Source organism: Dipodomys merriami, unplaced genomic scaffold (assembly GCF_024711535.1).
Source record: "Dipodomys merriami isolate MVZ:Mamm:240054 unplaced genomic scaffold, mDipMer1.0.p SCAF_456, whole genome shotgun sequence".
NCBI lineage: Eukaryota > Metazoa > Chordata > Mammalia > Rodentia > Heteromyidae > Dipodomys > Dipodomys merriami.
This window is the reverse complement of record NW_027206020.1, coordinates 20,860-162,237: the sequence shown is the minus strand read 5'-3', so window position 1 is coordinate 162,237 and position 141,378 is coordinate 20,860. Positions and strand designations below refer to the sequence as shown.

Below are 141,378 nucleotides of genomic sequence, written 5' to 3'. Positions count from 1 at the left end.
CCGGAGAAGCACAGCGGCTGGAAGGAGCCCAGGGCCCAGCGTCTCCTCCCTGCTTCAGAAATCAGATCAAGGAAGGAATTTGGTCGACAAAAGCTACAGCTCCACTTGTAGAGTGAGGGGACGCGTGTGCAGTTTGTGTGCCAGGAGTTGCTGCTGTGAATTCACAGGGTGACTCCACACATCCGGAGCCCACGTGTCTGGTGTTCTCGCACCGATGAAGAGCTTGCTGCTCCAACAGTGGCATCCTCAGCCCTGGCGGCCAGAGGCCCCCAGAGACACCCCCCCTCCCGTGGTTTCCTGAAGACATTTTTGTGTTTTGATTTTCTTTTTCTGCATGTGCCAGTCCTGGGGCTTGAACTCTGGACCTGGGAACTATTCCTTCACTTTTTTGCTCAAGACTAGTGCACTACTACTTGAGCCGCATCTCCACTTCCAGGTTTTTGGAGGCAAGAGGCTCAAGACCTTCCTGCCCGGGCTGGCTTTGAGTGGCGATCCTCAGCAGCTCCCTGAGTAGCTAGGATGACGGTGTGAGCCGTGGCGCTGAGTCTGGTGACATCTTTATCCTCAGTGGTCAGCATGATTCTCCCTCCTGGTGGGCTAAATCCTTGTGGCCAGGCCCCCTGGCTCCTATTCGGCCACCCTGTGGAGTGTTTCATACAGGTGACCAGAGACGGTGCGTCCATGAGCCCTGGCCACACCCAAGTGTCCCGGGACCGGAAAGCCAGCCCTGCCTGGCACGTGGTCTGTTCCATCTCCTGTCACACCTGTGTGCCCAGGGCTCATGGACGCACCAGTGACTGCATGACCATGCACTCTGGCCAAGAGGAAGAAATGAGGGATGCCGCTGGTTGAGACACAACCAGGCCAACCGGGAGACCTGGAGTAAGAACACGAGCATGCTTCATTGTACGGAGCATCTGACTGGGAGCAGCGCGGTGCTGCGCCCCTCCCCTCCCCCCCCCCCCCCCCCGCAGCCGAGGTCAGCCTTGGAAATGTGCAGCCTCCGCCGGTCGACAGCAAGCAGCCCGCGAACTTGACATACTGTGGTGACCAGGAACATAGGGCCGCTAGAGAAAGAGCTGTTTATTTCCCAACGTGGTTGTCTTATTGTCCAGTGCTTTATTTTGAAATAACTTAGACCTTAGAAGAGGAACACCACAGTTACAAGAACAGAGAGGGGGCTTTCGGGGTGCTCCTAGCCCTGATTTGATCCTTCTTTTTCCCACTTCCTTCATCACACTTCCTGTTTCTCTCTAGAGGATTCTTGGAGTCATCAGTGGCCAGCACCACGTCCACTCGCCCCAGCTGCTTTCTCCAGGAGGTGGATGTTCTACAAAGCCGGCTGTCCTACCAGCACTGGGCCTACTCGGGATGCAAGCCAGCGTCACACGTGCCTGGCAGGGCCACACATGAGCCGTGGCTGGCAAGGCACCTCCAGGCTTCTTGAATCTACAGTGCTGGCTTGTCTCTTGACCTTGGCAGTCTCTCTAGCAGCCACTTTGGACAGGGCAGACATGTGGCTCATGGAGCCTCAGCCCCCACAGCCAGTGCTGGGGAGAGAAATGAGTTTGGGGAGGAGGCCAGACCTCAGTAAGGGGCCGGGCTGCCCATGTCTGAGGTCCCCGATCCTTCGTCCTCCTGTATTGCATTGGCGATCATCTCTAGTGCACTGACGGCAGCCAGCGTCCGAGCAGGCAGCTTGCCCAGCGAGAAAGTGCTCTGTAGTCCACCGTCATAGCTGGGCTGGGCTGTGGGCAGTCTATCGGGTCTGGAGGAGGTGCCTGGCAGTCCCTCTGGCATCGAGGAAGTTCTGTCTAGAATTGAGCAAGCTCCATTTTACCCTTGGCTCAGGTATTATTTGTATCTATGATGTGGTGAGACTCAACTTTGTTAAGTGATTCTTTTCTGCATTTAGTGAGCACAGGAAGGTCTTATTTCTCAGTGCTTTATTCTGCAAATGAAGTGAGTTACACTGATTTCCAAGTATTCGATGAATCTTGCATTCCTGGGTTAAACCAGGTTTGGCCAATTTTTCCTATGTACCTGTGGCTGGACGTGGTTCTCTATCACTTTGTGGGGGCCTTTGTGCTGAGTGCTGCAGGAAATCACCACCTAACTTTCTCTTCTTGCAGTGCTTCTGTCAGGTGTGATATGGGGTGATGTCTGCGTGGAAAATGAGGCAGACATGGCTGCGTGCTCAGGGAGGTCCTGACAGCCACCAGTGAGAGTGAAATTCAGAAGTCAGTGTAAGATGGAGGCGTGGCCAGGCGGGGTCTTCCCGAGGCCGACTCAATGGCTTGTAGCCAGTGTCTCCTGTGGCCTCGCGTGGCGGTCCTTCCCTGTGCGTCTGTGTGCTGACATCCCCTTCCTGCGAGGAGCCCCGCGGCTCCGTTCCGACTCCACTTTAGAGCATCACTGCCGCGTCCCGTCCGTAACTAGCAGGGAGGCCGGGAGTCGGGTGCTGGCATGGGTGGAGCGAGATTCATATGCCCGAAGCAGGCAATCTGTCCCCTTTTTCTATTGTGCAAGAGAGTTTGTAAAAAGTTGGGTATGTTTCTTTCTCTTTCTTTCTTTCTTTCTTTTTTTTTCTTTCTTTCTTTCTTTCTTTCTTTCTTTCTTTCTTTCCTTCTTTCTTTCTTTCTATTGTGAAAATACCATACAGAGGGGTTACAATTACATGGGCAAAGTAATGAGTACATTTCTTATCAAGCATTGTTGCCTCCTCCTTTGTTTCCCCTTCCCATCCCTTCCCATCTCCCCCCTTCCTCCCCCAAAGTTGTAAATTTCGTTTTTTGACATAACGTCTTGTACAATGGGTCCTCCTGTATCCCTAGTTAAATGATTTGTTTTTTCCCTTCCCCTCCACAAATTATACCAACATTAAATACAGTGAAAGCAGGGGTTATACTGTGGGGGAGGGACATAGAAAGCAACAAAGAAATCATCTTATGAAAATGTTAGAAACAATAGCAAGAAAGAAAAATCATTTGTGTCCTTATCTTGGGGTTCATTTCACCTAACATCAACTTATCTGACCATTTCTGCTTGTCTCAGACATATACTAGTTATTGCAAATAAGGGAAACCATGGGACCTGTGTTTCCTTGGGCCTGGCTTACTTCACTTATTGTTTGTGGGAGTGTTGTTCAACCACTTTGGAAAGCAGTATGGAGGTTCCTCAAAAGACTCCACATAGAGCTCCCCTATGACCAGCAACCCCACTTTTGGGCATTTACCCAAATGATCACAAACAAGACCACACTAAAGCTATCAGCATGACTATGTTTATTGCAGCCTTATTTACCATAGCTAAGATATGGAACCAACCCAGATGCCCCTCAGTAGATGAATGGATCAAGAAACTGTGGTATATATACACAATGGAATTCTATGCCTCCATCAGAAAGAATGACATTGCCCCATTTGTTAGGAAATGGAAAGGTTGGGAATATTTCTTTCCAAAGGTTTTGGTGAAACTGACAGTGAAACCCTTAGGATATAGAGTTTTAATCCTGAGTTGAATTTAAGATACCACAAGGTCCTTTTGCTTTGTTGCTGTTGTTGTTCCGGTGCTCGGGAGATACTTTTTGCTCGGGTTAGTTTTGAGATGTGTCTCATTTTCCCCCGCAGGCCCGGACCAGGCCACTCACCTCTGTGCAGCCAGGCCACGCTGCCATTCCCGGAGTCGGCCCTCGGGGCCCAGGCGCCTCCGCAGCTTCACCTCCCACGTAGGGGGCACCACAGGCTGGGTCTCCACACCGGAGTCAGGCTAGCTTTGATGGTCTGTGTCTTTGAGGACTTGTGTCCTGTAAGTTGATGGGTGTCTTGATATAGTCATTGGTGACATTGTACCATCCTTTTATTCCCTGAAGGGTCTTGTTGACAGCCTGGGATTGAACCCAGGGCTTCTGCACCACCATGCCCAGTTCTTTTCTTCTGATTTGGGGGCTTTGAGTTGCCTGTCCTTTTCTAGCCTCTCGCCTGACTCGGCCTCAGGGCCGCTCTGTTCCCAGCAGCTGGTGACTGAGCTGGTGCCCAGAGGTGCTCTGGGCCTCGGCCAGGCTTCACGCAGGCTGTTGCCTCCAGGCGGACGTGGCCAGCAGCCAGCCAGATGCAGGCCCAGGGCCAGGGTATGCAAACTCCTAACCTACGGAAAAAGGCGGCCAGGCCACGGGCAGGCCGGTGAGGCTTTCCAGTGCGGGTCCCTGGACATCTGTGAAGGAAGAAGGAAGTGGTCCTGGGAGGGGCAGATAGGCCCTCTGCCCCCTCGGGAAGGGTGGACCGTGCATGCTCGGCCTGACCCTTCTTTCCCCACAATTCATGGGTGAGGGTGAACTCCTGGGGTTCTCCTAGAGGTCTGGGGGATGGAGGCAGGGTTGCAGGAGGGCCTGCCAGGACCCCAGAGGGGTGAGTGCCCTCCTGAAGGAGGGAAACGAGGAGGGAGTGGGGAAGTGGGAAACGGTCTTGTTCCCGGGGTGCGGGCTGGTCTGCGGGCAGGTGTGCTCGCGGCAGGGCCGGCCAATGCTGACGGCAGGCCCGGGCCCTCCAGGGTCCTTCCCCATTGTTCATTTGCTTTTTTCAGAGCCCCATCCCTGTGGCACCGAGGGCTGGGCTGGGTCCGGCCACGCTGGCCCTTTCTGTCCAGCATTGTTTTGGTGAGAGGGACGGTGCCCTGGCGCCTCTGAACTCCAGCTGTCCAGCTGTCCTGAGGCCTCCTGCAGCCATTGCTGGGCCTTGTCTTGGGGAGGACCCGGCATCTGGAACACATTTCTGTCCCTGTAGCCGTGGGTGTGTGGCGCGGCTCCATGGGGCTGGAGGGCGCCCTGGGGAGGCAGCAGCCCCAGCTCCCGGCCCGGCCTCGCCCCTCGGCCACCCGCAGTTCCGACGTGGAGCCCCGTGGGGAGGGCTGGAGCAGGGGGCCCCGGCCCACCCCGCCGCTGCCTCCTGCCTCCAGGCCCCACCTACTCTCCCAGCTTCCAGTTATCCGCACGTCCAAGAAAGGCCTGTCCCCAAATCCGGTGACATTCCTACGCAAGTTACCTGTTCATTCATAATTGCAATTGTCCTGGTCTGCCACGCTGGAGACATGCCCGGGGAGTCAGTGACCACCGGGCCTGGCAGAGGCTCGGCCGGGGCTCGGGCTCTGTGGGACGGGTCTGGAGGCCCGGCCTGCGGCCTCCAGCGCTCAGACTGCCCCCGGCCACGCTGAGGCTGGGAGGATGGACCTGGCAACCATTCGCCAGCCACAGCTATGCCGAGGCCCAGGAGGCTGGAGGCCGGACGGCCCAGGGCAGCCTGGGCCAGGGCAGCCACTTCTGTCTCAGAAGCCCCATGGGTTCGGGGACTTAGAGCTCCAAAGCTCTGCCCAGATGGCTTCCTCCCCAAATGGCCATGGTACCACCAGCAACTCCACACAGGAGCGCAGAAGGAAGCAAGGCGTGCTGTGAGTGTGAGGAGCATGCCACCTCTGTCCAGAACAAGGTGAGGTGCCCCAGCTCCCCACGCCACAGCCGTGAGCTCCCAGACAAGCCAGCCCCGCCGGCTCCCCACGCCACAGCCGTGAGCTCCCAGACAAGCCAGCCCCGCCGGCTCCCCACGCCACAGCCGTGAGCTCCCAGACAAGCCAGACCCGCCGGCTCCCCACGCCACAGCCGTGAGCTCCCAGACAAGCCAGACCCGCCGGCTCCCCACGCCACAGCCGTGAGCTCCCAGACAAGCCAGACCCACTGACCACAACACCCCTGATATAAACATTTACGGGCATGGGTGTGAAGGTGCACAGGTGCACACACAATACGCATATATGTGTGTACTGGGATCTAGGGTGTGTGTGCATGGACGTATGCACACGAACAATGTGTGGGAACATGTGTGCATATGTGCACATGGCATGTCTACATGTGGTGCGTGTACACGTGCATGGCACGCACGCGTGCGTGCAGGTGCATTTTTAGATGTCAGCGGTGTAGGCGTGAGCACAGGTGAGTTCAAAGCTTTCCTCACACTGGCAGCCCTGACGCCTGGAGGAAGCGAAGCCAGCGGGAATGGCCGCACTCTCTCTTCCCTCCAGGGCTGTGGGGTTCCCAGGGGCTCATTAGAGAGGATGGATGAAATGTGGCAGCGTGAAGGCCCCAGAGCCACGAGCGTGCACACACGTGCACACAGGTACGTGCACGCACAGGCTCAGGCCCAGCAATTACACCCAGGTGCCTCCTAGGCAGAGGGTCTCGGCAGCGTGGCCGGAGTGGGTGAGCTGAGACGCGTCCTTGGGGTGGGCGCAACGGGCCCTGAACACGGCCACCTCCGCTCCTGTGCTGGGAGGCTGGGGCCTGCAGGGTCGCCTGGATCTCATGCCCGGTGCTGGTAGTGTGAAGACGTTGGTGAATCATAGTGAGCATTCACTCTGGCGCCGGGTCATGCAGAGCCGATCGTGAAACGGCTGGGTGGGATCTCCCCCACCTCCAGCGTAGCTGTGGCTGGAAGGTGGGTCCCCGGGTGCAGCATGCTGACCTGAACCTTCCAGACATCCGCCCGGTAGGGCTGGCCCTGGCCTGCTGGTGGCCAGACAGTCTGCTGAAACCTGTGGCCGGCCTACCAGAGTCCTGGTGAGCGCAGCAAAGGGCTGGAGAGGGTCCCGGAGCCGTCAGACGCCCAGGGTACAGATGAGGGCTGAGGGGCCACCCCCCAGCCAGGCTGGCCGCGGCTGTGCCCTCCCTCCTGCAGCTGCCCTGGTGGCCTGGGAGAGGTAACTCACCCAAAGGCTGCAGGGTGGGAAAGAGTAGAGACGGTCAGCAGATGAATGCAGGCCCTGGCCCAGCCTTGCCCTCCTTCTTCCCTGCCCCATCTCATGCTTTTCTGGGAGCTGTTGGCCTGATGGCCTGACTCTTCAGTTACCAAGCCCGGCATGTCTGCCGGCAGGCGCTGCAGAGCTGGCTGGGAAACAGGATTTCTGGAGCACACAGTGCTGGGACACAAAGGGAAACTGAGTCCCCGTCACCTCTGCCCTCCCATGGATGCTGGCCATTGAGGAGGCGTGGCCAGGTTGGACGGCCGCTCTGGAGGGGGGTGTGGTTGGATGGCAGGTGGGGGGGTGGGGCTGGGCTGGACGGCCGCTCTGGAGAAGGGCTGTGGTAGAGCACTTGCCTTGCATGCATGAGGCCCTGGGTTCGATTCCTCAGCACCACATAAGCAAAAAAGAAAAAAGCCAGAAGTGGTGCTGTGACTCAAGTGGTAGGGTGCTAGTCTTGAGCTGAAGAGCTGAGAGACAGCGCCCAGGCCCAGAGTTCAGACCCCACGACCGGATCCAAGAAAGTAAGAAGGAAAGAAGGAAGGAAGGAAGGAAGGAAGGAAGGAAGGAAGGAAGGAAGGAAGGAAGGAAGGAAGGAAGGAAGGAAGGGCGGGCGATCACATCTATAAATGTGGGGATTCACACCAGGCCCAGTTGGCCAAAGGCAGTGGGCACCGTGTGCGTGTTTTCCAGAGTGGCTGGTTGTGGTCTGTCCTGAAGCGTGACTGTGGGTTGAGACTCGAGCTGACCGGCAGGGTGGGCAGCTCAGCACACGCTCACGGCCTGGGCAGGCCTCGTCCCTAGGGACGTCCTTCCTCTCCCTAAAGAGTGGTCTGCAAGGGAGCCTGCCAGCTAGCCGGCCCGTCCCGGCTCACCGCCACCGTCCCCACTACCACATCCCCGCCACGGGCACGCGCTGGGCCTGGGAGGGGACGCGGGAGGGGGCGTCCGCGCCTCCCGGTGGCAGCACACAGCGGCCTGGCTGGCCTTCCCGGCTGCCTCCAGACCCCAGGGCCTTCCCACCAAGAGAGGGCCTGTGTGCCCATCCTTCCGTGCGGGCTGGGAATCGCTGCGTAAGGAAGGTGACCTCTTGCACAGGGCTGGGCCGGCAGTGGGGCACGGACGCGTCACAGACCAGGCTGCACGCTTTCCCCCTGGGGAGGGGGGGCCCAGAGCGGGGTCCCGCGGGCCGGCTTCCTCTCACCGCTGCTCCCGTGGAGGCCAGGCTGAGCTGTGCCTGCCATGCCCCGCAGCCCTGCGGCCCCCACAGCGCTCACCGCTCCGAGGAGGAGGGCACGTGGAAACCTCCGGAAGACGACAGCCCTGCCCCTGAATGCGTGAGTGAGGGAAGCGTGAATGAGCGGCGTGCAGAGGAGCCCGGCCAGCAGAGGAGCCCGGCCAGCAGTGGGACCTCTGCGGGAATTCCAGCCGTCCAGCCAGGACGCTGGGAGGAAATGAGCTGCGTTTGGAGTCAAAGATTCTGCTGTGGCTTCCGCTCCCCCGGGAAGGGACGCGGCTCCAGCTACGCGCCTGTAATTTGGCAGCTCAGCCCCCAGGAGATAAGACACTGCGATGATGGGCCGTGCTGGACGCGGAACAGTAGCTGGTTGTTAAAACACTTCCTTCCAAGGCTGATACTTTCGAAGGAAAAAAATAACAAAGGTTATTATTGTCACCTTGAAATCTCAGCAAGGCCTCGTTTTTATTTTCACCAAATAATGAGTGCCGAGGCATCATTGTGCCTTGTCCAAATCAGCAGCGCTGGGCAGAAAGAGGGAACGCGGGCGTGAACGTGGCAGTGGTTAGCAAACGCACAGACACACAGCAAGCGTGCAGCAAGCTCACAGACACACAGCAAGCCTGCAGCAAGCTCACAGACACACAGCAAACGTGCAGCAAGCTCACAGACACACAGCAAGCATGCAGCAAACTCACAGACACACAGCAAGCATGCAGCAAGCTCACAGACACACAGCAAACGTGCAGCAAGCTCACAGACACACAGCAAGCCTGCAGCAAACGCACAGACACACAGCAAGCGTGCAGCAAGCTCACAGACACACAGCAAGCGTGCAGCAAGCTCACAGACACACAGCAAGCCTGCAGCAAGCTCACAGACACACAGCAAGCGTGCAGCAAGCTCACAGACACACAGCAAGCATGCAGCAAGCTCACAGACACACAGCAAACGTGCAGCAAGCTCACAGACACACAGCAAGCCTGCAGCAAACGCACAGACACACAGCAAGCGTGCAGCAAGCTCACAGACACACAGCAAGCGTGCAGCAAGCTCACAGACACACAGCAAGCATGCAGCAAGCTCACAGACACACAGCAAGCCTGCAGCAAGCTCACAGACACACAGCAAGCATGCAGCAAGCTCACAGACACACAGCAAACGTGCAGCAAGCTCACAGACACACAGCAAGCCTGCAGCAAACGCACAGACACACAGCAAGCGTGCAGCAAGCTCACAGACACACAGCAAGCGTGCAGCAAGCTCACAGACACACAGCAAGCGTGCAGCAAACTCACAGACACACAGCAAGCGTGCAGCAAGCTCACAGACACACAGCAAGCGTGCAGCAAGCTCACAGACACACAGCAAGCGTGCAGCAAGCTCACAGACACACAGCAAGCGTGCAGCAAGCTCACAGACACACAGCAAGCGTGCAGCAAGCTCACAGACACACAGCAAGCGTGCAGCAAGCTCACAGACACACAGCAAGCCTGCAGCAAGCTCACAGACACACAGCAAGCGTGCAGCAAACTCACAGATACACAGCAAGCGTGCAGCAAGCTCACAGACACACAGCAAGCGTGCAGCAAGCTCCAGACACACAGCAAGCCTGCAGCAAGCTCACAGACACACAGCAAGCATGCAGCAAGCTCACAGACACACAGCAAGCGTGCAGCAAGCTCCAGACACACAGCAAGCGTGCAGCAAGCTCACAGACACACAGCAAGCGTGCAGCAAGCTCACAGACACACAGCAAGCGTGCAGCAAGCTCACAGACACACAGCAAGCATGCAGCAAGCTCACAGACACACAGCAAGCGTGCAGCAAGCTCACAGACACACAGCAAGCGTGCAGCAAGCTCACAGACACACAGCAAGCGTGCAGCAAGCTCACAGACACACAGCAAGCGTGCAGCAAGCTCACAGACACACAGCAAGCATGCAGCAAGCTCACAGACACACAGCAAGCCTGCAGCAAGCTCACAGACACACAGCAAGCATGCAGCAAGCTCACAGACACACAGCAAGCGTGCAGCAAGCTCACAGACACACAGCAAGCGTGCAGCAAGCTCACAGACACACAGCAAGCATGCAGCAAGCTCACAGACACAAAGCAAGCATGCAGCAAGCTCACAGACACACAGCAAGCGTGCAGCAAGCTCCAGACACACAGCAAGCCTGCAGCAAGCTCACAGACACACAGCAAGCGTGCAGCAAGCTCACAGACACACAGCAAGCGTGCAGCAAGCTCACAGACACACAGCAAGCCTGCAGCAAGCTCACAGACACACAGCAAGCGTGCAGCAAGCTCACAGACACACAGCAAACGTGCAGCAAGCTCACAGACACACAGCAAGCCTGCAGCAAACGCACAGACACACAGCAAGCGTGCAGCAAGCTCACAGACACACAGCAAGCGTGCAGCAAGCTCACAGACACACAGCAAGCGTGCAGCAAACTCACAGACACACAGCAAGCGTGCAGCAAGCTCACAGACACACAGCAAGCGTGCAGCAAGCTCACAGACACACAGCAAGCGTGCAGCAAGCTCACAGACACACAGCAAGCGTGCAGCAAGCTCACAGACACACAGCAAGCGTGCAGCAAGCTCACAGACACACAGCAAGCCTGCAGCAAGCTCACAGACACACAGCAAGCGTGCAGCAAGCTCACAGACACACAGCAAGCCTGCAGCAAGCTCACAGACACACAGCAAGCGTGCAGCAAACTCACAGATACACAGCAAGCGTGCAGCAAGCTCACAGACACACAGCAAGCGTGCAGCAAGCTCCAGACACACAGCAAGCCTGCAGCAAGCTCACAGACACACAGCAAGCATGCAGCAAGCTCACAGACACACAGCAAGCATGCAGCAAGCTCCAGACACACAGCAAGCGTGCAGCAAGCTCACAGACACACAGCAAGCGTGCAGCAAGCTCACAGACACACAGCAAGCCTGCAGCAAGCGTGCTGACACACAGCAAGCATGCAGCAAGCTCACAGACACACAGCAAGCGTGCAGCAAGCTCACAGACACACAGCAAGCCTGCAGCAAGCTCACAGACACACAGCAAGCGTGCAGCAAGCTCACAGACACACAGCAAGCGTGCAGCAAGCGTGCTGACAGCGCACAGCGGCAAACAGCTCCCTGTGAAGGGCTCGATGCAGGGTGTGGTGAGGGTGGCGGAGGTGGGGGGTAAGGAGGAGCGGGGGGGGGGGGGGAAACTGTCTTCTGCTCAGGCTTTCTGTACACTAAAAGTACTCCAAAGAAATAGAATCTACTGAATTTAGAAAAAATCATTAAAGGAGACAACACAGCCTCTTCTTCCATAAACGTTACATCTTTCTTCCCAATTATAATTCAATGGTTTACAGCGTAATTCGTGGAAGATTTCCTGATGCAGTCTCTGTGAGGCTGGGCATTTCGTAAGCACGTGGTGTGTGACGTTTGACACACATAACTGCCCCTGGTTCTTTGTTTGAAGCCGGGCGTTGGTGGCCCGTGGATGACGGCGTCATGCTGTAAAGACCTGAATCGCTCTCATCCTGGACTTGCAGGGTGGGGTTTGAGGTGGATGCATCTGAAAATATGACTGTGGAGATCCTGTTTGATTCTGGCTGGTTTCATGACATGTCGGCCGGCTCAAGAGGCCCTGCTTTTTGCCTGAAATCAGGGTCATTTGTTTACCACGTAAAGTTCCACACGGGTCTCCTCCTCTCACGGAGGCCGGGCCTCCACCCCTCTCCCACCAGCCGCGGATGGCGGGGTCTCTGAGCACCCGGCCTCCCCCGAGGTGGGGCTGATAGAACAAGGGCCTGGGGCAGCCAGAGGCCCCGGGGCTCTGCCTGACGCGTGGACAGGTGCGTGGCAGGTGGCGGTGCAGACTCAAATGCCCACTGGCAGGCTTGTGCCTGGGCTGGTGTGCCGCCCAGCCCAGCCCCCGGCAGGGGCACCACGGAGTCCTCTTCTCACCCACGGGCCACACTCCTGCCCGTCCAATCATTTCATTTCTGCCTACCACCTGCCCTGGGAGCGGGGGTGGGGGGTGCAGGCTGGTGCTGACCCTGGGCTGCCGGGGAGGGGGGCGGGGGGACGACGGGAGGCAGGAGGGAGGAGGTGGGGGCAGGGAGGAGGAGGGGCGGGGGTGGTCTTCAGGTTTCCACTTACATTTTTGAATTATGCAAAACCCTTATACTTTAAAAGATATTCTTTCCAAAAGAAGGCTTACTCTTTCTGAGGCGTTCCCAGCGTTGCCTTGCGCGTCTTACTTGCCGTTGGCTTTCTCTCGTCCTCTGCTCCTGGCCGCGGGCCGAGGCCTCGTGCCAAGCTCGGGGCCTGCCAGCCTGGAAGCCGGCCCTTCCCTGGGGCCCTGGCGCCGCCTTGCCCCCGCCCCTTCCTCCCAGGCCGGAGACCCCATTCTGTGGCCAGGCCACCCCCGGCCCTGACCAGGGTCCTGTGCGCCGCGTGCTGTGTGCTTCGCCCCAGCCTCTGCTCCGAGAGGCAGCCACTGGAGACCCAGGTGGACCAGTTGCCAGTGCTGCAGAGAGTTTTGGTTTGTTTTGTGAGGCGGCTGTGTGGCCGCGTGGTCCCCAAGGGCCCCACGGGGCTCTGGGCCGAGGCCCCAGCTGACCCAGCCTCCTGCAGAGCAGGGTATGCTGGGAGTTTATGGGCTCCTGGCTCCTGTTTAATGATTTCCTCCGCAAACATCCCTGCGTGACTCAGGTGTGTGTGCAGATGTCTGAAAAATCCCAGCTGAGGTCTGTTCAGAGAGCAGCTGCGGGACAAGCAGGTTAATGGGGTGGTCGACCATCACCTCCTGACTTCCACCCAGGAGCTGCGGCTTCGTGGGGCGCAGCGGTGGGCGAGGCCGCGGAAGGGTGCTCTGTCCTCTTCACAGCTCCTCTGCCAGCCTGATTCTTCTCCAGGTTGTGTTTGTGAAGCCTTCTGGACAGCGTGCTTGGGGGCTGGGCTGGTGTACCCCGCTGTGGATGGAGCCCATTTCCTAGTCCAAGAGCCTCTAGCCACCATTGGCCAAGCACGCCTGGACTGCTCCGGGCCCTTTACTGTGTGGTGCCAGATCCTGGGCTGCGAGGAGGCCGGGGGCCCCGCTCAGGAGGGAGCCCCCCACACCCCCCTTCCCCACAGACCCCGCCCGCTCAGGAGCGAGCCCCCCCACACCCCCCTTCCCCACAGACCTCTCCCACTCAGGAGTGAGCCCCCCACACCCCCCTTCCCCACAGACCCCGCCCGCTCAGGAGTGAGCCCCCCACACCCCCCTTCCCCACAGACCCCGCCCGCTCAGGAGTGAGCCCCCCACACCCCCCTTCCCCACAGACCCCGCCCGCTCAGGAGTGAGCCCCCCACACCTTCCCCACAGACCCCGCCCACTCAGGAGTGAGCCCCCCCACTCCTTCCCCACAGACCCCCGCCCACTCAGGAGTGAGCCCCCCCACACCCCCTTCCCCACAGACCCCGCCCACTCAGGAGTGAGCCCCCACACCTTCCCCACAGACCCCGCCCACTCAGGAGTGAGCCCCCCACACCCCCCTTCCCCACAGACCCCGCCCACTCAGGAGTGAGCCCCCCACACCTTCCCCACAGACCCCGCCCGCTCAGGAGTGAGCCCCCCATCCCCCTTCCCCACAGACCCCGCCCACTCAGGAGTGAGCCCCACACACCCCCCTTCCCCACAGACCCCGCCCACTCAGGAGTGAGCCCCCCACACCCCCCTTCCCCACAGACCCCGCCCACTCAGGAGTGAGCCCCCCCACACCCCCTTCCCCACAGACCCCGCCCACTCAGGAGTGAGCCCCCCACACCTTCCCCACAGACCCCGCCCGCTCAGGAGTGAGCCCCACACCCCCCTTCCCCACAGACCCCGCCCGCTCAGGAGTGAGCCCCCCACACCCCCCTTCCCCACAGACCCCGCCCACTCAGGAGTGAGCCCCCACACCTTCCCCACAGACCCCGCCCACTCAGGAGTGAGCCCCCCATCCCCCTTCCCCACAGACCCAGCCCACTCAGGAGTGAGCCCCCACACGTCACATGGGGGGGAGGTATTTGATGGGGAGCAGCCGGGGCAGAGGGCAGGGGACGGGCATTCGGCCTTCCTCAGGGCGGCTGGGCCGACACAGTCCTGTGAGCAGTGTCCCAGCGGTGCCCAGCCAGGCCTCTGTCTGGGGAAGGACTTCTTGTGGCAGGGAGGCAGGGCCGGGGGTCCTGGCGGAGGGTGAGCAGGACACTGCGCAGCGCAGCTGCCCTGCGGCTGGGAAAGCCGCCGTGGAGGCAGCAGACGGAAGCCCAGCGCTGCCCGAAACCCTGGGGTCTCCATGGTGCTTTCTTCCAGAAGCTTCCCTATGTGCCACTTGCTTTCTGTGTGGGTCCTGGCTGCGTCCGGCGCCAGGGTCAGCAGGGCAGGCAGGGGAGGAGGCGCCGGGCTGGGCTGCAGCCTGGGACGCGGCTCCTAAATGAGCCAGATAAGCCGGAGCGGCCACGGCAGGAGCCCCGCAGGAGAACAAAGGCCCTGTGTGCCGGCCGGCGGGCCCCACGGAGCACAGAGCCCCTTTCAACACCCGCCGCCCGCTCACAGTCCAGACTGCCCTGGCCTCCGGGGTGCCGGTAACTCTGCCTCAGCTGACGTGGAGAGTGACTCAACATGCCCAGCCGGGGGCCGGGCCGCGGGGCCCTGAGAGGGGTCAGCCCTGCCATCCCAGCTCGGGCTCCAGACAGACCAGCCCGGCCCCCGGGGACGACGGGTTGGAACCCAAGGGTGGACTGGGGCTGTGCCAACCTTGCCCAAAGATGTCACCCAGGCAGGGCCGGCTCCAGAGAGACCCACATGAGGCTCCCACGGAGTCAGGGCCATCAGGGGAGACAGACGGGGCCAGCAGTACCTCTGAAGGACAAATGGAGGCTGAAACACAGCAACCAGGCCCACAGCCCATGGGGAGCCCACAGCCCACGGGGAAGAACACAGCCCATGGGAGGATCACAGCCCACGGGGAGCCCACAGCCCATGGGGAGCCCACAGCCCATGGGGAGGATCACAGCCCACGGGGAGCCCACAGCCCACGGGGAGCCCACAGCCCACAGGGAGGATCACAGCCCATGGGGAGCCCACAGCCCATGGGGAGCCCACAGCCCACGGGGAGGACCACAGCCCACGGGGAGGACCACAGCCCACGGGGAGCCCACAGCCCATGGGGAGCCCACAGCACACGGGGAGGATCACAGCCCACGGGGAGCCCACAGCCCACGGGGAGCCCACAGCCCACGGGGAGGATCACAGCCCACGGGGAGCCCACAGCCCACGGGGAGCCCACAGCACACGGGGAGCCCACAGCCCACGGGGAGCCCACAGCCCACGGGGAGGATCACAGCCCACGGGGAGCCCACAGCCCACGGGGAGCCCACAGCCCACGGGGAGGACCACAGCCCACGGGGAAGATCACAGCCCACGGGGAGGATCACAGCCCACGGGGAGGATCACAGCCCACGGGGAGGACCACAGCCCACGGGGAGGATCACAGCCCACGGGGAGGATCACAGCCCACGGGGAAGATCACAGCCCACGGGGAGGACCACAGCCCACGGGGAGGATCACAGCCCACGGGGAGCCCACAGCCCACGGGGAGGACCACAGCCCACGGGGAGGATCACAGCCCACGGGGAGGACCACAGCCCATGGGGAGCCCACAGCCCACGGGGAGGACCACAGCCCACGGGGAGGCCCACAGCCCATGAGGCCCACAGCCCACGGAGGAAAGTTAGTCTCTACAGCCAGGTGGATCCCGCTGTAGCCAGACTGCATCATCTACCCCAGTCCTGGAACACAGTCAGCACCCTGCACACGCTGTCATGTGCCAGCTCTCCACGCAGGGTCATTCGCGTGGCACCTCACACAGCTCCCTGTGGGTCTCCACCAAGTATCCGTGTATTGAGACCAATAGTGCATCTCAGGATGGCAGCCTCTGCCTCGTGCAGATCTGGAAGGCCTGTGAGCGCCACCGTCCACCCCTCGGCCAGCGGTGCCACAGTCCAGCAGGCTAGCAGGACCGTGTGGGCTCAGGGCGGCTGGAGCTGTGGCCTGGGGGCGGGGGGGGGGGGTTAGGACGTAGGCTGGGAACAGGAGGACACCGTGGGGAGCACGGAGCTGCCCGGGCAGGCCCCGTCCTGCCGGCCTGTCCAGCGAGCTGCTCCTTGGCCCCGTCTGCTCCGGCATGGCCGCTCCCCGCAGCCGGCGCCTGCTGCTGCCCTGCCGCCTGGCAGGCGTTCCCCGGGTCTGGGGACGGGCCGTGTGTGGACTGTGCCCTGGTGAGCGGGCGCAGGCCTGCCCCAGGCCTGTTGGGGAGCAGCCATTCTGGGCAGGGGTAAGGAGGGTGGGAGGAGGTGGCCCCGCCATTCCCTCCCCCAGCCCAGAGGCCTGCCCGGGCCTGGGAAAAATGTGTGGAATGCAGAGGGCAGGTGGGAGGGAGGGACCGGTGACCCCCAAGGAACAGGCCGGCCTTAGGGAGTGGGGGAGGGCAGCAGTGGCCGGCCCTCCCGAGGGAGCAGCAGGTCTGCATGGCAGGCCTGGGGGTCACTCTACAGCCACCCAGAGCCGTAAGCGGGAGGACCTAGACCAGAGAGCAAGTACTGGGTGAGTAAGTACTGAGACCCTGGGGCAGGGAGGAAGAGCCGGAGCAGCTGGCCGCCCCACGCTTGCTGGCCACTGGCTGAGGCACAGTAGAGCTGTATTTGTGAGTATGTTCTACCCGGGTGCTGGGGTCAGAGTGTACACACACCAGCCCAGCCCCTGGCTGCGGGGTCACACCGGGGCTGTGGCGTGAAGGGAGTTGGGGACTCACTGGGATCCGAGGGACCTGTGGGAAGAGCAGGGGAGGGGCACCCGCGGGACCGGTTGCCCTAGTCCCTGGTCCCAAGGCCACCAGGCACCCGGGCAGCTCGGCCTTATAAGGGGCTCCTGGGCTGTGGCACCAATGCCAAGAACGGCCAGGGCTCCACCTTGGACGGACCAGGGCTTGGAGGCGGTGGCTGGGACGGCTGGGCTAGGTCCGACCTGGCCCTTGCTGCCCAGTGTCAGTGTGTGTCCTGAGGCTGGAGATGGCCACGGGGCAGAGCCACGCCAGCCACTGACCCATGTGCACACTCTCCCCTCATCACCCACTGCCCCGCTGCTCCCTCCCGGTCCCAGGAGGCGCCCTCCCCCCACCCCCGCCCGCTCACGCCACCCCCTTCCTGTTCCTCTTATGCCCAGGAAGGACAGGCATCTGTCCCCCGTGACCCCGGCCCAGCTCCACAGTAAGCAATGGACACCGCACTGGTCGGATGGTGGCCTTGGGGTCTCCGGAGACCGGAGTCTGCAGACTGCTGGCTGCTTTCCATCTGGATGGCCACTGGAGACCACGGGCAGGGACTCTGCCTCAGCCGGGTCTTGCTGCCCGGGCCTGGAGGGCAGCCAGGGAGAGCACGCCAGCCCGCAGCCCCCAGTGCCCGGGCCGAGAGGCCAGGGGTTCAGAGCCCACAGAGCACTCTGCACGCCCTCCAGGGGCAGGCCCAGGGCCAGCCATGGACACAGAAGGAGCGGTCCAGGACGGGGAGACCGGCACCCACCAGGCAATGCCGTGCAGACTTGCTGCTGGCTCCCCGACAAGAGGTCTGGAGCCCCTAGGAGCGGCCGCGTTTCCCAGCGGGAGGAGGCAGAGCAGAGGGGCTGTGGCCCAGGCTTGCACGCCGGACCACGTGTGACATTTCAGGAGACTGCCCTGAGCCCGGCCTTGGGCCACTTTTGAGCCCCGCCACCGCTGTTCCCTCCAGTGGGGCGACCCCAAACCCACAAATGAGACCATTGTGATTCTCGCACGTGTTGGGTGGTTTTCCACGCAGCCGTCCCCAAGGCCCACGCGCTGTAGACGCTCCATCGCCTCTCTCCAGCTGGGGCGGAGTTTGTGAGCCACACCCAGGGCAGAGCAGGGGCTCTGGCTCTACTGAGCAGCTGCAACAGTGGGTTCTCTGCTCGGCTCACGGCTCACCATCTCCGAATCTGTTACAAAGGAAACTCAGGGGCGTTTCCTTTCCTCATTCTATCCGGAGACCCCGCCTAGCCCCTGGGGGACCAGCCGGTACTGCCCTCTGTCCATCCTGTAGATTTATTGCCACTTCCTGCTCTGGGTCCTCCGGTCTCCACCCCCACACGGACTGCATGACCTGCCCCGTGTCCTCCGGTCTCCAACCCCACGAGGTCCGCATGACCTGCCCCGTGTCCTCTGGTCTCCAACCCCACGAGGTCCGCATGACCTGCCCCGTGTCCTCCGGTCTCCACACTCCAGGCCATCTATGCTTTTCTCCCGAATTACCTCCGAGGAGTTTGGTTGCTTTGCTTTCCCTGCATTTCCTGCACGTGAACGTCTGCCTGCCACTTGAGATAATGATCCTGCCATGCTCATGGAACCCATGGTTGGCAAGGACCAGTGATTCAAACACTGGTGTCTTCTAGAAACAGCTAGAAACCATAACTGACCCATTCTCTGGAGCCTCGGGGCTCAGTGGGGGGCGGGCAGCTTTGGGGTGCCACTTTCTGGGTTTCCTATCCTCGTCCGCTTGTCCTCTGCGTGCAGTGGCACTGGCCGGGCCGGTGGAGGTCAGCCACAGTGCAGCGCTGCCCTCCGAGGCCTCGGAGCATGCTGGGCTCGGCTGCGGGCAGACCTGCCTTGCTCTACTTCACGCACTCGCTGCATCGTCGGTTCCACCAAAAGCCTCTGGGAAGCGGATGAAGCGGGCCTCTGCCACGCTTCCACCACGCACACACGGCCGCCCATCTGGGGCCTCAGCGGCATGAGGACCGTGAGCCTCGGCCCTGCCCGTGGCCCCGGGAAGGACAGTTCTCAGAGCAGGGGCACGCCGGCTGTGTGCGGGGCGGGGCGGGGCGCGGCTGCTCCCGGGCTCCCCAGCCCCCCGAGCGAGGCCAGCATGACCAGTCCTCCAGGCAGCGGAACACATCTATTTATTTGGGCAGAGAGGATTTTTCGGGAAATGAGAAGTGGACAAAATTGTTTAGTCTTCCATCCGTCTGTTGGCTCTGGGAGAGGCCAGGGTGCTGAGCACGAGCTTGGTCGGCGTCTGCGGGAGCCCTGCGTCTGGAACTTCGGTCCTCTCCCCGGGCTCCTGGCCAGCACCCCGGGCCGTCTCCTGGCCTGGACGCACTCCGGGCTGCCTGTGGACATGAAAGTGTGTGGGACTGCAGACTCACGAGGTGTGCCTCGCGTGCACTCATGCGGCACGGATCTGGGTTGCGAGGCGGTGTGGGCATGCACGTGTGCACACTGGAGAATCCGGCACCCTCAGGAAGGCTCCTGGTGGGCATCCGGCCCCGTCCTGAGCCGGGCAGCTTTTCTGGACGCTGACTTGCTTTGCAGGCCCTGAGCCTCTCCTGCAGGTGTCTAAGCTTCTGACCACTCCGAGGAGGGTGGCCAAGGGGAGAAGGAGCAGCTGGTGTCCACGTTCGGGCCCTGCTGAGTCCCCCCCTCGAGGACGCATGGTGTGAGATGCAGGGCTCACTCATTTGGCTCACAGGCAGACCCCACACTCAGCTCAGCACAATCACACTGGGCAGCAAAGCCAGGCCCTCCTGGTGCTGCCCGCAGCGTCCGGCTGGGAGGGAGCTCCCCGGCGGGCTCTGGCCCAGTGGAAACAGCCCGGCATGGGACAGGATCACAGCAGAGAGGTTGCTTTGTTTTTAAGCACAGAGAGCACCACACACTGACCACGTGGCAGAGCACCACACACTGACCACGTGGCAGAGCACCACACACTGACCACGTGATGGAGCACCACACACTGACCACGTGACGGAGCAACCACACACTGACCACGTGACGGAGCACCACACTGACCACGAGACAGAGCACCACACACTGACCACATGACAGAGCACCACACACTGACCACATGACAGCACCACAGACTGACCACATGGCAGCACTACACACTGACCACGAGACAGAGCACCACACTCTGACCACGTGGCAGAGCACCACACACTGACCACGTGGCAGAGCACCACACACTGACCACATGACAGCACCACACTCTGACCATGTGACAGAACACCACACACTGACCACGTGGCAGAGCACCACACACTGACCACATGACAGCACTACATACTGACCACATGATAGAGCACTACACACTGACCAGGTGACAGAGCACCACATACTGACCACGTGACAGAGCACCACACACTGACCACGAGACAGAGCACCACACACTGACCATGAGACAGAGCAACACACACTGACCACGTGGCAGAGCACCACACACTGACCACGTGACAGAGCACCACACACTGACCACAAGACAGAGCACCACACACTGACCACGAGACAGAGCACCACACACTGACCGTGTGACAGCACCACACACTGACCACGTGGCAGAGCACCACACACTGACCACGAGACAGAGCGCCACACACTGACCATGAGACAGAGCGCCACACACTGATCACGTGGCAGAGCGCCACACACTGACCATGAGACAGAGCGCCACACACTGACCACATGACAGGGCGCCACACACTGACCACGAGACAGAGCACCACACACTGACCACGAGACAGAGCACCACACACTGACCACATGACTGAGCGCCACACTCTGACCACGAGACAGAGCGCCACACACTGACCACGTGACTGAGCGCCATGCTCTGGCAGTATAGCACCACAAAAGGGAATGGACCCGGGCCTGACTCGGGGCCGCAGAGCCGCCCTCTGCCCAAGGCGTGCGAGTCCTGCCTCTCCCCAACCAGGGGGAGCCACAGGGCCCTTGCAGTCTCTGCCTCGGGAGTCACAGGGCCTCACCCCCGTCCCCACCACCAGGTGCGGGGCCTGGGGCTCCCTGCGCCCCGTGCCACCCAGGGCCACCACACGGCAAGTCCTCCCGAGGCCCTGTGCAGAGTGCTCCCTCTGTCCCCCCGAGTACAGCCGTGCGAGGAAGCAAGGCCGGGCTGCAGGCCGGGGCCTCGGGGAGGGCCCGGCAGGAGGGTGGGGCTGCCGTCTGTCCAGGGCTCCTGGACATCAGGAAACTCCCAGGGAGAGCGGCCCCCTGGCCCCGTCCACTCTGCCTGGCTCCCGGCCCCAGGGTGCGGGCTGGGGGGCGGCGTCCTGCGCAGAGACTCGGCCCTCCAGAACTCGGGGAGCTCCGATGTCTTGGATGCCAGGCACCGATTTTGCAATTTTCCAGTGTTTACAGGCTCTCTTCCGCCGCCCCGCACTGTAAACATGCCGCCCGGCCCCCGCTGCGGAACTGCGGTTTGGAAAGACAGACCCGACTCTCCAGAGCACGGACTTCCAGACAGCAGTGACCGGGGCGGCCCCACCCTGCCCGGCCATCACCGCAGACCCCGGCAGCCGGAGCCTGGCGGGGCAGGGCAGCCCTGGGTCTCATCCCGGCCACCTCACGCTGAAGACAGGAGCTCTGAGGGCCTGGCTGGGCCATGGGCATGAGTGTGTGTGTGCACGTGCGGGTGTGCAGGTGTGTGCAAATGTTCCCAGGGTGCCTTTGCCAGCCTCTCTGCTCTCTACAGAACACTGTGTGTGTGTGTGTGTGTGTGTTCCTGCCTGTAGCTCTGTGTGTGTGTGTGTGTGTGTGTGTGTGTGTGTGTGTGTGTTCCTGGGGTGGCTGGGGACTCCTGTGTGCCCCGGCATGTATTTCTGTGCTCTGATGGTCCTTCTTCGGTCTTCTCTGGCCCTCCTGCGCCCAGGGCAGTGAAGGTCACGGCGGACGCAGCCTGCGGGTCACAGACCTGCCTGTCCCGTGCTGGGTCCCAGGCAGTAGCTGGGCTGAGGGTGGGGCAGGCTCCTCCTGAATAAAGTCACGCATCAGCTGCTGCAGCGCGAGGAGGCTCCCAGACCTCGTCCTGACTGAGAGGCCGAGCAGCAGCCAGGGCACAAGATTGTTGGGCGAGAGCCTGCGTGCTTGGTGGCTGAGGCTGATGAGCAGGCCGCTGCCGCCCAGCCGGCCGCTCTGCGCCCCAGCCCCGGCCTCCCGGCCCTGCCTGGAGCTGGGCTGTGCGGGGCAGAGGCGGGGCCGGGCCGCCCAACCCTCTCTCTGCAGGACACTAACCAGTGCTCAGCGCAGCCAGCCTGGGAAGTGGGTCACGCAGAGGACTCTGGGCTCCAAAGCCCGAGGAGCAACAGCGGCCAAGAGACCCCACGGGGCCTGAGAGGGGCCGCAGAGTCCCATCTGGCCTGGCCCTCAGGTCATCCGAGCCCCCCAACCCCACCATAGCCCTGCGACCCCCTTCTTCCTGCCACAGCCCTGCAACCCCTGAGCTGGTCCTGTGTGTGTGTGCGTGTGTGTGTGTGTGTGTGTGCAGTTATGTGTGCTGAGCTCTGCTCCCTGGCCATGTGTGCACAGTTATGTGTGCTCAGCTGTGCTCGCTGGTCATGTGTGTGCAGTTATGTGTGCTCAGCTCTGCTCACTGGTCATGTGTGTGCAGTTATGTGTGCTCAGCTCTGCTCGCTGGTCATGTGTGTGCAGTTATGTGTGATCAGCTCTGCTCACTGGTCACGTGTGTGCAGTTATGTGTGCTCAGCTCTGCTCACTGGTCATGTGTGTGCAGTTATGTGTGCTGAGCTCTGCTCGCTGGTCATGTGTGTGCACAGTTATGTGTGCTCAGCTCTGCTCACTGGTCATGTGTGTGCACAGTTATGTGTGCTCAGCTCTGCTCACTGGTCATATGTGTGTGTACACAGTTATGTGTGCTCAGCTCTGCTCACTGGTCATGTGTGTGCACAGTTATGTGTGCTCAGCTCTGCTCACTGGTCATGTGTGTGCACAGTTATGTGTGCTCAGCTCTGCTCACTGGTCATGTGTGTGCATAGTTATGTGTGCTCAGCTCTGCTCACTGGTCATGTGTGTGCATAGTTATGTGTGCTCAGCTCTGCTCACTGGTCATGTGTGTGTGCACAGTTATGTGTGCTCAGCTCTGCTCACTGGTCATGTGTGTGCACAGTTATGTGTGCTCAGCTCTGCTCGCTGGTCATGTGTGTGCACAGTTATGTGTGCTCAGCTCTGCTCACTGGTCATGTGTGTGCACAGTTATGTGTGCTCAGCTCTGCTCACTGGTCATGTGTGTGCAGTTATGTGTGCTCAGCTCTGCTCGCTGGTCATGTGTGTGCACAGTTATGTGTGCTCAGCTCTGCTCGCTGGTCATGTGTGTGCACAGTTATGTGTGCTCAGCTCTGCTCACTGGTCATGTGTGTGCAGTTATGTGTGCTCAGCTCTGCTCACTGGTCATGTGTGTGCACAGTTATGTGTGCTGAGCTCTGCTCACTGGTCATGTGTGCACAGTTATGTGTGCTCAGCTCTGCTCACTGGTCATGTGTGTGTGCACAGTTATGTGTGCTCAGCTCTGCTCACTGGTCATGTGTGTGCACAGTTATGTGTGCTCAGCTCTGCTCACTGGTCATGTGTGTGCAGTTATGTGTGCTCAGCTCTGGCTCACTGGTCATGTGTGCACAGTTATGTGTGCTCAGCTCTGTTCGCTGGTCATGTGTGTGCACAGTTATGTGTGCTCAGCTCTGTTCGCTGGTCATGTGTGTGTGCACAGTTATGTGTGCTCAGCTCTGCTCACTGGTCATGTGTGTGCACAGTTATGTGTGCTCAGCTCTGCTCACTGGTCATGTGTGTGCACAGTTATGTGTGCTCAGCTCTGCTCACTGGTCATGTGTGTGCACAGTTATGTGTGCTCAGCTCTGCTCACTGGTCATGTGTGTGCACAGTTATGTGTGCTCAGCTCTGTTCGCTGGTCATGTGTGTGCACAGTTATGTGTGCTCAGCTCTGCTCACTGGTCATGTGTGTGCAGTTATGTGTGCTCAGCTCTGCTCACTGGTCATGTGTGCACAGTTATGTGTGCTCAGCTCTGCTCACTGGTCATGTGTGTGTGCACAGTTATGTGTGCTCAGCTCTGCTCACTGGTCATGTGTGTGCACAGTTATGTGTGCTCAGCTCTGCTCACTGGTCATGTGTGTGCACAGTTATGTGTGCTCAGCTCTGCTCACTGGTCATGTGTGTGCAGTTATGTGTGCTCAGCTCTGCTCACTGGTGGCCCCACAGAGCAGATGGTCACTGCGGGGACCTGCAGGCCTCAGCCAACCCTCAGAGTGGACACCTGGACGTGACCACGCCCCTCCACCCTGCCACCCGCAGGAGGAGAGGCGCAGAAGCATTCCCAGAGAAGGAAAAGAGGGACGCGCAGCCAGCCAGGCGGTCCACGACGGACCGTGTGCAGAACTGAGCAGGAGTCGCACTGCCCGATGTGGACACCAGGGCCATTCTCCCCGCGTGAGCCTTGAAGTCCAGGAGCTCACGCAGACATGGTCTGAGCCAGAGTGGAGCTGAGCTCGGGGTCCTTTCATCCCGAGGCCATCCTCTGAGCCATCCATTCTGCCCAGTCGCCACCACACATGGAGACTGGCACCACCGGCAGCCAGCCAGGGCCGGAGCCCCGTCTCTACAAACGCACACTGGCTCAGGGCTTCCGACAGTAGAGCGGGCTGAATGCACTGACCCGGGGCCCTGTGACCTGCGTCCATTACCGGCCCGAGTGTCCCGGGGCCACTGCAGGACAGGGCAGCGGCCCATGAGGGGGCCTTGCACACCCCTGCGTGGTCCTGTGCGGCCACCTGCTTATCACCGTCGTGGAGGGAGAGCGGGGGGGGGGAAGGGGGGGTCCTGGCCTCCGGGGCGTCGGAGCAGGAGGAAGGCAGAGGGGAGATGGTCGGCAGGAATAGGTCCGGGGTGAGGGAGGGGACGGCGCAGGGCAGCAAGGCCTGGGCCCTGGCCAGCTCGTCCCTGGTGCTTGCCAGACTCAAGCCATTTTCTCCTGGCCCTTATAAAGATGGAAATCTGTGGTTTGTGGAAATGCTCAGATGACGAACAACATTCCAGCTCCAGGAAGCGAGCTCGGCTCAGGGCGCAGCCGGCGGGGGGTGGGGGGGTCTCTCTGAGACTCAGGGGCACTGAGGGCTGGGGAGGATCGGGGCGAGCGTGTGGCTGTGTGGACAGAGCCCCAGCCCCGGCTCTGGGGATGCTGGGGTCCCCTCTACCCTGAGTCCTCCCAGGTCCAGCATGGCCTGCATGGCCCTTAGCCGGCAGCTGCCGGGACCCGCTGCTGCCTGGGGCAGAAGGGCCTCGTGGTGCTGGTAACTCATGCCTGAAACCCCAGGGGGGCCTGAGACCCAGGGACCGTGGCTCTGAGCCAGCCCTGGCGGGTAAATTCTTGAGATGCTCCTCTCCAATTAACCAGCTGGAGGGGAAGCACATGTTATAAGCTAAAAAAGCTAAGCAGAAGTTTAGGCCCTGAGTTGAAGCCCCAGTGTCAACACAGACACACATGCACGTGTGAGCCTGTCATGTTTCTGCAGCTGGGAAGAGCAGGCCACAGGGCCATCCAGCTCCTGCTTGCAGTCCACGCAGCCCTACCTGCACGGTGCCTAGCGTATGTCTCTAGAAGAATGTGCTGCCTCCCTGCCCAAAGAATGCCCATGCGCACAGTGACAGCCAGACAGGTACAGACAGACAGACAAAGTACCAAGCCAGAGGGAGCGGGAGGGGAGACTGTGCACTGGGGACAGAAGCAGAGACAAAGCCAGAGACCCGAGAAGCAGGGAGCATCCAGGTTGGACCCTGGCCGTTTTCATTTGTCCCCTCTGGCTTGCTCCCTCTAACTCCAGCCTTCTCTGAGCCTGCCCAGGGTCAGCTCCCCAGGACTGGCCACCGTGGTGCAGTGGGCTCGGCTGCGTGCTCACAGGGACTGTGGTACTCTGCTGCTCAATATTTGACCACACCAGGCCATTAGAATAGCAGCAGACTTCTCACAAACGCTAAGTGCAAGGAGAGAGTGGAAGGACATGATCCAAGCCTAGAAGGTCACAGCCTAGGCCAGTGGACCAGCTGAAACGACGCTTCACACCTTCCAAATACAGCAAAGCCACACAACTTCATTACAAACCTCCACTGCAGCAGATACTAAAGGATTCTGAACCGCGGGGCGGGGGCGGGGGGGGGAGGAAAAACAATAGACAGGGTTATTCTAATCCGAATACAATATATGCATGTCTCCATTGCTGTGGGGAAACCTCTGGCCCATTACTACACACTAAAAAGAAAATGACAGGAAAGTAAAATAGTCTCTGTTGGAGGAGGAGGAGGGAGGTATTAGCTAGAGAGGAGAAGGTGAATGAGGATAAACATTGTCACAGTAGTTCATGTTCACGCATGAAGATAGATCATGAAACCTATTAGAATTGTTTTTCAGAAGGAGGAAGGGTAAGGGAGAGTACACGCATGTGTGGAAATGTCACCACGAAACCCTATTAAAAAACTTAAAATTTAAAGTTGATAGGCTAACAACAATAAAAGTATCCACAGGCACTCTGTCCAATGGCAAGGACAGAAAAACAAAAACAAAAGAAAAATCGTTACCAGGCTCAGGTGGTTCTACATAAGCAATTCTTAGGAGTCATCTCCTAGACAGAGACACAGGGGCCAAGGTTTGGGAAGGTCTGACACGAAAGAAACCTGAAACCTCACGAAGAGCTAACGAGGGCCGGGGGAGCCCGCTTCTGTTAGAACGCCACAGCACAGCACGCCCACTTTCCAAACTGTCCCTCAAAACTCATGCAGGCCCCAAAGATTCCCACCGGAACTGGTTTGCAAACAACAGATTCTGCAACCCTCCTGCAGGGACCGTGGGCTGGGCCTGCTGAGACTGAGAGGAGGATGGGGAAGTAGAGACTAAGAAGGTTAAACGTGCGTGTGACTCTAACGAAGCATCACTATTCCACAGTACTGTGACCTACGGGACGTTTAATCTCAATGACAGAAAGCAGTGAGGAGGGAGGGGCGGGCCGCTGTCAGACCCTGGCCTCCCGCACTGTGCTGCAGACCTGGAACTTCCTTGTACAGCTACTTAGAGGCAACAGAAATAAAAGTAATAAACAGAGAGGAGGGGGCTTGGCGGGCGGCGGCGTAGCTCCGCGCGGAGTCCCTGCAGGTTGGGACGGAGGACCGGCCAGGGGGCCCCACGCTGGGCGACCGCACGGTCTGTGGAGAACACGGCTTTTGCATGCAGGACGCCATGACTGGCACAGAGAGCAGCCTGCAGCCACAGGGACCCACGCGGGGAGTCCCAGCACAGCCACAGGGACAGGGACACAGGCGGGACGTCCCAGCACAGTGTGAACCCACAGCCACAGGGACAGGGACACAGGCGGGACGTCCCAGCACAGCCACAGGGACAGGGACACAGGCGGGGCGTCCCAGCACAGCCACAGGGACAGGGACACAGGCGGGACGTCCCAGCACAGCCACAGGGACACAGGCGGGGCGTCCCAGCACAGCCACAGGGACAGGGACACAGGCGGGGGGCGTCCCAGCACAGCCACAGGGACAGGGACACAGGCGGGACGTCCCAGCACAGCCACAGGGACACAGGCGGGACGTCCCAGCACAGCCACAGGGACACAGGCGGGACGTCCCAGCACAGCCACAGGGACACAGGCGGGGCGTCCCAGCACAGCCACAGGGACAGGGACACAGGCGGGGCGTCCCAGCACAGCCACAGGGACAGGGACACAGGCGGGGCGTCCCAGCACAGCCACAGGGACACAGGCGGGACGTCCCAGCACAGCCACAGGGACACAGGCGGGGCGTCCCAGCACAGCCACAGGGACAGGGACACAGGCGGGACGTCCCAGCACAGCCACAGGGACAGGGACACAGGCGGGACGTCCCAGCACAGCCACAGGGACAGGGACACAGGCGGGGCGTCCCAGCACAGCCACAGGGACACAGGCGGGACGTCCCAGCACAGCCACAGGGACACAGGCGGGACGTCCCAGCACAGCCACAGGGACACAGGCGGGACGTCCCAGCACAGCGTGTCCCCACAGGGACAGGGACACATATGTGGGGACGTCCCGCGTGTGCTGGGACGCCCGCGTGGATCTCGGGCCGCGTGGGTCCCGGCCGCGTGGATCTCGGGCCGCGTGGATCTCGGGCCGCGTGGATCTCGGGCCGCGTGGGTCCCGGCCGCGTGGATCTCGGGCCGCGTGGGTCTCGGCCGCGTGGATCCCGGCGGCCCGGGCGCCGCTCCGCTGGGCCGCGGGCAGGGCCGGGCCGGGCCGCCGACACCAGCCCCGCAGCGCGCGGCCGGCGGACCCAGCGGCGGCGGAACCGCGCCGGCCCGGCGCTCGGCTGCCCTCTCGCGGCCCCGGACCCGCGCGGACCCCGCGCTCCTCTTCCCGCGGGGCCGGCGCTGTCCCCGGCCTCCCGGCGGAGCCCCGTCCCCGAGGCCGCGCCCCGCAGAGCCGGAGGAGAGACCGCCTCCCGGGAGACCCGCACCGGCCCGGAGGAGACCCAGGGCTCCGCCGGGCGCTGAAGCGAGGGTGGCGCCCTCCGCCGGCCCGGGACACGCCCCACCCCGACACACGCCCCGCCCCGGCACACGCCCCGCCCCGGACACGCCCCGCCCCCGGACACGCCCCGCCCCCGGACACGCCCCGCCCCGGACACGCCCCGCCCCGGACACGCCCCGCCCCCCGGACACGCCCCGCCCCCGGACACGCCCCGCCCCGGACACGCCCCGCCCCCCGGACACGCCCCGCCCCCGGACACGCCCCGCCCCCGGACACGCCCCGCCCCCGGACACGCCCCGCCCCCGGACACGCCCCGCCCCGGCACACGCCCCGCCCCGGCACACGCCCCGCCCCCGGACACGCCCCGCCCCGGCACACGCCCCGCCCCCGGGACACGCCCCGCCCCCGGACACGCCCCGCCCCCGGACACGCCCCGCCCCGGCACACGCCCCGCCCGAGACAAGACGCCTTCGCCTCTAGGCGACGAAATCGCACGCAGGGCGGCCTTCCCCGCGTCGCCAGGGTTACGGAGACGCATTCCGCGGGGGCGGGAAAACGAGCTTCCGGGGTGGGGCGTAGGCGCCGGAAGTGCGTGGCCGCCGGGGCCATGGCGGCTCTCGGCGTCGTCTGCCTGCTGCTCGCGCTGGCGTCCTGGCGGCCGGCCGCGGCCTCGGGTGAGGAGTTCTGGCCCGGACAGTCGGCGGCCGACATCCTGTCCGCGGCGGCGTCCCGCAGGCGGTGAGCGCCCGGCGTCCGCGGCGGGGTCGGCGCATGGGCGGGGCCGCGGGGCCGCGGGCGGGGTCAGAGGGGTCGAGGGGTCAGAGGGCGGGGTGGTGAGGGGGGCCTGGGGTTCAGGGAGGGCTCTGGGACTTGGTCTGGGGGGTCCACAGGACTGGGGGAGGAGGTGGGGGGACCTGGGGTTCAGGGAGGGCTCTGGGACTTGGTCTGGGGGATCCACAGGACTGGGGGAGGAGGGGGGACCTGGGGTTTGGGGTTCAGGGAGGGCTCTGGGACTTGGTCTGGGGGATCCACAGGACTGGGGGAAGGGGGACCTGGGGTTCAGGGAGGGCTCTGGGACCTGGTCTGGGGGGTCCACAGGACTGGGGGAGGAGGGGGGACCTGGGGTTTGGGGTTCAGGGAGGGCTCTGGGACTTGGTCTGGGGGATCCACAGGACTGGGGGAAGGGGGACCTGGGGTTCAGGGAGGGCTCTGGGACTTGGTCTGGGGGGATCCACAGGACTGGGGAAGGAGGTGGGGGGGACCTGGGGTTCAGGGAGGGCTCTGGGACCTGGTCTGGGGGGGTCCACAGGACTGGGGGAGGAGGTGGGGGGACCTGGGGTTCAGGGAGGATTCAGGGACCTGGTCTTGGGGATCCACAGGACTGGGGGAGGAGGGGTGGGGACCTGGGGTTCAGGGAGGGCTCTGGGACCTAGTCTGGGGGGATCCACAGGACTGGGGGAGGAGGTGGGGGGACCTGGGGTTCAGGGAGGGCTCTGGGACCTGGTCTGGGGGGTCCACAGGACTGGGGGAGGAGGTGGGGGGACCTGGGGTTCAGGGAGGATTCAGGGACCTGGTCTGGGGAGTCCACAGGACTGGGGGAGGAGGTGGGGGGGACCTGGGGTTCAGGGAGGGCTCTAGGACCTGGTCTGGGGGGTCCACAGGACTGGGGGAGGAGGTGGGGGGGACCTGGGGTTCAGGGAGGGCTCTGGGACCTGGTCTGGGGGGTCCACAGGACTGGGGGAGGAGGTGGGGGGGACCTGGGGTTCAGGGAGGGCTCTGGGACCTGGTCTGGGGGGTCCACAGGACTGGGGGAGGAGGTGGGGGGGACCTGGGGTTCAGGGAGGGCTCTGGGACCTGGTCTGGGGGGTCCACAGGACTGGGGGAGGAGGTGAAGGGGGGCCTGGGGTTCAGGGAGGGCTCTGGGACCTGGTCTGGGGGGTCCACAGGACTGGGGGAGGAGGTGGGGGGGACCTGGGGTTCAGGGAGGGCTCTGGGACCTGGTCTGGGGGGTCCACAGGACTGGGGGAGGAGGTGGGGGGACCTGGGGTTCAGGGAGGGCTCTGGGACTTGGTCTGGGGGGTCCACAGGACTGGGGGAGGAGGTGGGGGGACCTGGGGTTCAAGGAGGGCTCTGGGACCTGGTCTGGGGGGTCCACAGGACTGGGGGAGGAGGTGGGGGTACCTGGGGTTCAGGGAGGGCTCTGGGACCTGGTCTGGGGGGTCCACAGGACTGGGGGAGGGTGGAGACCTGGGGTTCAGGGAGGGCTCTGGGACTTGGTCTGGGGGGTCCACAGGACTGGGGGAGGAGGTGGGGGGACCTGGGGTTCAGGGAGGGCTCTGGGACTTGGTCTGGGGGATCCACAGGACTGGGGGAGGAGGTGGGGGGGACCTGGGGTTCAGGGAGGGCTCTGGGACCTGGTCTGGGGGGTCCACAGGACTGGGGGAGGAGGTGGGGGGGACCTGGGGTTCAGGGAGGGCTCTGGGACCTGGTCTGGGGGGTCCACAGGACTGGGGGAGGGTGGAGACCTGGGGTTCAGGGAGGGCTCTGGGACTTGGTCTGGGGGGTCCACAGGACTGGGGGAGGAGGTGGGGGGACCTGGGGTTCAGGGAGGGCTCTGGGACTTGGTCTGGGGGATCCACAGGACTGGGGGAGGAGGTGGGGGGGACCTGGGGTTCAGGGAGGGCTCTGGGACCTGGTCTGGGGGGTCCACAGGACTGGGGGATGGTGGGGGGGACCTGGGGTTCAGGGAGGGCTCTGGGACCTGGTCTGGGGGGTCCACAGGACTGGGGGAGGGTGGAGACCTGGGGTTCAGGGAGGGCTCTGGGACTTGGTCTGGGGGGTCCACAGGACTGGGGGAGGAGGTGGGGGGACCTGGGGTTCAGGGAGGGCTCTGGGACTTGGTCTGGGGGATCCACAGGACTGGGGGAGGAGGTGGGGGGGACCTGGGGTTCAGGGAGGGCTCTGGGACCTGGTCTGGGGGGTCCACAGGACTGGGGGAGGAGGTGGGGGGGACCTGGGGTTCAGGGAGGGCTCTGGGACCTGGTCTGGGGAGGGGATTTAGGGAGGGGTCCAGAGACTAGTCAAGGTTTGGGTCGACGGGTCGGGACAGGCCAGGGTTCGGGGGTCCGCTGCCCCCTGAAGGGTCATCCCCACTCAGGCTTGCTCTGATTGTCCCCATTCATCCGCATCCCAAGGAGACCTTGGCCAGGAAGGACCTGGGCCAGGCTGTGTGGGCAGAGCCTGACTCAATGGTCCCCGGGCCATGGTGGACACTGGTGGATAGAATCCAGAGGCAGGCTGCCTTGCCCAGCAGTGGGCACCTCGCTCAAAGCAGATCCCGACCAGCCCGCGCCTTGCTCTGGGCTGTCTGCTGGAGAGTGGTAGAGCAGGTGAGACTGACACTGAGAGTCCTGACAGCCGTCCTGGGAGTCGGGAGCCCAGAGAGGACGGCGGTTTCTGAGTGGTTCTGCTATGGAGTCCAGATGCTGCTCGCATTTCTTCTCATAAGTTCACTGTGGAGTTTTCCAGCATTCCCTTGGCCCGTGCCATGAGCAGAAAGCAGAGATACAAGAGACAGCCATGACCGGACCCCAAATAAGTTTGCAGGAATTAAAAGCATGGCTGTTCATTTTACTAGTTTTATTTTGAAGATTTTGACGTGTAACGAGATGCTTGTTATTGGAATAAGCTAGCGGGTACTTCCAGCTTTAGCTCCAACACAGGGAGTAGATTCCGCATTCCTGGCAATCATTAGATCTCCCAGCCCTCTTTAGACCACCATGAGAAACAGTGCACTCATTTCCAGTCTCAGCCACTGGCCAGGCGAGGTATTGAGTGCCCTGGGACGGCCACTGCTCATACCAGTGGCTTTGGAGGCAGGAGTCAGGAGGGTGGGTGCCTTGGTGGGAGGCGTGGAGTTGGGCGGGCAGTGTGCGTGGCCTCACGAGAGCGCGTGCTGCTCCCGCCTTCAGCTACCTGCTGTACGACGTCAACCCCCCCGAAGGCTTCAACCTCCGCAGGGACGTCTACATCCGCGTGGCCTCGCTGCTGAAGACGCTGCTGAAGACGGAGGAGTGGGTGCTCGTGCTGCCACCGTGGGGCCGCCTCTACCACTGGCAGAGCCCCGACATCCACCAGGTCCGCATCCCCTGGGCGGAGTTCTTTGACCTCCCGAGTCTGAACAAGAACATCCCTGTCATCGAGTACGAGCAGTTCATCGCAGGTGAGGCTGTGGGGGCGCTGACCAGGCCGGTCCTTCCTCACCGCCGTGCCCGCCTTGCCCACTCTCCCTCCGGCCAGCTGCCCGTGTGCCCGCCTGCCACACCCCTTCCCTTCCAAGACTCCCCTCCTCCCCCCACGGCTTGCTGAGCAGGTGGGTGCGGTCAGAGCCCCTGCGGGGAAGTAGACAGGTGGTGCTGCCCCTGCATGGGCTCCCAGGGTCCCCAAGGCACCTGGTCACCCTGCTGACTCCTCCAGCCTTGTTGTGAGGGGGTTCTTTGGAGGACTTAACCTCCGGCTGGCTTTGGTAAAGGGTTCCTCTGCTGATCTGGGCGCCTGGGAGCCCTGCGGGGCGCCGGGCTTCCTGGGAGACCCTGTGGCTGGGCGGGTGCGGGCTGACTTGCTTCCTTCCCGTGGATGGGGCGCTGCTGGCGCTGCACAGCGCTCGGCGGGCAGTGACCCCGCCTCCACCGGAAGCCCCAGCTTCGAGCCCCTGATTGTGAGCCACGTGAAGACAGCATCCTGCCTTTGGGCAAATCCTCAGCAGGAGCGCTCTGTGGGGAGGGGGTAGCAGAGCCGGCCAGAGGAAGGTCAGCCGGGGCGGGGCGGAGCCGGCCAGAAGAAGGTCAGCCGGGGCGGGGTGCCCGCGCAGGTGCCCTCTGGGGAAGCCAGGCCTGCCGGCCCGTCCGGGCAGCAGGAGCAAGAAGATGGCCCAGGGAGCCTGTGGAGAGGCCAGGCCCCGCCTGCCTCCAGACCCTCTGTGCCGATGACACCGAGCCTGTTTTCTGCGTTGTCTGCTTCCACCAGGCTTCTGGGAATAAGATGGAAGTCGCATCCGCACCCGTGACCCGGGGTATGTCTGTGAGTGTGCCTGGGGTCATGGTTGCCCTGTGCTTCCTTGTCGTTTTTCAGAGTCTGGCGGGCCCTTCATTGACCAGGTGTACGTCCTGCAAGGTTACGCGGAAGGCTGGAAGGAGGGCACTTGGGAGGAGAAGGTGGATGGACGACCGTGCATCGATCCGCTGCTGTACTCCCAGGACAAGCACGAGTACTACAGGTACAGGAGACCCGTCTGAGAAGGGCGAGGGCCCCCTGGTGCTCTGCACTGTCTGGAAACACCTGGCCCTGTGGCCTCACGGTCCCTGCCTGCCTCTGGTGCGGGGAGGGCGGTGAGCCCAGCGACGGCTCAGGAGCCAGAGCACCTCCCTGCGCACAGCCGGGACTGGCCTGGAGAGGGAAGGAAGAGCCTGACCGTGGAGTGCAGGCTGCGTGTGCGCTGAACCAGGGCCGTGCAAAGCTCCGTCCCCCTCTGGTCTGCCCGCTCCTCCCTCAGACCTGTCTCGGTTCTCGTGGTTCCTTTTACTTGAGGTCCCCACTCACTGGAGCCAGTCTGCCATCCTGGTCCTGAGCGTTTGGTTTTTATCAGGACCATACTTGCACACATGTGCACATAATGTCACAACTCTTACCTGGGTAAGAACACGTGTGTGCATGCCCAGGATGGCCTCTTACCCGGATAGGAGCACGTGTGTGCACACGACCTCTCACCCAGATGGGAGCATGCGTGTGCACACGACCTCTCACCTGGATGGGAGCACGCGTGTGCACACGACCTCTCACCCAGAGGGGAGCACGCATGTGCACACGACCTCTCACCTGGACAGCACGCATGTGCACATGATCTCTCACCCGGATGGGAGCACGTGTGTGCACACGATCTCTCACCCGGATAGGAGCACGTGTGTGCACACGACCTCTCACCCGGAGGGGAGCACGCGTGTGCACATGACCTCTCACCTGGATGGGAGCACGCGTGTGCACACGACCTCTCACCCGGATAGGAGCACGTGTGTGCACACGACCTCTCACCCGGAGGGGAGCATGTGTGTGCACACGACCTCTCACCCGGATGGGAGCACACGTGTGCACACGATCTCTCACTCGGATAGGAGCACGTGTGTGCACACGACTTCTCACCTGGAGGGGAGCACGTGTGTGCACACGACCTCTCACCCGGATGGGAGCACGCGTGTGCACACGACCTCTCACCTGGAGGGGAGCACGCGTGTGCACACGACCTCTCACCCGGAGGGGAGCACGTGTGTGCACACGACCTCTCACCCGGAGGGGAGCACACGTGTGCACACGACCTCTCACCCGGAGGGGAGCACGCGTGTGCACACGACCTCTCACCCGGAGGGGAGCACACGTGTGCACACGACCTCTCACCCGGAGGGGAGCACGCGTGTGCACACGACCTCTCACCTGGACGGGAGCACGCGTGTGCACACGACCTCTCATCTGGACAGGAGCACATGTGTGCACACGACCTCACACAGATAGAACACGTGTGCACACAATCTCTCACCCAGAGGGGAGCACGTGTGTGCACACGATCTCACACAGATAGGAGAACACGTGTGTGCACACGACCTCTCACCCGGACAGGAGCACGTGTGTGCACATGATCTCTCACCCGGATAGGAGCACGCATGTGCACGACCTCTCACCCGTATAGGAGCATGCGTGTGCATACGACCTCTCACCCGGATGGGAGCACGCGTGTGCACATGATCTCTCACCCGGATAGGAGCACACATGTGCACAAGCTCTCATCTGGATAGGAGCACGCGTGTGCACATGACCTCACCCGGATGGGAGCACGCGTGTGCACATGATCTCTCACCCGGATAGGAGCACGCGTGTGCACAAGCTCTCATCTGGATAGGAGCACATGTGTGCATACGATCTCTCACCCAGATGGGAGCACGCGTGTGCACACAACCTCTCACCCGGATGGGAGCACGCGTGTGCACACGACCTCTCACCCAGATAGGAGCACATGTGTGCACACGACCTCTCACCCAGATGGGAGCACACGTGTGCATACGACCTCTCACCTGGATGGGAACGCGTGTGCACACGGTCTCTCACCTGGATAGGAGCACGCGTGTGCACACGACCTCTCACCCGGATAGGAGCATGTGTGTGCACAAGCTCTCATCCGGATAGGAGCACGCGTGTGCACATGCACTCTCACCTGGATAGGAGCTGGCCGCTGACATGGTGGCCTTGTTTTCCAGGGGCTGGTTTTGGGGTTATGAGGAAACCAGGGGCCTCAATGTCTCCTGTCTATCGGTCCAGGGGTCGGCCTCCGTCATAGCGCCTGTGCTTCTGAAAAACACTTCTGCTCGGTGAGTGTGGGGTATTCCGCTCAGGTCAGCTAGCAAGGGGACCTGGACTGGGCTCGGAGGGTGGGCATCAGACGCCCACAGTCCCTGGGACCTCTGTCCCCTGCAGACCACAGGACACAGCCTTGCGGGAGGACGGGGAGGTTGCCAGCATCCTGGGAGCCCAGGGCTCCCGCGCTGCGGGTGTGCGTGGCCTCCGTCCTCCAGCATCCTCACGGTGCCCGGATTGCAGCGGGTGCTGCACCAGGCGCACTCCTGGCTCTGTGCACCCGGATGCCAGGCGTGCGGCGGGGTCGAGCCGGGCGGGCGAGGCTGGGAAGAGCCTGCTGCGCGTGGCGGGAGCTGGGCTGGCTCGGCCTGTGTGGGAGATGTGTCCTGGGCTAGTGCGGCGGGTCCGGTGACGGTGGAGAAGCCGCCCTCCCCGTCCCACTTTCTGCCTTGTGGGTGTGGTGATTGGAGAGTGTGTCACTGTGTGGCTACCGCGGGGCGAGGGGCCGGGGGGCCGGCCTGAGCCCCAGCCTGGAGGGGCCGGCGTGGGTCCATGTGGCCTCTGAAGGGAACATCTAGGTCCTAAGCCCGATCTGACCTCTTTCTTTGTCTGTAAGGCCCAGAGGAACTAGGTGTTTGGTGGGGGTGTGGGGTGTCGTGTGGGGGGCTGGGTGGTCCGGATCCCTCCTCACTTCTCTGTGGTTAAAAACAGGTCTGTGATGCTGGACCGAGCGGAAAACCTGCTCCACGACCACTACGGGGGGAAGGAGTACTGGGACGTGAGTACTTGCGGGGCTGTCCTCCGCGGGTCAGGCTGGTGGCGGTGTCTGGTGGCGCCCGCCGCCTGCTGTGCGGCCCGCGGGGGCCTGATGGCGCAGCCTCCGCTCAGCCCCGCCCCGTCTCCGCAGACGCGGCGGAGCATGGTGTTCGCCAGGCACCTGCGGGCCGTGGGGGACGAGTTCAGGAGCAAGCATCTCAACTCCACAGATGCCTCGGACCGCGTCCCGTTCCAGGAGGACTGGGTGCGGATGAAGGTAGGAGGGGTCGGACCGCGTCCCGTCCCAGGAGGACTGGGTGCGGATGAAGGTAGGAGGGGCCGCCAGGTCGCCTTTACACTCAGGTCAGCTCAGGGCTCGTGTGGCCTCCTGTGGACACTGCTTCAGCGCGAAGGAGGCTGGAGGACGTGGCTCGGGCCTCTTCCCCGAGCGGCAGAGGGACCTCGCGGTCAGGTTTCTTCTTGGGGGGGGAGGGGCAAGAGCGTCCCACGTGGTTTCACCGCTCATAGCAAGGGGAGAGAGAAGCTGCGCCGTCCTGAGACCCCCCACTTCCCGACCCACCGTCGCAGGCATGGCAGCGCCACGCTGGCTCCCGGGGACGCGGGCCTCGGCCCTCTGAGCGCCCAGTCCTGGGACCCACCGGGCCTGGCGCTGTGCCGGGCGCTCAGGCCTCTCCACGCGGCCGTCACCGGCCTGGCGCTGTGCCGGGCAGGCAGGCAGGCTCCTCACATCGCTGTCACCAGCCTGGCGCTGTGCCGGGCAGGTGCTCGGGCTCTCCTGGTTAAGTTACTTGGATAGTCAGTCCTGAGTGAAAAAAAATAGGAAGCTGACGGATTTTTTACTGATTCGCGCAGTAAAAGTGTCTCCGGCGATTGAAGACCAGTTCCCCACTCGGAACCAGAGCTGCAGAGCGCGCCAGGCCCCATGCCGGCGTCCCTGCCTGACCGCGTGTCCCCACAGGTCAGGCTGGGCTCCTCGCTGGGGGGCCCGTACCTGGGCGTCCACCTGAGGAGGAAGGACTTCATCTGGGGACACAGGGAGGACGTGCCCAGCCTGGAGGGGGCCGTGAGGAAGATCCGGAGCCTCATGCAGACACACGGACTGGACAAGGTGTTTGTGGCCACCGACGCCATCAGGAAGGGTAGGCGACCCACAGACGCCCTCAGGAAGGGTACACAGCTCTGAGCCCCAACCTCATTTCTCTTTATTTTTTGGTGGTCTTGGGTCTTGAACTCGGGGCCAGTGCACTCAGGGCTAGAGCTCAGGGCGAGGGCAGCTCTTTGGCTCACCCTGGGTGAGTTCTACCGCTGAGCCACAGCGCCACGTCCGGTTTTCTGGTAGTTAATTAGAGGTAAGGGCCTCACGGACTTCCCTGCCTGGGGTGGCTTTGAACGGCTATCTCAGCCTCCGGAGTAGCTAGGATTACGCCTATGACCACCAGCACCTGGCCTTATTTCTCTGTAGCTTGATGAAACGGGGGGCGGGGAGGGGGGCTGCAGGCGGCGTGCGCATGCGCGTGCTGCTCACGGCCAGCGCCGGCCCGCCGCCTGCCCTTTGCCTTGCAGAGCAGGAAGAGCTGAAGAAGCTGCTGCCGGAAATGGTGCGGTTTGAGCCCACCTGGGAGGAGCTGGAGCTGTACAAGGACGGCGGCGTGGCCATCATCGACCAGTGGGTCTGCGCCCACGCCAGGTACCTGCGCTCCCAGCCACCCGCCACAGCGCGGCACCTCACCGTGGCCAGCCCCGTCACCGTCCTCCCGCCGCTGGCCATGCCCGGCCGGCGCCAGTTCTCATGGGCCTGCAGGGCGTCCACTGGTGCTGCTCCAGGAGAAGCCACTGCCAGGCCAGGCCTGCAGGCCTGCGCCCGCGGGGGTGCTCTGAGGGCCTCCTGGGGGACGGGGGTGCTCTGAGGGCCTCCTGGGGGGCGGGGGTGCTCTGAGGGCCCCCTGGGGGGACGGGGGTGCTCTGAGGGCCCCCTGGGGGGATGGGGGGTGCTCTGAGGGCCCCCTGGGGGGACGGGGGTGCTCTGAGGGCCCCCTGGGGGGGCGGGGGTGCTCTGAGGGCCTCCTGAGGGGCGGGGGTGCTCTGAGGGCCCCCTGGGGGGGCGGGGGTGCTCTGAGGGCCTCCTGGCGGGCGGGGGGTGCTCTGAGGGCCTCCTGGGGGGCGGGGGTGCTCTGAGGGCCCCCTGGGGGGGCGGGGGTGCTCTGAGGGCCCCCTGGGGGGATGGGGGTGCTCTGAGGGCCTCCTGAGGGGCGGGGGTGCTCTGAGGGCCCCCTGGGGGGACGGGGGTGCTCTGAGGGCCCCCTGGGGGGACGGGGGTGCTCTGAGGGCCCCCTGGGGGGATGGGGGGTGCTCTGAGGGCCCCCTGGGGGGGCGGGGGTGCTCTGAGGGCCCCCTGGGGGGACGGGGGTGCTCTGAGGGCCTCCTGAGGGGCGGGGGTGCTCTGAGGGCTTCCTGGGGGGCGGGGGTGCTCTGAGGGCCTCCTGGGGGGCGGGGGTGCTCTGAGGGCCTCCTGGGGAGCAGGAGTGTCCTGAGGGCCTCCTGGGGGGTGGGGTGCTCCGAGGACCTCCTGGGGGGGCGGGGGTGCTCTGAGGGGGCCCCTGGGGGGGCGGGGTGCTCTGAGGGCCGGCCCCTCGGCCGCGTGGCGGTTTCCCGCTCGGGTGGTCCCGGCTGCGGTGGGAGCAGCCCCGCCTCGGGCAGCCTGGCACCGGCACTGCGCCAGCGCCACGCAGGCCCCGCTCCCCGTCACCTGGATGCCGTGGTCGCTCCCGTGGTCGCCCAGCGGCGTCAGGACCCCCGAGCGTGGGAATCCGGCCCCGGCCAGCGCTCCCTGCCGAGGCCGAGCCCTGGCTTCACCCCGCGTGGCTGCTGCCGGCAAACACGCCATTCGCTACTTTGCAGATTTTTTATCGGCACCTCCGTCTCCACGTTTTCTTTTCGGATTCACGAGGAGAGAGAAATCCTGGGGTTGGACCCCAAAACAACATACAACCGATTTTGTGGAGACCAAGAAAAAGCCTGTGAACAGCCCACCCACTGGAAGATTGCGTACTGAGCCGCCGGCACGTCTGCACCGCGGGCCTTGCCGGCCCGGGGGCCCGTCTGGGGCCACCCGTGGCGTGTCCCAGGCCGAGGCCACCTCCCTCAGGCCTGTGTAGCGCCCCTCGAGTGGAGGCTCAGGCCCAGGCCTGGATGCGGGGAGCGGCCGTGAGGAGCCGCAGCCGGGGCCCGCAGACCGCAACCGCAGCGGGAGGCCCCGAGGTGCTGGGGTGACGGCCTGCCGCCTCCCGCCCGGCGCCCCAGGGCTGAGCCCTCTGCTCTGCAGTCCGGGGCGCCACCGCAGGCTGTGGCGGTGGGCTCCATTCAGGGGAAGGCCTGTAGGCCCAGCCAGTGGTTTCCTGTGACCCCCGATGGACCCTGGGCCTCTGCGTGGATCGAGTGCCACTGAAAAGGAGCAGAGGCGGCCTGCCCCTCAGGCTGCCCCTGAGGCTGCTGCCTGCAGTCACGCCCGCTCTGCAGAGGCTGCAGATCTGAGCAGTGCCTGCGGAGCAGGGCGGCCTGCCCCTGGCTGGTGTGGCCCCGCGCGCCCCGCCGTGCCCCTTGGCCACATCCCTCTTGGGACTCCTCCAGCACCAGGCACGGAGCAGCCTCTTCCAGGCCCCCGTGGGTGGCCCAGGTATGGGGCGGGACGCCGTCCGGGCTGGCTGGGGCGCCGCATGGCGGAGCTGAGCGGAGCCAGCGGGACGGGCGGGCGGTGTATTTATTCTTTTCCACTGATACGTCCCCATCCCGCCAATAAAGTACATTTTCTAAAAAACGAGTCCCAGGATGCGCCTGTGTCGTACCTTGAAGTTGGAGGCTAGGGCTGGCCACCGCAGCCTTGTCTCCGGCCAGGTCAGCTGCAGGGCGGCGCTTGCGCTGACCGCGGCCCGCCGCCAGCCAGGCTTCTGGATAGGGCATGCGCTGCACCTGCGCCTCCCCCGGCCTCGTTCCCCCGCTCACCTGCTCTGCTACGGGCTGAGGCCGGGGGCTGGATGGAGCATGGCATGCAAGGGCATGGCAGAGCGTCTTGGGGCTCACATGGTGCCAGCAGCAGGGGCTACAGTGGGAGGGAGGAGGTGCGGGCTGATGGCAGACTGCTCCGCATCAGCGCACGGAGCTGGTGTGTGCGGCCGCCGGTCACCGTGGGGGCTGCGCGTGGGAGGGGCTGGCGCGCGCACAGTGGCTCTATGCCAAGGGGTGCGGGTGGGGTAGGGGCACCAGGAGGGCTAGGCCGTGGGGTGCAGCCAGGCCTTGGCTGTTTCGGGGCTGGGCCGTAGTACCGGGCTGCCGCCCTGGCCCGGTCCTCGGGCCTGTGGAGGAGTCGGGAGGATGTGGCGATTGGACCAGAGCTCAGCTCTCTTCAAAGCCAGCCAAGGTGGTGAACTCGGCGGCCTGGCTGCTAAGCAGGGAAGCAGAGGGCTTGGGCGGCGTTCAGAGGCTGCCGCCACCTCGTGCTGGCTCCAGGCATCCAGCCGTCACCTCGTGCTGGCATCCAGCCCATCACCGGCTGCCCAGCTGCGGGCGGGTGGCCAGCACCGTGGAAACGGTCTGCGGCAGCTGAAGCGCTGGCTTCTGTGACAAGGGCGTCTCGGGAGAGCAGGCTGCTCGGCGTTGGCTCAGGGTGGGACGCAGGACACACAGCGGCCACCTCGCCCGGCGCCGACTGGCCGCTGCCAGTGGTTTCTAGAGGAAGCAGCACAAGTCGCGGGCTCACCATCGAGTGCGGATGCTGGTGTCAGCCCAGGAGCGGGACAACCCCAGGGGCGTTTCCTCGGGAAGGACGAGGGGGTCAGCCGAGACAGCCTGGAGGGGGCGGGAGGACCCGCGGTGTGGGCACCGTGCTGGAGAGGCGGGGAGATGCTGGCAGCCCAGGACCGTGGCTGTCCTGGGGAGCTGAGGAGCCGAGCCACGGTCCTGGCCTGGCTCACAGGCGCGAGGGGACGTGTCCATAGCCGGCCTTAGAAACAGGACTGAAGCACGGAGGCGGCCTCCCAACAACCCACACCCAAGGCCCAGACACTCCCTACTGAGCTGCTACAAAAACCGCCACGATGTAAGGCTGAAGGAGAGAGTGAGAGCAATTCCCGAAAGAGCAGAGACGGATCCACGGGGGACAACAGGCTGCCACACCGGCGGCAGGACACCAGCCAGCAGCCTGGAGACCTGGCTCCAGGAAGCAACAGGCCATTGGTACCGTGACCCCTGGGAAGAGATGTCATTGGTACCGTGACCCCTACAGCTAACACCTGGCTACAGCCATTTCAGACAACAGGAGCCAGGTGTCCCGGCCAGTAAGGAGGAAGTCTGCTTGATTCATCCCCATCGGAGAACAACCCAGATAGTAACTGAGATCTCAGCCTTGAGCAGCTGGGATTACAGAGAGGCCACCAGCTCCCAGCTAGCACGTTATTCTTAAATGCCACCTTCTGGAAGAACCTGGCTTGTTTCACAAATTTGTTTCAGCTCTGTAGCTATGGCCTGCTAAAATCCACTTCCCTTCTAAGCTGCTTTTGTTGCTCAATTTTGGCCAAAAAGGAACTCTTCTTTGCCCTGCTTTTCCCATGTGGAACCGGCTGACCACAGCATCTCCCTTCCAGGAGGCCAGGAGGAACGAAAACAAATTTCAACTGATGTCCATAGAAAAAGCCAACCCAGAGACATGGGGTAAAAGCATCAAGACTGAAAAGCCCTACAGAAGGCACCGGAGCACGGCTTGAGTGTGAGGTCTTTTGTGGGGAGACACTGGGGCTGTGGACTGAGGGTCTCAGGTGCTAGATTGGCAGTGGGGCTGTGGACTGAGGGTCTGGTGGGCTAGGTTGGCAGTGGGGCTGTGGACTGAGGGTCTGGTGGGCTAGGTTGGCAGTGGGGCTGTGGACTGAGGGTCTGGTGGGCTAGGTTGGCACTGGGGCTGTGGACTGAGGGTCTGGTGGGCTAGGTTGGCAGTGGGGCTGTGGACTGAGGGTCTGGTGGGCTAGGTTGGCAGTGGGGCTGTGGACTGAGGGTCTGGTGGGCTAGGTTGGCAGTGGGGCTGTGGACTGAGGGTCTGGTGCGCTAGGTTGGCACTGGGGCTGTGGACTGAGGGTCTGGTGGGCTAGGTTGGCAGTGGGGCTGTGGACTGAGGGTCTGGTGCGCTAGGTTGGTGCCGCGGACCGGGTTCTGTCGGGACGATGGAGGATACCTAGGGGAGGAACCTGGAATAGGATGGGGAGATGGCAAACAGACAACTCACACACATTAGGAGTGGATGCTGAGTGCTGAGTGCGATTTAATGCAGAGGATAACAAACTTTTATAACAGAAGTCTTCATAAGAAAAGGGGCAAAAGGTTACACAATCTTGCTGCAAGGCTTCATTCTTGGATGGTCACCAGCTGGTCGCCTGAAAGGGCAAAAGTTTACACAATCTTGCTGCAGGGCTTCATTCTTGGGTGGTCACCAGCTGGTCGCCTGAAAGGCACTTGTTTCCGGCTTATCTCTAAGAAATATAATGGGTTTCAACGTTGTCACCATCTCACCATTACCTTATTTCTATAGAGGCCTTAATTATCCCATAAGATTTTTCCTGTTTCTTCTTTAATAGTAAGCACCCCGGAGGCCTAGATCTAGCAAGTCTCTTAATAAATGAAAGAGAGTAACAGGAAGTTCTTTCTCCTAAGTAGTTATCTCAGCAATTGCCATACATTCCTTCTGTTCTAGCCGCGCCTACAGCTTCTTGTAAATTTCTTACAATTCCTTCTGCTGGAGTGACTTTGTGAAACCCCCAATACTTTTATATTTGCTTATGGCTTGTCTACTAGCCTCCATAAGAGGGGTTTCAGGGTAGCACTTAACTCTGGTGAGTTAGTCATATTTTTAAGACACTCATCAGATATTGGAGTCGTCAACACTCTTAAGAAAGAGCTTTGAATAAGGGAACGTTGACAATGAGTAAGTACAATGAACAGCAGAAACAGTAAAAGATTGATAGGCACTCTTATGAGGAGAAGAAAGGCAGAAACACATCTTTTCCCAGGGGTTTTTCCAGCCTTTTCCCAGGAGTAGGCCTCTTAGAAGCCCTATTCTCCGAGGTAGACTTCGGTCAAGTCCCAAAACTTGGAGATAGGTTTCTGTAAAGCCCCATTCTCTGAGGTAGACTTCGGTGAAGTCCCAAAACTCAGAGATAGGTCTCGAGGCCCCTATCATGGTCTGATAGATGGTTTCCCATGCTAAGCAGACTCCACTGGGGTCGGCGTGGCAGGTTGGCACTGGGGCTGTGGACTGAGGGTCTCAGGTGCTAGGTTGGCAGTGGGGCTGTGGACTGTCTGGTGGGCTAGGTTGGCACTCCACCTGCCCCACACTTTCAGCCCTTTCTATGCTTTATTCTTCAGACAGGGCGTCCCTTTGACGCTGGGAATGTCTTCAAAGGCCCTTCTACTGCCCTCCATGGGTAGAATTGTGGGCCTGGACAGCAGGCCCAGCATATTTGTTGCAGTTGGCTCTGACCCACGTTTTGCCCTGGCTGGCCTCAAACTGAGATCCTCCCAATTTCTGCCTCCTGAGTAGCTGGGATTACGAGTGTGAGCCACTGCACGTGGCCTAAAGCATCCTCCCTCCTCCACACTCCCCTCTCTGGTGGCACTGGGGCTTGAACTCGGACCTTGCACTTCCCAGTCAATTGCTCCAAGTCCCCAGCAAAAGGGTTCTTGGGCCTGTCACCTGTACTGCCACTAGGTGGCGTCACCAGCCATCTTCCAGGTTTGGCTTCAAGGCGCTAGGGACCTGGATCTCAGGAGTGAAGGCTGAGCTCTTTCCTGTCTGGCAAGGTGAAGCCTGCTGACTGGCGCGTCGCTGGCTGCCTGGGCTCCGAGGGGCGCAGGGCTGCACCGCACTGTCCTCGTCCTCCATGTGTGCTACTGACAGTTTACCAAGGGAACCACACCAACTTTGGATGAGGTTTATCAAAGCCAGCGCTGAGGAAAACCTTTTCTGGCTGAAGTCTCCACCTTCACAAAGGACACCAGGGACCTGCGGGGAGGTCAGGGGTTCGTTTCAGAGGGGTTTGCGGCTGTGTCTGGACTCCGCCCCTCGCCGTGCTGGGGGCCTCAGAAAGATCAGCGGGCTCTGTCTGTGCCTCTATTTTGGGGCGATTCCCCATTCATCTAACTATTTCCCTGTACCATAGTGGGGCACCTCCCTGGGTGTTCACCCAGGTCTCCTTGCGGTGCTCATCTGGGGACAGCGAGGCCACTGTCTCTCTGTCAGGCTGCCCGCTCAGCACTTGTACATCTCTGTGCTTCTCTGCCACTCCCCGCTGAGAGACAGAAATGGGGGAAAGGCTGACTGACCTGGGCTGCCGTCAAAGGCGTTGGCCAAAACCCAAAGCCAGAACGTCTAGATAAGGGGCCCCGGCAACCAACCTACCCGGGGCCCACGAACAAAGGACAAGGGGACAGGGAGCAAAGAAAACCGATAGGAGCCCCCCAGTGCCACTTGTTCTTGGCTCCAAGATTCCATAGCTGGCCAATACAGAATTGCTCTGCACTGGCGTTGACACACCTATCACCTGTGGCTCCAGCAACAGCTTCCATGCTGGCCTTGCAGATACCTGGCCACTTCTCCTAAAACCGATGACTCTACTCTGGCTGTAGATGTGTCCCCTGGCTGAGACGAGACACAGGGTCGCTCTGTTTCCACTGTGTCTGCCGTGTTTGCCGTCTCCACCCCCGAGTCAGATGGGATTCGGGTCTGCATGCAGACAGGCTCATCACCGAGGATGTCGTCCAGGACTCTTCTGCAGGCTCCACTTCGTCTATTGCCTATTGGAGCAGGCATGGTTCCCCTCATGTTTTCTCCTGTTTCTGCGCCTGTCCGTCTCTCCCGTTACTCAGCCCAGACCACGCCTCGAGACATTTGTGCGGGACGATGCCCTCACCCAGGGCAGGGTCAGGAAGGGATGAATCCACGCCCTTGACGAACAGACAGCTCCAGACCGAACAAGGCCTTCACTACAGCACAGGTAATCCCAGATTCCACTCTCCTGACCGGTTGGCAGCAGCCGGGTGGGAGCTGGCAGGAGGCCGGCCCCCGAGCAGCCGCATCTCCACAGCTGCGTGAAAGGCTCAGTGACCAGCGCCCGCTAGGCAGGCGGCCATGCTCCGCCAGCAGCATTGCTGCTCTTTAATAGTCAGACCTAGGCTAAGAGAGGGACTGTCTTCAACTTGACCCTTTTGATTTTTTTTTTAATCATCACCATACAGGGCTACTTGTATGCATTCACTGTATACAGAGAAGTTCTAGAGTACATAACAGTGATTTACCATGAACGTGTGTCCCTTTTATGAAAGGCAGGCATACTTGAGATGGGCCCCGCCTCCCCACAACACCGGGGCATCCATGCTGAGCTGATTCGTTTCCGGCAAGAGGAAAAACAAAGGTGAGTTTGAAGGTTGCCCTCACCTGACTTTGCTTTATAAACCCCAGCTTCCAGCCGGGTACCACTGCTCACGCCGGTCATCCCAGCTACTCAGGCAGCTGAGATCCAAGGATCACAGTTCAAAGCCAGCCCAGGCAGGAAAATCTGTGAGACTTTTATCTCCAACAAACTACTCAGAAAAAGCCCTACGTGGAGCCCTGGCTCAAGTGGTAGAACACTTGCCTTGAGCAAAAAGAAGTTCAAGGACAGCACCCAGGCCCTAGGCCCAGAAAAACAAAACAAAAAAACCCCAGCTCCTGCATAAGCCTGTGTTCTTGTGCAGGGAAACTTCCAGGCTTGCTTGGCTGAGGAAATAACTCCTGGAGGTGACCCACAGCCTGGCGCCCGCCCGGCCTGACCGGACACAGCTGCAGCGGGTCCCACGGAGGGTGGGCGTTTGTGGCCTGTGGGGGCTGCTCGGCGTGGGCCGGGCCCGGAGGCCTTGGGGCTGAAAGCCCTTCCCAGGCCTCCTTGGATGACCTTCCCCGGGGCTGGTGTCGGCTCTGGGGTCGGCTCTAGGCTTTTCTAGCCTGCCAGTCCCTAGCCAGGATCAACCCCACCCAGCCTCAGTTACACTTCGTCTGTTCTAAAGATGTTAGGACACCACATGAATTTGAAGATGAGATAGAGTTTAGTAATATCCCTCAAATGTACTCCCAACTCCTTCCAAGTAGTAACTCCCCAAAATGAGCCAAAAATTTAAAAAACAGCAACGAACACCAGCGCTGTTTTAAGGCTGTGCGTGATCTCGCTCTGTGCGGTTTTCCAGTTTTAAGGCTGTGCGGGATCTCGCTCTGTACGGTTTTCCAGTTTCAAATTTTAACCTGTCTGCCAGGTGCACTGGCACTGTGACTCTTGCCTTTTTGCGCTGCTCATCTTTTGGGCAGGGAAAACATCTTCTGGCAGGGGCAGAAGGGGCAGACTGAGCACTCAGTCCTACCTACGGCTCCCACATGGCAGGACAGCTGGAGGAAACTACTGTGCTCCACTTATTTCTTGAGTTGGGTCCTGCAAACTGTCACCAGGGCTGCCGGGCGCCCGTTGGGTCACTGGCTCCCAAGCAGCGGGCTGGGACTGCAAGGGTTTCGAGGGCAAAAGATTTGAAGCCACTTGACTTGCCCAGGGATTCATTATCCTGCCCCTCTCGATGTCTGTCACTTGTCCGTGGGTCTCGGTTACCTTGCCAGGCCTGATGTATTCCAGGGGGGTTGGGGACATTAAAACGTTTGTTTTAGTGGCTTGTTTCCCCATTTTTTTGAAGGGTTTCTATCATACTATTCTGAATGCATTCTCGCTGCCACCTTTGAAGCTGCAGATTTAGCTCATTCTATTTACAGCGCACATCCTCCATGGAACCTAATCCTTCGTGTCAGCCTATTGAACCAAATTAGACTTATTTTCTGTCAAAAAAGTCTGACCTACTTTTCCACTTGAAGCAAAAGTGTTAGCATGCTTTTCTAGGGATATTAAAAACAGAAAACCAGAGAAATAAATTGTAGTGCACATCTTAGAATTACTGAATTACTGAGGACAATAAAGACAGTTTCAAACAGGTAGATCTAATATAATTAACTGACCTATTTTACGATATATCACTGAAAGAAAGCGAGTCTTAATGTCTAACAACTTAATGAGACATGTAGGCAGGTGTTCAGGTATGTGCAAGAAGAAAAAGATTGTGTCTATGTTTCTTACTCCCAGGTGCTTAGCACTGAAAAAATGATCTAAAACCTTCCCTTACTAAAATGTTTTTCAGTGTTGGGGATAAAATCCAGGGTCTCGCCCATGCTAGGCAAGTGCTCTATCACTTGGATCTACTTCCCAGATATTCCCTCATTAATTCTGTTAAACATCATAATCAGGTTCCCTTGCATTTATGAAGAAGGAAGACAGGTATGGCTGAAAACCAGCCCAATAGTACTGTTTAAGAGTATTCATCAACAGGAAATGAGAGACACGAGAAGCACGCTGCCTATGAGAATGAAATTAGATATCGGTACCTGATTTCAGCTCAGAAGAAACAGGTACAATTACTCGTCAGTTTCTAGTGTTCATTTTGGCCCTACTATGTTCTGCCTGGACAAGCAGATAAAAGGCCAAATGTATTACAGAAGGTTAAGTCAAATTCCCAATTGGACTGGTTTAAATATCTCATCAATTTCAAAAGAGAGTATAATAGTACTGCTTTTTACTTGGAGAACTTATGACTTTTAGCAATTTTTCTAGGTTTTTCACTTAAATATGTATTAGTCAAATGAACATTAAAAAACAAAAGCAACATTCCAGACCATAGGAAACCCCCTCCTTCCCCCACCTCTCCTTCCTCCACCCCCTCCCCCCTCCGCCAAGGCCATTTACATTTTACATGAGCGTGACATTCCCTCACACCACGGGGTACACGTACTGCTTTGCAGCCAACTTTTCATTTACTTATGAATGTCCTTCTAAAATAGTATTCCAGTTCTTAATCTGTATCTTCTCACTGTAACTACCCAGTGTTCTCAGCCCGTGGTCACGCTGAAGGTGCAGGTCCTTCCTGCGTTCTGCCCACACTCGAGCCAGCACTGCAGGCTTCCCATCACTCCTGGCACAGATGGGAGAAGACAAAGATCAGCTACAACATAATCTTCCTCCCACCAAGTCATTTCTGGTAGGGGAGCCCATAAGCGCTCAGGAAGCTGGAGAGGAAGTCGGAATCCAGAGGTGTTGGGAAAGGAGCGATGGGAGCTGGGCAAACACTCTGGGCACTCAGTATGACCTTGAGCAGGCCACAGACAGTGTCAGCCACATTCTTGGGTAAAGTGAAGTCAGACCTTCAAACGTTGGGTGAAGTCTGATCACACCTTCAATCTTAGTGAAGTCTGATCACACCTTCAGGACTGGGCACAGCTGGAAGCTGTGGTGTGAAGAAGTGTGGAGGTGGCCAGGGCCACTCACAGCATGGGCAGACGTGCTTTCCACACCATCACCCTCAGATCTGTGCACGTGGTGAGGAGCGGCACACAGCCCTGGCGCACCAGCTTCAAATGACAAGATGGAAGGGAGCTTGAAAGGAAGCAGCAACCGCAGCCTGAGGTGAGTGACGGGAATAACTTAAAAGGGAAAGAAACTCTCTGTACCACCATAGTAGTGAAATATCTTATTCTTTATTTGAGGACATCTTGAATCTTTGTCTATATGTGACAGCGTCTCATGCTCAGTTCTGGCTGGCCTCAGTGAGAGGAAGCTCATGCAGGTTAACGTGTGGTATATACATAAATATACATACAGAGAACACTGAAGATTGTATCTTAGCAACAAGTTTCTTGGCTGAATAACATTCATATAAAGTATCCAAATTCTAAAATCAAATTAAAAGCAGGTAACCCAAAGCCTAGAGCAGCAAACAGCTTTAGAGGTTTACGCCACGGACCTTCTACAGACTGTGCTTCTAAACGTTTGTTTCCATTCAGAACGGCCCCTGGGTCCCTAGCACACCATAAGCCCACGCTGTGGCCACAGCAAGTGTTCCTGGGGTCGTACCCCCGGACAGCAAGCAGGAAGTACAGCTGCAAGAACAGGATCTTCTGGAGGTGAGCAACTGGACATGCTGGCTGGACTGGGTCAGACCCATCCATCTCTATCCACCCGGCCCCTGTTTCCTCTCCCGGGCACCATGTGAGCCCCGGACCCAGTGTGGACAGCCGGAGCAGAGCAGCCACCACACAACGGCACGAGACAAGGACTCACACAGCTGCACACCCTAAACGTTTACGGGCCTTCTGCCCTTTCCACGTGTAGAGTTTGGGATTGGTGCAAAAGAAGTTCCAGAATTTCACAGAACTTGAGCGGGGGTGGGGGGGGAAGGGGAGGCAAACTCATCACATGTCTCTTGCTAGATCAGTCACAACTGGGCACAGCTGGAAACTATGGTGTGAAGTGTGGAAGTGGCCAGGGCCACTCACAGCATGGACAGACGTGGCTTTTCACACCACACCCTCAGATCTGTGCACGTGGTGAGGAGCGGCAGCAGCCCTGGCGCACCAGCGTCAACTGACAAGATGGAAGGGAGCTTGAAAGGAAGCAGCAACCGCAGCCTGAGGTGAGTGAGTATGTCGAACAAAATGAATTCCAGAGACAGCGAGGCCTTATGAGATGACGCTCACACACTGAAAACAAAGCGGACTGCAATGACGAGACCTTCCCCACGCAGGGAAAGATGACTGGGAATGGAAGCCAGTTCTTTGGTGTCCCTCGCTGGAAGGTGAACCCCTGACCCGTGGACAGGGGATCAGGGCTCTGGGCACAACGCCTTCAGCCCTGCCCAGGGCTCTGACCCAACTGCAACAGCCCTGGCTAAGCACACCTGTCCGTCACCCGACCTGAGACCTGAGACTCCCTGCAGGGACGCTGACCCCCCCCCCCCCATGCCACCACGGTGCAGTTGTGCCTGGGTGTCGGTGCGATGAGCCGCCTTCCTTCCTGAGCCTGAGGAAGCAGTCCTTTGAGCCCAGCTGCCTTCCCAGCCCAGCAGGACGGCCCCTCCCCTCCCCCAGCCCCTCGCTGCGAGGCAATTGTGTTCATTACAGCTACCATCTGACTGCAGAGAGTAAAGCCAGACAACTGGGTGGGGTTTTTGTCTTGTTTTTAATGTATATGGGGTATATTTTTGCTGGACTCTATGGCCCAAATCCACATATTCTTTCAAAACTAAGTCCACCTCCCAATCTCAACTAGAAAAAGTACCCTTTAAGGAGACAAGAGTAACAATGCAGACTTGTCTGGGTTATTTCTGAGCCTTCAGGAGTCTGCCTGGGAGGGCTCCACCGCCTGACCTCTCCCTCCAGGACACGCAGCTCTCGGACCCTGCCAGGAGGTGAAGGGGTTGGTTCTGAACACATCCCGGGGATCCCCATGTGGCCTCAGCTCCCGGGCAGAGCTCCGGACTCACGAGGCACCCAGGCCCCGCGGTGACGGCCGCATCTGCCCCACAGCTGCCTGGTTTTTCTAAGCCCATGAAGGGCACCAAACCCGGTGTGCCACTCAGCACCACACCCGGGCAGCACAGGCCAGGGCGGGTCTGCACCTGTCTCTGCCCACAGTCCCCGGGCTGCGTGGAGCACACAGGCGGCCGGCCTTCCCTCCGTGCTCCCTAACCCTGAGTGGAAGCTACAAGGCACCATGCACCGGCCTGAGCTGGCTGCCCGCCCGCCTCCGCCCTGCCGGCCACCCCGCACGCCAGCGGGGGCTGAGCAGCAGGTCCGAGCCCCAGGAGGCCTCCGCCCTGCCGCTGGGCCCTGCCGCTGGGCCCTGCCTGCTCGCAGTGTCTCACCAGCTTCCTTCTGAATGCTTTTTAAAAATGTCTTTGACAACTCTATAAAGAATAACTTAAAAATATGCCTTCCATGGTATGCTCAAAAAATGAGAATCTACTTCAATACTTCTCCTTCCGTCCTGTGAAGGCCTCGCTCCCACCACAGAGCCCAAGGAAGGTGCAGGGAGGGCAGCTCTGTGCAGCAGCCCTGCCCGGTCACCTGTGTCCACAGAAGCCGAACACTGTTAAAAGCCCCGGACAGAAGGCCAGTACAGGTCTCTGCATGTGTTTAGTGTTGGGTTTAGAAGTAAACTGAGAAAAGATTTCCATGATATAACCCAAACTAGGCACACAGAAGCTTCTAGAAGCAGCTGAGATGGCAGGTCCTGCGTTAGGAGTCTGCAGGACACAAAGTCACTGCTATAGGTAGGGCCGGGTCATTGTGCACACAGCCCGCACTGCGCGGGCTGGGGACAGTCCTCACGGGCCTGTGCGGCCTGACTGTGACTCACAGGGTGGAGGGCTGTGCACGGACACACGTGAGTCAGTCTCTCCCGGTTCCACCTCCTACTCTACGCTCCCACCTCCTCCACGTATAAATGCATTTGCAATTAAAGTATGCAACCTGACATATTACTTCTTATTTTATAAACTCATTCCTAGCTCTGAATAAATTAGTCAAGAATTTCACACAAAGTAATTTCTATTTTCCTAAACTTAAGGAAGCCCTACGCAGTAGAACTCAATTTCTAACGTAAACTGAGATAGAAAGCAGTCACTGGACAGCTCAAGGGGAGGAAGTATGGGGCAGGGGGCAGCCGGGGGCGGTGTGGATCCCACGGCCCCTTGCGCCCCATGGCACACCTACCCCGGTTCACATGTGAGATGCCTGGCACCCCACAATTCCCCATGCCAGCCTGGCTGGGCGTGAAGCGCTGGGGACGAAGCTGGGTGCCCGGCGGTCCCAGGCCCCCGACACCCTCCCCGAGCGGTGTGCCCTCTGCGGTGAGCTCCCTGGGGCTCTGGGGAGCACGCCCGGTGCTGCAGTCCCCTGGGCCCGCCCTGTACTCCGCGCCTGCCCTGCTCAGGGCGTGAGAGAGAACTGGTCCTGTTCCGTGGGCTTCTCCACCCAGGCGCCCAGCCCCGCTTTGATGAAGGCTGTAAGCAAGCGCGCTTTGGCAGCCTGGTACTCCTTTGCCGCCAGCTTCGACTCGTGGTAGGTGGTGGGCTTCAGGATCTTGGTGCGGAGCAAGTATGGGGGGACCTGCAGGAGAAGCAGAGTGCGCATCAGTGGGTGTCTGCAGCGACCACAGTGTGAACAACCTCGCCGGCGTCTAAGGGGAGGCGGGGATGGCGCCCGGGCAGGCGCTGACCCAAGCAGCAGCCTGTGCCGCTATGGGCGGGTCTGGGGACCGCAGGGCATGCTGAGGACCCAGAGGCACTGGGGTGCCCCACTCCATGTGAAGATGGGACGTCAGCCACACGGGGGCCATCCTCCGGGGCAGGGCGGGTTCTGTGCTGGTCTCAGAGACTTGACTCAGAGTGGATGAAAACTAATGACATGGGGTCATGGGAAAGCTAAAGCTAAAGCTAAAGCTAAAGCAAAAGTCTGTGAGCTGGAATGGAGGGCAGCTGAGTGGGAGCTGGGAGCACGTGCTAGGGCAGATGGCCGGCCCTTCCTCCTCTGCGACTTCCAGAACCCGAATGAGAAGTGTCCTCACACAGGGCCAGAAAGGAAGGCAGCAGGTCTGACTGCGGCAGAGAGGGCGCATGCTGTCTTGGACGCAGTCCTAGACTTGTGCAGCCAGGGCCATGTATTTTTTTGGTGTTTGCGTTTGTCTTTACTAGGCCTGAGGCTTGAACTCAGGGCCTGGCCACTGAGCTTTTGTGGCTCAAGGCTAGCGTGTTATCACTTGAGCCAAGCTTGGAGGTTAGTTGGAGATAAGACTCTTAACGGACTTTCCTCCCTGGGCTGGCTCTGAACTGCAATCTTCAGCTCTCGGTCTCCCGAGTAGCTGGGATTGCAGGTGTGAGCCACTGGTGCCCAGCGTAGGAGCGTGCTTTTGAGCTAGCAATAGTTTGGAGGAACACAGGGTGGTGGCAGGATGGCATGGTGAGCCCAGGAGGGGAGGGCGGGAGGGGCCCGGGGAAGCCGCTCGGGGGCGGGGCGGCTCAGTACCTTGCCGTGCACACGCATCCAGCGACAGTACAACGCGTGCTTACACAGGCGGGACGGCCGGCCCAGCTCGTCCTTCCCAGTTGTGGCGTTGATGACCTCGATGGCGGAGTCACCCACGGTCCAGTTGACGCTGAAGTTAGGCGCCTTCCCCGGCTGCCGAGCCTCGGCATTGCTGATGCCTGGAACGGAGAGGACCGTGGGGTGACACCACGCCCCCGTCCGCCCTAGGGAGGGAGGGAGGGGTTCCAGGCGGGCACAGCGCACAGTGAGGGGGGTTGCAGGGTGAGCACTGAGCACTGAGCAAAAACACCGTCCTGCAGAGGAACGCACTGCTTGTGGTGGCAGCAGCACCACAGCCAGGGCCTCTGCCGCCACCGCGCCCAGGAGACGGCGAGCCAGGCCCGCCCGTGCAGTGCGCCTTGTCCCGCTCTGCGGCTAACACCTGAAACAACAGCCTTATCCCGCTCTGCGGCTAACACCTGAAACAACAGCCTTATCCCGCTCTGCGGCTAACACCTGAAACAACAGCCTTATCCCGCTCTGCGGCTAACACCTGAAACAACAGCCTTATCCCGCTCTGCGGCTAACACCTGAAACAACAGCCTTATCCCGCTCTGCGGCTAACACCTGAAACAAAGCTGGGACAGTGGAAACACGTACGCAGAGATGGGAAGTTCAGAGTAGAAATCATTGAACTATAAAACAGAAAATAAGAGAAATAACAGAAAATAAGCAATGAACCCAAAGCTTGATTCTTAGAGAATAACCCTCTAGCTACACCGATAAGGAAATGCAGGTCCCCAGTTTAAGGAATAAGAAGAAGTTATGTCAGGAGGGTGCCACAGACCCTAGGAAGATGACAGAGTGGCTGTGAACGCCCACGTCAGCGGACTTAACAAGTCAGATGGATGGCCAAATTCCTAGAACCACATAAATCACTAAGCCTCCTCAGAAGAAAAGAACAGAAATAGCCCTACACCTATTACTGAAATTTAATTTGTAGTTAAAAAACCTCAAGCCCAAATGGCTTCACTAGTGAATTCTCACCAACACTTAAAGAAGCATTACTGTGAGCCCTACATGAACTCTTCCTGGAGAGGAAGAAGTGCATCAGAGCACATTTTATGTCCAGTGAAGACATTAAAACAAAACTACAGACCTTTTAAAACCCCCTACAAATCAGAAGTCTATAGATGTAAAAGCTATGAAGACAATGAATCCAACAATATCTAACAAATTTAAAAAGAAAGCCTAGCTGGGTACCAGGGACTCACACCTATAATCCTAACAGCTCAGGAGGCTGACATCTGAGGATCATGATTCAAAGCCAACCTGGGCAGAAAAGTTCCTGTGAGACTCTTATCTCCAATTAACAATTCAAAAACTGGAATGGCACTGTGGCTTAAGTGGTAGAGCACTAGCCAAGAGCACAAAAAGGCTCAGGGACAATATCCAGGCCTTGAGTTCAAGCCCTACAATCAACAGGTTTCCCAGGAATGCAAGGTTGGTTTAGTATTTTTTTTAAACACCAGTGTCACCATATTAACAAATAAAGACATTAACCAAATGACCATCTCAGAACAGACAAAAAGCACTGAAAACAATCTAATATCCATTCTTCATTATTCATTCTTAGCAAACTGGAAATAGAAACTTTCTTAGACTGCACACCAAGGCATCGATGAAAAAGCAAAGAACATCTGAATTCTTTCCCCTACCATCACACACCAAACAAGGAAGTTCTCTGAACACCTATGGAAAGTCCCATCCATGCAGTCAGAAAAGGGTAAAGGAAATCAATGGCAGCCAAACTTCACAGGCAGAAACAGCATGGCCATGTGTCATAAAACCCAGCAGCATCTCCTAGAAAGCTGCTAGAACCAATGCTTTCATAGACCAGCAGCAGACAACAGAAACTCTAAACACAAATAGAACAATTATAGTAGCACTGAGAATATGAAACATTTATCATTGTATCTGACAAAAGACATGCACGATGTAAACGCTGCCAGGAGAAGCAAAAGGTTATGAGAGTGAGTGGAGACACACACTATATTCTTCAAGTGGGAGATCCAAAATTGTTTTGTTGTTTTTTTTTGGGTCTGGTCGTGGGGCCTGAACTCTGGGCCTGGGCGCTGTCCCTCAGCTCTTCAGCTCAAGGCTAGCGCTCTACCACTTGAGCCACAGCACCACTTCCGTTTTTTTCTTTTTGCTTATGTGGTGCTGGGGAATCGAACCCAGGGCCTCAGGCATTCAAGGCAAGCGCTCTACCACTGAGCCACCTTCCCAGCCCCCAAAATTGTTAAAATGCTGGTTCTCCTCAGACTGGTCTACACATTCATCAGTAACCCAACCAAACAAAAATCCAAGAAGGCTTTGATGTAGAAATTGAAAAGCAAATTATAAAATTGTTATGGAAACACAAGAAGGACCAACGTAGTCCAGGTCCTTCATTAGAGGAAAAGAATGAAGTTGGAGGGCTGACTCTTCCTGAGCTCAAAACCTAAAAGCATGATGGCAATCATGGCAGTGTGACACTGGCCTTGAAACAGACAAGCAAGATTAGTGGAAACCACTGGAGTCCAGAAGTAGATACACACACACACACACACACACAATGTCAACTAATATCTGACAAATATTGCAAAAACAATTCATGGCAAATGGAGGAATGTGTCATCAAGTGGTCCTGGGTCAAAAGAATAATTTTTTCTGTTGAAATGAACTTTGACCTCAGGGCTGAAGTGCCATCTTTCAGTAACTCACCAAAATGACAAACACAAAGGGCAAGGGGAAAGGCTCTCCTGCTACACTCTAGGCCTTTTAGAAAACATGGAGCTCAGGCACATACGTGTGAATTTATGAGAAGGGTCACGTTAGACGGGAGGGATCTCCCACAGATGCTCTCGGCATACCTGCAGGTCTACATATTACCCACCGGCTGCTACCACTGTTGTAAAGGCAAGGGCAAGGTTCCCGCCAAGAGAACTAACGTGTATTCACTGAGCATAAAGAGCACTCTAACTGCAGAGAGGACTCTCCGGAACGTGAAGGAAGATGACCAGGGAGGACAAAGCCTGAGGAGCTCACACCAGGCCATCTGGCTTCTGGACTGCTTGTGGAAGTGCACCTCTCCCGTGTCCCCTGGCTGCTTGTGGAAGTGCACCTCTCCCGTGTCCCCTGGCTGCTTGTGGAAGTGTACTCTCCCGTGTCCCCTGGCTGCTTGTGGAAGTGTACTCTCCTGTGTCCCCTGGCTGCTTGTGGAAGTGTACTCTCCCGTGTTTCCTGGCTGCTTGTAGAAGTGTACTCTCCCGTGTCCCCTGGCGGCTTGTGGAAGTGTACTCTCCCGTGTTTCCTGGCTGCTTGTGGAAGTGTACTCTCCCGTGTCCCCTGGCTGCTTGTGGAAGTGTACTCTCCCGTGTTTCCTGGCTGCTTGTGGAAGTGTACTCTCCCGTGTTTCCTGGCTGCTTGTGGAAGTGTACTCTCCCGTGTTTCCTGATGGAGCCTCGCTTTGGCTGTGGGGCTGCCCCTTCTTAGGCCGGCTGCAGAGCTGTCCCCTGCAGACAGTGCAGGACAGCTTCTCTTCGGAGGGTCGGGCATGCCTGCTTAGGGATAACTGGTTGGCATCTTTGGCTGTATTAGGATTGGCTCTTTCAGGAACAAATGACTATTGCTTGCATTATACCATCTTCCTCTGAGCCATTACTTCTGAGAAAATCGAAAGATCACTGTTGAAGGACACTTAAACTCTAGAACTGCCACATCTGCATTAAAGCTAAATGGTCAATTAACTAAAATGTAAGATGCTAAAAGTACAATTTTTTTTGTATTTTGTTTTATGCTCATTAAAATGTCATTTTTAGCAAAAATGGAGTAAATAAAGCAAAAAGGAAATAGCTAGCCTGAGGCTCAGATACTATCCATATGCTTTTTCTGGGGCACAAGGCCCCTAAATGGTCAGAGAAATGAGTTTCCACGTGTCCTGGGCCTGGCAGCCATGAGCAGCTCATCTTTCCAGGGCTGCAAAGCGAGAAGGAGGGCAATGAGTTGATCACAGGCCACCATGCAGAAACCAATAAAAGCAGGAACAACTCGGCTGGTAATGAAAGTCCCCCAGTTGTTATACATCAAGTGTGCTGAATCAGAACTTTTAAAGCAAAACATACAGAGCAACTGAGAAGTGGCCTAATAACAGACACACACACACACACACACACACACACACACACACACACACACACACACACACACACACACACACACACACACACACAGAAGCTGGCATTGACTTTTTTTCTTATTTCCACTTAAAGCCACCCCTCACACAGTAGGGTGACAGGAAATGGTTAGAGGAACTACGGTTCATGTTATAGAGATTGCTAGTTCCTTACTAATGGGCTAGGAAAAGTACAGCTTACAGGCTTGATGGAAGTGGCCTTTATTCTGCAAATCTGAACTGTAAAGCCCTGGGCAGGAGGGAACTCAAATGACACATGGCCTGCCCTTGGTGGCCCCACAGGACCCCCAGAGAGGAAGCTCTGAGACCCTCCCCTCCAGGACTTCCATGCTCACTGTGACCGGTCAGTTGGTCCGGACCTCCTGGGGCACCAGGCTGAACCAGACAGCCTCCTTCTCTGCCTCCTCTGGGTCTCTGCTGCCCTCACAGAGTCCCCCCAAATCCAGGATGTGTTCTCCAGGAAATGCCATGCTGGGAGTGAAAATGGGCCATTCAAGAGCCATGAGCCAGAAAAAGACTCCCCTCGGGAGGAAAATATCTGCATGTGCACACTTCCTCTCTTCTGTGGATGGTAAGACTGCTCACATCAAAGCAGAGCCAGAAACTCTCTCAAGTTCCCACAAAAACTGTACATAAGCTCATTTCCCTGCTTCTCGGTATAGTCTATCCTGTTCTCTTAGTGTGCATTAGCATTTGGACCCAGACCCATTTTACTCTCAGGGATTCTGGTAACAGTTCCTCAGCACTGCCTGGTTTGTTCTCATGTACTGACAACATTTGCATTAAAAGTAGCAGTAAAGGGGCTAGGAGGTGGCTCAGTGGTAGAGCGCTTGCCTTGCATGCATGAAGCCCTGGGTTCAATTCCTCAGCACCACATAAATGGAAAAAAACAGAAGTGGGGCTGTGGCTCAAGTGGTAAAGTGCTAGCCTTGAGCTGAAGAGCTAAGGGACAGTGCCCAGGCCCAGAGTTCAGGCCCCACAACTGAAGGGGGGGGGGGGAAGTAGCAGTAAAGGGCCAGGCCCTGGTGGCTTACGCCTGTAATCCTAGCTACTCAAGAGGCTGAGAGCTGAGGATAGACATTTGAGGCCAGCATGGGTGGGAAAGTCGGTGACACTCTCATCTCCAACTAGTCACAGAAAAAGCTGGAAGTGGCACTGTAGCTCAAGTGGTAGAGTATTAGCCTTGAGCAAATGGAGCTTACGGATAGCACCCAGGCCCTGAGTTCAAGACTCAGGACTGGCAAAAAAAAAAAAAAAAAAAAAGCAGTAAAGACAGCTTGGCCACCACCACCCTGCCCCAGAGCTTGCTTAGTACTCGGGCCCTATCAGCAGGGAGGCTGTCAGTCCCAGGACAGACAAAAGTAAATAAATAAATTCTTTTGTTGAGGAAAAGAATTCAGGCAAGATGTGAACATAGTAAATATTTTCTTGTTAGGAGAAAAAAACGGCAGAGAAATAGAACCCATGGCATACACACGGCACAGGAGGTCAGCGCCTCAGTTCATCTCCAGCCATCCTGCCCTGTCTTTGGGGTTACAGAGATGACGTGGCTAACAGGGAAAACTGGGTCTCTGAAGACAACTTTCTGACTGGTGGGTCTCCTTCATGCTCCTCATAAGATAGTGCGCCGTCCTCATCTCCTCGTTTTGGGGTTTGCTCCCCTCGCTTGCCGGATGTCCCGCTGCCTCTTTCTCTCGCAGCTGCCCCTGCATTCATTGCCAGGCAGGCTTTGGTTTCATCCCCTTGTCCCGTCTCCTGCCCGCTGCAAGGCCTCAGCTCTGCCGGCCGCTTTCCCACCTCCATGCACGATGGCATGTCATAAATCTCATCGCTCTCACCGCGTCTCTTTATTTGGCACTCCTTTCCTAATAAACTTTCCTATCATTTTCACGGTTTCACATTTTGCCTCACTGGACACGAGGACCAAGGTAGATACTGCACAGACTCCAGTAGCAGTGAAAGCAACTTCCCTGGAACCCCAGAGAACCAGAACCAGGACTGTGGCCATCCGGCCCCATCTGAGCAAGCCTGAGACATGGGCTGTACAGCACCTGCTCCCTCTGTCCACCAGGACACACCAAGACCTGCCTGTCCTAGACTGTGAGTCTAGTGTTAGACTGCGAGTCTAAAACTCATGTCTGCATCCCCAGACATGGCTGAAGATGAACTAAAGAACCATCTCCCATGCCAGTACCTGACTCTTTATTTGGCATATGTGGGCAAGTGACCGCCCTGACATGTGTGACCCAGGAGTGTGAACTGGGGCCTACACGCAGGTGTCAGTGACAGAACTGCCAGGACTGGCACCAGCCTAACAACACAGACTGCTCTCTTTATACCACAGTGCAGGATGGAATGTTAGGCTTTGATCTTGCTTTTGGTTAATTTAGGCCCAAGTACAGAGTTAGTATTCTTCAACAAAGTCTACTGTTAAGCTCATCACAGCATGAACACAGGAACAACTAGGATGGTGAGGTGATTCCTGCCAGACCCTCACCAAGCAGAGGCAGTGTAGGCATGGTTTGGGTGAGTCTTCCAAAGGTTGGCATCCTGGGAACACAGTGTGGTGTGAGGAAGGACCTACCAGGATGTCAGGTCTGTGCTGGGGTGATGGAGGCGTCAGGTCTGTGCTGTGGTAGTAAGGCGTCAGGTCTGTGCTGGGGTGATGGAGGCGTCAGGTCTGTGCTGGGGTGATGGAGGCGTCAGGTCTGTGCTGGGGTGATGGAGGTGTCAGGTCTGTGTTGTAGTAGTGAGGTGTTAGGTCTGTGTTGGGGTGATGGAGGAGTCAGGTCTGTGCTGGGGTGATGGAGGTAGTAGTGAGGCGTCAGGTTTGTGCTGGGGTGATGGAGGCGTCAGGTCTGTGCTGTGGTAGTGAGGTGTCAGGTCTGTGCTGGGGTGATGGAGGTGTCAGGTCTGTGCTGTGGTAGTGAGGTGTCAGGTCTGTGCTGGGGTGATGGAGGTGTCAGGTCTGTGCTGTGGTAGTGAGGTGTCAGGTCTGTGCTGGGGTGATAGAGGCACCAGGTCTGTGCTGGGGTGATGGAGGCGTCAGGTCTGTGCTGTGGTAGTGAGGTATCAGGTCTGTGCTGGGTGATGGAGGCGTCAGGTCTGTGCTGGGTGATGGAGGCGTCAGGTCTGTGCTGGGTGATGGAGGCATCAGGTCTGTGCTGTGGTAGTGAGGTATCAGGTCTGTGCTGGGGTGATGGAGCGTCAGGTCTGTGCTGTGGTAGTGAGGTGTCAGGTCTGTGCTGGGTGATGGAGGCGTCAGGTCTGTGCTGGGGTGATGGAGGCGTCAGGTCTGTGCTGTGGTAGTGAGGTGTCAGGTCTGTGCTGGGTGATGGAGGCGTCAGGTCTGTGCTGGGCTGATGGAGGTGTCAGGTCTATGCTAGATGATGGAGGTGTCAGGTCTGTGCTGGGGTGATGGCGGTGTCAGGTCTATGCTAGATGATGGAGGCGTTAGGTCTGTGCTGTGGTGGTGAGGTGTCAGGTCTGTGCTTGTGAGCCCTGGGAAGGAATCATGTGGTTCTCTGGGGACCTGCAGTAGACAAGATGTGCTCAGGAGTGCCCCAACCCTGTCTTGGGCTCTGGCCTTCTGTCCTACCATGGTGTCCTGCTCCTATTCCCACCCAGGTCGTACCTTCTTCCATCCCTCACAAGGACCCTGGTCCCTCACAAGACCTACCTGGTCTTGGATTTGCCACCTGCAAACCTGCAAGCTAAATAAACCTCTTTTCTTTGAAAAGTACCCAGACTTGGGTATGCTGTTATAGCAACGGCCAATACAACACCCACTCTGAAATGTATAACATAGAACAGAGGAAAAATATTTCCTGGCTCATGAAAGATTCATGCACTAATCCAAAGAACACTTGCTTCATGTTCAAATTTACCCCCATTGAGTGCTATCAGTGACCTAACTCAGTTTGTTTTGAGAAGGAGTGGCTAGAGTTGATCTGAGACAATTTGTCTTTCCACACCTGCACACTCATTTGCCCAGACAGACATGCTTCCCACAGAACTGCCACGCTACTTTCTGCCTGTTAAAGACGTGCTAGTGGCCAAGCACTAAAGCAGGGCAAAGCTCACACACACCAGAAGAAGCCTGTTTTAGTTTAGGATTATGGTTTTAGTTTCGTGCTTTCAAATAGTAAGTAAAACAACATTTTTAAACGGTAGAAGTACCTTAACTGTGTCCCTTTAAATAAGGGTGGGCTTAGAAGTTAGGACCCGTGAATTCAAAAGCTCCTGTTCACTTTACTCTTAGCCACTGAAATTCTAAAAAAGAAAAGAAATGGATAACAGAGGGTATAAAGGGCAGGGCAGCACCGAGGAAGGCTCAGCCCGTGTTGCCGCTCTGGCCCTGCCTCCTGGAGGGGGCGGCCATGCCAGCGGCTCTTGGGTGGCCACTCAGCTGTGATGAGGCCTGGGGGGCCTCCCGTCGGGACGGTGTTCTGCAAGGCCTAGCTCAGTTAGGCTGGGAGAGCCAGTGCCTCCGTCACTTTCACAGCATCTGCGCGTCTTGTTGTTTGGCAGTCGTGTGAGCGCAGAGGGAGAGACGGTGCTGGGCCCACTGCATCTCTCCACCCAGGAAGGTTTGCAGCTAGCGAAAGGCTCCAGTCCTGCAGGGGCCTCACAGGCTTGGAGGTGGGGTCTTGTGCTTTCTTTCAGTGGCGCTACCACAATCTGGTGGCCATAGACTGGCTCTAGGTGGTGGGGGCGGTGCTGATGGTGTGACCCTGGGTGTGAGGGCGAGGTGGCAGAGGGGGAGGGACAGAGGAGGGAGAGGGTGGCATGGAGTACTTGCCGCTGAGCAGAGGCTTGTTGAGGGTGTAGAGAGGGGGCAGGTCCTCAATGTTGGAGATCCGCTGGTACATGGCCCTGGAGAGGTGGTCCCCGTGGTACAGGCTGCCCAGGATGATGCTGGAGAAGTAGATGGGTTCCACGAAGATGCTGAGCAGCGACCCCTGGATGCCCACCACGTTCCAGCTGTGGGGAGAAGGGGCACGCATCAGGAGAGGCAGGGCTGAGGGGCAGCACCAAAGCAGACACTGAGAGGGAAAGTGGAGAAGGTGGCAGGGAGGACCCAGCTGGCCTAGCAGTCAAAATGTTCAACAGGAAAACTGTTTACACATGATCTTAAGCTGTGCAGTGACTCTGCTGACATACTCCCATGACAACACAAGGGCTGGAGACCAGCTATACAGAGAGACCAGGGGCCTTGTATTTCTTATGAAAACCTGCAGTGAATTCCCAAAACAAAAGCATTCATTTGATTACTTCCACTGAAAATGATGCCCCAACAGGAGCCCACACTCACTCCCAGGATGCAGGCTGGGGTACTACCTGTGGAGCCCCTGGGATCCGGCCTGCCTGGGAGATGCGAGGGCAGGTGGCCTCCCTGCCCCGCCTGCCAGCTGGGAGGGCAGCAGAGATAGGCATGAAGCGGGAGCGGCTGAGCCGACGTTTATCAGCAGCCATTCCACTCCACTGCAGGATGGCCTGCCACGTGCCCACACTGCTCAGCCCCACAGAAGGGGACCCCGCAGCCTGGGCCACACTGCCCTGAGCACCCACATGGCTGCGTTCACTAGCTCCTAGGGTACTTATCTTTTTTTCCTAAGCTGGTGTGGAGTTCTGTGTCTGAGCACTAGCCTTGAGCCACAGCTCCGCTTCTGGATTTTTGTGGTTAACTCGCGAGAAGAATCTTACAGACTTTCTTGCCCAGGCTGGCTTTGAATTGCGATCCTCAGACCTCAGCTTCCTGAGTAGCTAGGATTACAGGTGGGGGCCACCGGCACCCGGCTAGGTTACTGAGTCTTTAGAATTGAGATTCCATCTCAGTCCAGTCTGAATGGCCATCAAAAAACAAAAACAAAATGCTGGGGCTGGGAAGGTGGCTCAGTGGTAGAGCGCTTGCCTTGCATGCATGAGGCCCTGGGTTCGATTCCTCAGCACCACATATGCAGGAAAAAAAAAAGCCGGAAGTGGCGCTGTGTGGCGCTGTGGCTCAAGTGGTAGGGCGCTAGCCTTGAGGTGAAGAGCTGAGGGGAAAGTGCCCAGACCCAGAGTTCAGGCCCATGACTGGACCCAAAAAACAAAAACAAAAACAAAAAAAACCCAAAATGTTGATGAGGATGTGGGGAAAGAGGAGCCCTAATACACTGTTGGGAATCAGTATGGTGTTTCCTAAGAAAGCTAAAAGTAGAACTAGCCCATGACCCAGTAATATTACTTCCAGGCATTTTCCCAAAGGAATGTAAGTCAGGATATGATAGCAGCACCCCAGCCCAGATCTGGAAACAGCCTATATTCCCTACAACTGGCCAGTGAATCAAGACAATGTGGAGTATGTATGTGCATACACATACATGAGTATTAGTCAACCATAAAGAAGAATGTAAGTTGTCATTTGTAGGGAAATGGATGGATCTGGAAGCCATCATACTAAGAAAAGTAAGCCAGGTTCAGAAGGACAAAGGTTACATGTTTTCTCTCACATGTAGATGTTAAACCTAAAATGTAAACACACATAAACACATACATGATCATATACATATATACATGATCAATCTGACTGTGGTGCATGCATATAAGAGATACCATAATAATACCCTCTGAAAAATTATGAAAACACTTTAATGAAAACAAATACTAGTTAGTTGAAACATTTTGTGTGGGATGCAGGCACTAGTGGGAGGAGGAGGATGAACGGAGACGGGAAAGGAGGTGCATACGGTCAAAATACTTTACGTACATGGTTGAAAATAGAACAAGGAAACTTGCTGAGACTAGCTTGGGAAGAGGTGGAGGGAAGGAGGGAGAAAGACAGAGATGTATATATAAATGGACATTCAGGATGAAACCTCTTGTATGACTGACAGATGCTAATAAGAATAAATCATTTAAAAATAAAGCACCAATGAAGACCCACTCACTGAGGCAAATCAACCTGAGGGAAAGAATAAGGTACTATGAAAAGGGAAGATGAGGGGCAGAAGGTTAGGGAAGGTTCCTTGGGGTAACAGGCTGTAGGAGGAAGGCGTATCTAGCTGCAGATACAGGAGAGGCAGGTGCAGGAGGGGCCCAGGGCCGCCTGGCGGCAGGAGCTGGGAGCCAGCGCCAGCATGGCGGCCGTGGCGGCCGTGTAGACTGGGGCGAGCAGTGCGACTTCTACTGGGTGCAGGTGTTTAGGGATGAGGACTGATCCTGGTACCTTGTAGGATGTGATGTCAGGGTCCAGCAATGGGCCTCAGGGAAAGGGACGGGTGGGGACAGGCCATGGTGCCACGCTGGGAAGTGCCACTTGGCGTCAGTAGGACAGGGAAGTGGGCAGCCTGGAGACAGAGGGCTGGCCCAGGAAGGAGAGCAGGCTTGTAAGTGCAGCGGGGTGATGGTCACATGGACTTGCCCTCCACCAGCTGTCCCAGGGGAGGCACCGTGCGCCCAGCCCACACCCATCTGCACCTCCCACTGTCTGGACCACAGTGGACACTAGGAGCCTCTAGGTCTGAGTGGTAAACTGTGGTGGGCCAGCATGCAGACCAGTGTCCCTCTGCTCTGCCCGTCTCTGGCCTGTAGCTGCCCAGGCTGCATGCTGGGGTCGCATCACCTCTCTTCCTCCTCTCAGAGATGATGAGCACAGATCCCTGGGGATCCACGTTCAGAAGAGATGTGAGGCCTGACGTCTGGCTGGCTGTCGTGATGCCACCCTCCCCTCCCCTCTCAGCCCTCCCCTCACAGCCCAGCCCTCCCCTCCCAGCCCTCCCCCCACAGCCCATCCCTCCCCTCACAGCCCATCCCTCCCCTCACAGCCCAGCCCTCCCTCACAGCCCAGCCCTCCCCCCACAGCCCTCCCCCCACAGCCCATCCCTCCCCTCACAGCCCAGCCGTCCCCTCCCAGCCCTCCCCCCACAGCCCATCCCTCCCCTCACAGCCCAGCCCTCCCCTCCCAGCCCTCCCCCCACAGCCCATCCCTCCCCTCACAGCCCATCCCTCCCCTCACAGCCCAGCCCTCCCTCACAGCCCAGCCCTCCCCCCACAGCCCTCCCCCCACAGCCCATCCCTCCCCTCACAGCCCAGCCGTCCCCTCCCAGCCCTCCCCCCACAGCCCATCCCTCCCCTCACAGCCCAGCCCTCCCCTCCCAGCCCTCCCCCCACAGCCCATCCCTCCCCTCACAGCCCAGCCCTCCCTCACAGCCCAGCCCTCCCTCACAGCCCAGCCCTCCCCCCACAGCCCTCCCCCCACAGCCCAGCCCTCCCCTCACAGCCCAGCCGTCCCCTCCCAGCCCTCCCCCCACAGCCCATCCCTCCCCTCACAGCCCAGCCCTCCCCTCCCAGCCCTCCCCCCACAGCCCATCCCTACCCTCACAGCCCAGCCCTCCCTCACAGCCCAGCCCTCCCCTCACAGCCCTCCCCTCACAGCCCAGCCCTCCCCTCACAGCCTAGCCCTACCCTCACAGCCCAGCCCTCCCTCACAGCCCAGCCCTCCCCTCCCAGCCCTCCCCCCACAGCCCAGCCCTCCCCTCACAGCCCAGCCCTCCCCTCACAGCCCTCCCTCACAGCCCTCCCCTCACAGCCCAGCCCTCCCCTCACAGCCCTCCCCTCACAGCCCTCCCCTCACAGCCCTCCCCTCACAGCCCTCCCCCACAGCCCAGCCCTCCCCTCACAGCCCTCCCCTCTCCAACAGGCAGCCGCATGCTGTAGGACTGCGAACACGCAAGTCAGCCCTTCTCGCACGCTATCCCCAATGGCTCTTGAGCAAATGCTGGGTGTGCAATAGCCTGTGGCTTTCTAGACCCTCGCCTGCCCTCCTTCAGCCCGGAGCTCCATGGAGTCAGCCACAGGTCCCACCTTCTTCTTAAGTTTACGCCCAATGTGCCTGGGTCTTCCTCGCCTAGTACCTCTAACCTCTAACCTCCAACCTCCAACCTCTAGCCTGCAGGAGGAACATCACTGCTGTCTGTTGTATTTGCTGGCTGTCCCAGCATCACAAGAGTGTATCTGCCCCAGAAAAGACTTTTTTAATGTGTTGAATGGAAGAATGCCTCAATTCCTAGACTCACTCTTTCTATCCTCCTTAAAGGGAAGGAAAGCAAGCTTCCTACTTTATAAAACAAAGCTGAAGGGGCTCTGGAGACCTCAGAGCTCCTTTCTAATGCAGATTAGAAGCCCAGGGTTTGGGGTTCTCAAGCAGAGGCTTCCCCTGGGCACACTAATGCTGTGATCCTGCAGAAAGGCATCTGTTAGGACTCATTAATTCTTAGTACTCCTTTCCTAGGATCCCTGGAGCTTCCAGAACTCTGGAGGCCCTAGGCTGAAAATGGGAGGCTTCACAGCCAACTCTGCCAACAGGCCCAGCCTTGCAGAGAACAGATGCCCACCTTCCCCAGACCACAGACTCCACACAGCAAAAGCACCTACAAAACAAACCATCACACAGACTGCGGTGCCCCGGAGTGTCCACACCCACCCCATTCCAGACTGGGCTGGGGGGCGAGGGGGGGGTTTGCTCTGCTGTCACCAGAGGTGAGGAGCATGCTCAAGCTCACGGTGCAACCTCAGGCCTGCTGCCCTGGGTTCAGGGCATCTGTGCGTGATCTTTTCGCTTTTGTTTTCCTTAGGTGATTTCTTTGAGAACAGGCTTCAGAGGGCTATGTGTTCTGTGCCCTGGACCCAGTGCAGTGCCTAACTTGGCCCTGATTGCCCACCAATGGGCAGCCAGGTCCCCAATTATAGCCTCTTCAGCCTCTGCCCACTGGCGGGCAGTTGGACCCAGGCCTGCAGCTTCCTGGCGTGGCCCCAGACCTGCTTCCAACTCTCAACCCAACCAGATCAACCAAAGACAGTCACATAGGCCCCTCAAAATGAACAACCGTGTAGCATGCCCTTTTGGGGAGCCCCCGCCCAGGTTCCCTATGCTGCTAACCGCTACCAGAAGCCCCTGTTTCCTGCTGCCTACCTCCCCTGCCTGTCTTCTGCACTCACCAAGCCCCCTGATCTCATCTGGCTGTGTGTGAGTCACAATCCCTTGCAGCCAGAGACCCAGGCTACAGTGACCAGAGCCCAGGCTCTCCGCATGCCCACAACTCCCAACCCCAGGTAAGCCTCCCCATATCCCAGAGCCTTCACTGCCAGTCTGCCAGCCCGTTGGCAGGACACATGGATAGACACTGCATTCTCCCCCCACCCCCATCATCTACCACAGCAATTTGTTCCCCACCTGTGGTACCCTCTGTGTGGAAAATGGCTCAGCCCTGCCCAGCCCACTTGCCTCTTCCACAGGGGTCCCTGGACAGAGACAGGGCTTTAGCCAACTGGCATTGTTTTGGACATCTATACTAGTAGGAATCGTGGCTTTCCTCAGCCACTCTGATACTGCCTTGCCTCTGCTCATCTGTGTTTGTGCCCAAGGCTGTGGGTTAAGTACAAGACAAGGGGCACAGACCTTATGAGTCAGTACACCAGTTCTGACTTTCCAACACAGATTGCCACTTGCTTTTAGCCTCTCCTCCGGGCAGCCCAGGTCTGGAATGGGAGGAGAAGGAACTGCTGGGCTGACCTCGAGCATCCTTCCTCCCGGACACACTCTGGCCCTCCTCTCTTCTCACCCTCACGGCCATTCACTGTGATTCCACCGCGTTCCCACACCCTCTGCCTGCGTCCATAACCCATCAACTTGCTAGTTCAAAGCCGCCTTAAACCCCCAAGTTCTAGAATAGTATAAAGGCTCAATATTTTAACTACATAGACCAAATTTTAAGGAATTAGTAACCAGAAAAGGACCTGAAATTCTAACGGAAACTCCTGGATCTATCTTCAGCCAAAATGACACTGACAGCTATGAGGGCAACAACAGCCACCATAACTTGGGGACTGGTCATTTCTCTGCGTTCTGCACACTGTATCTTAGGAGGGGCTGGGGAAGAGCAATAAGAAGAAAGCCTCACTCAACCAGACTCGTATAACATTGATTCCAAAACCAGGTAAGAGAATCTGCAAGGTTTAGGAAAACCATGGGCCTACTATCTTATAAACGTTAGTGTAAAAACCATAAACCACCTGCTGCGGTTTGGTGGAGGCTTGCACAGTGAGGGTCCATGTGTGGGAAACCAGTCTCGGCGAGATGCAGTGAGAGGAGGGAAGCCAGGTCTTGCTGAGGTGACGTGGAAGGAGATAGGTGGTGGAGCTTAGAGGTCAGAGGGCACTCACCATGGAAGACAGCCTTTGGGGACCCTTGGTTAATTCTTGTGAGCGGGTTATGATGCAAGCCTGCATCTGACACTGGCATTACGCTCTGGCCTGCTGTCTGATGGAGCACCTGCCATTGTTATCCATGAGGTGAAGCCATCTACGGTGTCCTCATCAGAGCTTGCTACCCTTGTGCTCTGTGTGGGGTGCAGAGTTGCTACCTGTGTAGGACTTTCAATCTCCCCTCAAACCTTTTCTCTATAAAGTAGTCTGTCTTGGACCTGAAGTAGCTGAGAGTAACAGGGAAATTTCTTTTAGATTGCCAATGAATTAAAGAAGCTATAAGGGAAATGATAAAACACTTTGGATGCAGGAAGATGAACTCAACATACCAGAACTATGGGGTGCAGCAAAAGCAGTGCTAAGAGGACACTTTTTAGCTGCAAGTGTATCAGTCAAGAATCAAACACCTGCCGCAGACAAGGAGATTCTCTGTGCTTTCCTTTGGGAACCAATAGTTTAAAATACCACAGTCTGTAGCATGTTCGGCACAATCACCCTAACCCCAAGTCCATGAATGAATGAAAAGACGTGCTGGCTATAAAGAGGCAGTGAGCCTCCTGTGCCATCGCCCTCGCAGGGGCCACCTTCAGAGAACTCTTGGGATAAGTACCCAAGCAGGGAATAGTGCCCAACTCCAAACAGTTCTGGAAAAGGGAAGTTGGAAAGACTCACAAATGCAACAAGTTGCCTGGAAGGACTCACATACGACAGGGTGGCTTGAAGGACTCACACCATGCAGCGGGGCGACATCATGCAGAGGGTAGCTAGAAGGAGTTACACACGCAGCGGGGCGGCTGGAAGGACTCACCCCGTGCAGCAGGGGCCTTCGGGCCTTACCGAGCTATCTTGTCACTACAGGACATGGTGAGCAGCCTTTCACCCTGCAGCACCCCATCCCAGGTCTGGATGCTGGCGTTGGAGCGCACAGGGATTGTCCCCTCTCCAGACTCAATTTTGGTCCGTAGTTGTCCCCTTGCTTTACGATTTGGATGTCTGTCTGCTGGCTCTAAGAGAAATAAAAGGTTCAGACCCACAGGGAGTAAGCTATCAACTTACTGTGCAGCAGATCTAACGATGCCCTATGAACTTAAAACAGCTTATACACACGCTTGTGTCATGTACAATACACATACAATATAATTTATAAATTATAAAACTGATTTAAAAGGATGTGATACAAGCCAAATTTACAAAAGTGGTCTCCGTGGGGTTTAGGAGAAGGCAGTTAGCATTTTGACTGAAATAGTTTTTTCTGTCATCAATGATGAGTGGAAGCAAACAGGACAAAATGCTAACATCTACTAATTCTGAGTGACAGATAGTTGGTGTTCGTTGTACTTGAACCCTCATGTAGACATATGCAGGAATAAATCTATGGGAAGTATGGTCATTCTGGGGTCATATAAACATGGGTGATTTTTATTTCCCTTTTCATATTTTGAAAATATTTAGCAAGTGTCCACAGTAAGTCTACTGCCTTTATCATCAAGGGAAACAATGGGATCAAATGTCCTACACAGAATACATAATGATGCTCAGGCATGGGAGCAGATGGCTGTGAACGCTGTGACGCCAAGGCTGGCCTGGCCTTCGGGGTGAAGCCTGTGCGGCCAGCAGTGTCTCATGGCACCAGCCTCCACTGGCTTCTGGGAGAGCAGCCTCCCACTTCCATAGCTCACCAGAAAAATGAAGGACCATAGTCGTCTGACCCAGAGGTGGGTTAAGTAGGGTTCTCGTTTTGATCTCTTATCTCCCCTCCATTCTAATTACTGGGCTAATCAGAAATTAGCCAAATCAGAATTAAAATCTGCATTTTAATTTACAATTTACTAATTAAACTTCATAGAGAAGAAATAATCCATGCTCCCCAGACCCCACATTGCACCCACACCCACAGTATGTGGCATCTGTCTACATGTGATAGATCTTCCTGAGGCCTATGGACTGCTGGAGGCTGCCCTCATACCCTCTAGCACTGGCTCGTGGGGAGAGAAGATTCTGGCGTCCCCGCAGGGCGACGTGCTGATGTACAGATGGAACTGCACGGTGTCCTTCAGGCGGAATCCACCTCGCTCCGACTTCTGAAAGATGGACCTTTTCTGATCATCCTTGCTACTGCATGAGAAAAGGTACAAAAGAGATGTTGAAAGCTGTATCATTAGCATTTGGCGTCTGAGCTTGATCTAGAATCTCTGCTAGACATGTCTATGGGCGTCAATAGCTCAGGTCCATTCCCTACCAGACGTGTCACTAACTGTAGGCCACCACTCCTCAGTCATGATTTCACAGCAGAAAGACAACAGGGAGGAAATGGTCTTACTAAGAAAAGCAGTCAGGTCCATGATTTGTTCTGACCAGATTAGAATGAGAACCACCATTATGGGGTATTTAGGAAATCTTGTTTTTATCCATACTGAAAAAAAAAATCACAGGGTCTCAAACATGGACTATGTTCCATATGAATGCCTACCTCAGGCATACATGTGCATGTATTTTTAAGTTTAGTCCACTCTATTTCATGATGGAGTATCATGGAAGAATGAGATTCAGTCAGCAGCACAGGAGAGCAGGGTCTAATGCACGTCATAGGAGAACAGGACTCAGCCTCAGTATTACTAATACAGCTAGCATTTTGAGAACTTCTCAGGGTATACAGGAACAAAAAACTCTGTATTGTTTTCTGATAGAAGATACTAAAAACAGGTTCCTTCTCAGGTGCCAGTAGCTCACGCCTGTAATCCTTGCTACTTGGGAGGATAAGGGGTCCGAGGACTGCAGTTTGAAACCATCCCAGGCAGGAAAGTCTGTGAGACTTATCTCCAATTAACCAGAAGTGGAAGTGGAATGTGGCTAAAGTGGTAGAGCACTAGCCTTGAGCAAAAAAGCTCAGGGACAGTGACCAGACCCTGAGTTCAAGCCCCAGGACCAGCACATACACACAAAATAGCTTCCTTTTTGTTTGCTGCTGAACTTACTTTAAGTAAAGGTCAAGTTGTGCATAGAGGAATCTGAGCAGGGACCGCCGGGAGATTATCTCTGCATGGCAGTCATTCAGCGCGAGGCCACGGTCACTCATGTATTCACCGTTGATACACTTTGTCCCTGTTGAAACACTTATCACTTTGGCGTCTTTGACGTCTGTGCCTGAAAGACAGGAGAGCAGCTGGTGTCGCACAGAGACGTGGGCTGTGAGACCATTCAGACCCCTCCCTGAGTTCCCATTCTTAATACAGCCTTTTCCCTGGAGCACACACCCCTGGCATCTAGGCAGGGAGCACTATGCAAAGGTACTAACTGTCCTGAAAGGAACCTCCCAAATGAAGATTCAAAGCAATACAGAGAGGTCAGGTGGTCCATTTCTGTAATCCCAGCTGCTTGTGTAAAGTGAAATTAGGATTGTGGTTTGAAACTAGCACAGGCAACAAATTAGCAAGACCCTATTTTGCTAATAAGCCACAGATGATGGTGTGCTCCTGATGTCCCAGCTCTGGGGAGAGCACAGGCAGCAGGAGGATCACAGTCCTAGGCCAGCCCTGGGCAAGAATGCAAGGCCTTACCTGAAAAATAACTAAGGCAAAGAGGACTGAGGGCGTGGCTCGGGACCAGCTCAGTAAGGACAAAGTTATGAGTTCAAACACCTGTTATTCAAAACAAAAATACTCCCCTCTTCCCCCCTTGCCGAAAACAAAAACCCTGTAAAAGTTGGGAAGAATGGCTTGAAGGCAGCTAAGGGGGAGTGACCTCCGGAGAGGGCTTGCTCGGGTACCAGCCTTGCGAGGTCACTGACCCAGACAGGACACATGGACGTAAGTGAAGGCTGGGTGTGACTCACGGCAGAGGCTGGCTGGCGGGAGGCCTGGGTTCCATCCCTGGCCTTGCAAAAGAACCCTGCGTGTGGCCTCCCAGCAGGCTCACACTCCCGGCACAGAGCCGGCAGAGCCACTGCACGGGAGATGACAAGGTTACTAGCATGGAGAATGGGGGAGGGGGTCTCCCTGGCTGGTGCGCCTTCTTCCTCCAGCTCCACCTCTCTGCTCTGCGGCCTACATTCCTATCCAGGCTAGGCCAAGACCGTCCCACGCTGCCCCCCCACCCCCGGGAGCCAGGCACTGGTCAAGCGTGCGGCTCTTCATCCTTGGCCTTAGCAACCACGGAGATGATGCTGTACCCACTCCGTGGGTATAAAGGAGGAGGGCAGCAGTTCCTTCACTGCTGGAAACTTCTAAATAATCTAATGGGGAGACTACTATCCTGAAATGTGTTTTCCCCCACAGACTTTGTGGTCTATCTAGATGTCCTGTTGGAGCCACACAGATCTGGCAGAAATAACACTTAACTGAGAATGCAGACGATTTCCAGCTGAAACGCAAGCAAGTCAGTAGTGTGCTGTTCCCTGAGCAAATTGAGGCCAATCACATAATTGAAGACAACACAGTATGCTTTCTCCAAAGGCAAGACTCAGGTCAAAAAGCTGAGTATTTAGTCAGGTGGCAGTGTCTCAAGTTTGTAATCTTGTAGCTAATTGGGAGACTAAGAACTGAAGGATTGTGGGTTAAAGCCAGGCCAGACAGAGAAGTTCAAGAGACCCATAGTGAGCACGGTGGCATGCGCCTGTCAGACAGCTGCACGAGAGGCTGGGTCTGGAAGGTCCATGGCTCTAGGTCAGCTCAGGTAGGAAAGTCTGCAAGATTCCCTCTCAACCGAGGGAAGCTGTCATGTGCCGTCATCCAGCAACTGCAGGAAGCATGAATCAGTAGACTGCAGGCTAGGTATGTGCCTAGACAGGAAGTGAGACCTCATCTTAAAAATAACCTGGGCAAACAGGACTACAGGTGTGGCTCAGTAGTGGGATGCCTGCCCTAGAAGAGGCTCTGAGCTCTAACCCCAGTTTAACAAAGAAGGTTTTATTACTTTGTTGGTGCTGGGGAATGAAGTCTGGCTTTCTGTCTGCAAAGCAAGTGAGCTCCCACTGAGCTACGCCTCAGCCCCGACAGGGAAAAGGCGCATTCCTATGCCTGTGTTCAGCAGCTGCTGCCCCTCTACCTGCACACGGAGATGCTGTCCCTACACAGGCACAGGCATAGAAAGTAATTCCCGGTGGTGTCACAGGGCCTCTCCAGACTGACAGCATCTCACAATTGTCAAACATGGGAGCGGGCATGCAGATAGAGCATAACACACTTACCTGTTGTCATGACCACTCCAGCAAGCACTTTCCTGCGTGCGTGAGGCGAGGAGAAGTTTTCCGTCAGGTCACCAAACTTACCCAGAACCAGGCGTGAGACAGCATCTGCCAACACCTGGTGAGGCACAGAGAGCAAGGTTAGAGTCAGTGTGTTCCCGGGCTGCGTCCAGCCCTCCCTCCCACCTCCCACCAACACGCACTGTGAGTTACACAGGGATGCACACCGCTTCTCCTCCAGAAAACCATTAAGGGTAAAGCCAACAAGCAAGTGTGCACGTGTGTGGGCATGTGTATGTGTGCACATGGGTGTGCATGCATGTGTATGTGTACATACATGATATGTATCAGTATGCACACATGCACACATTGCTCTCAAAACATTCTTTGGAAACAGATGCCTCAGGCTCTTTCAAGGCTCTGGCTGGGAGTCCTACCCCCCCAATCCTCACACACACAGAGCCCGATCTCACATGGGGAAACTGAGGCACAGAGAGGCCTGCACTCCGCTTCCCACCCCACGCTGCTCTGCCGCACGCAGAGGCTGGACTCCCCTGGTTGCATTTTTAGAGACAGCAGAGAGGCTCCTCTCCTGGCCCCCTCAAGGGTCTGAGGCCAGCAGTGGGCAGCAGTGTGGCCAAGGGCAGCCTGGAAGTGCAACTGAAAAAAGATGTTTGCACAGAACCTTGCCCTCAAAGGCACACCGGCCGCTGCTGGGTGTCCCTGTGTCCCCGCACCCACAAAGGCTGGCCGGGCTCACTCACACGCGTGAGCTCCGGGCACGTCCTGGAGCCCGAGAAGGGCTCTCCCTGGGATGAATGACACGACGGCACACACACCGGTGCTCAGGAGGGAGGGTCTGGACACAGTGCTGGAAATGCCTGTCTAAAGGTGGGGGGCGTCACAGAGGAAACACATTTCTCAGATTTTGCAGTCTTTCTTTTTTTGTTTTTGGCCAGTCTTGGGGCTTAACTCAGGGCCGACTATACCACTTCAGCCACGGCACCACTTCTGACTTTTTTGAGTAGTTTATTGGAGATAAGAGTCTCACGGGGACTTTTCTGCCCAGCCTGGCTTCAAATTGCAATCCTCAGATCTCAGCTTCTTGAGCAGCTAGAGTTACGGATGTGAGCTACAGGCGCCTGGCTTTTGTAGTCTTTCTCTGGTGGTTTAGGTCTTGGAAATGATGAGTCTCCAGTGCTTGGGACAATGGCTGTTGGGTCGAGGTTTGATGAGCCAAATGAGACCAACATACTACTAACCTTACACACACGTCCAGACAATCGCACTGCCACTGGCAAACCTAATGTTGCCCTTAACAAAAGACTTCCAGAATAACCAGGAAAGTCACGCTCGTTCTAGCGGACAGCCTATTTGCAATAATGCTGTTGGCAGGATGTTCTCCACCTGTCTCCGCACCAGAAGTCACCAGTGAGCCTCAAAGGGTGGCTGCACAGGTTCAGAGTGACAAGAGCCTGTGGCCAGGTTCTCGTGACCTCAAAGGAACAGTAGCAACACACACATGACACGGGTGAGGAGAAGGATTGGACAGAAGTGGGCTGCAAGAGCCGTCCAGAGTCAGGATGCCAGACACAGGACAATGCCTTCGAATTTACTCAGTGGGAAAATGACAGTAGACATGCCGGACACACCTGGGAAATGCCAGCTCCCGCTCTGCAGAAGGCCAAGCCTCTCTGCAAGCACTCAGCGGGTCTCCTGCAGAGGACAGGAGCTGGTGGCCTTCGCCGGAACCCAGAGCCTGTGTAGCCATGAGACACCCGGGCAGCTCATACCCCCTGTGGTTCATGAAGTGACTGCCCTCTAAACTGGAGGGGTGAGTGGAATGACAAAGCAGCGTGCTCCTAAAAGCCAAGCCACACATCCCAGCAGCACTGCTCAGCCTCAGGCACACACAGGGCTCCAGGACAAGACTCAACAGTGCCATGTGGGCAGGGTGCACTACAGCAGGGCACCAGTTATCACGCAGCCACTGCTGTCTGATTTTAGAACCCTCCCCCCACGCCCTGAAGCCCAGGAAGGCAGAACGGTAGAAGACCAGGAACACCTGTCCTGAATCCTTCCAGGCTCACACCAGGAAAAAGCTAAGCTTGCTTCCACTCTTGAATGTGCATTTGAAACTTGTAGTGAAAAGGCATTGAACCCCAGCATGACCCTCCCAGGACTGGTCCTGGAAGACCACCCCCAGGTACTCTGAAGAAAGAGTCGCGCTGCCAGGGCGCTCCGGAAGGCACAGAGGTGGCAGGACCACTGAGCAGCGGCAGGAGACCCAGCTCACCGCCCCCACGCGGGTGGCTCTGGACTGGAGTCCAGGCTCTGGTGCTCAGTAGCCTCAGAAGGTGCAGAGGGGCCCTGCCATCCAGGTCCCTCCCAGGACCCCTGCCTTTTAGGCCAGAGATTTAGTCCTTCCACCAGAAGCCCTACAACGGGCAGCCATACTAGGAAGCTGGCTAAGGCCTTCTCCCTTAGGGGCTCCCGGTAACACTGCAAAGCCTCTGGTACGTGGGCTCCAGAGTAGCTGAAGTGGCTTCAGTGGTCTGACCCCACTCCATGAACATTAAGAGGGGACAAGTCACTTCAGTTGGTCTGACAAACTCAGGCTGAATATTTTACCCACTAATAAGCCTAAAAATAAAAAAATCACCGGGGACCTAGAGCCTGGTTTGTAAAGTTACGCAGGCCCTGGCAATTCTTGGAGGAATGACCAAAAGGAGTTAATAGAGTAGGAAATACTTAGATCCTAAAACAAACAAACAAACGAACAGTAAAATACTTCTGTGTTCCTTTCAGCTCGTGTTGTATCTGGTAGTTTCCTTCTTTTAAAACTGAGAGCTATGGTCAGCTCAGACCCAGCTGCATGAGACACCTCTAGCTGCGTCACAGGCAGGAGAGAGGTGGCCTCACACACCTGGACGCAGAAAAAGGCAAGCTGTCCATGGAGTGCTTGATTCACTCTGGCCAAATGTAGTGTGTGTTACCTGCACATTAAAGATCTGGAGGAAAGCAGTGGAGGACCCTGCCATCCATGCCCCTCCCCGTGGCTAGATTCCACTAGACAGCTTTTTAGGTAAAAAGGAAGCCACACAGAAGAAAGTCAAAAGCATAAATTTTTTTTTTTTTTTTTTTGGTCGGTCGTGGGGCTTGAACTCTGGGCCTGGGTGCTGTCCCTCAGCTCTTCAGCTCAAGACGAGCGCTCTACCACTTGAGCTACAGCGCCACTTCCGGTTTTCTGGTGGTTTATTGGAGATAGGAGTCTCACGGTCTCTCCTGCCCGGGCTGGCTTTGAACCTCGATCCTCAGATCTCAGCCTCCTGAGTAGCTAGGATTACAGGCGTGAGCCACCAGCGCCCGGCTAAGCATAAATTTTTTTAAAACAACAGACCAGCAGAGTTTTGGGTTTCCAAGAAGAGAAGCAAGACCTAGTGAACATGGTGGGGCCCACAGACCTGAGCCCCAGAGAACCCCTATCTTCTGATGCCACTGGGTGGGAGACAAACGTCAGCATAGCTGCTCACAGCCAGCTGGAGTAGAGAAGCCCCATGGGTGCCTGGTGGGACATGGGCGCACAGAGACGCCCGGAAGCCAGCAGATTCAAGACCACCGCTCCCCACCACCACAGCTGCTTCTCCAAGCCCAGCTCCTGGCCTTAGAAATGCAGCCTGTGACTTGGGAGCACACAGCAGCGACCCCACGTGGGTTTCCACTGGTGAGCTGGCCAGCAGCTCTTAGTTTATACAGAAGACTGCCCCCTGCAATGACCATTCAAAGATAAAACTACCTACTGGAGACAAAGGTCCAGTGTTTGGGGCTCGCCTGCCCTTCTCTTGACAAACACTTGGTGTGGGGTAATGGCCTGCTTCAGTAGCATGCTACCACGTCCAGCTGAGCGGGGAGGGCGGTGTGGATCTCAAGTGGACTGTGCCTACACCAGTACAACCCCACCTCGCAGCAGGAGGCCACCATGCTTCTCAGGGACCATCTGACCATGGTCAGCGAGGAGAGTCCCTGGCTGGACTCCCTGGTGACAGTCCTATTTCTGCTGAGGACGCGGGGTCCCAGGCAACACCGGAAGCCCAAGGTAGCAGCATCAAAGTGTCACCAAGGGCAATGCCACTGGCTTTACAGCACATACCCTTCCTTACCTGCGGCAAGTGCAACTGGAGCCCTTCGCTGGGGACAGGCTGGCGAGACGGTGTTTGGTCCAAGTGCATATTGAAGATAGTGGCCAGGGCAGACTGGGCAGCCCGGGCCTTGGCGAGCTTCTTGTTTCTCCCAGAGCCTTCGAAGAACTGACCGTCCACGACCACGGACATGACGAAGCTCTTGGCGTGGCTCTCCCCGCTCTCGGAGAGGAAGTCGTATTTGAGCCCTGGGCGCAGCTCATTCAAGATCATCACGGGGTTCTTCCCACTCGGGGGTGGGAACGGAGGGGGGATGGGCAGGGGGGGCTGGGCGAGGCTGGCAGGCACTGGGGACGCCGACAGGCTGAGGTCCCCGCTGGAGCTGAAAGAGTCGTCTCCGTTGGAACCCACATAGAAGGGCGGCTCTGACTTGTCCGGCGTCTCAAAGCCATTGAAGAGCGTGTCGGGGAAGTCGGCCTGGTCAGACGTGAAGTCGGCGTTCACAGTCAGGGTTCTGCCCATGGCCAGGTGGGCCTCGGAGGCATTGGGAAACTGAACAAAAGACCTCAAGGCCTTCTCGGCAGCGTGGAGTTTTGCCTTCTTCTTTGTGGGGCCAGACCCCTCAAACACCTGGCCATTCACCTCCACAGACATGACAAACAGCGGGGCGTGCACAGGCCCCGTCTGAGACAGCAGCATGTACTGTAAGCCAGGCTTGATCTCATTCAGCTGCATCAAGGCGTTCTTGGGCAGCACAGGCCCAGGAGTTTTCCTCCGCTTCTTCAGGCGGTACTTGGAGTGGCCATTACTGCCCTCCTCCAGGGACCGCTTCCGGCTGGTGCTGCCGCCGCCCCCGTTGGAGAGCTGTGTGCCCTCGCCAGGACCGGGTGCACTGCTGTCCCTGGGGGGCACGTTGTCCCGATTGCGGTTTTCCTTAACATCAGTGCTGCTGGAACCTGCGGTGCCCAGAAAGAGTAACTTACAACGCCTTCGTTGCAGGATCTTGTAAATGCAAAATTTATAGATTCCTTTATTTCTTTGTAACTGGGTAAGTGATGTGTGCGTATGCATTGCCTTGCTCATGCAAACACGAGGAACTATGTCTCAGCTCAAAGAACTCTCGGCCTCAGCTGAAATGAGTGATTTGAGGTTCGCTGCCTAGGAGCTACTCCCTCTGCTAGTTAGTACACAAACAGCTTCTGCGTGGAATACAGCCGTGTGCAGACACATACATTTTCTCTCAGCCTTCCCTGTCAAGGCCAAGTGTTCCCACACTGACCGCAGCATCTCTCAAAAGAGGAAGCACAATTTAAAACACACATTCCCAAGTTTGTGTCTAAGGTTTAAAGTATCAAATCAACACACGTGATTATTTGATTTATGAATTGGTCATAGAAACTGTCATTATGTAGAGTATTATGACTTAAAATTTTTTTAAGAATATGGCTTTAGGGGCTGGGAAGGTGGCTCAGTGGTAGAGCGCTTGCCTTGCATGCCTGAAGCCCTGGGTTCGATTCCTCAGCACCACATAAGCAAAAAGAAAAAAGCCGGAAGTGGCGCTGTGGCTCAAGTGGTAGAGCGCTAGCCTTGAGCTGAAGAGCTGAGGGACAGCGCCCAGGCCCAGAGTTCAGGCCCCACGACCGGACCAAAAAAAAAAAAATTAAAAAAAAAAAAAAAAAAGAATATGGCTTTACTTTTTAGTATTGATTTGATTTTTCATCGTATTTGGGAATATTTATGATAAAAATATATATAAGAGAAAAATACAGAATTGTAGGCTACAATTTCTTAACTTCATAAATGCATCTAAGTTTTTTGGCAGTAGGTGTTCTACTGCTGGTCTTTGCCTCCAGGGTCTGCCATGAATTGGTGACTTTGAAGTAATTCTTGGTTTTGGTGGTAGTAGGGTTTGAACTCAAGCCATATGCCTGGGTAGCAGCATGGCAGGCCAAGGCTACGTCCACAGTCTTTCACTTATTTCTTTAGTTATTTTTCAGATAGGCTGTCCTGTTGGTACTCAGGGCCAGCTTCAGTAGCATGCTACCGCATCCCGCTTATTAACTGAGAAAAGGTCTTACTAACTTTCGCCCAGATGGCTGTGAACCTCAATCCTCCCTAGCTGGGATTACAGGTTTGGGCTACCCTACCAAGCTTAAAATGATTTTTTTATCTTCCCTTTTAAAGATATTTCATGTTTAAAATTAATAAAGATAATTGGTAAAATAGACATCATTTTGATTTTTAAAAGGGGAAGTGAGGATGGGGGACAGAATCTATACCAGTCCCAGTTCCTGAGAGGCTCAGGCAGGAGGCTCAAGGGCTCCAAGCCAGCGTGAGCTTTGGGAGACTCTATCATCTCAAAAACAAAAAACAAACAAACAAAAACTATTTTATAAAAAGGAAGATATGAAAGCATTTACTCCTTCCTTTAGGTTGATTGAACAGTCTGAAAAAAAAAATTCCTTTTTCATCCGTTAGGCTTACAAGCCCTTCACATAAGGCTTAGGGTATCACAATGTTGTAAATGACTTACCAGTTGCTTCCAAATATTCACAGAAATATTAAGCAAAATATTCTGTAAAATTGTGAACATGTGGTCTGATATGGTGGCTTTCGGGTCTATTTCTAGTGTGGGATGTACAAGCAGTTCTACTTATGCTAAATACACTGAAAACTCTGGAAGTGTTGTTTGTCAGTACAACCTACGAGAAAGGTCAATGTGGCTAAGACCCTGGGTCTTTGGTGTCTATCCGTGGGGTGAAGGATTGCGAATGTCCAAGGCCATGGCCATCCAGAGACAGCAATGATCACACTGGATGGACAAAGCCCATGGGAAACTTCTCCCTAACACACACACCACTTCTCCCAGCTGACAAAGTAGATGGAATGGACCCTAAATTTCCATTTATAACATCCTCCAGCAAAAGGCCGGTAGGTTACTCCTTTCGGTACTCCGGGAACAAAAGGTTAAAAAGAGCAGAGATGGAATGGAAAGATTAGTAAACGGACTGAGAACATTACATACTAGATATTGTTTACAGAATTACCAGCATAAAAAAATCACATTGTTATAAACATATTCCGGCATGCATTTAACCAAACATTTATGACTTCCAAATGCTTTCCTTTCAAACATAATAACCATCAGGACTGAATTGACAAATAGTTTTGAGAGTAGAAGAAAAACATGCTTCCTATAACATTTCACACTAATTCTCAGTTATTATTCATTTCAGAAGTACCATGTTACTGTTCATATTCTGTTTATTCAAAATGCTGCTAAGAAAAAGAAAATACTAAAACAAGGAACAGAGAGCCCTCTCACAGCTCTTTGGAGATATGTTTTCTCTCTGCACATCAGAAATGTGAAGTGAATCATAAAACTTTTTGCTGATTTCAAAATGATCAAAAGTGCAGGGCTGACAGATCCAGCAGCCAGTCCTTCTGTGACAATTGTTCTGGCAGTTTACCTTCCTAATGGCTGAGCTGCCAGGGGCTCGGAGAAGATGGCTGCAGCTGCAGGTGACAGACCTAGCCTGGGCAGGTGGCCTTGGGGACACCTGCAGCACCCTCAGGGGGGTCACTGGGCTGGCATACTGCAGTGTGTGACCGAGCCCACCCCCAGACCTCCTCGGCACCACAGCACCCCCTCCTCCCCCTCAGGCCTCTCAGGGTGCCACTGGCCTCTGGGTATCGATCAGATAAAGCAGGGCCAGCTGTGTGTGAAGTCATGGGTTCCAGTGGGACACAGGTGGGCATGTTCTTCCTGAGACACACGCCTATGTTAGCTAGAAAAGCGGAGTCTTCTGTGCCACTTCCCTGGCATGCGTGCTGCTGTCTGGGGTACTTGTGACCTGACTTATACACGTGCTCCCCGGACTGATGGTTAGCAGATGAGAAGTTAGCTCAGTGGGCTCCTCACAGTATCAAGGGAGAACGTCCATTCTCAAGGCCCTCCATCCCGGCAGCCCCAGGGAGGGGGTGTGTAGGAGGGGAGAGGGCCCAGAGTGCATGTTGGCCCACACTAGCCCGCAGTGTCATTCCAGGTTTTTAAGCTGAAGACCCTGTGCGCACCCTTCCCTCCAAATGCAGGAATCGCCACTGTCTTTGCAGGGTGCCTTGTATGTACCATCGTCCCAAACTGTACGTCCGCTGGGTCAGTCTCCAAGGCTTTCTTCATTTTGCATGACACGTTCAGAGTGTCACTCTAGCACCACGCTGTGACAGGGCTTCACATGCAGCTCTGTGAGGCACCTAGAGGTGTATTTCTGGAATAAAAATGGTGGCCCCATGACGATAACGAGGAATGAAAAATCTAGACAGGTGGCTGTAGGGAAAACGTCCACAGTAAATAGTCATGCCTACTAGAAAACACACATGCCACTGCCAACAGCCCATATCTCAGGAAATACCAAATTGGTCTCATTAGTCAAACTTACAAAACACTAAGAATTTAATGGGAAATTAGCTACATGATGCTACGTGATAGGCCTAGATCTTACTCATGTTCTCTTCATCGTCTATGTCCATGGCAAAGTACTTCTGAGGACTTGACTGGCGGAGGCTGCTTCTGTCTGAAAGACAGCAAGAGGACACTTACTGTGACTACCATGAGGGCATCTACTCTGTGGAACAATCTCAAAAGCACTGCAAATTAAAGGCAAAGATCATAAAACAGGAACATCAGTCTGCCAATGGGATGGGACCCTCTCTTCCCAGCAAGGACTCTTGCCTCAACTCTTGCATAGAGGATGGTGGTTGATTTGCAAAGAGTCACAACAAAGGAGGACGAAGGCCAATGCCAAGGACCCCACTCAACTCCAGGGAGCGGAAGGGCCTCAGAGGGTCTGAGCCAGGGATAGGGTGGCAATCCTCCCCTGCAAGGTGGCCCAAAGCTCACCAACCAGCCCAACAGCCCACCAGAGAACACAACAGTATTCAAACCTGTATGCCATCTGGTCTTAGTCCTGAGTACTCACAAGAAGAACAAGCCTCCTCAGTATCTCACCTGACACCATGCCGCCTGAAAGGATCATACAGGTAAGGCTGCGTGGACACGTGTAGTTGTCAAAACCTAACACAGTGTCTGAGACAGGCACAACTTACCTTCTGCTTGGCTAGAGAAAATCCAGGAAATAGCCAAAGAATGACTATCTAATTATTAATAAATTCAAGAGTTTCCTCTTCCTGAATATCCCTCTTCATAAATACTTCTCTTCCTAAATACTTTATAATACTGTACTAACAGAGTCTATAATGACAGTAGAAGAAAAAGAAGATTTTAAAGCCAATATTGCTTTGTGAACAAAATATTGTATTGTAAATTAAAAAAAGGTAATTTCATGGCTTCTAGGAAATGGTTACTAAATGTAAGTCTCATACATATTTCATCTGGCAGAATATCCATAGTTTTCACAACAGTCATTTGGATAGCCTATCTGTCTGTTAATGTAACCTCAGTATATGTCTGTCAAATGTATTAGTAAAAGGTTAAAAGAGTTGGGCACTGGTGGCTTACCCCTGAAATCCTAGATACTCCTAGCTGAGAGCTGAGCATTGTGGTCTGAAGCCAGTCCGCATAGGAAAGTCCATGAGACTCTTATCTTCAATTAAACACCCAAAAAGCAGGGTGCGGGGGAAGGGGGGAAAGGAGGGGACGGGTGGCTCAAGTAGTAGAAAACTAGCCTTAAACAAATGAAACCCTCAGGGACAGCACCTAGGCCCTGAGTTCAAGCCCTAAAACCAGCAAAGAAAGAAAGGAAGAAAGAAAGGAAGAAAGGAAGAAAGAAAGAAAGAAAGAAAGAAAGAAAGGAAGGAAGGAAGGAAGGAAGGAAGGAAGGAAGGAAGGAAGAAAAAGAAAGAAAGAGAAAGAAAGGAAGAAAGAAAGAAAGAAAGAAAGAAAAAAAGAAAGAAAGAAAGAAAGAAAGAAAGAAAGAAAGAAAGAAAGAAAGAAAGAAAGAAAGAAAGAAAGGAAAGAAAGAAAGAAAGAAAAAGAAAGAAAGAAAGGAAAGAAAGAGAAAGAGGAAAGAGAAAGGAAGGAAGAAAGAAAGAAAGGAAAGAAAGAAAGAAAAAAAAAGAAAGAAAGAAAGGAAAGAAAGAGAAAGAGGAAAGAGAAAGGAAGGAAGGAAGGAAAGAAAGAAAGAAAGAAAGAAAGAAAGAAAGAAAGAAAGAAAGAAAGAAAGAAAGAAAGAAGATCTCAACCAGGGAAGAAAAGGGCCACAGAAGTGATGTAAATTCACTAACTAGAAGAGTGGACAGGAGGAAAGTCTAGTGGTCTCAACACTCCCAATCAGATACAGCCAGTAAGAGCACGTTTTGGCTAAGGACAGACAAGCACAACACGTGGAACAGAGTACAGCCCAGTACAGCACTACACCGACCTGCTTGGCAACTACTTTACGGAGTTTTGAGAACAACCAGAGACAGCACAGCCCTGCACAGAAGTGGAGATCAACCACAGACAGCACAGCCCTGCACAGAGGTGGAGATCAACCACAGACAGCACAGCACAGAGGTGGAGATCAACCACAGACAGCACAGCCCTGCACAGAGGTGGAGATCAACCACAGACAGCACAGCCCTGCACAGAGGTGGAGATCAACCACAGACAGCCCTGCACAGAGGTGGAGATCAACCACAGACAGCCCTGCACAGAGGTGGAGATCAACCACAGACAGCCCTGCACAGAGGTGGAGATCAACCACAGACAGCACAGCACAGAGGTGGAGATCAACCACAGACAGCACAGCCCTGCACAGAGGTGGAGATCAACCACAGACAGCCCTGCACAGAGGTGAAGAACAACCAGAGACAGCACAGCCCTGCACAGAGGTGGAGATCAACCACAGACAGCACAGCACAGAGGTGGAGATCAACCACAGACAGCCCTGCACAGAGGTGAAGAACAACCAGAGACAGCACAGCCCTGCACAGAGGTGGAGATCAACCACAGACAGCACAGCACAGAGGTGGAGATCAACCACAGACAGCACAGCCCTGCACAGAGGTGGAGATCAACCACAGACAGCCCTGCACAGAGGTGGAGATCAACCACAGACAGCACAGCCCTGCACAGAGGTGGAGATCAACCACAGACAGCACAGCCCTGCACAGAGGTGGAGATCAACCACAGACAGCCCTGCACAGAGGTGGAGATCAACCACAGACAGCCCTGCACAGAGGTGGAGATCAACCACAGACAGCCCTGCACAGAGGTGGAGATCAACCACAGACAGCACAGCACAGAGGTGGAGATCAACCACAGACAGCACAGCCCTGCACAGAGGTGGAGATCAACCACAGACAGCCCTGCACAGAGGTGAAGAACAACCAGAGACAGCACAGCCCTGCACAGAGGTGGAGATCAACCACAGACAGCACAGCACAGAGGTGGAGATCAACCACAGACAGCACAGCCCTGCACAGAGGTGGAGATCAACCACAGACAGCACAGCCCTGCACAGAGGTGGAGATCAACCACAGACAGCACAGCACAGAGGTGGAGATCAACCACAGACAGCACAGCACAGAGGTGGAGAACAACCAGAGACAGGACAGCTTTCAAGGGGTGCAAGAACTACTTGAGTCAGGACAGCCCTTAACAGATCACACAGGATTTGCGAGATCCAGGCCCAAAAGGGAACTTGACCTGGCCCTGCTCTACCCGAAGCCATCTTAAAATGGATCATGCAAAACACAGAGGTATGAATGTTGTAGAAAAATCTTGGGAGAAACCTTCAGGATCTAGTACTGTGTAAAGAGTTCTGCGACTTGGAACTTGTGCATGATGCAGGGAAGGGTAAGGCGGTAAACTGGACCTCTTCAAAAATAAACCCTTGCTCTGCAAAGACAGCCTGGGGGAAACTATGGATCCAGTACCACATACCCAACAACAATTGTAGTAAGATCAAAACAAGAGACAAGCAAAAGAGAAGAGACTGCACCACAACGGCCATGCCCATGGAACGAGCACAGCACAGACGCCCAACTCCTGCAAACCCAAGGAAGATGACATCAGATCCCCGGACACTCCTGCACACTGACGAGACTGGCTCAGGAAAGCCAGGGAGAAGCTAGGTGACCCCCCGGGGGGAGAGGCAGCTCCTGTGCCCTCTGCCCTCTGCTGGGGTGTGGAAGCACAGGATGAAAATGGGAAAGTCAAGTAGTGTGTTTAATTGTAGTTTTCTAAAACAAACCCAAGGCTACCAAGTGACCTCGTAGTTTTCACAGCGGGTTTTTATTCTGGGGAAGTAGAGAGAGCCAGGTCTACATCGCCATTATCGCTCACACTCCGGGACATCTACACTGTCTCAGAGGAGGCAGGGGCGCGCAGTGGGGTGAAGCTGAGTTTTCCACACATTTGCCCGCTGGCCCGCTGGGCTGGGAGGCGGCAGGGTCAAGGCTATGATGGAAGTCCAGTGGAAAATGCGGCGCTGCGTTTTAGGAATGCCAGCGGGAGCCACGAGCAGAGCGGGGCAGAGGCCAGCACGTGGCGTGTCTAAGGTCAACCCTGGTGGCAAAGCTCGCCACACAGAGCAGGCAGCCGCAGCACCTCACAGCCACGTCCACCCCGCGCAGGGATTTTCTCCAACTAAAGGAAAGCTTTGATAGCAATATTCAGGATAACTCCCTCAGTTTTCAAGATGCCTCCTTGGGCAGGAAGAGGTTAAGTGAAGACTGTGGCCCATGAGGGCACCAAGACCTCCAAGGAGCCAAGACCCATATTTAACGCATTTAACCAGCAGTGCTCAGCCACTCTTCTGACCTGCTTCATTATCAGGACTAGACGAGCTAATCCTAAGGTTAGACTTACAAAAGCCCGAACTGTAGGAGCAATTAGGTGGGGTGAGCACTCCAGGCTAGTCACAAGGCCAGGGCCTGCATGGCTGCCCAGCGGCCATCAGAGCAGAGCCCTCTCAGAAACAGCTTAGCACAGGTGGCGTGTTTAGTCGAGGACCTCTGAAAGTGCTCTTTATCGCACCCACCCTGGATCCTGAGTGACCCCACAGAAAAGCTGGCCGCGGCCAGCCCAGGTCCGCTTACCTGCATGGCTCTGCCCTCACGCCAAGTGTTCTATTTCGAACTCAAAGAGTATGATTATAACCTCAGTGCTTCAGTTTTTTAATTGCAGGGGGGAGGGAGAAAAGTTCTTATGATTTTGTATTTTTCTGATATTTCATGTTACAAAATAACTTATATAAGCGTAACATCTCTACCAACCTCCGATGTTCCTGCCTCGGCAGGACTCCCTTCTTCCCTCCCCCCCTTAACAAAGCAAACACAGATACTTCCTGGAAGATATCTCATACTTCACACCCCTGTCTATGCATATAAAAGCACAATTCATCATAGCCAAACTGTGGAGTCAGCCTGGGAGTCTGCCCACTGATGAAAGGATACAGGAAATGTGGTATATATAACAATGGATATTATTCAGCCATAGAGAAGAACGAACTTCTGTTGTTTACAGGAAAGTGGATGGAACGCAAAATCAGCACATGAAGTGAAATGGCCAGAGAACGACAATGTCAGATGCTCTCTCACATTTAGACCTAAAGAAGGAACGACAAAAGTGCAAAATGAAGTTTGATTTGGGTGTGGGAACCAGCAGGAAGGGGTAAAGGAGGGGTAAGTATGATGCAGGTACTTCAAGTGTGAAAACAGAGGGATGAAATGCATTAAAAACTTGTTTAAAGCGAGGGGGACTAAGACAACAATGAGTGAATTTGGCTTAAGTGCCTGATACTCATGTGTGGAAATGCCATAATAAAACCCATGTATACAATTAATGTACACAATAAAAAAAGAAAATCAGGATGCACTAGAACTTGAATATTCTCTATTATGCTGGTGAAAGGCTATCTTTGGCTCCACTAAATATTTATAGGTTCAGAATGTGAACACAAGCTAGGGGCCTGTCATCCTAGCACTCAGGAGGCTGAGGTCTGAGGATCGCGGTTCCAAGCCAGCCCAGGCAGGCAAGTCTATGAGATCCTTATCTCAAATTAACCACCAAAAAGCCAGAACTGAAGCTGTGGCAGAACATTAACTTTGAGCCCCAGGAATGATGCATATACACACAAGTCGTGAAGACAACGAATAAGCATGTTTAAACCATTAACAATAATTATTGAATTTAACCCTTTCACCAAGAAAGGATGATTTTTAGAGAAGTGTTATATGTTCTTTATGACTGTTAATGGTTTTATTTTAAATAGCTATTAAGCGACAGATTTGAAAACAGGAATAAACTGGCAGTGAGCTGAAGGAGAGATCATTTTGAAGCCAACGTTTTTTTTAAAAGACAAATTGGTTGCCTATTTATTTAAAACAGGACTGATGTCTACCATCCTCCAGGAGCCCCAACAGCGTGATGGAGCACATGAGGATGTGAACTCTGCTACACAAATAATCTCACTACGGGTTTCAAAAATACTCCTCTACAATGAGCCACTTCCTGATCCTGGGAGTCTGTGGCCAGCTGACCTTTGAGGATTTTACACACTGAGTGGTTGTGCAAGCACATTATGTGCAAAGCATCTCACAAACCTGGTGTCGCTAGTGAAATGCACTAGAGACTGCTGCTCAGCAGCCAGTACTGAAGTGAAGGGGCTAGGGAACGGGAGAGGAAAGGGCAGCCAGGCAACGGCCAGGGCACAGGCAGCAGCCACGTCGAGATGGCACAGGCCATTACAACACCTGGTAAGGACAAGATCGCAGAAATGTGGGAGGAATGAGCCCCATGAGTTCCCTTACCACAAGCAAAGTGTCCAGCAAAACCACACCCTGTGCGCCGGGCGTCGGTGGCTCACATCCTGCCATCCTAGCTACTCAGGAAGCTGAGATCTGAGGACCGTGGTCCAAAGCCAGCACAGGCAGAAAAATTTGTGAGACTCTTATCTCCAATTAACTACCAGAAAACCTGAAGTGGCGCTGTGGCCCAAGTGGCAGAGTGTGTGCCTTGAGCTGAATCGTTCAGGGACAGCACCCAAGCCCAGAGTTTAAGCTCCACAACCGACAAACAAAAAACAAAAAACAAAAACCACACATGTGGTTTTGGACCTGTAAGCTCTGTAAGTTCAAAAGCTTTAGTTACACTGGCTAGAAGAGGTGAGAGTATCTGCCTGTCACAGAAAGTGGGAAATGTTTTCTTTCCTCTGTTAAGGGACATGAGTGCCATGCGAGGGTCGCTGACCACTGGGCACTGTGGTCCGAGGGTTGGTGAGTGGGTGAGGGGCACAAAGGGAGAGCCCACACCGCACCTGGTCCAGCGAGGCCCTCAGCCTCCTTGCCCTGATGTGACCAGTGACAGCACACCTTCCCCTACACACCCCTGTGGCGTGCAGGCCGGCGAGCAGGCCTTCAGAATTTGGCAATGGGACATTGCCCACCCTCCTGATGCCGCTACCATGATCTGTCCAGCAAGAGGCCAGGCCAACACAAGCACTGGTCCCACTTCTTGATGTCCCTGTCTGGTGTTGCTTCTCGTGGCACATAAGGTCCCTAATCTCACCAGAAATGACCAATAGCCACTGCAACGGTGTTGACCACAGCCAGCAGATGCAGGCAAACCGTCCCTGCCACATACTTGGTCTTCAAGAGAATTAAAGTAATCTGAACAGAAACATATGCAAGTTGTACGTCATCCTGCTTTCTGTTACCCTCTGGTGCACATCTGCTGGGATCTTACACCTAATCGTAAAATTATCACCCAAGAGGGGCAATGTAGCAGAGTCCGATTTGCAGAAATTAACAAAGATGTAAAGACCAGAGTCAGCATGTTTTCTCAAGACAGAACATTTACCATAACCGGGTGATTAGCAGAAAATAAACCTCTATTTTTATGATTAAAAACCCCATAATGGTATAAATTAAAGACACATCCCAAGGATTTTTTTAATAAATGAGAATACTGGGCACATAAAATCCAGACTATTCTACTGAGGCTTAATTAACTCTCCTCCTCGCTGCAATGACTAAACAGAATGAAGCCTCTAGGACTATTCCTAACAACGCCATAGTTACCGCTAGCAGCACAGGGCAACTGCAGGAGGTGGACTGGAAGGAAACAGCCCTGAGTGCTACACGTCCGGATGGAGTCATGAGATGCAACGGCGACACTGAAGGCATCTTCAGGCCCTGCAGGGTCCGTGAGAAGAAGCCACCTGCACACTCCACACACCACTACAGCCAGTCCACCCACTGCTCCAGGCCTGCAGGGAGAGGTGACAGACGCTCCCATGCAGGAGCCCGGCTCAGCGGGTCCCAGCACCTCATCCCGGGGGCTCTGGATATGTGCCATGCCAGTGACTTCCGCGAGGGACTCTGGGTACCCCTGGGGTGCCAGGCAGCCCTTCCGGCTGAGCCCAGTGGGGAGGGCTCCCTGAAAGCAATGCCACTCTCCTTTGCTCAGCTTTCTAACAATGGCTGGAATCAAGCATACAGAGACGTACCCAGTTAAAAAGTGACAGATGAACATGAGCCAAATTCATAGAGGAAAAGATGCAAGTGGGCTTTAACAAGCTTACTTTTAGTTTTCTCTCATTCTCCAGGAAGCAAAGAACAATGCCAGTTTCCAAACTGTCAGCAAGGGTGGAAGGGAGGAAAGGAGGAAGGAGGGTAGGTAGAAGGGTGGCCGGCAGGGGAGAGAAAGAGAGACAGAGAGAAGAATGGAAGTCCTAAGCTGGCTGAGGTCCAGGGAGGCTTGCTGAGTGGTGAGCAGTTGCCTGCGTGTGTGCGTGTGCGTGTGCGTGTGCGTGTGTGTGTGTGTGTGTGTGTGTGTGTGTGTGTGTGTGTGTGTGTGTGTGTGTGTGTGTGTGTATGTGTGTGTGTGTGTGTATCATCCTCCAAGGCAGGAGCCAGCCTAAGTCACTTCTGGTCATCAATACATAAAATGCAAAGCCTAAAACAGTCACTCAACTTCCAATTCAAATCCAGTACTAGGGTTGGAAGGAAATTTCTGTCTTTGTTCATACTCAAAGATTCAGCTACAACCATTACGATCTTTGCTTTTTCATAGTTTATTTTGTGCCTGTATGTCCTAATTATTGCAAAGAAGAATCCACTCACCCATGCAGCCATCTTTCCTAGGCCTTCCTTCTACACACAGGTGGGTCTCAGAACTCCAGACACAATCTGCAGAGATCACAGAACAACTCAGCCTGCACAAGCTGCCTCTGCAGCTCATCCACCAGCCAGCGTAGCCTTGCATTTCAGCGTCCCAGAGAACCCCACACCCTGCACATCCAGCGGCTGGCCGCAGGCCTGGGCTGCACAGGGGACACCATGGAAGGTGCAATAGCTCAGGTTGCTTTGGGGACAAAGATGAAGGAGATGGCATCAGACCCCCTGCATGGGGACATCAGACACACAGAACGAGTCTGCGGGTGTACGTGGACGGAGGTTTCTATACTCTGATACAATTCAGCAAAATTGAGGCATTTATTGTATCATGTTATCACTATTTAAAGTTCTAAAAATGTCAACTTTATACCTAAGGTTAAATTACTTTCAGATGGCTCCTGCACTCCTATGTTCCATCTAGCCATGTTCCTCTGGAGGACTCTGGCAGCAATGAACTCTGAAGGATGAATGACAGCAATGGCAGGAGAGCACCCCCAAGGGAAGGGTCAGGGAGGAAGCCACTCCAGCCTGCCAGGGCTCTGTGCCCACAGTTGGTGTCTGGGTGATTTCACCTGCACTCTCCCGAATAGATGTTTCACTATGGTCACCGTGTGCTTGGGTGGGTCCTAGATTCCACACATGGAGAACACAGACAGACTGGTAGCTGCAATCAGGGTGGCCCAGGTCTGGACTCTGGGCTGATGTGTCAGGTGAGGACACAGGTTCATCACCCATGGGAAATGTCGCACTCTTCACGGCGTGCACCTCTGCTTCCAGGTTGGCTCATTAAACTTACCATGTGCTCCTCTGAATTCTCTGCCCTTTCTACTGCTGACAGAAAGAGAGGCAACTCCAGGTGAATCTAGAGCTTTTTATTAAGGAAAAGGGAGCTACAGAGCAAGGAAGCCGGGGCTCCTGGGCACCGTGAGGGTCAGCTGTCACGGAGCACTGGACTTGCCTCTCACATGGCTGCTGGCCACCTCGAGCCCCGCCCACTGAGTCCACACATGTGCACTGCGTTTCTAAACACAGGCCCACAGGGATCTACATCCCCTCCTCCCACTTCTCAGCATGGTAGAACCCGTGTGCCACACCAAGAAAGGTATGCACATCCTGAAGCATGAGAGAAAACACAAGATCCTCCCAAAGGAGGACAAGATTCCACAAGATAGCTTTTCTATAGTCGTCCTCTGCCCTGTAGGGTACTGGATACTGGGTAACCATACATATTCAAGACTGTCCATGCTCGCTCTAACTTAGCCTAATTAAACACCATTTACTTAAAACTTACACTTTATTTTCTAGAGTCAGGAAAAAAAACAACCATGTAAACCATATTTTCAGTATTAACCGATGAGTAGACTAAGAGCTGTAATTTATTCTGGATCTACTTTTCCATTTAAAGTTTCACAAATCATTTCTGCATGCTTGCTTTTGGATTTCAACTCCTGGCCTGAAATGCTCTGCCTGTCCCTGGACTGCACCCTCTGGCTGAGAGGAGTCTGGGTCCTGCAGCAGGGTCTTTGCTGGTGCTGAGACGCCCATGGACACCAATTCATAAGATGTACTATGTCTATCATAATAACTTCCAGGAAGTCTGAGCCCTCTGTCCACAACTGCTGCTGTTTACTGGGGGTCAGCAGCTCTCTATATTAGGGCTCCTCTCCTGGAAGGCATTCCAAAACTGTCTTCCACTCTAACTAGCGCCTGGGGAGTTCCACTTCTGCTCAAACATAAAACAACAATCACATAAATCCATTTTTCATTCTCCTGTTACCCAACAGGATTTCACATGACCCATTCCAAAGAAAACTTCAAGCCTGAAAGTTGGGAGTCATATCTCTGGTACTGACATCCCATTACTATACCTGTGCACTGGGTGCTTGAGTCACTGTTGCCAGCATGCAGAAGTTGGTTAGATGGATGGATGGATGGATGGATGGATGGATGGATGGATGGATGGATGGATGGATGGATAATGGATAAATGGATGGATAGATAGATATGTAATGGATGAATGGTGGGTGTATGGATGAGTGGATGATGAGTAGATGGGTGAAAGGCTGATGGATGGAGGGATAAATGGTGAATGGAGAAGTGAAATAGATGATGAATAGTACATGGAAAGATGGAAGGGCTAATGGAGTATAATGAATGGATGATGGCGATAAATGATCCATAGGTGTGAGGATGGACAGATGGATGGATAATGGATGAATAGGTGATTAGATGGATGGGTGGATGGACAATGGATAGAAGGATGAACAGATGATGGATCAACAAATGAATGGACGAATGGATGGACAGATGGACAGGTGAGTAGGTAAATGGTTGCTGGGTGGGTGAAAGGACTGACAGATGATAGATGAGTAGATGGAAGATGGACAGATACGTGGATGATGTATGGGCAGATGGATAATGTGTGAATGAGTGGCTATCTGATGTATAGAAAGGCAGATAGACAGAGGATACTGAATGAGGGCAGGTGGATAGGTGGATGGGTGGATGGACAGGTGGGTGTACAGACACATGTATACAGACACCTCTACCTCCAGGAGCCATGTGCTATGAATCTCACATGGGGGCATTCTCTGCAAATGTTAGCGTGACAGCTGGGCCCAGAAAGGCCGCCAGGTGTCAGACTGCTTGGACCAGGCTGTGGCCCGCTCGCTGCCTGTCTCCCTCCACCTTAGGAAAGATCCCATCTCACCAGCACAGCAGTCAGACGGCTCAAGCCTCCACAGGTCTGACAGTCCTGGTTTACATCTCTACCTGAAAATGGTGCAGGGGGGAGGCAGGCTTCAACCACAGCACAGCCAGGCCCCTGCCCGAGGACGGTACAGACTGGGTGTCCTCACCGGTGTCAAGAGTCCTCAAGGGGACCCCTGGGGCCTTACTCATACAGTGTGGCGGGTGGTAGGGCAAAGTGAAGAGGCATTTCTGCATTTCACCCCGCCTACACCTGCACCCCTGCACCTGGGTGGCCCTCGAGTTAACAGCAGTACTGTGCAGGGATGAAGGCACCGAGGCATGTCACACAACCATTGGGGACCGGCTGGGGCAGGGATGTCCCTAAGTGAGTTCTAACTGCCCCAACAACCTGACCAAGCTACAGCCAGTGCCAGGGCGGCAGGTATCCCTGCCAGTGCTGAGCACACACTATCCCCCAGAGCATGTTCTGATGAGTGAGAGGCCCAGCCTGAGCCTCACAAGGCCAGTCAGTGTGCTGGGGGGAGGGGGGGTACGCGGCACTGAACGGGGAGCCCAGGAGTGAGGGGAAGTAATAGAAATATATTGCTGCAACTTGCCCTGCACTGCTTGAACAAAGAATTAACACATAAAAGGCACACACTGCTCCAGGGTTAAACACAAAGGAACCACAATTCACTGCACGTGCTTTGTAGCAACTTAAGAGTTACAGAAGAGATCACACTTCAACTTCAGGAGGTGAAAACAAGAGGTTTTTCTCTTTTTTGCTGCTTTTGTTTTCTTTCCTTTTTGTTCTGTATGTTCATTTACCGATCTTTAGGAATGTAAGGAATGGAGGGACAAGGATAAATGCAACAATGGGACTCACTGGACACTATGTTGAAAATGAACGATATAACATGTGGGTGGGATAGTGGGATGGGAGGGAAAAGCCAGCAGCGAGGGAAAAGGTGACGCTATCAGAAAAGAAATGTGCTCGGGGCTGGGGGTTTAGCCCAGCAGAGGGGCGCCCACCTGGCACACGCAAGGCCCTGGGTTCAGTCCTCAGCCCTGGAGAAAAAAAAAGAAAAGAAAAGAAAAGAAATACGCTCTTTACCTGACTTACATAACTGCAACCCTTCTGTACATCACCTTTACAATAACAATTAAAAAAAATCAAAAAGGAGATCATGCTTCAGTTTGTGGTAAAAGGGATGGCTGTAATTTGAAGGGCATTTTTATTAGCTTCAGACAGGGCATATTAGAAACCAAGAACAATACTGCACACCCAGATACATGCTTGGTAATGCTCACTGAAGGAGGACGGGGGACACACACCCTTCCTAGGTCGGCGCTTACCACAGAAGCTGTGGCCCGTGTCTGGAGCATCTCCTGCCGTGGAAGAGGGCTCTGGGGTGTGGGAAGGAAGAGGTCTCAGGAGCTGGAGCTGCTGTGAGCTCCCACAGAAGAAGGGCAGAGGTAATCCTGAACTTCCCAACATCCACCCAGCTTACACATCGGATGACGGAAGTTCTCAGAAAAGGGGTGGCATAGTTAAGCTTAGGGTCTTGGATGAGCATTTTCTATAGTTCTTGCTGCTGTTTTCCTACTGACCATCTTCAGTACATTCTGCCTTCCAAAGCCTGAAGCATGGGTGACGGTGTGAGAACCTAGCTCTTCTGGGAGAGTGGTCAGTCTGTAGGGCAGCGCCAAAGACTGCGTGTCCCGAGGAGCGTGCCCTTCTTCCTGGAGTCCTACCTCTCTGCAGATGGTCTAAGAACGAGGATGTCCTCACCCCACTAGACACTCTCTTTGTCATATTTAGTAAATTCCACTAAGACTGCTGACTCTGACATTAATTTCTTCCTCCTCCTTCTAGGAAGCACAGTTAAATACAGTGGCTTCTTTTATTTCCTGACAGGGGACCATGTCCCACTGCAGGATATCCTGAAGAGCCTGTCATGGAGACAGGGCGGGTCCTGGTCCTATCAGGGGTGGTGTCCACAGAGGCAGTGAGACCTGGTTGCAAGCTGGCTTGCCCCAGGCTAGAAGCAGCTTTTCACCCAGACATTTACCTTCACTTCAGATTATACGAAGAAAGCAACAGAGACAGCTTTAAAAGGAATGCTTCCCCTGGAAAAACCACAGGGTTGCAAGCATTAGTTTTAGATTAGTTGTGAATCTAGTTTTAAGGAAAAATAGATATTTTAATGTATTAAAACATTAAGTTGAAATAAGGGCTAAAATTAACCTGGGTATTAATTCATTTTCAAGGGAAAATCATTCCGCCATGGGTGCTACAGTCTCACGTCTCAGTATCAAGAGCAGATTTAGGCAGAGCGGCAGCGAAAGATAATCATTAAAATCTTCTAGCAAGAGAAGAAACCTTAAGACACTACAAACTTCTACGGCTGCACAAGCATCTTTCCTAAGGTTTCCTCCAGACAGATTCTGCTCCTGCTCACAGACGTGCTTCCAAGTCCCTTCTGAAAGCCGGCCCCGTTCAAATTCCGAAACATGCCAGCAGAACAGAGAGGCCTTGAGCAGGGAGGCAAGCGGCCCGAGACAGAGACACAAAGCAGTCTGCCCCAGAAAGCACTTCTGCAAGGCCTGCAAAGTCCCTCACCTCCTCGGACAACAAAAGCTGAACGAATTACCTCTCCTCTCAGAGCGCCTCTTGCGCCTTCTTTTGTAGCGACGCCCCCCGACGCTGAAGAAGGCCCCCATGCTCAGAGCTCCCAAGCCGAGCGACACCGCACAGGCTGACGAGTGGCTGCCAGCCCCGGCCAGTGCCAGGCTCATCCTGTGTTCCTCAGTCACTCGGCAGTAACGCAGCGGACTGCTTCAGCGCAGGCAGCTGGGACAAGAGCCACCCTGCCGGCAGGCCATAAGCGACCCACCGCTCCTCTGCCTGGGGCTCGTGCATCAAACTGCAGAAGTAGGCAGAATTAGGTTGCACGGGGCCCGAACACACAACGACTTCCTACACCACCCAGAAAGTGGCATGTGACAGTTAACCCTCCAATGCAGACACAAAGCACCGCCAGAGAGAGAAGTGCCATGCCTGCAAATCTTCCTTCTGAGAAACAGATAGCCTATCCAAGTCCTGTTCACAGAAGTCCCTGAAACAATGAAAGGAAACCATCAATAGGAGCACAGCTGAGAAATGAAGCTGCAGACAGTCACAGGTGACCGCAGAAGGTGGAACACTGGTCACTCAGGGAGTGCACACAAGGCAGGTGCACGGTAAGGACATCCTGTTGAGTTCTAGGAGGAAAACACCTGGCACCTGCAAGCACCGCCCCCAAAAGTCATTTATGGGTGCTGGAGAGTGGGGTACACATATGCTCTCTATGCCAGGCTCTTGAGGGCAGAGGTGAGAGCCAGCTCCTTTGAACTTTCCAGTACACCCAGCACACTCTGACCACCAGGCGCCTCCTGTGTGCATGTGTGCAAAGATGCACACAGACATGCACACGTGTGCACAGCACACAGCGCCTCTGTCACTCAGGATCTAGCATTCACTGCTGGCACAGTAAAGCCCACAGCCCTTGGGGTTCTCAGGTCCAGATACACACTGAGCTGGAGCAGGCCCCCCGCAATCCGGCCGGCAGGGAGACCGACACCAATGCTCTGCAGCAGCTCTCGGCGGAGGATGTGACCGAAGGAAGTGTGCAGGTAACTAACAAGCCAATCAAATCCTCTCCCACCCCCTGTATCACCTTGCGCAAGGAGACACCCCCTCTGGCAGCACCCAGCATCCAGGTTCCTACAGGCTGCACACACAGCACAGTACTTACGACAGCCACACACAGAACCCAAGGACTTTGGCCATGGTAAGGAACTCGTTTTTTAAGAGCTGTGTGTGTAAATAGCTGGGTGTAGTGGTTTTTAGAATCCTAGCTGAAACTCAGAAGATCACAGTTCAAGGCCAGCTAGGGCAATAAAGTTCTTGAGACCCCTTGCAACCAATAGGCTCACACCTGCCTTTATGGGAGGCTGAGATGCGAAGGATCAAGTTCTAGTCCAGCCCAGCAGAAAAGTCCACGAGACTCCAGCTCAATCCAAGAACCTAGACGTGGTGGGCAAGTGCTTACCACCCCAGCTGCCAGAGGAAGTGTAAAACAGGAGCTTCTGTGTCAAAATAATCACTGTATAAACGGGCTGCGGGTGTGGTTCAGTGACAGAGAGCCTGCCTAGCAAGCACAAGGCCCTGAGTGTAAATGCAGTACCATCACCAACAGCAAAAGAAGTGTGTGCTCAGACGTGTTCTGTGTGAGCACTGCACGCCTGTGCAGAAGGCAGATGGACAATGCACAGTTGGTGAACAGTCTCTTGAGGTTTTGTGCAAAGTTACTAAAATCACCTAACCAAACATTCAAAGTATGAAATTTAAAATTCTGCTCTACTTAAATAATTAAACATCGATATAAACTTATTTATATTTTACCTCTTTTAGCATTTTTCTTAAAATATGAAAAATTATCCTGAGTGTTTTGCTTTTTTATCTATGTAAATTTTTGATAGAAATATATGGAAACTTTATAGACTTTGAATTATATATTTTATTTTTAATTCTTTAGATGACTTGGCCACTTTTTTCTATAAAGGGTCAGATTATAAATATTTTAGACTTCATGACCTTATGTCTCTGTTGTACTTTTTGTCTTCTCATTCTTTTTAAACTCTTTAAATGTGTAAACACTATACAAAAACAGGCTGTAGTGTGTCAGCCAACCTTGCTTTAGGTTGTCTCTAACAATAACAACAAAAATTGCTTGAGAAGTTTTAGTATGAAGTGTAAAGATTCTGCCAAAATGAAAAACAAACGAGCAATTTCATGGCATAAATACACACTCACTTATAAGTGATGTTTGGATTCTGCTACGCGTCCAAGCAGGAGTGGCTTTTCAGCAGGATGCAGTTGTTACAAGGTGACAACTCGAGTTACTTGTCTTTGCTATTTTGCCAACTTTCAGTCAAATTAAAAACCATAGTTTTGTATTTATTTTTCCATCGTGATGGGTATTTGTCAAAGAAGAACAGAACCACTGCCGGGTGCTGGAGGCTCACACCTATAATTCTAGCTATTCAGAGGGCTAAGATTTGAGGATTATGGTTCAAAGCCAGCCTGGGCAGGAAAGTTTATGAGACTCTTATTTCCAATTAATCACAGAAAAAGCCAGAAGTGGCACTGTGGCTCAAGTGGTAGGGTGCTAGCCTTGAGCAAGTAGGAGCTCAAGGACAGTACCCGAGCCCAGAGTCTGAGCCCCAGGACTGGCAGGAAAAAAAAAAAAAGAAAGAAAGAAAGAAAACCACTGTTTTCATAGTGTGCTGGCTCAAGTTAGGTCTTTCAAATACTCAGACAGGCCCTGGCTGCAGCTCTCCGGTCTCCAGCCCCACCCTACAATGCTGGGGCCACCTGAAGGTGGGCGTTGCAGACAACAGGCCAGGACACAGCCCTGTTGCGGAGATGACGATGGCTCACCACGTGCACGGCCGTCCGCTCACGCCTGGCCCTCGCTCCGACACGGTGGTCAGCGTGCACCAGGGGTGCTCTGCATGCAGAGAGGCAGGAGGGGTTGGGTCGTCTGCCGGCAGCGGCACAGGCAGAGGACAGAGGAAGCAAGGGCTCCTGGGAGCCAGGCGGAAGTGTGGCTCTCCAGGAAGCTGCTCGGAGGGCTCTTCAGGCTGAACTTCACCCTGCGGCCACAGCGGCCACACACTCGCATCTTGCACTGGACAGTGAAGTGGGCAGGGCATGGGGAAAGGGGCTGGTGGAAGTCGCAGCCAGGCCAATGAGGTAGGGGTAAAGGAGAGAAACACGTGCCCAGGCAAAGAGCAGCAGGATGGGCTGGGGCGCACGCCCTGTCACTTGCAGCTCTGGGACATCACTGACCTCTTGTGGGCTTGTGGCTCTGGATGGCTACACAGCAGTCTCCTCCCTCACCTCCCAGTAGGTCTGAGTCACCTGTGACCTCTTCTCTCACCCAATTGCATACAGCACAAACCTTCCCCGCACACACCACGATGTCACTGTCAGAGAGCCCCGGAATGGAGCCCATGTGCCTGAGCTCTGCTGAACCGTGGCCGCTCCCCACCCAGTGGGGTGCCCACCCTCACCACAGGCACCTCGGGGCTGCAAGGGACTGGCCCAGGACCGAAGTCTGTATATGTTCAAGCCCCTCCCACAAAGCGGAATGGCATCATATGCAATCAGCATTCTCCCCTATACTTTATAAATACCTCCACATCAATTCTCATACTCAGTGCAACGTAATGCTATGTAGTTGTTACACAGTATTGTTTAGGAGTGTCAAGAAAGACAGTCTATGTACATCCCGTACAGATGTATTTTTGCAAAAATGTTCAGTCCAGGGTTGGCGTCCATGGGAGCAGAACCCCAGATATGATGGGGTTTAGTAAAAGTGAGTGCTTCAGGGCCTAGTATGACAGCCACGAGCTGTTACTTGGCCTGAATTCCCTAGGTGCAGCTTGCGTGCTGCCAGAAGTGTGGGGCCCATAAACACAAGAAGAAAGGAGGAGGGGTGGGACAGAAGCAGAGACACTCACTCACACTGGGTAGAGTGGGGTCCTCTTTTATGATGACAATGGCCACGCCAGGCAGTCAGCACCGCACCTGCAGCCCTGCCCACCGCAGTGAGCAAGGAGCAGGCAGAGGTGCAGGAGCCACTGCGGTGTGAGGCTCCTCAGAGGACAGAAACAAAGACAGAAGTGTTGGGAGGGGCTGGGGGGGCGCCTGGGGCAGCCAGCTGGGCTCACAGGCCGGGCCTTGGCACCAGAGCCACCTGGCCACGGTGAGCCTGTGGGAGGCTGTGGAACACACTGGGCCAACTGTGGGCGCAGTCTGGCTACGCCCCTCCTTGGCTGCTGGTGTTTCTCTGTGCCCCCAGGAGCCCGGCCTGCAAGAGACAGATGACCCATTTTGGTAAAAGTATTTGGAAACCATCAACCAGTCTAAGGAGCTGGCTTTACAGCTTCCTCTACGAGCCTCTGTGGACGCAGCCCTGGCTGGAGTCACACTCTTGAGCTTGGCTCCCTACTGGGAGCTCCACATCTACCATGAGGTTCAGGCAGAGGACACAGCTCCAGCCCAGCAATTCAACCAAGAAACCACATTCAAAAGGAAAACAAATGTGCTTTGACTGTGTTAATAAGAAACAAGAAAAGCTCTCTGGAGCTGCTCCATGAAGTCACTGACTATATTTAGCTCTCTGTGGGGGCTTGTATGGTTTTTCAACGAATCCCTGCAATGCATCAGACAGTGAGGGATGACCACACACTGCTCGTCACCAAACCCACAAAGCTGTGCTCATCGAGTTGCTCGGCAGACCAGCACCGTGGCCTGACCCGCCCTGGGCAGGGAGGCACTGGCAGGGCCCACGCCCACAGGCAACAGCCAAAATGGAGTCTCCCTGGAGTGACCAAACCAGGCCAGAGAATGCTGGGAAGAGCCAAAGCTCTGGGGTCTCTCTGGGTCAGAGAGCACGCTACACTGATGTAGCCCTACGTGGTCCAGACCAAGACAACCATGGGCTAAGAAAAGATAAGACGGATGGCAAAAAGCTATTTGGAGCCTGAATTCTCAGGACAAAACGATGGTGGGGACGATCAGGAGTCTGAGGAGTGGCTCTCCCCGGGCGCTGTGTGCTGGTATTTCCACGGTCTGTTCCTTCTGGAAGCTGAGCTCAGCAGGTTTCACTCCTCTACACCCCCACTCCTCAGCTCTGGACAGAGGGGCTTCAGAGCACAGGCCACAAGGCCAGGGCCAGTTAGAACCAAGTGTCCTGGCCACTTCCCATCCCACATTTCCCAGACAAGGTCCAACTGATAGTTCTGAGATAGAAAAATAGCATTTCCCACCTTGACTGCACCCCTATCTAAAAGACAAAAAAAAAAAATCAAGGCTGGGCACTTCAATGTGTTCACGCTACTCAGGGGCTGAGAGCTGAGGATCACGATTCAATGCCAGCCTGGTCAGGAAAGTCCAAGATATTATCTCTAATCAAATACCCCCCAGAAGGCTAGAAGTGGAACTGTGGCTCTAGTAGTAGAGCACTAGCCTTGAGCAAAAAAAGCTTAGGGACAATGTCCAGGTCTTGAGTTCAAGCCCCAGGACAGGTACCAACAAAATTTAAAAACAAAAATAATTACATTCAGGCACATCCCAATTCGTGAATTCAGATGTAGTATTTATAAAAGGCAAAACCTACAAAGCCCTTCCATGCTCCCATATTTAAACATCCCAGTGTGTGAGGCAGGTGTGTCAGAAGCTACCTCATGGTCTCATGGGAGTCCCTCAAGCCTATGAATGGGACACACCAAAACCACACAGAGGCGGCTGCCTGCCCCCAGCCCTCCCACGCTGCCCTCTGCCCTCTGGCAAGGCCCTCACACCATCCTGCTGGAAAGGCAGTGTCCTGCACTCTCTCAGACAATGTGTGTGTTCAGCTGGCATACATGCATCAAGCCCATTATATTAACTGTGTCCTTGTACTTGCTGCTTTAAGATTGGGGTCCTTTGAGACAGAGGAGGGACTAGCCTTTCCAGAGCTGGTGCTCGAGGGGCTTTTATGTAAATGTGAGTTCTTATAGATCTACCCTCAGGCACTTAGCCGGGGTAGATACCAGGTGACAAAAGACCTCCCCAGAGCCCAAAGCCCTGGCATGATTTGGAGCAACTGCGCCTGACACTGTCCCAAGCCCTGCTCTCCCTGGTAACCTTCGGCCACGGACTGGCGTGAGGGCTCTGCAGAGCCTGGGTAGGGCTGTATGCCTCTCTTTTAGGGAAGGGAAAGCAGTGCCCACCCCTGCTGGTAGACTGGCTAGTGGGTGCCACTACCTGGTCTCCTCCAAGGGGCATGGTTCTCCAGATTTCCCCAGTTTAACACCACTAGGTCGGCTGGGGGATGGAAAAGCGGGGAGCCCTCTAAAGCACAGAGACGTTTTGGATGAGCACACTGCGCAGTCTTGTTCGGAATCTACTCCACGCCCCTGAGAACTAGATGAGGTGGCTCCACATGCACTGTCTCCACCTCACGAAGCTGTCCCTGCACAGCAAGTCTTCCCAACAAGTATGGTGTCCTTTTTGCTTTTTTTGAAAGACAGAGTGACTTTGACTCTAAGAGGGCAACCAAGCTGTGAGCAGCAGCTGCGTGAACGGGCAAGGCGTGGCGGGCACTGGCAGACCCAGTATGTGCTGACTGCAGAAGCCGTGCCCTTCGCCCACCGACCATGTCTTCTCATTCTAGTCTTCTTCCCATTTCTTTCTAATACCTTTAGTATTCATTAAGAGAAAAACATACAGCTAGAAGCCTGGCCACTGAGCATCGGAATCAACCCTCTGGGCACCAGCATGTCTTCTAGAACCACCTCACTGACACTTTACTTCAGAGTCCTGTTTCTCAATTTTAAACGTGCACCTAATTCATCTTCAGCTACCATGTCTGCAAGTTAAGAACTGTTTAATTCTAGGAGATGGCCATAAATAGCCATATACCACTGAGCATTTGACATTCCAGGGAGCTAATTAATTTTATTTTTATCTATATCCTCAGAGTAAAGGTTCTAAAAAATCTAATGTTCCTAGAATATTAATTGAAGAAAACAACTCTTAAAAAATCTACTCTTTAAGAAGAAAAAAGTGTTCATTCTGTTAGAACTCTAAATTGTCATTCATTATTTATATTACATTCATTTAAATGAACTGTAGAGGCGGGAATGAGGGAGATCAAGGAAGGGGTGACGTGGACCAAGAAGCGCTGTTCTCACACCTGACAGGGAGCTCCCACCCCTCACCACTTAAAAATAAAATGCCAAAAAACCAAGAAAGCATAATATTCCTCAATATACTATCAAAACACCTCAGAAACATCTACCAGAAAGAAACACATAAAGCTTTCCTCTGTATAAGTCATACTTACTGAGCTCCGATGGAGAGCTGGGTCTATCCTGAGTGTCTGAACGTCAGTAAACAATATTTACGAGCAGCTGCTTCGTGGAGCTTCTTAAGTGAGTTTAATCCCTATTTACACACACTCGCATAATCACACTCACACACAAACTGTTCCTAGTTTAATTTTGAGGATTTATGAATGGGATTTTTTTTACTGATTTCTTTTTCTGTTTGTTCACTGGTAATATATAGAAAAGCTAACAGTTTTTGTATATTAATTTTGTATCCTGCTACTTTGCTGAAAATGTTTACAAGTTCAGAAGTTTTCTGGTTGATTTCTTAAGGATATTTTAGGTATAAAATCATTTGATAGACTACTTTAGTTATAAGACCCTATCATCTGCAAATAGGAATAACTTAACATCATTTTTCCTATTTGATTCCTCTTTATTTCTTTCTCATCTTACTGTTCTAGCTAGAAATTCTAGTGTTCTATTGAATAGGGAGTCCCCAGGGGAGTGAACACATTTAGCGAATCTTGACTTTAGATGAAATGGTTTTAACTTTTCCCCATTTAGTACAATGTTGGCTGTAGGTTTGTTATACATATATGTTTTCCTTTGTGCTAGTACTGGGTTTTGAGTGGCTTGAGCTCTTGCTTGGCTTTCTTGCTCAGAGATGGCACTCTATCACTTGAGCCATACCTCCACTGTGGCTATTAGCTGGCCAAGTTTCATAGACTTTTCTACTGAGGCTAGTTTTGAACCTTGATCTTCCAGGTTTTCTACATCCTGAGGATCTAGATTTGCAGGAGTGAGCCATCATTGCTTGTCCATATAAATGTTTATTATACTGAAGTATATTCTTTCTATTCCTAGTTTCTTCACAGCTTTTGTCATGAAAGGATGCTGGATTTTGTAAAAGTGGGTTTTTTGCATCTACTGAAATGATCATGGGGTTTTTATCCTTGATTCCATTTATGCATTGTGTTCATTGGTTGGTGCACATTGAACCATCCCTGTATCCCAGGAATGGAACCAACTTGCTCATGGTGTGTGTTCATTTTAATGTTATTAAATTCCATTTGTATTTTGTTGAGGATTTTTTTGCATGTATGTTAAACAAGAAAATTGGTTTATAACTTTTTTGTTATGTCTTTACTCACTTTTGTTTTTAGGGTAATACTCGCTTCATTAAATGAGTTTGGTAGTATTCTTTGTATTTTTTTTCTTAACGGTTGAAGAGCACTGTTTCAGTCTTTCTTTAAAGATCTGGTGCAGGAAGTGGTGCTGTAGCTCAAGTGGTAGAGCGCTCGCCTTGAGCTGAAGAGCTGAGGGACAAGCGCCCAGGCCCAGAGTTCAAGCCCCACAACTGCCAAAAAAAATAAATAAATAAAAAATAAAGATCTGGTGCACTGTTTTTTTTGTTGTTGTTGTTTTGTTTTGTTTTTGTTGGTCGTGGGGCTTGAACTCTGGGCCTGGGTGCTGTCCCTCAGCTCTTCAGCTCAAGGCGAGCGCTCTACCACTTGAGCTACAGCAACACTTCCGGTTTTCTGGTGGTTTATTGGAGATAGGAGTCTCATGGTCTCTCCTGCCCGGGCTGGCTTTGAACCGCGATCCTCAGATCTCAGCCTCCTGATTACAGGCATGAGCCACCAGCGCCCGGCTGGTGCACTGTTAACTTGTTCATTTGGAATGATTTTCTGATGAAAAAATGTGTCATTATAATCTGTCCTTCTGGCATTGGAACTTCATAATTTATGCTCTCCCTTTTTCTTTCTCTTCCTCTTCCCCTCCTCTTCTCTCCTCCTTTCCTTTTTCTCTGTCTCTATTTCTGTCTTTGTCTCTCTCTCTCTCTCTCTCATGCCCTTATTGTGTTTTGGTATCAGGATAATACTGACTTCATAGAATCAGTCTGGTAGTTTTCCTTCCCTTTCTGTTTCATGTATTTGTTTGAAGAGCATTGTTAGTCATTAAAGGTTTGGTAGAAACCAGAAATGAATCCATCAGGTCTTCTGCTTTTCTTTGTTGGGAGGCTCTTTATTACTGTTTCAATCTTGTTTATTATGTGTCTGTTTAAGTGGGTTTTATCCACTTTGTTCAATATTGGTAGGTCTTAGGCATCTAGAAACGTATCCACTTCTTTATTTCCAGACATGTAGATCAATAGAAAAGAAAGAAACTCACACAACTAGTTATCTTTTTTTTTTTAAAACAAAGGAAACAAAGACATCCACTGGAGAAAAGACAGTCTCTTCAACAAGTGGTGCTGAGAAAACTGGGCAACCACAAGCAGATCACTGAGACAAGACCTTCAAGCCTCACCACGCACAGAATCAAAATGGATCAGACACCTCAATGCAAGTCCTGAAACTCTGAAACTACTACAGGAAGATACAAGGAAAACACTTGAAGATAAAAAATTAGAGTCAATTAGTTTCTGGACAAGACTCCAATGGCCCAGGAAATAAAAGCAAGAATTGACAAATGGGATTGTATCAAATTAAAAAGCTTCTGCACATCAAAGGAAACAATTACCAGAATAAAGAGATAGCCTACAGAATGGAAGAAAATATTTGCAAGCTATTCATTGGGTGAAAGATTAACACTCAGAACACAAACACCAAAAGAACAAATAACCAATAATAAATGACAAATGAACAGGAAAGTCCCCAAAATGGCTAATACATGAAAAAGTCTTCAACATTCTGAGCTATGAAGAAAACACAAACAAAATGACACTGAGATCCCATCTTTCAACAGTCAGAATGGCTACTATTAAGAAAACAAACAACAAATGCTGGCTAGGATGTGTGTGTGGAACCCTTACATACTTTGTTGGTTGGAATGTAAATTAGTACAACCACTATGGAAATCCTCAAAGAGCTACTCTAAAAGTTCATCAAAAAGCTAAAAATAGAACTACTGTAGGATGCTGCTATACTATTCAGACATCTCTCCAGAGGTATGTAAGGTCAACACACAAGAGAGACACCTATACACCCACGTTTTAGTAACATTGTTTCACAACAGTCAAGCTAAGGACTCAGCCAAAGATGCTCAACTGATGAATGGATAAAATGTGATATGTATATATATAAATATATATATGTACATATATATACATGTATATACATACTCACAGTGAATGCACATACACATAGTGAAGTATTCTTCAGCCATAAAGAATGACATTATGTCCCTTTGCAGAAAAGAGTATGGAACTGAAGATCATTGCACTGAGCAGGACAAGCCAAGCTCAAAAGCTCAAATATCATATGCTTTTGCCTATGTGCAGAATCTAAACCTAAAGTGATCATGATAGTAATAATAGTAGGGCATGTGCATAAAAGGAGGGGTATTTGGGAAGTGGAAATCAGTGGAAAGGAGAGGATACTGGGGAATGAGTACGAAGTATGTTTTACACGTGCACACATGCGTGTACACACAGACTATAATACTGTATAACAAAACCTCCTAACCAGTGAACAGGGTAGAAGGAGGGTTAAGGACAGGTAGTAGAGGGGTGAAGCAGTTTGAATAGTGTTTGGAAGGGAGTAGAAGGAAGATTATGGGAGTATAGCAGAGGGGTGAATCTGACCCAAGTGCATTTTTCATATTTACAGAAATGTCATAATATGAATGTGTGCTAATAAAATAAATAGGTAAAGCTTAGGTATTGAAATGTCACCCTTGCCTCACTACAAATGAAACAAATACAAACTTTGGTTCATCTACTTGCTAAAATTGCTACTTATTCAGAAGTAAATAGTACTTGCTAGCTTTTCCTAAAGTTTAACTCATTGCCTACTTGAAATGTAAGCTACGGTAGAAGTGTAAAACTGTATCCACACCAACTGTACAGGCACGGCGGCAGTTGTTTAAGTAGGAACAGGCTCTGGCAATCTGGAAGCCCCTCTTCTGTACCCTGATACAATCTATTACAGTAAACACATTAAACAGGGAGCCAGGTCAGGCGCAGTAAGTACTCCTCCCACACCTCCTGGGTCCTCTGCCCAGGTCCCAACTTTGCGGAATTGAATGAACCCAACCACTTCACAGTTAGTGACTAGCTACCTTGTCTTCCAAGCGATCCTCCAGCACCACCTGCTGTCTGCATAGTGCCACGGCAGGGACCTGCAGGGCAACCAGCCAGAGGGCGGGCCAGCTCCTCACCACCCACAGGCCACACGGTCAGTGGCAGGCCAGCAGGAAGCAGAGGTGGCTGCTTGTTGGTCAGAATGTGTTACACTGTACCAGAGGTCTCCCATCAAGGGTGATGCTACGAACTGACAATGAGCCCCCAATAAACACAGGGAAAGACACGAACAAAACTTCCAGGAAAAAGTCAAAATATGAATGAAGGTTTCAGTCTCATTTGAAATAGAAAATATATGAATTTCAGCCGGGCGCCGGTGGCTCACGCCTGTAATCCTAGCTACTCAGGAGGCTGAGATCTGAGAATCACGGTTCAAAGCCATTCCGGGCAGGAAAGACCGTGAGACTCCTATCTCCAATAAACCACTAGAAAACCGGAAGTGGCGCTGTGGCTCAAGTGATAGAGCGCTCGCCTTGAGCTGAAGAGCTGAGGGACAGCACCCAGGCCTAGAGTTCAAGCCCCACGACCGACAAAAAAAAAAAAAAAAAAAAAAAAAAAAGAAAATATATGAATTTCAAGAATGAGTGGAATGGGCTCCAAAAACCAAATGGGTGATCCAGAAATAAATGGAGACAAAGACAGGGAAACGTGGCTCTCCCTCAACAAGGAGCCAGGCCACCAGGGGCCAGTGTCTATATCTCGAGGCTGTGCGTGCTAATTCCTTCACTTCCCACAGCCACCGCTGCCCGGGGAGGGGCTCCATCAGAAGGATCCACACACCCAGGATGCAGAGCTGCCCAGGGAGGCCCCCCAGCAGAGGGGCAGCATGCAAGGCCCAGAGCTGCCCAAGCTGAGAGGACAGCACACGGAGAGCAGTGCCATGCTCAAAACGGCGCTGTCCAATCATAAAGCCTCTGCAACCAGGGTAACGAAGGCTACTTGCAGGCTGGGGTGCACCTGAGAAAATAAAGCCAGTAACTCTGAAGCTCGGTGGTAGAAATGGAGGGGTATGTGGTAGTGCTCAGCACAGGCAGGTCAGGACTCGGGTCAGGGCTTGGCACCTGATCGGGGAGCTTAGGGTGGCACAGCAGGATGCAGGGCGAGGGGGGCACAGCCCACACGGAATGAGGCAGTCTCACCAGCCAAGGAGCACCAAGCAGAAGCAGCCAAGGGCCCAGGTGGCCAAACCGGCCCTAGCCAGGCTCTTCCCTGCCTCCTGCCAGGGACCAGAGTTACAGAGCATATGGTCTACTTTGTGGCTACGCTGGCTGCAGGAACCAGCTCTGCCCAGGGAAGAAAATAAGCTGAAAGCTTCTGGAATGTCCCTGGCGAAAGGGCCGGCCCCATAAGCCACCTCCCTGTTGTGCCTGGAGCTGCAGCAGCTACACTGCCACGGTGAGGGAATAACTACTTATAAGAATGGCAGAAACACCAAAGCCCAACATAGCTGATTTCTGTACCAACCTTGGAAAAAACTTCCTTTGGATTCCTTGTGACGTAAAACATGAACAAATCTCAGTTTAGACAGGACTGGAGATGTTTTCTGGCCCTTCCAATTGAAGGTATTCCATGACACAGGCAGAGAAGGTGGGGAAGGGAGCAGGCTGACCCTTCTGTCTCTCAGTGCAGTCAGCAGTGACGTTTTCAGCTGAGGAGCCAAGGTCAGCAGTGTGGCGTGAAGAGCGGGAAGGCCCAGTGCAGACCTCTGACTCGGCCCCACGGAAGCCTCACGGAGGACAACTCCGCCTTCCTGCTAATCCGGCAGGCACACAGGGGCGCACATGCACTGCCCCTGGTCCGCCCCAGCACACGGGTCTCGGCAGATGAGCTCACAGCTCATCTGAGATCCCAGGATGAGGGAGCCAAGCAGACTTCATGAGGAACGGTCCTTCCTGTGCTCTGCCCGCTGTGACTCCACCACTGCAGCATGCTAATTCCAGCCACCACCAAAACCAAACAGCTAAAGCTCACTTACACAACCACCAAAGGTTCTGAGGAGGGCAGGGCTGTGGGCTGGCTTTCGTCAAACGCCCTCCAATGTGTCCAATGTGTCCAGATGTGTCCAATCTGAAGGTGCCATTCAGATCAACACTGAAATATACACTGGTCTGGCATGCACATAAGCCTGCCTTGCCAGCCCCTATTCTCATCCTCTCTGACTCACCAGACCCCGCCTTCCAGCCCTGCAGCCTGCCTGGAAAATACCTGCTCAGCCTCTAGGACAGAGCCCCACCCCACAGCCATGAAGCTGGCCTGCCTTGCCCTGCCCCCACCGGCTTGCCTCTCTGCCCGGGACGGGACAGGGACTGTGTGTGTGTGTGTGTGTGTGTGTGTGTGTGTGTGTGTGTGTGTGTGTGTGTGTGTGTGTGTGTGTGTGTGTGTGTGTGTGTGTGTGTGTGTGTGTGTGTGTGTGTGTGTGTGTGTGTGTGTGTGTTGCATGTGCTCAGAGCTGGCTGTGCTGGCCACGTCCACTCCACTGCGGGGGGCTGCACACCAGCACTGGACGAAGCCACCTGCACCACTTCCACAAACAGGGCTTTGCATTTTCTTACCTCTGCTTCATAGACCTTGACTGGACACAAAAGCACAGCTACCCCATGACACAAGAGAAGATCACACCAAGAACAGCTCTCTGCCTGGCCACGTAGTCACGCAGGCCACACGGTCACTCATGCCATGCTGTCACTCACCGCAGCTACCTGACCAGAGACCAAGGAAAGGCAAGCAATAGCTGCGTGGCGGTGCCCCCCCGGGCATGCTGTCACAGGTGGAAGAAGCAGGTGGAGTCTGAAGACTTCCAAGCTGTGCATCCCAGCCAGCGCAGCAGGCGTCACCTGTGCTACCGGGATGAGGGAGGACCATGCTGGGTCTCCACATGTGCCTCTACTGAAGAGTGAACAGACTCTCCGGAGCCTGCAGCTTGGTCTTCCCATTTCTCCTCACGCGTGGTCTCCAGGACACCACGGCCTCTCCTCTGACTGGTCGAGGCCAGGGCACAGAACAGCAAAGAGGAATTCTGGGCAGCTTTCTGCCCCAGTACTGTCCAACCACATGCCTGCTGAGCTTTTCCTTTGTTTTGCACTTCTGTGGATAGCACACTCCAGGGAACTTAAAGCCTCACACGTACACTGGACTCTACCCACCTAGAACACACCAAAACTTAGTGTTTAGACCAAGTTTTACTGAGATGATAATGGTGACAGTGCAGATGATAACACAGTACTAGAAGCATGAGCTCCAGACTTTGGTTGCTCCACCGGCACTCTACTGCTTGGGCCACCTCTCCAACCTTCTTTACTGTTTTTTCTGTCAGTCGTGGAGCTTGAACTCTGGGCCTGGGCACTGTCCCTCAGCTCTTCAGCTCAAGGCTAGCGCTCTACCACTTGAGCCACAGTGCCACTTCTGGTTTTCTGGTGGTTTACTGGAGATAAGGGTCTCATAGATGGTCCTGCCTGGGCTGGCTTTGAACCATGATCCTCAGATTTTAGCCTCCTGAGTAGCTAGGATTACAGGCGTGAGCTACCAGCGCCTGGCTTGCTCTGGTTGTTTTTGAGATAGGGCCTCACTTTTTACCCCAGCCAGCCTAGACAACAATCCTCCTATCTACACTTCCTGCGGTGCCCAGCTGGGTTGAGATGACATATCTCATAAACTTTTTGCCCAGGCTAGCCTGGAATTTCAATTTTCCTAATGCCTGCCTTCTGAGTTGCTGAGCTGATATGAGCCACTGCTGCCCGATGTCAGATTATTTTAAATTCTACATCTACCAGCTTGCCCAGCTGTGGGCACAGTAGGACTGTGTCCCTGTTCAGCACCCTGGTAGCTGCCTCCTCACCCGCCAAATGGTCCCTGTAAGTCCCAACTCTCTAATCCTACCTTGGTCGTGGACTTTCCAATAACCACCCTGAAGCCACACACAAGCTGCTGCCCTAGTGGCTTCACCAGTAAACGAAAGACACCAGCAATCCTCTCACCACTTTGAAGACTCCAAAGGCTACAGTTGTTGAAGAAATGGAAACGGGACAGGAGATATTCCAGTGTCATCCCCGGGCCTCCCTTGGGCACTGGAACACCAGGAGCTGACCACTACAGAGGAGCGTCCACGTGGCGCCCTCCCTCCCTTTCCCATCACCGCTTCCCCATCATCCCAAAGCTTTCCACTGGCCCCTGGAGACACAGCTGCTGTTGACACGGCTCCTTCCCCTGCACACTCCTCCTCAAGAGGAGTGCTGTTCGGGTGGCTCTATGGTGCTAAGGGGCAGTGTAAAGTAGTCTGGTTATCAGTAATCCAGCCCTCCTAGGCTTCTGGGGCCAGCAGGACTGTCCCAGACACAGAGCTGTGTTCTGCACCAAGCGGCTTCCCATTGGTGAAGCTGTCCACAGAGAGCAAGTCCAGACCTGACATTTTGCACACAAGCACCGTGATGCGCTTTACACACAAGCACAGTGACATTCTATATATGACCTGACTATATTTTACACACAAGCACAGTGACATTCTGCGTGTGATCTGTTTTACACACGAACACAGTGACATTCTGTATATGACCTGACTACATTTTACACACAAGCACAGTGACATTCTGTGTGTGATCTGTTTTACACACAAACACAGTGACATTCTGTAGATGACCTGACTACATTTTACACACAAGCACAGTGACATTCTATGTATGAGCCTGACTGTTCTATACACAAGTACAGTGGTATGTTTTACACATAAGCACAGTGATGTGCTTTACATGCAAGCACAGTGACATTCTGTGTATGATCTGTTTGACACACAAGCATGGTGACATTCTGTACATGATTTAATATTTAACACACAAATATGGTGATGAGTGTTCCACACAAGCATGGTAATATTCTGTGTACGACTGGGCTGCTTGACGTGCGAGCACAGTGATGCTCTATGTACACCTGGTTCACAGGATGTAAGGACCGTGTGTGGGAAGAGTGCACCCACCTCTTCTGTGGGTGAGCCTTGCCACAAGCCAGCTCTCAGCTCTAACCTTGTGCTCGTGCACGTCTAGCTGCACTGCCAGCCACTCAGCACACGATGCAGCTGAGTTGCAGGTTTGTATGTTTCCATGTGACTGAAAGGTTTCTTTGGTTTGGTACTGGTCCTGGGGCTTGAACTCATGGGTTCTGTCCCTAAGCATTTTTTCTCAAAGCTAGTGCTCTACTACTTGAGCCACTGCTCAACTTCTGGCTTTGGGGGGGCGGGGCGGGTAATTGGAGATAAGTCTCACAGACTTTCCTGGCTAGGCTGGCTTCAAGTCATATCTCAGCCTTCTGAATAGCTAGGATTACAGGCATGAGCCACCGGCACCTGGCTGGAATTTTTACACATTTTTAAGATTCTCCTTTCACTACATCTGAGCACACTTCAAATTATATGGCTATAATTACATAAGGCAGTATCTTTTATGAACTTCATTTTAAAATGAAGAGTTAAGTTTCTGCTTTGAAAGACTATCTAGCACACAGAGAGGATGAGAAACACCTGGCGAATGCCTCGTGTAAGCCAGAGGCAAACCTCCCTGCAGTCTAGTCATTCACAGGCGGGTGAACACCGCTAGGACTGTGCGGTTCACCCATGGTGTTCCACCTCAGGAGAGCATCTCAGGTGTCAAGATGCAAGAAGCCCAGGCAGCATGGTAAGCTGGCGCAGAGCCAACATGGCCAAGCCAACTTCCAGGCCCAGGTGAGGAATCAGCACGTCAGTCAATCTCTTCTCTCATACTGGCACGTTCAGCCAAGTCTCCTATGCTCACTGTATGTTTCCCAGCCAGAAGAAAGAAAAGAATAAAGCCTCAAACTCTTTGTTGCCGAAATTAGTTCTCATTGTACAGGGGAAAAGCAATAGTTTCTATAGTGCAGCTAACACTTACCCCACATCACCAGCAGGAGGAGACATGCTCCACTGCGCCCTAGCACTACAGCCTCAGCCCTTCATCTCTACTTTCTCAGCATATGCTTCTATGCCTTTAAGAACAATTTATTTGTGCAAAGGATTATGAATAATTCATTTCTCTAGTGCATGTTTACTTTATATAAAAATACTTGCTACTTCACATACTAGGCATAATTAATGCAATGCTTTACTTCTGTGGCATGTTAAAAATAGGCAGTCATAAATTACACTCAACACTGCAACGTGGAACCGTATGTCTTCTTGGGCCCACTGTGGCTCTGGGATGCTGTGCCTTTCAGTAAACTTTGGTTACTGAGAAACTGACTTCATATCACTGATGGGCAGAAAGATGGGTCACAGCCAAATATAAAACTCCACCTGGTATAGTGACAGTAGAAATGACCTTCCCCTTGACCTTCCAACACTCAGATAAGTCTAAGTGGGACCAGTTACTTCTGTGACATTTAAAGGCAAAGAAATAATAAGTAGGGCCTTTTCTGACATGAACTTAAATCCCAGGAGCCAGAGATAGGCACAATGGTGCTCCCTAAACACAGTGACCTCCAGGGCCTACTGGCCACTCCCCTGCACCCACATTTACATCCCTGGGGGCCTCATCTGTCCTCACTGCTCTGCTCCTCGGGCTATGGTGCAGGCCGGCCCTACCCTTGATGTCTGGAAGCTCTAGAGCTGCAGACGGCCTGCGAAGGCAGTCTGTGTTGGTGAGAGAGGGGGAGAGGGGTAAGAGGTCTAGCAGTGCATCAGGGCCTTGCTGGAGCCCAGGGCACGCAGTGTCCCCATGGCCACACTCTGTGTCCTTTCTCTTCCTCCAAACCCAAGAAGAAACTTCCACGGGAATGTCGACTTTGGCAGTCTAGAATTAGGCCATGGTGCTGACTCATGCCCTAGTTGCCAAAACTTAGCACTAAAGAAATTCCCCTGCAATCACCTCAACAGAACAGAACAGCCGGTAAAATCACCTCGTGCCTAGCATGAAGTGCTGACCTCACTTGCAGTGACTGAGGCCAGAGCTGCCGGCACCCATGAGGTGCCTAGAGGGGTTCCCAGGGGATCTGAGTCCACAGCAAGACATGAGTGAACAAGCGTAACCAGTTACTACGGGTCACCAGTAATCTGGACATTATTCAGCGAAATACATGTAAAAGGCAAGGCAAACCACAAGACTTAATTAAGCAGCTTACGTCAAGCAAGTCTTTTTGTTTTTTGTTGTTTTTTTTAAGATAGGGTTTTGCTATGTAGCTAGGTTCAATCAAACTAGAGATCCACCCCCTGCCATGACTGTGCTAGGATTACTGGTATGTGCCATCACACCTAGAATTTGTATCAATCACATTTTATCCAATTCTTATAAGCTTTTACTTACCCTGAAATTTCTTGAGTTTATATTTTTGCTCTGATCCTGAGGCAAAGCTCCTTCTGTGTCAGTAACACTGAGATCACAGCTCAGTAGAACTAAAATAAGTACGATCCACCTGGATGGTACTTCTTCCAACCACACCTGAAGCTCTCCAAGCCCAGCTCAGCAAACTCCATTCTGTGTAAGAAAAAGATTTGGTTACTTGACATTTCACCTCTCAGAACTGAGCTCATCTTGAGACAAGGTTTCACTATACAGCTCAGGCCGGCCCTGAACCCTTGATCCTCCTGCCTCCTGGGTGCTATCATGCACCAGTCAGCAAGCCAAACTCAACGTTGACGTAATTTAATACAAGTTGACATAATTTAAACATGCTCATACAAACTGTAAAGGGGTTACCCAGTGACCAGTCAGCCTTTGTGCCACCGGCTGGCCACAGGCAGGCGGCACGCTAGCTCCCCCCAACCCAGCCGACAGGCGTAGACAGACACCACACCTCCATAAAGGAAGGAGGCCGTCAGCAAAATATTGTACATATTTATTCTCTTCAAAATAAAAGCACCTCTGCAGGTGTATGTGACGGTAGAGAGCAGAAACACACAGCAGGCCTTTGCTCAGCCAGTGCCCACCCTGCCATGGGGGGCCAAGGGCTGCAGAAAGCGCTGGCTCGTCTCCCTCAATCGGCTGTCTTTGATACCAATAGCCTTTGGACTGCAGACTCTTACTAGTCGAGTGGGGGGCGGTGTGCAGGGAGGGTGGACCCTGGAGGAAGAAGCCAAGACAAGGTCCAGGCAGATGGGAACATGGCTCAGCTACTGCCTCTGCAGACTGGTCAAGTCCACATGCCTCCTCCCTCCCTCCTCCTCATTGCTGCAGTCCTCCAAGAAGCTCGGCCCCCATCTGCTTCCAGGCCCTCTCTGGGAGCCGCATCAGCCGGCCTGCTAGCTGGTCTGTGATGTGCTGAGAGCGAGCTTCCTGCCATGTTCCCGCCACTCAGGCACAATGCCATTGTGCCCGCTGCGGGAGATGAGATGGGGCCAAGAGAGGGGCCGGGGGCTCGGCCTTCCTCACAGAGACGAGCGGAGAAGGAGAATAGCACAGAGGAGAAGACGGCGACATTTCGAGATGCAAGGGAGAGAACCCAGCAGAGCTGTGAGCCTGCTGCCATGCAGCTGTCCCCAGTTCCATGTGGGATGGGCAGAGCAAGACAAACCAGTGGGTGGGGAGGACAGTGGGCCCGACCCCTGATGCTCCCTGGGGCTTTGCTTGGTAGCTGCTTGTGTCTCGGGAGCCCTCCTCACCGCAACGAGATGCAGGCTCCCGGGAGAGCACTTGAGGGAGCCTGTGGGCCACGCCAGGGAGTGCCACTGAGGTGAGGGTCACTCCGGAGCATGAACACTTTCTTCACACATAGTACAAGCAGCACAAAAACTTCACTGAGGCCGGACACTGATGGCTCACGCCTGTCATCCTAGCTACTCAGGAGGCTGAGATCTGAGGATCACAGTTCAAAGCCAGCCAGGGCAGGAAAGTCCATGAGACTCTTATCTCCAATAAACCACCAGAAAACCGGAAGTGGCGCTGTGGTTCTAGTGTAGAGTGCTTGCCTTGAGCTGAAGAGCTGAGGGACAGCAACCAGGCCCAGAGTTCAAGCCCCACGACCAACAAAAAAAAAAAAAAAAAAAAATCACTCAGGGGCACTTTATGGATTTGCTGTGCCAGGAACGATCTTATTGATTAAATGAAGCAACTGCATTTCCTCTTAAAGTGATATTTACATTGCAATTTAATTAGACTGGAAATTAGGGCTTTGCTCTGCCAAACACTAAGTACTGTCATTTTCAAGGCACGGAAGAAACACTATTCCCCAAGCATGGAGGTAAATAGTAAGCAAGGCCCCTGTGCGCACACGGCAGCTCTCACCCCAGGGCACGGACAGGCAGGACACTCCCAAGCCAATGCCCACGGGGGGCAATGCCCACGGGGAAGGAGAAAGCTGCCAACACAGAAGGATGCATGATAAAAAAGCTGCCTCCCTAACTTTTGGGAGTGGCCGGCACTCCTGAGCTGCATAGTCCTGAGAACTGGCAGGGTCAGAGCACTGAAAGTCCTCGGCACCAAGAGGTAGAAAGGCAGCCCAGGGTCAAGGAAGGGACACAGGCGCATCTTGGCTGAGACAGAAATACCAAAGGGGACTGTCTCGGTATAACAGGCAGGAGAGCAGACAGAAGACCACAAAGGTATGACGAAGATCCACACCCTAGAGTCTTCAGAAAATACCCAGTGGCTTTGGGGTGGGAGGTGGGAGGTAGGGAACCCGTGCTGAGTGCGGCGGCAGGGAACACTGGAAGAGGACTCTGGCAGAGGACCTACAGTCCAGCAGCAGCAGCAAAGAGAACCCAGCCTGGCAGCACTACTTCCAGGGATCGGGTAGGATTTCCAATAAGCAAGAGGAGGAACTCAAAGGAAAGCCAGAGTTGTAAACCATTCAGTTGCTCTGAGCTAGGAAGTGGAAGTGCGTCCGAGACGCGTGCTGTCAGCAAGGACTGGGCTCCTCTGCCCTGTGCTGGCTTCCAAATGCCACATGGACAACGGACGAGGCCACGGGAACTGTGACGCACGCTTAAGTGCAGGGTCCTTGCACAGAGACTAGGAATCTCACGGGGGAGCAGCTGGCCGCGGAGCCCTGCCCACGCAGAACTGAAGGGGCCCAGGAGGGCAGGAAGGGAGAGGCTCCTTTCAATCACCCTTCCTATGAAGGGCAAGGAACAGAATCTTTACCTTGAGATGCCAGAGACCCACAACTTTGGAATGGCTCCTGAACAGGCTTAGTTTTAGTTGGAGTACGTGGGTCCATTTCAGGGCAGGAAACCTGACCCACCTCAGTTCTGCAGACCTAATGAAGCCAGCATCATGTGACAATCAGTTCTGCAGACCCAATGAAGCTGGTGTCATGTGACAGTTCTGCAGACCCAATGAAGCCAGTGTCATGTGACAATCAGTTCTGCAGACCCAATGAAGCCAGTGTCATGTGACAATCAGTTCTGCAGACCCAATGAAGCCGGTATCATGTGACAATCAGTTCTGCAGACCCAATGAAGCCAGTGTCATGTGACAATCAGTTCTGAAGACCCAATGAAGCCAGTGTCATGTGACAATCAGTTCTGCAGACCCAATGAAGCCAGTGTCATGTGACAATCAGTTCTGCAGACCCAATGAAGCCAGTGTCATGTGACAATCAGTTCTGCAGACCCAATGAAGCCAGTGTCATGTGACAATCAGTTCTGAAGACCCAATGAAGCCAGTGTCATGTGACAATCAGTTCTGCAGACCCAATGAAGCCAGTGCCATGTGACAATCAGTTCTGCAGACCCAATGAAGCCAGTGCCATGTGACAATCAGTTCTGAAGACCCAATGAAGCCGGTGTCATGTGACAATCAGTTCTGAAGACCCAATGAAGCTAGCGTCCTGTGACAATCAGTTCTGAAGACCCAATGAAGCCAGTGCCATGTGACAATCAGTTCTGAAGAGCCAATGAAGCTAGCGTCCTGTGACAACGTGTGGCCAATCAGGGTCTCAGCTGTCCTGTTCTTGGTTCCCTGCACTTTGGTCTGCACTTTGTCATCTGTTCTACTATTTAAATACATTTTCCGTTCTTAGCAAATGATACTTTCCCTCATAAGAGAGACGGTTTGGGATGAACTATGGGTAAACACAGAGTGGGTGAGCCTCATGAGATGGGGTCCTGCCAAGTGGCTCCACCAACTGACCTGAGCCTTGGAAAGGCAGAGGAGCCGGGGTGGCCTGCCTGTCAGGGTGAGGGCACAGGTGGCGTGGGAGGCGGCGGGTGTCACCATCTCCACTGTGGCAAGTCTCAACAGCGATCACATGGTCCACTTTCAAATATGCTCAGGCTTTTGTCAATTATGCCACTATAAAACTTTTCTAAGGACTGTTTTATATTTTTAAACTTATTTATTTTTCAGTGCTGAAGATGGACCCCTGGGCCTTGTGCATTCTAGGCAAGCTTCTACCACTGAACAAAAGTGTCGATTCTCCTTGTATTTTTTTTTTTGGGGGGGGGTCCGGTCATGGGTCCTGAACTCTGGGCCTGGGCACTGTCCCTCAGCTCTTCAGCTCAAGGCCAGCACTCTACTACTTGAGCTACAGTGCCACTTCCGGCTTTTTTCTTTTTTGCTTATGTGGTACTGAGGACTCGAACCCAGGGCCTCATGTATGCAAGGCAAGTGCTCTACCACTGAGTCACCTTCCCAGCCCTCGTATTTTTTAAGTGAAATAGTAAATTATTGGAATTTTTTTGGGGGGTTGGTCATGGGGCTTGAACCCTGGGCCTGAGTGCTGTCCCTCAGCTCTTCAGCTCAAGGCTAGCACTCTACCACTTGAGCCACAGCACAACTTCTGGTTTTCTGGTGGTTTATTGGAGATAAGAATCTCACGGACTTTCTTGCCTGGGCTGGCTTTGAATTGTGATCCTCAAATCTCAGCCTCCTGAGTAGCTAGGATTACAGGCGTGAGCCACCGGCACCCGGCTTGGAAGTATTTTTATGACCTGAGAGAAATCCCTTTTACCAGCCCTCAGCACTCTAATGTTTGGTGAGAAATTAAAGCTTGTTGGCAACATTAGAGCAACTCTTTAAGTAGATGCATTTCTTTCACTACATGATGACTTTGTATCGTCTGTCCAATGCTCCCAACACCAGTAATGAGCTCTGCATTTCCACATACAGACACAGATAGTGAACTTCAGAGATGGGAGACAGAAGGAAAGAAACAGATACCGATGAGTCAAGCAGCCCAAGAGGCAGGGCAAGACCGCGTGAGCGTGAGTGCTGGTCCCATGCTGAGGGTCCAGCGGGCACCTGCATGGGCTCCTGGGGTGGGTGGAACATGACAGCTAAGGATGCAGAGGGTGGAAATGAGGATGTGGCCTCTCGGGAGGGTCTGTGGCCTCTTCCTCAGGGTCTGCCTACTGGCCAGAGCTCTCCCAGCACATGGGACAGGTGGGGGGCGGGGCTCAGACTCCAGCAGGGCTGCTGCAGTCGGCCCTGAGCTCATTCCCCAGCAGGTCTGGTTTGTTTGCTGGGCAGTGAGTAGCGGAGTGCCCTAAGGAGGGGGAGAAGGTGTGTCCTTCTTTTCTGCCTGCCTGCCTGTGTGAGCAGGAGTTCTAACCTCATCAGCGCATGCCCGGGACTGGCACTCAGCGTCACCCACCTCTTCTGTCCTTGGGCCCTCTCACTAGGACTCAGTTACACCATCGCCTTCCAAGGCCTCCCGCTCAACACACAGACTGTGGGTGCTCCAGCCCCATTAACCGCTCTCCTCTCCTCTCACTCCAAGGAGATGTAGACACACAGATGTGGCAAGGTGTGGACTGAGACAGGAGCACCCTCGTGCTCTGCTCTTACACTCAGGTCAGCAGAGACTGCAAACCACTATCCTGGACAGGTGGCGACAGACACAGACTGCCCAAGGTCACTACCAACTATCTCCCCTGAGCCTGTTACCACCCTCCCTCACAGACTCGGGTTTGCATGCAGAGATTCTCAGGTTCCATCAGTAATGTTATAATTGAAAGTATTTGGTAAGGTTAATCAACAAATACTAAAACTCTGTTTTATGTGTTAAACTGCTGCTATATTTGGCCTTCAATGCATAACTGCCCACACAAGAAAAGCTTCTAATCACTGGTGACAGAAACCTCTTGAATCACTTCCTTGTTCCTACAACAAGGCACTAACTAGCCACAAACCAGGACCAGGAAATTATGTGGAGATACTCAGGCTGTGGGCAGAGACACTGAAGTTCTGTACTCTACACAACACTTCACCATGAAAACAAATCACACCTGAGGTGGACTGCAAGGATACTGTTCAGGAGAAGAGTAGTCCTGGAGAAAGAACAGCCAGCCAGGACGGCTGAAGAACAAGGGAGGGATCGTGGAGACACACGTCTCCACACAGACTGCCCTAGTGCGCACACAGTAGGGGAGTCCTCCCAAACTCTGTATGAGGCCTGTAAAACCCTGGAGCTAAAATCTGTCACAGATGGTCCAGATATTAAAAATTAGTGGCTGCTGGGCACCAGTGGCTCACGCCTGTCATCCCAGCTACTCTGGAGGCTGAGATCTGGAGATCACAGTTCGAAGCCAGCCTAGACAGGAAAGACTTTTTCTTAAGTTAACCACCTGGAAACCAGAAGTAGAGCTGTGGCTCACAGTGGTAGAGCACTATTCTTGGATAAAAAAGCTCAAGGCCCAGGCCCAGGCTGAGTTCAAGCCCCTTGACCAAATAAAAAAAAAAAAACAAGTTAGTGGCCAACTTCTCTTATAAACATAGACATTAGAACCATAGAGAAGCCAGGTGCTAGTGGCTCACACTTATAAGCCTAGCTACTCAGGAGGCTAAAACCTGAGGATTTCACAATTCAAAGCTTACCTGGTTAGAAAAGTCTTTGAGACTTTACTTTCCAATTAACCAGCGAAAAGCCAGAAGTGAAGCTATGGCTCAAGTGGTAGAGTTCTACCTTGAGAAAAAAACTAAGGGACAGTGACCCAGGCCCTGAGGTCAAGCATACTCACAAGCATACTCACATACATACATACCGAGGCCAACTGCTCAGACACAGAAGACCTGTCAGTTGCTGGTGACTCACATCTGTAATCCTAGTTATTCAGGAGGCTGAGATCTGAGGATCTCTGTTCAAATCCAGCCTGTGCAGGATTTGCAATTATTCACCAAAAAGCCAGAAATGGAGCTGTAGCTCAACTGGTAGAGTACCCACTTTGAGTGAAAGAGCTAAGGAACAGCATTCTGGCCCTGAGTTCAAACTCCAGTACTGGTACAAAAAGAAGGAGAAGGAAGAGGGGAAATGGGGAGGTGGGGGAAGGGGAGAAAAAGGAGGAGGAGGAGGAGAAAAGGAAGAAGAGGAAGAAGAGGAAGATCTAATTTATCACAGATTTTAGTTGCTACCATTCTTTTTTAATCACAGTGTTGCTTTTGATTTAGCACTTCCACATTAGATGAATTATCCAGCAGCTTGCTAGTGCTAAGGGCTACCTCTGTCCTCCCTGCAGAGCGGATTACAGCACCTTCCCCAGCTTGCTGAGGTGGTGACATCTTCTCTCTTGGAGATGCACTGCTCAAGTATGGGAAATCCAACAGTAAAGCTCAAGGCAACCATAACAAAAGTGCCCAGCTATTTTTAAGTTTATGGAACACTCTTACATAACATGAGATGATATCTAAAAGTACCCCATGTCTCACACAAGATTTATATTTGCTGCAGACAAATTCATGGAAAGTGGCACATTTCATTTCTTCCAAATCCTTTGACAGTGTTGAGTGATGTTGCTGCTGGAGAGAGAACATCCACTATCAAAGGGACTCATGGTCCAGAATTTTCCATTTTGCAAGAGTGACCCAAAAAGTCTTCTGATTCAAAGTGCTGGTAAGGTACATATCTCCTTTCCATTCTGCCAAGGTCCTGTCAAAATGTCAGAACAAGTAGCTTGGGGTGTAGTGAATGAGCCACAATATTGCTCAAAAATGACAGAATGGTTTGAACCAAAGGCAAGAAAGCCACGGAAGGAAGCAGGGTGACCTGGCCAGGAGCAGGAGCTGTAAAACAAGGCCCTGCGGTGAAGAAGGGGTCCTCCAAAGAGCCAGCAGCCACGAGGCAACATACCGTTGTCTACAAAGAAGCTTGAGAATCACTTCTAAAGAAAATCTAACTTTTCAGGGTGCAACTTCATGGGCCTCAAGCAGAAGGGAGCAGGTAAGGAGAAATCCAACTATCCGTGCTTGAGGATGGTGGGCAGAAGAGGTTTGCCTGAAAAGAACAAGACCAGTGTCCAACTTCTCACCTATAATAGTAGACTGGAAAACTACCAAGAATAGTTTCTAAGTTTGAAGGCATCACAAAAAAAACCCTTGAATTTCAGACCCAGCCAGATTATCAATCAGGTAAGGAGAAAGAAAATAATTACGTGTTTGAGCAGTGTAGCCTGTTGGCCATGGTTACACAAAGCAGCTGAGTAAGGAAAAGCTCCAGCAAAACAAAAATAGAACCCAAGAAACAGGCAGGAGAAGCCATGGCAACAGGAGCAGCCGGGAGCAGCACAGAGACCTAAAAAGCCTCCATCGCTTCCTGTGAGCACTCTCCTACGATTGGCAAGGGTTTTGTGCTACATAATTATACCTCCTGGCTCTATGGTAAAATATATTTACATTATCCTAATACTGTAAATGTTGCTTTCCTTATAGTGAAATTTTTAGATAAAGTTCATAGAGAAAGCCTAAAGATGAATGAAAAACAGACGACAAATGTTTAGACCTTGTCAGTATGAATCTAAAACTATGACTGGCAACAGCTAGGCGCCGGGAGGCTCTGTCTGCTGGCTTCCCACAGGAGCTGCTGTTATGCTGGTGACGGCCGAGAAGACAGGAACTGCTCACTGCGCACTTCTCCAAACAGGGGCACAAGAAGGGTCTTTAGCTTCATTTGTGCCCACTTCTTACTCGAATGTGGCGTTTGCTACACACGCACCGCACTTCAAGAGATTGAGGCAGCCCTTCTAGCCTTAGCTTTTTTTAACCACATTTCTTGCTCAAACTGGCAAGCACCTTGACTCTCCTGCATAGCTGGGGGGACAGGCACATGTCACCATACCCAGCTTGTTCTGTAAGATGGCTTCTTACAAACCTTTTGACTAGGCTGGCCTCCAACCGCCATCCTCCCATCTCTACCTAATGCATATGGGATTATGGGCATATGCCAGGTTTTCAATAATTAAATAATTATCAACACAGGAGCTGTTAAAGAACTTTAGTGTGTTCACTGCACAGATGTGCTCTCATAAGAAGTGGAGTATGGACACCACATTATTTACAACTGAGCTAACTAACAAAGGATTCATTCTGATCAACAGTGCGTGCTGTCCTTTTCACCACCTGTGCATGTTGTGGAGTGTCACGCAGTCCACCACACACCGAGCTACATGGCATGCACGTATGGAATGCTTGTGGAGCCATAATAAACAAAGACAGACCTGATGCAATGGAGCATCAAGGGTTCACACAGACAGCCAAAGCTGCAGCCAGCAAGCACTTACAGGCAACTTTCTGCACACCCTCTAAAACATAGGAAGCTTAGTTTACTAAATATACACAGTCAGCCAGGTGCCAAGGCTCACGCCTGTAATCATAGCTACTCAGGAGGCTGAGATCTGAGGATACGGTTCAAAGCCAGCCCGGGCAGGAACATGTATGAGACTCTTATCGCCAATTAACTACCTGACAACCAGAAGTGGTGCTGTGGCTCACGTGGTAGAGAACTTGCCTTGAGCTGAAGAGTAGAGGACAGTGCCCAGGCCCAGAGTTCAAGCCCCATGACCAACAAAAAAAGAATAATAATAAGTATACACACACACACAGACACACACACACTGAGTTGATTATTAACACAATAGAGTATTACATGTTGTCTATAACTGTGTTGCTGTACTGCTGGGTTGGGTTGCTTTGTTTTGTTTTAGTTTTTGTCATATCTGAATCTGAATTCAAGATTTCATGCTTGCTAGGCAAGAGCTCTACCATTTGAGCCATGGCACCAACACCTTTTGCCTTTACTATTTTTGAAAGTGTCTCATTTTTTGCCCAGGCCAGACTAGACCTCAGTCCTCCTACTTATAGACCCCACATAGCTGGAGTGACCGACGTGGGCCACCAGGATAGCTTTTTATTGTTTGCGATGAGGTCTGGTGAACTCTGTGCTCAGGCTAGCTTCAAGCCTGTTTTCCAGATCTCAGCCTCCCTGCAGCTAGGGTGACCACTGTGAGCCAGCACACCCCCGCCACCACTGTACTTCCACACAATAGCACCGCTGCACATGTGGGTACCATGCTCACGGTGACATTACAATAGCACAGCACCAGGAACTGGGAATTTTCCAGCTCAGTTACTATTTCCTAGCATCGCTGTTATACACACGAGCTGTCAGTAACCAAGAAGTTGTCCCACTTGACTAGACACCTCCCTACCTCTTGGCTAAGTTTCTGCCCAGTATCTGTTACCTAGGTAACTGGCAGACCTGGAAGCAGTCAGTCACCTTCCCCTTCTGCTAGGTCACATCCTGGGCCACCTCTGGTCACATGCCTCCCATCTGACTTTAGGAGGATCTCAGACCCTGAGGTCACGTCTGGATCCAGTATGGCCACACCCTTCCTGTACCTGGCCACACCTCTTCCTGTCCCTGGCCTAGGTAAGTCCTGGCAGGGGTGGGTCTCCCCTTTCTTTTGGCCATGCCTCTCCACTGTGCACAGCGGGAGCAACAGTTGAGTAAAGAAACTTCTTCTCTGGGCTGGGAAGGTAGCTCAGTGGTAGGGCGCTTGCCTTGCATGCCTGAGGCCCTGGGTTCGATTCCTCAGCACCACATAAGCAAAAAGAAAAAAGCCAGAAGTGGCGCTATGGCTCAAGTGGTAGAGCGCTAGCCTTGAGCTGAAGAGCTGAGGGACAGCGCCCAGGCCCAGAGTTCAGGCCCCACGACCAGACCCAAAAAAAAAAAAAAAAAAAAAGAAAGAAACTTCTTCTCCTGCCTGAGTAGCACATGGTGTTCTCTTCGGCGGCTAGCTAACAAAACCTATTTAATATACCTTACATATGGTGCTGAGACCTGGGATGGGGGTTTTTGAATTGGAAACATTAGAATTTCCTAACCACCCCTTTTCTGAGAACTGAATTGCCTTGAGACACCACATGAGACTTTTCGCCAATACCATTGCTGGCCTTCACATCCACGTCCACACCATTTCTCTACTCTGGTGAGTGAAACTACTCTCTACGCTTCTCTGTTGCTCAGTCTCTGTCCAGATGTGGCGCCATGCCAGAGAGCTCCTGCAGCCTTTAGCCGAAAGGCCTGTCACCTTCAGAGCCGACACTTGGTTTTGGGGACTTGGCCGCCATTTCTCTCTAGAGGGCTCTGGGGGAAGTTGGGACGTCGCTTCTGCCTGGTCAGCTCTCCTTCACTCACCAGACTGACTCTCCCACACATTTAATGGGGTGCTATGAGTCACGCCCAAGCCGTGAAACCCCTTTGAAATGCCTCCTACACTCCCTGGCAAGCCAGAGTGCCTAATTTTTTATGCCATTCTCAGATGTAGACAGTTTTTGCCACTGCAGTGGTAAATGGTCAGAAGTCTGTTTACTTTCAGGCTCTCTTTGCTCTCTCTGCCAATCATGTCCAACTTTCCGTATCTCTCCCTTTCTCTCTCCCTCTTTCTCTTTTCTACCTTTGGGCTTGTGCCCTAAAGAGTATGATCAGGCTGGGTCCCGGGGACCCCCTCTAATGTCTGAACTGTTAAAAAAAATTCATAGTAAAAGAAAAAAAAAAGGTAAAATGAAAGAGTGCTAGGAAGAGAGCCTGTCTTGTCCATGGTACAATGAAGAAACTACAGTTCAAGGGTGATGTGGTTGGGGGTGGAGGCCTTTAGAACAAATTCAGAAATACAAAAAGTTTTCTCCAGAGACTTGTGTAGCACCTGAAGAAGAGGGCAGCTGTGATGGGAACAAGGCTGCTCTAAGGCACGGGCCGCAGGCCTGCCCATGTGCATCAAAGACACCGTTTACACCAAAGGAACAAGCTCAAACAGTTGCTCCTGTCTTAGATGCAAAGATGACTTTTCCTTTTTTCCTCTGTGGCAAAGGGGGGTGAACACGGGGCTTGGATAGGCTAGGCCCCATCGAGCCAGCGGTGGCATGGTATTCAGCATCCCTGAGAACACGCACCTTCTCACCCAGCACGGCCAGTGTTACTCAGAGAATGCCATCTCCACCCAATGGAAGTGTAGTAACGACAAGATCTTCTAAAATGACAACAATCTTCTAAATACTAAGTATGAGTCCTAGTATTGAATCTGACAGAGAGCCCACTTGGAGCCTCTTGCAGCAAAACCTCACAGTGACAGACTGCCGGGCAGACAATCATTCTTCATGTGAGTTACAGACAAACATGACCAAGTGAAATCTACTGCCACAAGAACCCTTAGGATCAACTGCTATAAACTTAAGAAGTCTCAACTATGAAATTCAACCTGTAAGATTCAAACCCCAGGGAGGCAGGAGATGCTTTGGTTATGGTCAAAGATGGCCATGTTCACGAAGTCAGTGATGTGACCCCTGATGTGCCTATACTGCAAAGAGAATGGGATGACATCAGAATATCACAGATCATGTCAGATCGTGACCTCCAACTAGCGTCTCGTTCTGGGCTGTCTCAGGAACAAGCTGGGTGAACCAAAGACAGCACAACACTGCCAGTGTCCTCATCATCCAATGCCAAGAGCAAACAAGGTTCTGCTGGGTCTTGTGCAGCAGGGAGCTCGAACACCTCCCCAGGAGCCCAGACAGCGTTTGGACTGAGGTGGTCCACCTCCCCTGACCACCAAGAAGTGAAACTAAACACCCAAAACCACCTGTTTCAGAACCTCTGGGACAAAGGAGCAGACCACGCGGCAACGCATGCATTTCATATTCAAGCCATAGAACAGATGGCAAAGGCTCTCTGAAGAGCCATCCTGCTGGCTCTCGCATAGCCTGGGCTTTGGGAAGGGAGCATGGAGTACAGTGTGGGAGTGGTGAGTCACACGTCCTGCCTTCTGACACAGCTTCAGAATGACACTTCCCTCTGGGCTCACTCAGATTCCTCATGTCCTCCACCAGAGCAGTTTAAGACTCAAGGAAACCTCTCTGTTCCTATGCTCAACTGCTACCTATTGCCAGAATGTGCTCAATAGGATGGCAACTTCTGACTGCTTTACAAGGTAAGCCTACTAGTCAAAATACTCATGGAAAGGGAACTTTAGGCCACAACTCTGTCACAGTTTACCCTGATTTAATAAATACCAGTGCTTTGAAGGCACTCAAAACCAAATATAACCACCTGTTAATCTTTTTACAGGTAGCATTCATACCAGGATATTGCTCCACAAAGTAGGAGCCAAGTACGACTCTCAAGCCTGCAGTGTGAGAAACCTAGCAAGCAGCCGCAGTGTGAGAAACCTGGCAAGCAGCCACAGGGGTTGGCCTTGCACTTGTTGAGATGGGTCGTGGGTGACGTTGTGCAGGCTTGGCATGAGAGCTCCTTGGACAGTGAGCCGCATCAAGGAAGCTCAGGAATGGCAGAACTTAGCAGGCAGCACAGCCCATTCAAGCTCAGAGCCCAGAGCCTGTCAGACAAACTCAGCTGTCAGCCAGCCTCCCAGCCTTTCCCGGCTGAGGCTCGCCAGATGCATTCCTTCAGCACCCTTTCAAAAGCAGATGAGGAAAAAGTTAAGGATAAAGGTGGAAATTCACATTTTACAAAATAGTTTAAAATTTACTAGCATATTTTACTCCCCAAATAACATGAGTGAAGCATTCAAGCAAGTTTGCTGGGTTCCCCTTTTCACAGACAAACTAAGCCAAGTCCAGCTGATGTGTGCCTCCAACCCAAGCCATCTCCCGCCCAAAACTGCAGTACACCTGGCCTCCTCACGAGCACGAGCCCATCTGCCTGCAACTTCCTGGTTTTCAAGCAGCCTATCGTATGGCCACCTACTTGTGACACACACCTATGTCCCCAAACTGGAGGCCAGAGGGAAAGTCTGCAGAGGTAGCCACTCCTCCTACGAAGCAGATAGACCAAAAGGAGTATAGGTAACCCATGTCCACCTCCCTGTATTTCCACCAGATTGTACTTAGAACAGAATCTACATCTGCCCTGCAACTCTGCTCAGAGATAATCCCCGGGAGCAAGGCTCACACCAGCACCACGGTTGCCCCAGCCAGGGAGCTGGAGGCAGAGGCTGAGAGGTGGAGCTGTGTGCATTGCTATGTGAACTACTACATGTCTGAATAAGATGTGAGCTAAAGTGATTTTGATAGATAACTCCAGAAGAGATACCAGTGATAGGAGTCAGAAATGGTCACGCAATTGTGATAATCCTCAGAAGAAAGCAAGGTGCTTCCTTAAAGAAGGGATGTATGTACTGCCTGAGCCGCAGCAGAGGTGCCCTACTCCACAGTGAGGAAGCTTTATCTGGGCACTGTACGTGCAAGAGAAACCCAAATGACCACTAAGCTTGTAAAGGAAATGTCCAATCTCAAGAACATCAGGGAAATGAAATGAGAAACCAGACTCCCACTAGTATACGGTACCAGAAAGGTAGAAATCAGACAGAAACTCCCAAGAAATGCCCAGTGTCTGGGGTAGAGGCAGAGGGGAGGCCCCACGGGAGGCCCCAGCCACATCCACTTACACTGAGGCCCTGTGCTTCCGAATCAGGAAATACTGATGGTTAGAGCACTTTAGTTACTCAAAACCAGGGGAGAGTAAATATCCACCTTCAGCCCAACAGGCACAAGTAGGTCAAACAGAAGAGGACCGCCCACGGCAATGGACGACTCCACTGCAAGCAACTCAAGGTGTGGGAAAGTTAACTATGCTTGCTGGGTTCCCAGGTAAGGCACGTGGAGCTCCCTGCCCTCTGTGGACACTGCCTTCTACACACTCAGCTGTCCAGAAGCCCCCAGGCTTGTCCTTTGGGGTCCTATGGAGACCCCACAGCACAGGTATGACTGCTAAAAGCCTGTGCAGGGAAACCCAGCAAGGCAAGGTCCAGCAGTCCCAATACACCGGACTTCCTTCCTTCAGGGAACGAAGTAGGAGCCCTCTGGAATGAAGAGGGACTTCTGACCTCCTGTCAGATACAATGCATGAGACAATTTCCCCATGGCCATTCAAGACCAGGGAAGTTTGGAGTTCCTATGACTCATATCGGGAAGGATGACGAGCCAGGAACCACATGTTCCTGGACAAGCCAGGACACATGTACAATACCACCCAAGTATCCCAACACAAGAAAATACTATGTATAGTATCTGCAGCACCACACAAATGTCCCCTCTTGTTGAGGTGTGGACAGTGGAGGTGGATCCTTGGGGTGGTCAGGGAGTATAGATGGGAAATCTCAATACATTCTGCTTCATTTTGCTATAGACCTCAAACGGCTGGGGGGCAGGCAGCTTATTAAAAAGTGAAAAACAAACTGGCATCACTAGAATGCAGGTCCAGACATCCACTTCAGTGACAACCTTTAGGCCTGGGGAAGTAGATGCGGTGTGCTCTGAAAGGCCCAGCACCTGTGGACGCCTGAGGGAGTGGTCTGCGCTGCCCGCATCTGTGACTTACTGGGGGAGGCACATTTGCTCTCTCCCAATTGCATGTTTCCATGTGTGCTTTCCTGTGGATGTGATACTTCTCAACAATGAAAGTAAAACTCCAGCTGCATCAAGCCACTCTGATGAGGGAGGAGAGCTAGGGCAGGAGGGCTCTTCAGATGGAAGTGGCCTTGACTCTCCAGAGGTGGGTGGTGTTGCAGGGCAACCTCTTGGAGCACAGGCTTGGTTGGGAGTATAGGCTCATAGGAGAACAGGATCAGGGAGGCACAGGTAGGCTACAGGCTGGAGGGACACAAATTTAGGAAGGACAGGCTTGTGGGAAACAGGCTGATAAGGCACAGGCTAACAGGAGCACTGGATTGGGAGGGGCACAGGCTCAGGGGAGTGCAGCCAGAAGACCAGTGGCAGCCACCAGCTCAGTGAGATGCAAGCACGGGAGCACAGGCTCAGGAATTCAAGCGTGGGGGACATGGGCTAGGAGAATAAGGTTTGGGGACATGGCCATGGGGACACACACTAGGGGAGCTGCCAACACAGAGCTGGGAAAGGTCTGTTTTTATACTACTATCCAGGAGATCTGATTTAATGAACATATTTCTTAGCTATTCACATAAGGGGGAACATCAATGATCTAATCAAGATAAAATGAAGTATGACAGCAATGGTGACTAGAAACATTAAATGTTCACAGCTTCTTTAATACAGGAACTTCTAAAGGGATTGATAAATTAGGATTATTCTTCAAGCTGCCATGGTAAGGGGTTTGGTCTCCCAGGAATTGAAACATTCTGGTCAGTAGCAAGTATTAGGTTTGACTTCTTAGGGGAAAAGGAAAGTAAACAAGAGACAGTGAAGAAATTCCCCACCCCGCCAGCCAGCTAGTCACCAGCAAGTCGTCACAGGCACGGCACGGCCAGCTCAGAAACTTGCTGTCGGCCTGGAAAGCACAGCACTACTGGCAGCAATCCATGTGGCTTTCCACACTCACTGGGAAGAAGGAAAGATAATTCCAATACAGGATAGACAGGAAGATCTTAAGGTTTGTTTCACTGACAGCCGCTAGGCCAGCCCCACTTGTAAGGCCCAGGCCAGCGTCTCTCTAGACCTCTCAGCTAGATGGCGATGGGGACTGCTCACTTTCTCTGCAGAGTTTGCAGGGGAAAGGCCAAGTAAAAGAAAGTACACAGTAAAGGGATCAGTTCAAGTTTCTTTTCTCCCCACACCAGCTCATGGAGCAAAAGGTGAACATAAAAAAGTCCAAGCTTGGTAAGAAATGTATGCATTATCCTGCCCACGTAATTGTAACTCCTCTGTACAGTATGTTCACAAATAAAATTAAATTAAATTAAAAAAAAAGTCCAAGCTTTCCAAGAGGGTGTAAGTCACATACATGTTCGTCCATGGCTTTTTCAGCCACTGTGACTTCCAAAGAATGTCTAAGGTGGGCAAGAAGAAAGACAATCCCTCAAAGCACAGCTAAAAACCTCCTGCACAGAGCTGCCCTCTGTAGACACCAAGCAAAAATCTCAGGGCAAACAAACTACTTTTGCTTAAACCTAGCTAAGTATACAGAAACACACTGGAGAAGCAAAAGGCATGGACTGGTCAAAACTAAGCATGTCTTCCTGCCAGGAGGGCGGGTCATGTACCTGAGGACCTCTGCTCCGGACCAGACAATGTGCTGACCTGCAGCACGAAGGATGAGAAGCACAGACTACCCCTAGGTGGACCTGTGAAAGGGAAGACCACAGAACTGTTAAAACACAGGCATCAGAAAAGCAGTTTGAAAAACTGGATGCTGGTGTCTCACATCTGTAGTCATAACTATTCAAGAGGCTGAGATTTGAGGATCATGGTACAAAGCCGGCCTGTGCGAAAAAGTTTATGAGATGTTTATCTCCAATTAACCACCAAAAAGCCAGTAGAGTTGTGGCTCAAGTAGTAAAATGCTAGCCGTTAGCAAAAAAGCCAAGGGAGAGCTCAAGGCCCTGAATTCAAACCCCAGTACTGGCACCAAAAGAAAAATATTAACGTTTATTTACATAAAGGTGTATGCATGCATGTGAGTATCCATGTTGTTTGTTTCTTTTGATTATTTTTCCTATGAGATTTTGGTCTTTTCTCAACTAAAAAAATATGTTACAAAGATTTTTCTCACAGCTGACATTTTTGTCTTTTTACTTTACAGGCAAAAGGTTTTTGCTGCAATATTTTAATGTAGTCAAATTTATTCATCTTTTCTGTCGGTGAACCTAAACTTTAAGTACTACTTTTTGAAAAGACTTACTCACTCATGTTTTCATCTAGCACTGGCATAATTCCATTTTCTGCACTTGGCTCTCTGACACATTCAGAGCTTGTTCTGGTATTCAGCGTAAGATATAAACCTACTGTATCTCACTAGGGCAATAACATTTACTACAACACCATCCTCGGCCCAGAAAATTGACACATCACCTTTATCATGTCCTCCGCCTACGCTTGAACTTATTGCTGAATTTCCTATTTCATTCATCTGTCTACGCATGCACATTACCACACGACACTCACACACCATTTACCAGGAAGCCAACCAGAGAAATGTTCCACTGGGCTACTTTGTGGTGGTGTGAACAACCCGGGCATACTAAGATGGCTGATATCACTATAGGACCACCATTGTGCACACCACCTGATGTTATCCTGATATTACTCCACTCCTGACTGTAATTTCCCTACAAGGGCTGGTGACCTGCTGTGATATTTGGTAAGTGTGATCTCTTTGGCACTCTTTCCTTTTAAATGTTCTATGCAACCATGTTTTTTGTTTTTTTTTTTTTGTTTCAATGTTAGAATCAGTATGTCCAGTCCCGCCTACACTTAACTGTTGTTCATTTTGTATCTTTACTGATATCACCTTAAATTTGAAAACTTGGAGAACTAGTGTCTCAATGATGGAGGCACCCTAACCATGTGTAAGGCACTCTACCTGCTCGAGACTCCTCTGTGGATTCACTAGTATGTTACTGCTTCCTCTTAGGTTCTGAAACATTCTTTTCATTTTATTCTTAAGTTCTCTATCTTAGTGCTACTATCACTGATGTGATCTCTTCCATATCTTTTAACTGCTTACTTGGAACATGTGTTAAAAATCATCAATTGTGTTTGAATATCAATTTTGTATGTCTGCTACCTTGGGGAATCTTTTTTTTTTAATTATCTGAGTTATTTTTTAATTCCCCAGAGCTGAAAGACAGCCACTAACCAATCAATGTGAAGGGCAGAGCTCCAGGGGACCAGGCTTCCCTAGGGCTTGTGGGTTCTCTGCCCACACAGATAGATTCCCTTTCTCCTTCCCACATTTTATATCTTTGTCTTCTCTTGTCCTTGACTCAACCTTTACAACCATCAATAATGCTGTGCCCTGTCTTCTGTGTGGCCCTCAAGCCTTGCCTTCCTCCCTGCTTTGGAGAACAGCTGGTGGACAGAGTAGACAAATCAGCAGTCCTAGAGTTGATCTTGCCATTTTCCTTCTCAAGATGCCTTTTTGCCTTTGAGTTCAATTATATTTAAGCACCTCTAGTGAGACTCACTACATAGAGAAAAACAAAGCTTCCATCTGGGAGGGGCCAAACGATTGACATTCATGAGCTATGAAAATGATGCTTAGATTTCTAAATGTCTTCATTGGAACTTCAAATAAGCAAAGAAAACAACTTTCCAAATGGTAACTCAATGCTTTAGTATTCTAATTATCACACAGCTAGTCTACCCTTAGCCACATGTGTAATTTCCATTAGCCTGAGATCTTGTCTTCCATGTATGTCCTGTCATGGATGCACTAGCCATGGCTTGAGCAATGGAAGAGCTCACCCTGGAAGAATCACGTTCTTAATTACTGATTCTGCGTTAGACGCTAAACACGGTTTATAAAAGGGAAGTCAGCCAAAATTGTTCAGAGCGTTAGAGAAAATTCATTTTTTATTAATTTGTTGTTTTGGCTAGTTCCCAGATCATTCACTGTCAGAATAGTAACAGGAGCCAGCCAGCACAGAGGCCTATATCCCACCCTGCCTGGGATTTGTGCACACAGCCCCTTCTAGAATCCCTGCACACTTGAGTTAGTGATTCCTTCCACCACTAGTCAAGCACTTTGGACAGCTTTGGAGAAAGGACGATGGACACACTTAGAACAATCAGTCAGCTGACAGTCTGCATTGGCACTTAACATACTAGTCTAGGTTACAATGGTGAACGCAACCTCAACCAACACATAACACAGGGAGCTTTGTTAAAGATCATAAAAGGGCTTTAAGCCTAGCAGGCAACACAGCCAAGCAGAAAAAAGGACCTATAAACCCTTCATGGAATTTAATAAGCCTGTTCCAGGATACAATTGCAATAAATGGAAAGGAATTAATACAGCTGTAGAAAAGAAAAAAAAGCAACCAGCTTTGAAAGTTTTGAATTCTATTGATAAGACACAAACAAGTTAGGAAGCAAACAGTCCAGAACCACAAAGTGACATGTTACGAAGAATCTCTCTGCCAGACTGCTGAGAGTCCTTTACAGTTGTTTCATGAAACAAGAGACAGTATGGCTAGCAAAAAGCAGAGAGCGGATTTCAGTAAAATTCCTAGACATAAGCATACTATAAAAGGAAAACCCAGCCAGCAAGTTCATAATCGGAAGACTAAAGTGGTCACATTGCTAGTATACTATCTTCCCATACATTTTGATAAAGGAATCCAGCTCTTGCAATCTATACACTAAGAAATACACTCATTATATTTTAGTTTCCTGTCCCTTACTTACAGTTTTACTTCCTATGGTTTCAGGTACCTGAAGTCAACAGCACAACAGTATTAATGAAAAATTCCAGGACTTAACACTTCACAAATGCCTACAATTCTGAGAGGCATAAAGAAGTCTCCGGCTGTTTGGCTGTGTCCCATCTGGGAGTAAGTGGTCTCTGAGTCCCGCCCACCCTGATCACCCCCAAATCACTTAGCAGGCACATCATTTATCTGACGGACTGTCACCAGGTTCAACAGGTTCAAGTGATGCTTCTGGACCTGCCTAAGGCCATATCACAGTGATGCTGGTGCTTCACAAAGGCACTGTGTCAACCAACGTCAGGAGCATAAGAAGGGTGAGTGGAGTACAATAGACATCCTGACGGAGCACGTTCATGTGGCTCTCGTTACAGTATGCTGTCCTATTTTATTAGTTACTGTTAATAATACTTTATCTAATGAAGTCAACTTTATCACAAGTGTGCACATATAGGAAAATACACAGTACAGTACACAGAGGGCTTGGTACTTAATCTGTAGTGTCAGACACCCATGGGACATCTTGGAATATGTCCCCTGTGAGTAAAGGGGACATAATCTCTACTTGTATGAAGAAATTTAATAGAGAGTATAAAGACAGTCTTAGAAGGCTTTTATCTATGCAGTGTTCAGAAAATTCAATAGTTCCTTAGGGCTACCTCTGATGGGCTGTCTCATCCAAAACACAAATCAATGAATTGTGATCTGAGAACTTCCACGGCTGAGAGGGAAGAGCTGAGCCAGCCAGGAGTAGCTGAAGAAAACAGGGAAACCAGGCTTTCCATTTCTCTTGCCAAGATGAAACCCAAGCTCCTTGAAAATACAAATACAGAGAATCAATGTGCATCTATAGCAAACACAGAGCCATGTGGGAAGGAAAGCCCACCCCCTATAGTTCACTGCCTTGCACACCAACCCTGCTAGTAAGGGTCTGGAGTTCAGCCCCGCTCTCCTAGACTGCACTCTGAATTGGGAGGAGTATCTCCCAAATAAAGTTCAAGAATAAAGAGTTCAAGCTTTCTATTCATGTCATTATAGCCTAGACCCCATATAGGTAGCAGTCACCCTGAGAGACCTTTAGGGGCTTGTAGAACATGATGGGGAGAGACTAGTCAGATATGACAGGGAGCATCTGGGTGCTACCAGGTGTCATTTCCTCCCCCCAGGCTCCACCCTGACCCACCTCTGCTTGAGCCCTGGCACATGCAGCATCAGACCCTTCCCACCAGCAGAGATGAGTCAGTCACCAGCGGTCACTGCAGCAAGCACTGTGGGGGCTCCTGTGAGGTCTCTGAGAGCCTCTCCCTGTCTCTCACTCCTCGTTCCTCCTGTCCTGACCCCACTGCACCTCTCCTGACCTCTCTTCCCTCTTCTTTCCTGAGCTCTCACCCCATCCCAGGAGAAGGGCAGTTAAATGAGTGCTGTTTTCCGCTGCAGGCAAAAACTCCTGAACCCAAGCTCATACCTAAGCAGCATCTAAGTCTTCACAGAATCAGGTAAGTGAATTCCATGAAACCAAATTAATTACATCTACAACTTTCCTCTCAGCCAGATGCAAAAGGCCGTGAAAGCTGCTCAAGGCCACCCAAGGCTGTTCAAAGGTGTCTACGGCTGCTCAAGGCTGCCCAAAGCCATCCAAGGCTGTTCAAAGGTGTCCACGGCTGCTCAAGGCCTCTCAAGACCATACAAGGACAGCAAGGCTACCCCAGGCCATCCAAACCCCTGATGGCCACCAGACTTCCCACTCAAGACAGGGAGTCCGTCCGGAGCCATCCAAGGTCACCAGGCACCAGAAAACACGAGACAAAGGAACCCAGGCAGCAGACACTGGTAGTCCTACTTGACTGAAGTGAACAGACCTCACTTTTGAAAACTGGATAATATATGCACTAATTAATACATTATTCTCAGAAGGACCCAAGAGACTCTGAGGGGCAAAGTGTTGTTTGCTGGCTTGTTAATCGTGTATACCACATGTGAGCACCAAATGTGTGACTACCCCTCAGTTTCAAAGCCAAAGGATATGTTAAGGTACAAAGCCGATTACCCTACAACAAAAAAACAATGGAACAATTAGCATGAAAGTTAGGGTGATATTTATTTGGAACATAGATGGGGACACCAAAAAGGAGCACTAAGGAATTATCAGGGCTTTCTGGAACATTTTACATTGAGCATAGCAGGCTCTTTCCACACACCTTAAGCCCAGTTTCTTCTGCTACAGTATATTCAATGTACTTGTTATGATTAACCATTATCAGTTAATCACTGCTAACTGAACTGTGTGCTTTAGTCACTTTCCTAAGTTCCCTAGTGTTCCCTCTTCCTAGGTTCCATCATCATGTCAGGACCCTCCTCACTGAGAGTTTCTCAGACTCTCCTTGCTTTTAACCTTGAAAATTCTAAGGAGACAAGTTAGGCACTTCTGCCAGGAGTAGTGTCACAGGGACCGGGCTCCATTTTCACTACACTGTACCAGGCACACACATGCCGCTGGCCAGCTTGCACTCTGGAGGCTGCCCTACGCCGAGTGGAGACGTGGTCACCGCTCTCTGGAACGTCCTGGCCTCCATGCTGTCTGGAAGGAAGGGGCCCTGCAGGCCCACCCCGAGGGGAGGGAGCCAGGCCGCCCTTCCTCAGACCCACCCACCCACCCACCGCACTGCAGAGGTGCTGCGGGATCCCGCTGGAGCGGGAGCTCTGTTTATTTACAGTGCTTCATTTAAGCCTCGGGAGTCGTGCCGTTTATTTAAAGATGCTTTGGGCTGTCATCCAGCATTACTTTATTTTGCTGGTGAAGCTGTCCCGCCTGGGCCGCTGGCAGCTGCTTGCGTTGCTCCTGGGTGGCTCTGAAGAGCGGCCTCCTCTCACTTTGCAGGCGGCAGGTGCTCTGGGCTCACCTTGGGAAGCTCCTGGCCAGTCCTGGAAGCGGCCATTTCTCAGGGGAGCCGTGGCTCTACAGAGCACACAGAAATTACACTTGTGGTAGACTACTGGTCTACTACAGGGTCCATATTCCCCATTTCTGGTAACAGCCCCAACTCATATTCTGAAGAAATGGCTTTTCCACTTTGATACTAAGGGAGAAGAAGGAGTTTAAAGAGGGAGGGGGGCTGCTTAGTCCAGAGCTGGTAACTCACACCTGCAAACCTAACTATTCAGGAGGCCGAGATCTAAGGATTTCAGCTCAAAGCCAGCCTGGGCAGAAAAGTATGTCAGTCCGTGACTCTTGTCTCCAATGAACCACAAAAAGCCAAAAGTGAAGCTGTGGCTCAAGGGCAGGGCCCAGGCCAGAGTTCAAGCACCAAGACTGGCAAAACAAAATCCACATGGGAAATGGGTGTTCTCCAACTCAAGCAACAAATATATCAAAACGTTTGACAAGCATTAGGAAAGTTTTAGATAAATCATGAGCCCCCTTCAGTACTTGCTGCAGTGACCTCTGGTGACTGAGGTACCTCTGCTGGTGGGAAGGGAGCAATGCTGCAGGTGCCAGCAGAGGTGGGTCAGGGTGGGCCTGGGGGGGAGGAAGGGAGGGGCAGGAGAGACACCATAAAGTCACTCTTTTTTTTTTGTCGGTCGTGGGGCCTGGGCGCTGTCCCTCGGCTCTTCAGCTCAAGACTAGTGCTCTACCACTTGAGCCATCCAGCTTTTTCTGTGTATGTGGTGCTGAGGAATCGAACCCAGGGCCTCATGCATGCAAGGCAAGCGCTCCACCACTGAGCCACCTTCCCAGACCCATAAAGTCACTCATTAACACGAAAGTTCTTTCCTGCTCTAGAGGGAAGGTTTCACCACGTGGGGGGGGGGGGGTCAGTGACAGGAGGAAGAGGCCCCACGCGGGAGGGAGGACGTGGGCGCAGCGCGGCCCTCCCTGCACGTGGCCGCCCCGCTCGCCCCGTCCGGGACCAACCGTTAACTGCTGCCCGGCTCACCCCTGCCAGACCTCGCTCGACAGACCCCGCCAGGATCCCGCCGGACCCCGCCAGGATCCCGCCGGACCCCGCCGGACCCCGCCGGACCCCGCAGGACCCCGCCGGACCCCGCCAGCACCCGAAGCTCCGAGCAGAGCCGGCCCCGCCATGGCGGCCCAGGCCTCGCTGGCGCCGCCGCTGCTGCTGCTGGCCCTGCTGCTGCTGCCCGCGCAGACCCGCTCCGAGCCCGAGGCCAGCGCGCCCACCGCCGCCTCCACCCCCGGGAACAACTCGTCGGCCGTGCGGGCGGCGCTCGGCCCCGCGGCGCAGGCCCAGGCCCAGGCGCGCAGCCCGCGGCCCTTGGCCCGGCCGCTCCTGCTGCTGGCGGCGCTGCTCCTGCTGGCCGGCCTGGCCCTGCCGCGCAGCCTCGGCTAGCGCCCCGGACACGCCCGGCCAGGCCGGCCGCCGCGCCGCGCCCGGAGGCGAGGACCCCGCCGGACCCCGCCGGACCCCGCCGGCCGGGGCCGCCGCGCGCGCGCGGGCCGCGTCCAACCCACGCCGGCTGCCGTGGCTGCCGTGGCTCCGGCCTTTGCTTCATTAAACGAGTAAAGCCACCGGCTCGGCGGTATCTCCTGCCGGGCGCGGCCCCGGGAAGCTGGGGCGGGAGGCCGGAGGGGACCCGCCCCTGGTCCGAGTTGGCAGCGAAGAAACGGAAGCGGAGCCTTGCTCGAGCGGGGCAGCACCAGCTGGACCGAAAGGCCCAGAGTTCAAGGCCCGCTCCCGGGCGAGTCGGGGCCGGGCGCTGGGTGCGCCACGCTGCCTCTGATCTGACCTATCTGGGGGCCGGAGCCGGACCCCAAGGCCCCCGCCCCCCCCTGTCCACCCCCCGCTCCCCAGCCCCCCCCCCGCTCCCCTGCCCCCCCCCGCTCCCCTGCCCCCCCCCGCTCCCCTGCCCCCTCCCCGCTCCCCTGCCCCCTCCCCGCTCCCCAGCCCCCTCCCCGCTCCCCAGCCCCCTCCCCTGTCCCCCCGCTCCCCTGCCCCCTCCCCTGTCCCCCCGCTCCCCTGCCCCCTCCCCGCTCCCCAGCCCCCTCCCCGCTCCCCAGCCCCCTCCCCGCTCCCCTGCCCCCTCCCCGCTCCCCTGCCCCCTCCCCGCTCCCCTGCCCCCCCCACTCCCCTGCCCCCTGCCCCTCTGCCCCCCCCCCGCTCCCCAGCCCCCCCCCCCGCTCCCCTGCCCCCTCCCTGCTCCCCAGGCCCCCGCTCCCCTGTCCCTCCCCGCTCCCCTGCCCCCCCCCCGCTCCCCTGCCCCCCCCTCCCCTGCCCCCCTCCCCTGTCTCCCCCGCTCCCCTGCCCCCTGCCCCTCTGCCCCCCCCGCTCCCCAGCCTCCACTCCCCAGCCCCCCCTCCCCTGCCCCCCCCCGCTCCCCAGTCCCCCCTCCCCTGTCCCCCTCCCGCTCCCCTGTCCCCCCTGCTCCCCAGCCCCCCCTCCCCTGCCCCCCCTGCTCCCGTCCCCCGCTTCCCGCCCACTCTGCCCCCCCACCCGCTGTAAGCATCTGTCTGGGTGGGCGCGTACGTGCGGAGGGACCGGGACCACCAGAGGAGACCCCAGGCCCGGGCCCGGGGGGCCCAGCAGCCCTCGGCTGTGGCGCTGGTGGCCGGTGCACGCACGCACAGAGCAGGCTGGGACAGAGGACCCTCCCGCGGGTCAGGCTGGGCGCCGAGACACGCGCACGCACACACACACACACACACACACACACACACACACACAGAGCTGGGACAGAGGACCCTCCTGCGGGTCAGGCTGGGCGCCGAGACAGACCCGCACACACACACACACACACACACACAGAGCTGGGACAGAGGACCCTCCCGCGGGTCAGGCTGGGCACGGAGACACGCGCGCGCA

At 54.1% G+C, this 141,378-nt stretch overlaps 3 protein-coding genes and 1 long non-coding RNA gene across 10 annotated transcripts; 3 read left to right on the top strand and 1 right to left on the bottom strand.

Annotated features, from left to right (window-relative positions):
• The first annotated feature begins 29,043 nt into the window (after nt 1-29,043).
• On the top strand, nt 29,044-40,441 carry LOC138808568 (GDP-fucose protein O-fucosyltransferase 2). The gene is made up of 9 exons (XM_069994827.1): nt 29,044-29,190; nt 32,424-32,674; nt 33,583-33,727; nt 35,754-35,864; nt 36,562-36,628; nt 36,758-36,883; nt 37,586-37,766; nt 38,191-38,314; nt 39,526-40,441. Exons 1-9 carry the CDS (start codon nt 29,060-29,062, stop codon nt 39,677-39,679), a joined length of 1,290 nt encoding a protein of 429 aa, XP_069850928.1. The 5' UTR covers nt 29,044-29,059; the 3' UTR covers nt 39,680-40,441.
• Nucleotides 40,442-49,242: 8,801 nt separating this feature from the next.
• Nucleotides 49,243-115,688, bottom strand: LOC138808565 (double-stranded RNA-specific editase 1). Of its 7 annotated transcripts, none has more exons than XM_069994822.1 (11): nt 115,518-115,688; nt 91,461-91,526; nt 82,895-82,966; nt 78,414-79,348; nt 74,257-74,371; nt 72,047-72,215; nt 71,038-71,186; nt 69,909-70,077; nt 62,626-62,807; nt 53,632-53,766; nt 49,243-52,672 (listed from the first exon to the last, which is right to left on the bottom strand). In XM_069994822.1, exons 2-11 carry the CDS (start codon nt 91,462-91,464, stop codon nt 52,158-52,160), a joined length of 2,445 nt encoding a protein of 814 aa, XP_069850923.1. In that variant the 5' UTR covers nt 91,465-91,526; nt 115,518-115,688; the 3' UTR covers nt 49,243-52,157. The 7 variants fall into 7 exon arrangements, 6 of the variants coding, with proteins under 6 accessions (XP_069850923.1, XP_069850924.1, XP_069850921.1 ...); XM_069994825.1 differs by having other exon boundaries at nt 52,395-52,672; nt 53,588-53,766; XM_069994823.1 differs by lacking the exon at nt 91,461-91,526.
• On the top strand, nt 67,879-70,013 carry LOC138808566 (uncharacterized). Its single transcript, XR_011366508.1, has 3 exons — nt 67,879-67,919; nt 68,641-68,803; nt 69,327-70,013. It is a non-coding gene; the product is annotated as an uncharacterized lncRNA (long non-coding RNA).
• LOC138808583 (uncharacterized) lies at nt 92,586-139,908 on the top strand. Its single transcript, XM_069994877.1, has 6 exons — nt 92,586-92,616; nt 96,144-96,214; nt 96,898-97,028; nt 97,563-97,578; nt 97,767-97,880; nt 139,504-139,908. The coding sequence occupies exons 1-6, from the start codon at nt 92,586-92,588 to the stop codon at nt 139,906-139,908; spliced, it is 768 nt and encodes a 255-aa protein (XP_069850978.1).
• The last annotated feature ends 1,470 nt before the right edge of the window (nt 139,909-141,378 follow it).

Coding starts and splice junctions, on each gene's coding strand:
- LOC138808565 (XM_069994820.1), bottom strand. CDS start 79,475: ATGAGCAAGGCAATGCATACGCACACATCACTTACCCAGTTACAAAGA. Junction 74,372..78,413: donor TCCAGTTGCACTTGCCGCAG/GTAAGGAAGGGT, acceptor GTGCCTCACCAG/GTGTTGGCAGATGCTGTCTC. Junction 70,078..71,037: donor CCACGAGCCAGTGCTAGAGG/GTATGAGGGCAG, acceptor TATTTCTCTTAG/AGCCAGCAGACAGACATCCA.
- LOC138808568 (XM_069994827.1), top strand. CDS start 29,060: ATGGCGGCTCTCGGCGTCGTCTGCCTGCTGCTCGCGCTGGCGTCCTGG. Junction 29,191..32,423: donor GCGGCGGCGTCCCGCAGGCG/GTGAGCGCCCGG, acceptor TCCCGCCTTCAG/CTACCTGCTGTACGACGTCA. Junction 36,884..37,585: donor AGGACTGGGTGCGGATGAAG/GTAGGAGGGGTC, acceptor GTGTCCCCACAG/GTCAGGCTGGGCTCCTCGCT.
- LOC138808583 (XM_069994877.1), top strand. CDS start 92,586: ATGGTAGAACCCGTGTGCCACACCAAGAAAG. Junction 92,617..96,143: donor CGTGTGCCACACCAAGAAAG/GTATGCACATCC, acceptor GTCCCACTGCAG/GATATCCTGAAGAGCCTGTC. Junction 96,215..96,897: donor GGGTGGTGTCCACAGAGGCA/GTGAGACCTGGT, acceptor CTTCTTTTGTAG/CGACGCCCCCCGACGCTGAA.